Source organism: Acomys minous (genome assembly GCF_964271855.1).
Source record: "Acomys minous genome assembly, chromosome: 16".
NCBI classification, from domain to species: domain Eukaryota; kingdom Metazoa; phylum Chordata; class Mammalia; order Rodentia; family Muridae; genus Acomys; species Acomys minous.
In genome coordinates, this window is record NC_140498.1 from 37,617,522 (window position 1) to 37,745,035 (window position 127,514).

The window sequence follows — 127,514 nt, forward strand, 5'->3', positions numbered from 1 at the left end:
ATTTTGAGACAGGGTTTCTCTGTGCAGTCTTGGTTGTCCTGGACTCCCTTTGTACACCAGGCTGGCCTCGAACTCACAGCGATCCACCTGCCTCTGCCTCCCGAGTGCTGGGATTAAAGGACACATCACCACGTCCAGCTTGACTTTATTTATTTCTGTCTCCTTAAAACATCCTGCAATACTTTTACAGGAAAGTGGCTTTCAACTGTGTTAAGGGGAGGGAAAAGAAATACAGATAGCTTTTCCCTCTGATTTGTTCAAAGAAAAGGGAAGTAGGAGGAGATGGTAGAGCCTGGGGCTCCCCCCAGCTCTGCCAGGAACACAACAGTTGGAGGCAAAGAGCTATTGGAGGGAATGCAAGTAACCATTAACTTGAGGGGGTGGTGGTTCTTTTAAAAGCTGACTCCCCAGTCCCCCAGGAAACCCCTGCCAGTTTCAGGAGTGGGTAGAGGGTTCTGACACCACCAGCCTTTTGAACCAACAAGATGGAGCCACAGGGCTTGGCCAGCTCCTGTGAGCCGGCAGACCACAGATTTGCCACCAAACCGCCTTCGACAGCTTGCAAGTCAGATGAAGGACATGGAAAGGGGAAAACACTGGGCTGGGAGGTGGTTGGAGAAATGCACCCCAATAGTCTCCATGCATCTGGACACTGCAACTGCCCCAGGTTTCTCTTGCCAGCGTTGCCTTCTTGTGTCCCAGTCTGTCTCCCAGTAACGGGGAGATAATACATCTTTGTTGTTGTTATTGTTGTTTTAGACAGGGTTTCTCTGTGTAGCCCTGGATGCCCTGGAACTCACTTTGTAGACCAGGCTGGCCTCGAACTCACAGAGATCCACCTGCCTTCCAAGTGCTGGGATTACAGCATGTGCCACCATGCCCGGCTAAAACAACACTGCTTGAGGTATCTGTGCATCTCACAACATGTGTACAGCACCTGCAGCCCTGCTTTGGGCTGGAGACACGGGCACTTGAGATGATGACCTCCTTGAAGGAGCTCAAGGCATTGTAGACCATAGAGAGATCCTTCCAGCCAGGCCTTGGGCACCAGGCAGGACAGTCCGAAGGAAGTGTCGCGGTCAAATAAATTGAGATTGGCAGAGCTGTGTGTGTGTGGCATGAGGAGAATTCTAAGCAGTTTTTGTTTTGTTTGTCTAGAATTAAGATGATAAAGCTGAGCCTGGCTATGGCCAGGTGAGACTGTGAATATTAACAGAAACTATATCTCAAAAATTCTTTTCTAGCCTGGCATGGTGGCGCAGGCCTGTAATCTCAGCACTCAGGGAGGCAGAGGCAGGCAGATCTCTGTGGCCTGGTACAAAGAGAGTCCAGGGCAGCCAAAGCTACACAGAGAAATCCTGTCTTGGAAAAAAAAAACAAAACCAAGCCTAAACAAAAAACTTTTATACCAGGTAGAAGGACTCACTATACTATTTGGGCAGTGAGAAACCAGCGAGGCATTTGAAGGAAGGGAGGCGCAAATGAGCTCTTTCTATCAATATCTATTAAGTCTCGACTTTGAGTAATTTGCCATTCGATAATACCATTGGCCAAAGGGAGCCTCAAGGACCAAGCACTGGCAGACTAGGGAAAAGGTATTATATTAGCTTTCTACCACTGTTACAAAATACTAGAGAGGAACAACTTATAGAGTAGAAAGGTTTGTTTTGGATTCTAGATCCAGTCCCCTGTTGCTTAGCCTTGACATTGTCCATCTATGGTGACAGAATACATCAGAGCAGAAGAGGCCTGTTCACTTCATGGTGGCCAGCAAGCAAAGAGAAAGACAGGAAGCAACTGAAATCCCAATCTCTCCCTCAAAGGAACACCCCCCCCCCAATGACCTGACGTCATTCCAGCAGGTCCTACCTCTTAAAAACTTACTACTCTCAACAGCACCAAGGTGAAAAGGTGAAAAGGCCCTTTCACACATGGGCCTTGAGGGACACTCTAGGTCTGAGCCACTGCAGGCACATGAAGCCCAAACTGCACAAGCAAAGCCCTGCCTGCTCATGGGTCAGGCATCACGGCTCACCTGCTGGGGAAGTCCCCTGTGTACTGCGAGCCTCTAGTTGTCCGTCTACAGAGTGAGCTGATGCGGGCTTTTCAGAAGTCCTGTGATGTGAGAGATGATTAGATCTCTCCCTGACCCAAAATAGTCCCCAGTGAGAATCAACCCTAAACAAGTGGCTGAGTTACATGTGTGTATATGAATCTCAATGAACAAATTAAGCAGCACACACACGTATATGGGATTTGAAGAAAAGGAACGTAAGAACTCACATCAAATTTAAGAAAAAAGAATTTTTTTTTTTTTTTGTTTTTCGAGACAGGGTTTCTCTGTATAGCCTTGGCTGTCCTGGACTAACTTTGTAGACCAGGCTGGTCTCAAACTCACAGCCTGCCTCTGCCTCCTGAGTACTGGGATTAAAGGCACGTGCCACCACCGCCCAGCTCTCACATTAAATTAAAAACAAAATTATCACTCCAAAAGAGGAAGCAAAGGTTGGAGTTGGGACCAACAGCTTTACCTGTCAAGTTTCCATTTTAAACAGATTTCTCAGTGACTTATTAATTAAAAATTAATTGAGGGCCAGGTGTGGTGGCATACACCTATAATCCCAGCACTCGGGAGGCGGAGGCAGGAGGATCTCTGTGAGTTCGAGGCCAGCCTGGTCTACAGAGTGAGTCTAGGACAGACAAGGCCACACAGAGAAACCCTGTCTTGAAAAACAAACAAACAAAAAAATGTAAAAGAGTTTGAAGGGGAAGGGGGCGGCGCAGGTGTACATGCCTTTAATCCCAGCACTCAGAAAGCAGAGGCAAGTGAATCTCTGAGTTCAAGGCCAGCTTAGTTTATAGATCAAATTCCAGGACAGCCAGGACTACACAGAGAAACTCTGTCTTGAAAAACAAAACAAAACAAAAGCAAAAAAAAAAAGTTACCTTGAAAATAAGTTGACAGGAGCCCATGACAAGCAGTAGACGTTGGCCAGTGCTAGCTCCCTTCTGCTTGGTCACACAGTAAAATCTGGTGTCCATGCAGTTCCATGGCCCTACTTCACCCCAACTAATTCCAACCTGAGTCCGGGCAAGAGTTATTTCTGGTCCACTGTAGTCTTTTGACAAGTATTTGTGACAGCCCTGCTCTGATAGGCTCAGAAGTGGACTGAAGGGCTCTCCAGTTATAACCTGCTTCCCAAGGCTGTGGCGTCCCTGGAGACCACCAGAGGGTCTAAGCTAGGTCTTCAACCAGGACCTTGACACATCACCTCCCGGGTTCTTCCTCAGTTTGTTGGGTGGGAAAGCAAAGGAACACCCACCTCCAGCCTTCATAGTCTGCCTCCCCACCCAAAAAGCCCAGTGTAATGAGGGAGACATTCCCATTGGGAGCCCTGGCCAGGGCAGGGTGGGTGCAGGACATCTCACTCTTCTTTGTGGGCCCTTTCTCCTGCTTGGATAACTTTCTTCTTTTTGGCTTTTTGAGACAAGGTTTCTCTGTGTCCTGGCTGTCCTGGACTCGCTTTGTAGACTAGGCTGGCCTCAAACTCACAGAGATCCGTCTGCCTCTGGCTCTCTGAGCGCTGGAATTACAGGCCTGTGCCACCGCGCCCAGCTTTTCAAATAGAGCACTTCTGAAATTCAACAGGTAGTGTTCCTTTAATTGAATACTTGGTGAAATCAAACCTGGCCTTTCCCATAGCAAAGTCTCTTTTCTGAACTGTGACACAGGGCACCTGATTACTGTGTGATTCTGAGGGGTGGGGGCTGGAAGAACCCTGAGCCCCTCCAATTCCAGCAGGGAACAATGAGGGGCGTTACTCTTGGGGGGCAGGCAGGATATAGTTGATGTCTACATCCTGTCTACTACCTTGAAACACTTCCCGGGGCTGGGGGCCAGATTTCTTGAATTTAGCTTAAATCGGAAGCTGCAGCAAGGCGCTGATAAAAACGTAACTGTGTGTAAAGGGGGGGGGGGGGGAATGCGGGATGGGAACGGAATGAACACACGGGGCCAGGAGGAACCGCGATCGCGGGTCCTGATCCCACAGTGAGGCTGTGACACCTGGAGGCGGGACGCCGCTCACGATCCAATCAGATGCACATCCAAAGCAGTAATGGCAGCCCCCGCCCCGCCCCTCACAGCCTCACACTTGCTCCATTTAGCAGAGGAAGAGACTGAGGCTGGAATGGGGACTGAGCAACACCAACTAAGGGGTCCTAAGAGTTCACAGACTGGATCCATCCCAGGATTCCATACTCTGACCTGGAAGCTTTCTCTTCGGCCTTTGACCCTATTTTGTGTCTTTCTGTACTTGGGGGGTGCTGTGAACCACTTCTTCATTGGGCCCCTTCACCTGATGCACCCACATAGCTGGAAGCTGGCTTGAGGCACCTGAGCCAGACTAGAGTGTGCCTGTTTATAGGGGTCAGTCACAGCCAAGTCCTGAGGGAGGGGAAGAGCTTCCCAGAAGGAAAGGAAGGAAGGAAGGAGGATGAGAAGGGAGATGAAGGCTTTCCACCCACCCAGAGCCCCAGTTTACAAAGGAAGAGATATACAAGGGTGGACAGTGTGGGGAGTGGCTGCGGAGTCACCCAGCCTTCCTTGGTTTCCTGTTTCCTGGAGCTCAGCCTGACACTGGCCATCACAGCCCACTCCAGGAAGCACAGCAGTGAGGAGGGCAGAGCCACCTGTCTCCAGACATCAGCACTGCCAGCGCAGCACCACCCACACAGTGACACAGTGACACAGTCACACACACACACACACACACACACACACACACACACAGAGAGAGAGAGAGAGAGAGAGAGAGAGAGAGAGAGAGAGTGAGTGGGGGGGGGGGGAGAATGACTCTCCCCCAGAGGAACTCCCCTTGCCTAGCAAAGGGGCAGGAGAAGTAGGGGGCATGGAGTCGGGGGTGGGCAGCCCTGAAGCTGCAGAGGAATTCCAGGAAGAACCTACCCCCACCCCCACCCACTAGCCACACTGCTAGACAATGGAGGAGGAAGGACCAGGTGAGCTCCAGGTCAGATCGGAATGACTTGTAGGTGAGCAGCTGGTGCTGAGTCACACAGCAGCCTACGTGAGCCTTCTGACGCTGCAGGTGAGGTTAGCACTCCCTGGGTGTGACCTTGCAAGAACAGGAGCTTCAAAGCCCTGAGAAATGTAGCGGGAATGCCCACACCTCAGACCAGAGGGTCATCCCGTGCTTGTACAAACGCTCCCTCTATGTAGTCTGGATGATGCCACCAATAGTTCTCTGGGAATGGCAGGCAGAGGACCAGGGCCACTTCCCTGAGCCCATCCTGTGAGCTAGATTCCAGGCATCAGGCTGTTCAATACGGATGTGGAGAGGCCACTGACCCCAGGTTAATAATGAGCAAGCTGAGGCCCAGAGCGGCTTATTGCCTGCTCCGGGTCACACACCTTGAGAACAGGGGTGAGGGGCAGGAATGCCTAGTCCAAAGCACATCATCTGGAGACAAATCCAGCCAGTGTCCAAGGAACCCTTAATGCAGCGGTTCTCAACCTCTGGGCCATGGCCCCTTTGGGGGTTCGAATGAGGCAGGGGGACGTTTGCATCTCCTGTCTACAAATAATGGAGGTGGGCCAGCTGATGTTCTGTGAGTTCCTACTGTGTGGCTGGCGTTCTCCAGATACACAGGACACCTTCCAGGCTCCAGGCGTGACGCATTGAGAGTTTAGATGGCGTGTTGACCTTTGGAGGACTTGGGTTGGGGAAGGTCCCCTAAGCCTTGAAGTCTCTTGGGGAGAGGAAGAGACAAGAAGAGTACCCCTGCTGGGCGGTGGTGGCGCACGCCTTTAATCCCAGCACTCAGGAGGCAGAGGCAGGCGGATCCCTATGTGTTCTAGGCCAGCCTGGTCTACAATGCGAGTCCAGGACAGCCAAGGCTACACAGAGAAACCCTGTCTTGAAAAACCAGAAAGAAGAAGAAGAAGAGGAAGAAGGAGGAGGAGGAGGAAGAGGAGGAGGAGAAGAAGAAGAAGAAGGAGAAGAATAGGAAGAGTATCTTTTTGGAGCAAATGCCCTCAGCACTACCTTTGTCCTGGACTGTCATATGATCACTTATCTGTGACAAGTGGAGTCCACCCCCTGCCCACCCCCTCCCCACCCCCACCCCCACTCAAAAGGATTTCTCTCTCTATTCTTGGCTGTTCTGGACTCGCTTTGTAGACCAGGCTGGTCTCGAACTCACAGCCATTCCCCTTACCTCTGCCTCCCAAGTGCTGGGAATGCAAGCGAGTGCCACTGTACCCGGCTGTGGAGTGGTAATTTTATCCTTTCCTTCCAGTTCCCTTTTGGTACCCCACTGTGAGGAAGAACGCCTCTTTCTTTTTCCATCTGTTCACCTGTGCCTTGACTTGCAGATCTTTATTTTCTCCCGTGTGTTGTCGTCTGTCACAGTCATTATTGGCTGTAATGCTGAGATTGCCTCGGATGTAACTATTGGGAGCACTTCCTTCTGACTCGTGTCCTTTAGACACGCCCTCATCATACCTTGAACATGTCTTTCCTTCTGACATGTAAAGGCTCCAAGCTCATCTGGTACTTTCCCCACACTAGGAGCCCTGTGTGTGCTGCCTGGTCTGCTGCCTGGATTTGGACAGTGTGTTTCTCCAAGCCCTTCCTAGTGAGGTGACAGAGCAAGGGAGCTGTTGTACGTATCTAGTCACACGTATACACACACCTGCCTGTTTTATCATCCCTCATCAACCCGTTAACTCATCTATCTGCACATATATTAATACCCATGACTTCATGTCTAAACCTCTGCCATGGTTTAAGTTTTGAGCACCTCCCGAAGGCCTGTGGGTTGAAGGCTTGTACTCTGTAGGTGGGGCCTAGTGGAAGAAGACCTTTTGGTCATCGTGAGTGTGCTGTTGAAAGGGACAACTGGTCCCTGCCCTCTCCCTGACATGAGATAAGAACTCTTGGTACATCCCAGGCCTCTGCACCATGAGCTGCTGCTATCTTGTTGCAGGCACGAAACAAACAAGACCAGCTACTCACAACATCATGCAATCTCCAAAATTGTGACCCCCACATCAGTGCTTCCCTTTATACGTTTATCATCCTGGGTGTTTGCTATCGCAGTGGGAAGCTGGCTATCAGAACCTCCCATTCCATTTCCAAGCTGTCTGCCTCTTCTGGGTCCCCTGTCCCTGCTTATAACGTCACCTCTCCGTGCCTAGAATTAAGTAGTTATAACATTATAACCTTCTGAAGATGGCAGACCTCGTGAAAGACAGAGATCCCTGAAGATGCTGGTGAAACTGACACACTCTTGTAGGGACAGCAGAGTCAACATGGAAGTGTGACAGTCTTCCTGAGTTTGAGGTGACACTCTTGGAGGCACACCTGCAGAGCTGTCAGCACAGAGCTGTGTAACACACTCACACATAGCCACTTGAGAAGTTACTACTCTGCTGGCTCATGTACTTACACACTATGTTTTGTTTTGTTTTAATTAGGTTTTTTTGTTTTTGTTTTCTTAATTAGTTTTTAAGCCAGGCGCGGTGATGCACACCTTTGGTCCCAGCATTTGGAGGCAGAGGCAGGCTGATCTCTGTGAGTTCAAGGCCAGCTTAGTCTACAAATTGAGTCCAGGACAGCCAGAACTACAAGAGAAACCCTGTCTAAAAAACCAAAAACATGCATATATATTTTTTATGCATATATATTTTTTATGCATATATATTTTAAAGATTATATGTTTGTGTGTGGGTAGGTGTGGGTATGTACACACGTGTACAGGTGCTAATGGAGGCCAGAGACATTGGGTCCCCTGGATCTGAAGTTACAGGGGGTTGGGAGCTATCTGGTATGGTTACTTGGAATTGAACTCTGGTCCTTTGAAAGGATAGTAGGTTCTTTTTAGCCATGGAGCCAGCACTCCAGACCCCATTCTGTCTGTTTTTTTTTTTAAAGCTCTGGACATGAAGGGTTCTAGAGAAGAGCAGCAGTGCAAAAAGGCTCTGAGGCAGGGGCATGTCCCCTGTGTTTGATGCCTGCCAAAAAAATTCACTGCAGCCAGAACAAAGCAAGCAGAGAAGGGATGGGAAGGATCAGATGTGAAAGAAAGCAAACTAGTTGCTCGCTGAGTGAGACAAGGAGCTTTGGAGTTACCCAGGAAGACGAGGAGTGGGTCTGATTCCCGCGGAACTTGGCTCTGGTTTTTACAAGGTCAGGAATAGGATGGCTTCGGCCATAACAAAGGCAGGAATCCTGCTATCGACCTTTGATTCGGGTGAGAGGTGACAATGGCGGCTTATATCGGTTAGCAGCTGTGTATGTGACTAGAAGGACTCCAGTTCTGGACTCATTTTGTTTGTTATTTTTTTGTTTTTCCAGACAGGGTTTCTCTGTGTAGCCCTGGCTGTCTTGGACTTGCTTTGTAGACCAGGTTGGCCTCGAACTGACAGAGATCCACCTGCCTCTGCCTCCTGAGTGCTGGGATTAAAGCCGTGCGCCACTCACACTGGTCTCTAACCTTGAAGACCTAAGCAAACAGAACAGATGTGCTTTGATGGCCCGGCTGAATCTCCTTCTAACCTGGCTCTGGCCCTGAAGGAATCTCAAGTGCTAAATTTGAGTGAGGTGATCCTTTTTTTGCCCCAAGTGTCTGGGAAAGACAAAACAAAACAAAAAAAAACCCAAAAAAAACAAAAACAACAGCAGCAACCAAAAAACCTCACCTCAAGCATGAACCCTTCCCAACATAAAATGCTTCCAGGCCCCTAATTGCCTATGAAAAAAGTTGTGGGGTTTTTTTTGTTTGTTTTGTTTTTTGTTTTAAATTTAACACAGCATGCCACATCGCTACTGTTCAGCTTCCACCCAGTCAGCTCTGTAGTGATGTCAGCCCATCTGCCATTCTCCAACTCCTCACCCAGCGCATAGATTCCTGCTGGTTGTTGCTGTCATCAGACGTCTATGTGAACAAAGCAACTTAAAGGAGGAAATGTGGTTCACCCGGAAAGTAATTCCCTGCCTCCTGGGGGCCACTGGGCGCTGAGCCTGGAACAGGTGGGCTCTGCAAGATTCCAGCCTAGCTGGGGGTCTCCCGAGGATACATCAGCAAGCCTCAGACGACATCCGGTGAAACAGCTCACGCGCCTTTTTATTGGTTAAACAGCCCAAGCTCCTGCGTGAGCCCGCAAGTGTGTGTGTGTGTGTGTGTGTGTGTGTGTGTGTGTGTGTGTGTGTGTGTGTGAGAGAGGGAGAGAGAGAGAGAGAGAGAGAATTTATGTGCGCACACCCCTTTATTCTAGGGCACACAAGCGTTAGATGGACCTTGGGCAGTCAGTGGGGTGGGGTTTGGGGTGAACACCTTCCGTTGATTGGGGCTGGAATGCTGGTGATGCTCTAGGGGAAGAATCCCAGGAGAACTGCAAAGTTGAGAGTCACCATGCAATGTGCTTGGGGGCAGGCACGGAAACTGGGAAGAGGCCGTCCCACTCCTGCTGTCTCAGGGTGAGATTGTTTTTAAATCCCATATGAGATTTTGGGAGTTTGAACATGCTCCACCTCGCCAGTTCCATGCCAGTTTTCCCCTGGTGTCATGGTCCACATGCCCCACAAGGAAGGGTTTGCTTTGGTTCCTGGTTTCAGAGGGTGAAAGGTCATCCATCGTTGGTGAGGAAGGAACAACAGCAGGAAGAGCTCTGCCTGTGCAATCAGAGCAGCAGGCAGAGAGCTTGGAGTCAGCCCCAGTAGTAGGAACTGCCTCCAAAGGCCTCTAACCGCTATTTTTTTACCAGCCAGCCCCATCTGCTAAAGCTTTCAAAACAGCACCAAAAGCCTGGGGGAACAAGGGTTCAATAGGTGAGCCGGTGGGGACAGTTAAGATTCAACTCATAAAACAAAAACTGTTTTATTAGAAAAAAATCAATGTCCCTTAGCCCTCACCATGTCTTGAGCAATGTTCTACAGAGGTCCATACTGGGGTCCCAGACGCCTGCACTGAACCATATGTGGTGTTTTAAAGTCCTAAGTTTAGGATGATTTATTACACATCATTGTGCCTCCCCATGACTAATTTCTTCTTGATCTTCCTGTCTTGGCTCAGATTCCTCCTCTTCCTGGAAGCCTTCCCGTAATTTCCTGTCCAGGACATCAGATGTTTTAACCTTCCAGGATCCTCTGCATCTTCTCTAGCAACTCAGCCTGGACTATGCCTGAGAGAGCAACTCTGCTCCATCCAACTCCACACAGGATGAGGCTGTGCCCCGAGGCCCACAAGCACCTCTTCTCTCCCCTCCTCCTCTCCTTTCCCTTCTCCCCCCCCCAATCCCTTTCTCTTGACATGGACAGTTCACCTTACTTTCAGATGATTTTGATCACATTCAGTTGAAAAGAGTTCAAACAGCCTGACCGCTATGGCTTAGAGCTAAGGACCCTCCTACCCCAAGACTCCCAATCCCCGGAGCGGCCCTCTGTACTTCTTAGCACACAAAAGTGCACCTGACCCTGGTACCCTGCCCATGGTTATTGCCCCACACTTTTGCCAACCTCCTCCCTGATTTCTTGGATGCAGAACATACTCCATAAAGAGGCGCCAGTGAGTAGCCGCATAAGGAATGAGCAAGCGCCTTCTGGCTGGTCCGAGGACCTCAGTGGAGCAAGAAATAGCCACCTTTTCAGAGACCCTATTTTCTGAGATCTAAGTTCCTTTTTAAAATCCTTGCTGAGTTTGACAAAGGGTCATTGTATTTTAAATCTCTCTTCATCCAGGCTGAGGCAGCCACACCTGTGGAACTCGAACCAGCCTCACCTTACAGAAAACAAACCCAGCCCAGGTATTCTCTGCCTAAAATAACGAGCAGTGATGTTCCTGGCAGGAATGGGTAGAAGAGAGTGAGCATGTGAGGCCAAGGAAGCTTTTCCCTTAAGGACATTCTTTTGTATGCATCGAGCTGTTCAGCAAGCATTTAATGAGCACCTACTGCATGCCAGGCATCACCCACGCTACTTCATTCTCACAGGTGGCTCGTAGAACCACCTGTTGTTGTATCATGATTCAAGCCAAGTTTGAGGCTTAATTCTTTTTTTCTTTCAGTTGTGTGGTAATCCAGCAGGAATCCACTGGGTTGCCTCTGATCAGGGCATGTCAGAGGTTATCCCCCAGGGCTGCTCAATCCCCGTCCAATCCCATGCACATGGATGTTGTTGATTCAGTTGCAAGCTATCACACAGTATCCCTGGAAGGCAGCTTCAACAGGGCCTCTCCCTTCTCCGAGCACCTAACCCTGGAGACACTGTCTGAGACGGAGGTTGCTATCTTTTGTAACATCATCCCAGATCTGACATCAGTATGTGACATTCTGTTCATTTGGCACAAGTTAGTAAATCCAGCCCATGCTCTGGGGTGGGGGGGGGAGGTGACCCAGGATCCCAACACCTGGAGTCATGTCACTAGGGCAGCCTCAGGCCATCTGCCAGGGGGTTAAGGATTCATCATGCTTAGGTTCAGCAAGGACTCTTAAGCAATGCCTCCAGGTCAACCAGCTAGACTTCTCTGACTCCAAAAGTGGTTTCCTGCACTGGCTGGAGGTGAGATGGAGGAAAGAAAATGCCTGCATGTGTTCCTTGATTGCAAGGTAACCGATTACCCACAGTTCAGTGGCTTACATACTTGTTATTAGGAGTCAAGATTTAGGAGCAGTTTACCTGGGGAAGTCTGGCCCAGGGTACCCCTAGAGCAGGAGCTAAAACGCAGGCCAGGCTACAGCTTTGAGGCCTGAGTAGCTCTGGTCTGGGTAGGCTTCCTGGAGGCTTCCTCACCTGGCTGTGGCAGGAGGCCTCAGATCTGCTGTGTGGATCCCTCTAAAAGAATGATGCCTGAGCATCCTTAGGGCCTGGTACTGGGAGTTCCTCCCAAAAAAGTGATTCAAAAGAGACTTAACGAAGTCAAGATGCCTCTTGGAACCTAGCCTTAAGAGTCACACCTTCTGCAATATCCTGTTGAGTTGCATGGGTCAGACCTATTACTGTGGGAGGCTGACCACCACAGGGGTCAATAGATCAGTATTTCCCAAACGCAACTGTTACTAGTTGCTGCCATGTTCAAAGCTGTCCAGAGCATCCCCCCCGTACGGTGGCACATGATCTGATTTGCTTTGCTCCATCTCCCACTCCACCCAGCCCCTGCCAGGGGGACTGACACATGGGGTTGGCAGCCTACTTTGCTTCCAGACCTCAACAGTCCCCACAGAGTTTCTTGGTGACATGGTCATGCTCTCTGTCCTATGGGAAGATCTGCAACTATTCTGCCTTAGAAATGTGCCATACACATGGAGACTTTAGGTGGGTGGTGGGACAGGATGGTAGCCATCCAAGCTCCTCCAAGGAAGCGTCCACTCGAGTTGGGGGTGCAGGTACTAGCCAGTTAATCCAGTCATGAATTGTGTCAAGATCTCCCAAGGAAAACCACAGGACATTGGGTAATAGTGGACTGGCCTATTCTCTGTGCAGTGTTTGCACCGTTAAGTGATTAAGCCAGACACAAGTGTTACCGTTGAGTTCCAGTGTAAGTGTACAAGATCCAAACCGATAGTAGTTCTAATAAGATGGACACTTATTTCTGTCTTGTATAAGATCATGGAATCATTGAGTGACGAGACCCAGGCTCTTTCTATTTTACTGTTTTGTTTTGTATGGTTTCTATTTCCTGATCCAAGATAGTGGCATCCACATTCTATGCAGCCAGCTGGATAAAGGGACACAGAGGGCAAAAAGCGTACATCAACTATTCTTTTCTGTTTGTTTGGTTTTTCAAGACAGGGTTTCTCTGTGTAGCCTTGGCTGTCCTGGACTCGCTTTGTAGACCAGGCTGGCCTTGAACTCACAGCAATCCACCTACCTCTGCCTCCCGAGTGCTGGGATTAAAGGCCTGCGCCACCACGCCCGGCTTTACATCAACTATTCTTAAAGCCACCTTCTCCCTACATTTCAATAACAGTCACATAGACACACTTAGCTGCAAGGGAAGCTGTGAAGTACAAGTTTCTATGTGGCCATCTATAGGTTGGGAGCTTTCTCTCTGTGTGTGAAAAATCACGCCAGCCAATCCTATCTTCATTTATACTGCTGGGCATTTGTTGCCCTTGGTCATGCTAAAGAGCACACCTGAGATGTTTTAGGAGGTCTGGGCTAAGGATAAGGATGGTCCCTGAGATGCAGCTAGTCTCTGGACCACCTTCTGGAAAGGGAAGATGTGAGATCAAAGGCCCAAACCACACAACCTCTGTCTTGGGGTCACCTGAAGGCCCCCCTTGATTCTTCTTGTGGCTCCCAGGCTTCAGGGCAGCCTAAACATTTCTCGTTTCCCATAAGGGCATGGGGTGCTCTGTTGAGTGAATGAGTGACTGCAAGGGAAATGTGGCTTGTCAGAGGGAGAAGAAACTGGTGGGACGATGGTTCATGCGCTCCAGACCTTGGATTTGGTGGCCTTTTTCAATCCTTCAGGAGACCAAGTCGCTATTTCCAGCTGTTTTTACATCAGGAAACTGCCCGCCACAGGTCCAGCTTTTTGAACTTGGGCCCCACTTTCATCCTCGAGTTGTTGTTGTTTTAAGTCACCACAACTTTGAAGAAGGCATCAGCAGCAGAGCTCAGGGCAGGTCAGAGGTCAGATTTCCTCTAACTAGGTGTTCTAGCTTGCTTGTTCTTCGCTGTGATAAACCCTGACCAAAGCAACTTGGGGAGCAAAGGGTGTATTTGGCTCACAGGTTCATATCACAGTCCTTCACTGAGGGAGGTCTGGACAGGTATACAAGGCAGGAATCATGCAGCAGACACCGAGGCAGCGACCTGTGGAGGGCAGAAGGCTGCTGACAGCCTCCCCTGCTCAGTTCAGCTAGCTTTCCAATCCCAGGCTTACCCTCCTCGGAATGGTACTACCCATAGAGGTCTGGGCCTCCCTATATCAATTAGGAACTAAGAAAACACACAGACATCCTCACAGCCAATGTGATGAAAGCAACTCTTCAACTGAGGTTCCCTCTTCCCAGGCATGTCAAGTTGACAACTAAGATCAGCCAATCAGAACAGGTTTTGGAGTTCAGCCTCCCCCTCCTCCTCCTGCCCAGCAAACTGAGGGAGCTACGCTCTATACTTCTCTGTTTCTTAGCACTGAGGCTCAAGGGCAAACAGCGTTGCCATTTCTAACGGTGCAAACCCAGAGCCTGGGAATAACCCTGCACTGGCTTCGGGTGGGAAGATGCTCAACGAATATTGGTTGGCACCAACCCCTAAGGAAGGATGTTAAAAGCAGATCGCTAAGCCCATCCCCAACAAGTGAGAAGCTCTCCCAACGGTGGCTTTGACCCAGAAAAAGCAGGGATTAGCAGATATGCAGATGAGGAAAGGGGTGTTGGCGGATCCCAGGAGCCAGATGGCGGGTCCTAGGAGGCAAAGGATGGATAGGTGGGGGGGTGGGGGGGTTGGACTTTCTCAATCCCGGGCTGCCTTGCCCACACCTGCCACACCACCTCCAGTAGATTCTGTGTGACAAGTTCCACAGACTGAGGCATTAACTTCAAAGGAAGGAGGTCTCCTGGAACCGGCTGTGGAACTCTTGGCCGGGGAAATAATATTGAGCTGTAATTCTCATGCAATTCATTAATTCTGTTCCTCTTCCTATTCACAAGGTAAGGTGTTCCTGATAGCCCAGGTTGAGAAACTGATGAAGAGACCATTCTTCGAGAGGGAGTCATTAGGCATGATCATATATCCCTGAGAACCAATGCTTTACTTTATGAATTATTTACAAAATAGAGTTATGATTGAAAGTTTTCTCAACAATAAAGTTTCATATGGTACACGTATGTGTGTGTAATCGAAAGTGGGCTTTGGTATATGACTAAGGGAACATTAAAATGACTTTAAATAGTTTAAAATCACACTTTAAAGACTCACAGTAATATAGGGTAGATATTACTGACCATAAGAATTTTTAGCCTACTCTTCGATAATTTTGTAACTTCCTTTACGTCAAATACTAATGATGTCCCTGTTCTACCTATGATTGCTTCTCCGCACACATCCTCTATGTTCCATTCAGGATCGCTTCACTAAACACATCCTTTAAGAGTTGTAATACTTGTTTCATTCTTTATTTAAAAAAAAATCCTTGTTTGAGAGCTGCAAAAAATACACTCAGAATTCAAACTGCCTCTGTGTTTGCTTTCTGTTTGTCACCGCCGAATCTCTGCCCACCTACTGCAGGACCCTCGTCCCAGGGACTCCCACACCCCAGTTTTAACTTTTACCCAGGGCACAACTTGCAGCATTCTTGCTGACCTTCACAATGCATGGTCTTTGCTACCCCACTGCTAGGGGCAGAAGGAGTTGCCCCGAGGCCCAACAGAAGCTGGGAAAGAAGATCAGAGGCCAAAAGGAACCAAAGGATGAGTCCTGGGGACCTAGGTTTGGGTAGCATCCTCCTCCCTGGCCACCCCATCCCGCTAGCCTTCGGGGCCCTTTAACCGGGCGGCGGAAGAGGCGGCCGGGGGAGGCGGCGGCGCCCAATGGGCTGCGCGGAGCGTCACTTCCCGGCGGCGGGAGGCGAGTGGCGAGTGGCGAGTGTCGGGCCGGCTGGCGGGGGCGGGGCGGCCGAGGAGGCGTTGGCAGCGGGCTCGGACCCACGCGGCGCTGCGGCCCGCCTGGCCTGCAACGCTCCCACCGGCTCGGCGGCACGATGCCCTTTGACTTCAGGAGGTGAGTGAGGCCCCGGGCCCGAGGCCCTCTCTGCAGCCGGCGACGACCCCTCCGTTGCGTGCAAATGCGACCCCGGTGTACGGTGCACGCCTCGGCAGACCCGGGGGCGGGGAGGGAACTGCGGCCTTTACTGGGGTTCGGAGCCCTACCCCCAACCCCTCGTGCAACCCGGGCAAGCCCACGCACTCCCTTTCCGCAGCGCGGGGGTCCCCAGCTTGTCCCTAACACCTTGCATCCATCCCCCCTCCCCCGCCCCGCCCCCAATCTGGGAACCAAATTTCCTCCCAACTCCCAAATAAAAGGAGCCATCATCCTCGAACTCAATCCCCAACCCTCCCTAGTGGACCCTACCCGGGCTGACAGGTGGGGCTGGGCGCCTGGCTTTGCCTGGTGGCATCTCAGGGCTGCAGCCCCATCCAGTCTGGCAGCAGCTTGAGAATCCTTTGCCTATCAGATACGGGGTGCCTGTCCCGCCCCCCCGCCCCCCCCCCCGCAGCCCTGGCTCTGTGCTGTGGCTATGGGGACGGTACAGGAAGAGGGGGAAGCTGGGATCCCGGGGGCTCTGCAGAGGGGCCAGGCTTTCTGCAGGCCCTACAGTGGGGTCTTTGTAGGATCCTCTGCCTCCTTCTGGAACCCTGCCTGGGAAGGGCCTCCTCACCAGGCATTCCCTTGAGATAAGAAGTTCCAAGATATCCTGGGCTGGCGGGATGCTTTGGAGCAAAAGGATTAGAATCCTGGCTGTGCCCCCTCCACCCAGCTGCTTGCATGTTTTAGTTCTTAGAAACAAAGGCTTGAGGTGCAGCCCCCTCACTGCTCAGCTGGCTGACCCCAGCAGGTGTCTGGGCGCGCTCAAAATATCGGTTTCAACTCTTTGCAAATTGGTACTAAAAATAAGGTCCCCACCTGGAAGGACAGGAAGTGTGAGGCACCCCTGGCCCAGTCTCCACAGCCTGGAACTCAGATGTAGGGCATCCATGAATGAGGGGGCTCTCTGAGTGTTCTTCACAGCCAGAAAATGGGTGTTCCCCTCCCCCCTCCCCTCCTCCCATCGTACTTGTATGCATAAAGGTAGATCAGAGTGACAGTCAACCTGAAAAATGCCCAAGCTTGCCGTCATGCTATGGCACGTGGGCAACCTGGGGTCTAGGCCTAGAGACGACCTTGGCCTCAGACCTCTTGACCAGCTAAAGTGGTTGTTAGCTCATCCTGGACGCTGGTACCATCTGGCAGAACAGCTTCCTGCTCCCTTGAGGCAGCCCTGGGGTGCATACCTGGCCTTAGACAGAAGCATACAGACACAGGGTGGCTTTGAATCCACAGAGCTCCGTGGCAGAGTTCAGGAGCACTCCCAACACCACAATGTGTCCATGCAGAAAGAAGAGCAGTGGGCACATCGAGGTCCCCCAGACCTCCCAGGGCTGACTATAAAGGTCCCCATTCCTCCTCTGTCCCCACATGGTTCTGCACATTCAAGGGACTTTGAGTTTGTTGAAGGACTCATTGTGATCACTTAATTTCCGTCAACTCTCTCTCCCCACCTGCAAGCTGGAAGGGCAGGCCAGATCTGGGTTCCAGTTGGAAGTTTTGGGGCTGGTGGCTGGGGCAGTAGGCAAGGTGAAAAAAAAAATAAGGAAAACAACTGGAGCCAGCAAGCTCTTGCTTTAAGCCTTGGAAGGGTCTGCTTGTCACCAGGCAGTTTAAAACATTGATATTTAAAGAGCTGGGCCCAGCTCTGAGCTGCTACTGCCCTGGGGCTTTCTGGATGTGCCTCAGGTCCTGAGTGCCCAGGTGCCAGGAGTCCCTGACAGTGTGGGTTTAGTCCTTCCTTGTTTGCTTGGGCTCCCTGGAGAGCAGCGAGAATGGCTTCCCTGCTGTAGGATCTCCTCCTGCCAAGTGAGCTGTGTGCCCAGCAAATGGGCCCTTTCTCAGATCTTGACACAACAGTGCTCCAAAACTGACTGTGAAGGAAGGTTCCACCAGTCTCCAGACCTGTCCCACTTGAGGGGCTACTCATCAGTTTGCTCAGTGTTGTACCCAGTATTTAGCCATCTGCCATTTATTCTGTCATCAGGAGATGAGTGGCACAAGGCACATCCCTTGTAGCATTCCCACAGAAGTGTGTGTGTGTGTGTGTGTGTGTGTGTGTGTGTGTGTGTGTGTGTGTGTCTTGCATGACTGGGTCCCAGGAGAATCTACTATACAAGCAAACTGGACATCCATCCCTTTGTCACTTAAGAAAGTGGGTGAATCTTCCTTTTGAGCCGAGGGAAGGGAGACCCGTCTGGTAAAAGCACTTTGCATGTGTACAGCGAAAGCTGGAATTGGAGTTTGTTCTGTTAGCATTGAAGCCGTAGCTCTGGGGCCCAAGTGCAACCTGGGAGGCCCGCCACCCTGTCAAATCTCTTAATAGTGGGGAGCACGGAGAGGCATGCAGTGATTAGAACACCCTGCCCCCCACCAGTTCAAGACCAAGGGAGACCCTGACTTCTTAACGTGAGTGTGTTTTCCTGACTGTGAAGTGGGTATGATCAGCATCCTCATGTGACACCGGGTGGTGTGGGGGACACCTGCCTCTGCCTGCTGCCATCATCATGTCATTGAAGTCCCTGCTCTCTCTCTCCTACCACTCAGCAATTAGCAATTACTATGCACGTTCTCTTCCCTTTCATCAGTGTCTCGTCTCCTAAGGGCAAGGATTTATATCCAGTTCACGAGTGGCTGTGTCTGCAGCACCTAGAAGGATGCTCGGCCAGAGGCGCCCTGGGGCACAACACACCTCTCCAGTTTGTCTAGTGTGATTGCATATGCCAGCTGCTGGTGGATAATTCTGCACCCTTATTTCCTGTCTCTGGTGCTGGGAGGGGAATCCAGGGCCTCGTGCATGCTAAGCAAGCTCTCTACCACTGAGCTGCACCCCAAGGCCCTCTTCATCCTTTGGGCCCTTTGTGAGTTTTAAGGGTTAAGGGAGGAGGCGGAATGCTGTGGGGGGAGGGAGCCTGGGCCCTTAACCGATTACTGTGTTTGCTTTGCTCCCGGTAAGCGGTTTTACTGATACTGATCATTGAACTTACAGAACTGGCTTTGTGACCTAGGTCCGTGGGTGTTGTCCCCAGTTCCGGCTGCCTGGTGGCATTTGGCTGCTTGCCACTCCAGAGGCTTTGATAGCCCTCCTCCCCTGGAGCCTGAGTCCCTCGTTCAGGAAAAAGAGGCATGGCCCCCTCTCCCACAGTGGCAGTCCCCAGGTTGAAAGCCCATGATCTAAGTAAGAATGCTGCTCCCCTTCCCCCTGGCTGGCTGTGCTCACCAACCAACCAGGAGAGATGGGAATGCAAGGGTGCTTCACTTAGGGGGACGCGTGTAAGGCAAGGGAGATGTCCTGAGATGCACGGTCCAGGTATCAGACTCTGATTCGTGGGGCCCAGTCAAAATGCAAGGGCAGGTCTGTTGAGGAAGAATAGAGAGAGTTTCAGTATGGGGACCGCTCTGACCAGGTGACCCTGTGTGACAGCACAGACCATTTGCCTGTGGTGCCAGCTCCGTGTGGTGACCTGGTTTGCCTTCCATCGCTGCTTACTCTAACGTCCAAGGGTCTCCCCTCGGGGGCTTGAGTGGACCTTGCAAAGGTTTCTGAGGTTTTTTTGTTTATTTTCTTGTCTTGTTTGCAGTGCTGGGAATAGACCCACCTCCCCTGGGGCCCTTGCATGTGCTCAGCAAGTGTTCTGCCACTGAGCCACACCCCCCCAGCGTGGCCCTCTTGAAGCTGGCTTTTCCACACCCCACTTTCAGTCTCCAAATGAGTGACGCTGATCTGAGAATCAAGTCTGGTTTCCTCAGTGTCTGACGTGGCTTCCCCAGTGGGCCCTGCAGAAAATGAAGTCCCTTACTCCCTGTGGTAGGCTGAGCCGATCCACCACTGAGGACAGGCTTAGGGTTAACTGTCAACTGAGGATGAAACAAGAATGCACACACCCAGCACTCGGGGAGGCAGAGGCAGGCAGATCTCTGTGAGTTCGAGGCCAGCCTGGTCTACAAAGTGAGCCCAGGGCAGCCAAGACTACACAGAGAAACCCTGTCTTGGGGGGAAGGGGGAGGAAGAAAGATAAAGAAAAATTAAAAAAATGTCTTCATTTCTAGCTCCACATTCCAGAAAGAACTGGAGACCAATGAGAACGCATACTTCACAACACTTTTATAAAAATAACAGAAATTCAGACTAGAGGTAGAATGGCATGTAAAAGCCAGGGGCTCAGGTTTATTGGGCTTGTAGTAGTGTGAAGCATTGTTGCACAGCGCTGTTGCAGTCCACCAGGTATGACTGATTGTACAACCCGCCCCTACACACACACACAGAGGAAAGGCAGGCCCTGGAGACATGGCCAGTCACCCCACCATAGTGAGCCAGCCGAGGTCCCTACTAGGGCTCCTCTGCCCTGTGGGCTGGAAGTGTTTTCTTTCCTGGTCCCTAACTTCAGAGAGAAGCAAACCTTCCTCTAAGCATGCATCTCCTTCCTCCCTGCTAATCCAGCGGTGCTCAAACCATCTGTATGCACTCACATCCCTCCCTTTCTGCCCCCCTTTCCTCTCTTCCTCCCTCTAACGCTCAATTCTAGAATCTTCCATAATTAATTTCTGCTGAAGTCCTTGCACTGTTGACACCTGGAAGTTTTGGTGCCAATAGCTGTGCTCAGGTGCTCGCCTGGAAAAGTCTCTCCTGTCAGGCCATTTGGATCCCCGACTCTGCTGAGGAAGCTGCTTTGCCTGAGGCTTGCCCCGCACCTCTAGATCAGTGTGAGCCAGGACCCGGTTACCCATAGGCATTGCTTGAGATCAGAACAGAGCCAGCTATGGATCTGTGCCTATGGGTCTGCGCTACAGCCTTGTAGTGGCTGATGCCAACCCCAAGCTGAGAGGGCTTGCTCTAAGTTAGAAGAGCTGGGGGCAAGAGGGTTAGAGCCCTCAGGGGAGCAGGGGATTGGTGGAGCCCTGGCGGGCAGCCCTGGGGAGTAGAGTTCTGGCCCTCCTGTGTGACCTTAAGTCATCTGTTTTTCTGCTTCTAAAGTGGCCAATAAAGAAAGTGACTCTCTGAGCACGCCCGGCACTGCAGAGCCTCTTCTGGACATTAAATGCAGGGCTAGGCTGGTGCTCTTCCACTGAGCTATACTGCCACCCAAGTTGCCCGTACTAGCCTGGAATTTGAGATCCCCCTGCCTCAGCTCCCCACGAAGTGGGTTTGCAGGTGTGTGCCACTTGTCCTTTCTGTCATCTTTACTCTTCAAAGTGAAAGGATCACTGCAGTGCCCATCTGGACTCTGACTCTGTGCTTTGACAACCCTTGGTGATTAGAGCCATGCTGGGTTCTACGGAGCCCTCCCTCCTCCCTCTGTGCCGCTGACTGGACCCCACAGCTCTTGCAGTCTGTGCTCTCCCTAACGCTTGACTGCCGTTCTAAAGCCTCTGCGAAGGCCTGCCTAGGAGGAACCAGGGTGCTGGCTCAACCAGGTTTGTGCCGTGTGTGGTCTAAGGAGCCTTGTTGAGTGCCTGGCACTATTTCTCAGAATACAGTTTGGGCAGCACAGCCCTAATTGATCCTTTAAGGAAGGGGTAATTAGCATAATCGTCTGTTGTCAACTCTGACTCGTAGGTCTATTAACCTAATTACATTGGTTATGCTTGTGAGAAAAGTACAGGAGAGGCAGCCCTCTGGCACCCTGTGTGTCTGTTCTGGAAATCCATGGCCCATGGGGAAAGCAGGAGGAAGCAGAGTCACCGAGGAGGCTCTCTACAACAGTCACCTCACCCACAGAGCCTGCGGCAGGCATCCTGTTTCACAGCCGTGGAGATCGACCACCAGAAATTCAGGGTCTCAAAGTTGGTGTTTCAGGGATCCTGTGAGACCAGGCCCATCCGGGTGTCAGTGTCTCCCTGTCCAGGAACCTTCCTGAAGCATAGCTGGACAGAAAGCAAGGACTGTCTGAAATGGACCCAGTGTTCCTTTCATCCAGACAGTGCCTAAATTTAATAATTAAATGAACTCACTTATCTTATGTGTAGGTGTGTGCGTTTCTGTACGTTTATTTGGAACGCCACGTAATCCAATTTTAAAAATGCGCAAAGAACCTTAATGTACAGATGCGTGGTCAGCGGGGTCCAGGAAGTTCAACATTAGCCCTGGAGAATGAAAATCGAACCCAGGTCTTGCTGCTGCTCGCACCTGGTAGTCCTGTCTACTGGAATCCCAGCAGCCCCTGCGGCCTCCCATCTCCCCCCTGTTTGAGGCTGGGTCTCAGGTGGTTTTGGGGGAGAGGAAGTGGTGCCGATGCTCCTTGAGCATGAGCCAGTTTAAGCACATCGCCGACAACTACGGCAGTCCAGAGAGAGATGGTTATCTTTGCTTTATCTATGTATTTTAATTACCATACAATAAAACAGTTTGACTTTTTTCTGGTGTACTTATAATGAAGTTTTAGACATGCTTACGAAGTCATGGCTGCCATCTGGGTACAGAACAGGTCCCAGGACCCCAGCCAACTCTCATGCTGTCACTTTATAGGCAGGTGGTATTGAGTGTTGAAATGCAGGGAGAAGACTCGAGGTCTTTTGCCCTCCTGAGAGACTTGACTGCACACAGTACAGCATTGTTAGCTGTGGCCACCAGGTCGGCTGCAGGTCTACAAAAGACATTCATCTCAGCGGAACCGAGACTCTGTCCGTTGAACAGCTCTCTCGTCACTTCCCTAGTCCGTGGCAACCGCCACTCCACTTTTCTGAGTGTGCCTGGTTTCGAGAGTTTATAGGGGAGGAGTCATATAATATTTGTCCTTAGCTGAATTATGAAGTCCTCCACGTGGTCTCCTTTTTGAATGCTGTATAGTATTCCGCTGTGTACTCATACATATTTTTTGATGGACATTGAGGTGGTTCCCACAGCTTGGCTGTTGTGTTTAATCCTCAGGGAACAGGGGTGTGCAGACACCTCTTCATGACAACAGGGTGTGCACACACCTCTTCGTGACCATAGGGGTGTGAAGACACCTCTTCATGACAACAGGGATGTGCACAACCTCTTCATATCATTCCGACTTAAATTTGTGGGGAGTGATAAATGCCAAGTAATAGGGTTTCTGGTTTGGCTGGTCAGTTTTTTAATTCCGATAGTGATTATACCATTTTTTTTAATCCTAGCAACCTGTCTCTGTGCCCTCACCAGCCCTCAGGGCCTTTAGTCTGTGGATAGAACCATGCCAGGAGATGTGAGGTGAAGCTCCTGGTGGCGTTGCCGTGGCGATTAATCACGTGGCAAACCTTTTCACAATCGGGGCCTCTGGCTTGCCCTGTAACATCTACTCAGAGCTCTTGCTGCTGAGTTGAAGGGTTTCCTGTAGGTTTTGGCTATTACCTCTTTGTCAGATCCGTGGCTGGAGAATATTTTCTCCGAAGGCCTGGGTTCCCTTTTCTTTCTGGTAACTGGTTCGTCTGCTGAAAGTCAGAGCCCAGAGCAGGGAAGGAGCTGGCCAGGAACGCAGCCGCCGAGTTGAGTGGTGGGCAAGAGTGCAGTCCCAGAGCCCAGCGCCTTGCTGCAAGGGCGCCATGCCTTTCCAGGCACCTTGAGCTTGCCGATTTTCATGAACCCCGGTGAGGCCTTGTCTCCCCTCACATTCAGGCCAGATGCCGCTAGCGCGCAGGAGTTAGCCAAAACATCCCCAGAGAGCATTTGGAGGCCTGGTGTTGCTTGGCCTGCCTCTGCTGTTTTGCTGGCTCTCAGAGTCCACTTGTCGTATATGGTGTCTCCAGACCTTCCAGGAATGTGACACACAGTTTGGGCCGGGATGCTCTTCTCCATTGTAGATGCCCCGGAGGATGTCCGAGTAGCGGCTGCCCCGGGATGGCCCCAGGATCAGCCTTTCCTGCATGGTGAGCCTCTCATGCTCATGACTGCTTCTCTCTTCTCACTGTTCACTAGCAGGGGGGTGGGAGGTCCCCGGGCATGCTGTTCCTTTTTAGGTTGGGGTGATCCTTCATTGCGGGGATTTCAAGAGGCCCTGCCCCAGCAGCTATTTAACCCCTGCATTCTTGCTGGGACTGGTAGATCACCATGGTGGGGCGCCTGGTGTGTGACCCTGGGAAACAAGGGTCGTGGCTCTGCAGGGCCAGTGGTACTCACTGAGGAGCTACTGGGACAGATTGCAGCAGCCATAGGTGATATCGGATGTGCCCCCCCCCCTTAGTGTCACAAGGAGATAACCCAAGAGCTGGGTGTGGCTAGCTGGAGAGTGGTACCCATGTGCAAAGCTGGCTTCAACGTGTCTCTGTGTTCTACAGATTCCCTCATCTTTTAAGAGATGACAAAAATCTTAAAATCGTGTACACATGATCAGCAGTGGACTCCAGTTTTGTTTCTGTTAACCGTCATGGTAGGCCAAACAAATCTCTGGCTGGCAGTACTCATTCCTGTGTTGAGTGGGAACATGCTCCTGTGTGTGTGTGTGTGTGTGTGTGTGTGTGTGTGTGTGTGTGTGTGTCTGTGTGTGTCTGTGTGTGTCTCTGTGTGGAGGTCATAGCCAAGGTTAGCCAGCTTCTCCTGAAGGATGTGCTCCTCCACCGTGAATACCATCCGCACCCAGCCGTCACCCTGAGGCTTCCCTGGAGCTGTGTTGCGCTGGCACCAAGTGCACCTAGTGGGCAGCTTGCATCTAGGACTAGACCGAGAGGCTCACCATGGATCTCAGCTCCCAGTCAGGGAGGAACTTTGTCCTGGCTGGCTTGAGAAAGGTTGGCATTTGGCTAAGACACCACAACGGCAGGTGACGCAGCTGAGATTTATGCGCGTGTTGGTGACGTAAGAGCTGGCTTTCTCAACTGCATCCGATTCCGGAGGGTGTATTATCACTTTATTTTCTTGGGGTCATCCCACAAAAACCCCTAGTTTGGTTGTTATCTACTTAGTTCTGTTTATGGTTTGTTGCCATGGATACGGGGGCCAGGGCAGTGGTAGGCCAATGGTGAAGCCCGAGTGACTATTTCCTGTCACCTTGGGCATCTTTGGCCAGGAAGTTGCCATTGAGCCTCCGCTAAGGAGCTGCAGAGAAGGGTGCAGGACTTCCTGTGTGGACTTACAGACAGCGCCTGCCAGAGGCTGGAGCAGCCAGGTGTGGGGCGAGGAGGCGTCCACTGGTCACTGGGGCCTGCCGTGTGCCAGGTGTTCTAGGAGCTGGGGTGCAGACAAGCCCCTGTCCCTGACCCCTTGCACTTGATTTCGGTTCTGACATTTCTCATTTTTAAAAACCAAGTGAACTTTCAATTCTGAAGTGACTTTAGATTTTTGAGAAATGCCAGGCGTGGTGCACGCCTTTAATCCCAGCACTTGGGAGGCAGAGGCAGGCGGATCGTTCTGAATTCGAAGCCAGCCTGGTCTACAAAGTGAGTCCAGGACAGCCAAGGCTGCACAGAGAAACCCTGTCTCGAAAAACAAAAACAAAAACAAAAACAAAAAAAACAAACAAACAAAAGGATTGTTAAGTTATAGATAAGGAAGAGCTGCCCACTGTCCCGGCTGTGCCGCCCATGGCCACATGGCATCATCCCAGTTCAGGAAGTGGCACTGGCATGGGGCCAGTGTCCCTTCAGTGTTCAGTCTCCCATGCGGGCTACCCACGTGTATTTATGCTGCAACTCCAGTCCCCGCTGGCTTGGGGTATTGCACAGGCCTTGGCGTTATGACCTTGGCTGTCTTAAGAGCTCTCAGGGACTATGCAGCCTGTCCCCCTCCTGAGCCCATCGGACCTTTCTCACCGGTAGACTGGATTGTGGGGCTGGGGAGGGAACCAGAGTGGGCAGGCGCTTCTGGGTCATCCTCTCAGGACACCAGAACCTCATGATATCCACTCTGATCTTTCACCCCTGCTCTGTCTCCCTCCCCGTGCTGCTGACAGACACTCATTTGGGAAGTGGAACACCAGTGTCTCATGAGTCACATGGCAGCGGCCCCACAACAGTGGACAGCTGGGTCCCTTCCTAGCCATGCAGATATGATGGCACGAGTGAGGGGGCTTGTGACGCACAGGCTCAGTCAGGACCTCGCTTCCTCTCATGACAAGCCTGCAAGGGGTGGGGGTGGGGGGATGCTACCAGGGCTCAGAGTTGGGGTGGAGCCAGTAATAAAGGGGTCTAGGAACCAAGTTGGGAGAAACCTGGGGCCTGTGATCATAACACTTGGAAGGCTGAGTCAGGAGGATTGCCCCAAGTATGAGGTCAGCATGGGCTATAGAGCAAAAGCCTGTCTCAAACCAGTCTGAAATTGGGTGTTTCACTTAGCACTGGCAAATATTTTAAGAGGCATAAAACCTCAGCTCTTACAAGTTCCACCAGCTTGCAGCATCACTGTGTGGGGTCCCAGCTTCCTTCACGTGACTCTTGGAAGCAAGTTGCCTTCATCATATCTAATCCATAGCCGTGACAAGGAGTGTCTATGGCCTGGTGTAGCAAAGCCCTGTACACGGCGTGCTGTTATTAAACTCGGGCCTGGTGTATTTATTTGATCTTTCCCAGGTGCTCGCTGCATTTTCTGCTTTGTTTTCTTTGACCTACACCTCCCCATTTCCCACCCTGACCGAGGCTGTATAACCACGGCCGGTCCTCTGTCTGTCTTAGGTTCTCCTCCCCTTCTCCAGGCTACGTTTTGCTTTGTTTCATTTAGCACATCTTCCTTTCAGGTCCGTTCTGGCACAAGGCTAAATAATATTCCGTTATGTCTAGGAGCTACATTTTCTGTATCCCTCCATCACTTGGTGGCTGGAGCGACTAGTGCCACCGTGGTGGTGGTGGTGGTGGTGGTGGTGGTGCAGGTAGCTCTTTGGGGTCTCATTTCTTTTGGATACGCACCTAGAAGAGATTTCTAAGTCTATGGTTGTTGGATTTTTGGCCCCCTGTTTTTCCATCATGGCTGCACCAGTCTACGTTTCCCTCACCCAGCTGTGTGCAAGCATTGTCCACTCTCTCCCCGACACCTTTTGGATTCAGCGGCAGCCACCCTAGAGACCTCTGTGAGGTGGTAGCACAGAGTAGTTTGGTTTGCATCTCCTTGACAGTTAACTGGTGCCAAACATCTTTTTGTTGTATGTTTGGCCACGTTGCTTATTCCTGGAAAAGTGTCTCAAGTGGCCATCCACCTGCCTGCTTGCCTGCTTTTTAAATCTTGGGTATTAACTGTTTAGTCAGATAGATAGCTTGCAAATGTTCCTCCCTGTTTATCAGTTACCTTTGCACTTTCATTCTTTCCTTCGCTGTGTAAATGCTCTTAGTTCGCTATCGTCTTATTCATGCATTTATTATTTATGATTATTTATTATTACCTTATTATATGATTATTTATTACTATTTATTTGTTATTCTTGTAGCCTGATCTTCGAGTGTGTTATTTTATAAGTCATATTCAACCAGGCAGCAGTAGCACACGCCTTTAATCCCAGGACTTGGGAGGCAGAAGCAGGTGGATTTCTATGAGCTCAAGGCCAGCCTGGTCTGCAGATTGAGTTCCAGGAAAGCCAAGGCTGCAAGCCAGTGATTTCTTCCAGGAGTCTTGTGCTTTCTGGCTTTACATTTAGGTCTTATGATTTGTTTTTCTTTAATCCACATAGAGATGTTTTTACATGCGGAATATGACAGGCATACAACCTTATTCTTTTACATGTAAAAGTACAGGTTTCCTGGCGCCGTTTACTGAGGGCCGTCTGTCTTCGTCTGTTGTGTGCTCTTGATGCCCTTGTCAAGGTGGCTTGACCATGTGTGATTGGTCTTCTGCCCCCCAGGCCTGGGTGTTGGTTTTTATGTTGGTTTCATATGCTCTCAGTACTATGGCTTTGTGGTATAATTTTCTATTACAGAGTCTGATGTCTCTCTCCATCCTTGTTCTAGCTGGGGTGTTTTGGCTTCACACAAGTCTTAGACTTTGTTCTGACTTCTGTGCAGTCTCAGGAGCTGTGTTATGACATCATGCCATCTGTGGTTAGAGGCAGTTTTACTGTTAGATGTGAATGCCTTTTATTTCTTTTTCTTGCCTGATGTGTCTGCTGGTTCTAAGCACCCGCCCGGCGTTCTGCTGGGTCATTTGGGAAAGCTACTCGTACACTTGGGTTCTATCAGCTGTGGAGTTTTCATAGATGACTCTCGAGTCAAAGACTTTCCCTCTCCACACCTGAGCTCTCCGGATAGCACGTTCAAGGGCAACTGCTGTCAGGAGCTTGTTCTGCGTGAGGACTGTGTGGCCCCTGCTGGTGTGACGCCTCCTCTCAGCTGCCTGGGCAGAGCAGCCTCCCAGGCCAAGGGGGACGCCCCTGCCTCATGGCTCATCTTTCTCACAGGCGGTCAGGTTCAGCTAGCTGACACTGTCTTGAGGATGTTTATGTCATCTGCATTCATCACATACACTGGCCACTTTCCTGTGGTCCCTGTGGCTAAGGTATTTGGGTGACATCTGCTCATAGAAGGTGTTTGTTGGGAAGGGCCCCTCCTAGCCTTCCCTTTTGGAAGAGCTGAAGTAATGGCATCGGTTCTTTTTGCAGAGGCCATAGATTCAGCTGTGAAGCTGTCTGTCTGCCTGCCTGCCTGTGGACTTGGTATTCATTGGGAGGCTTATTTATTTATTTATTTATTTTGGTTTTTTTGAGACAGGGTTTCTCTATGTAGCCTTGGCTGTCCTGGACTCACTTTGTAGACCAGGCTGGCCTCGAACTCACAGCGATGCGCCTGCCTCTGCCTCCCAAGAGCTGGGATTAAAGGCATGAGCCACCGCCGCCTGGCCCTATTTATTTATTTTTCATTCGGATTTCAGTATCTTTTTTTCGTGGATTCGTACTGGTCCTTTACTGTGGACAAGGCAGCGGGCTTGTCTGAGCTGGTTTCTGAGGACTGGGAGGTAGTGCTGGGCCACGAAGGCCAGCATCTCCCCACCTCTGCTGCCATCCTCCAGTACCTCCTCCTCCAGGAAGCGCCTCCTCCATCCCTCCCCAACACTGTGCAGCCCTGACCACAGTGGCCCTCCCATCTCTTCAGCTCTGTGCCATGTGCCTCGTAGGTCTTATCACTTCCTCACTAGTGGGATTCCAAGGCTGGGGCAAGGCAGGCTTGGGCTGTCCTTAGCAGGACTTGACCTAGAAGCCTTTCACGTAATCAGGCGGTGGCCCCCAGGTGATGTGCTCAGCAGAAGCACAGGGACATTACAGGGCTAGCCACCAGCTTCCGGTCACAGGGTCTCTGCACCTTTATCAGTGACCTCACTGAAAGATAGGCCTATGATATACCTCATGGCAGCTCCCAGGACTGTCATGAGGATTGTAATGCTCTTAGCATGGAGCCTGGCTCCCTTGGGTGCTTGTAACCTGTTCATCGTAGAGAAAACGCCGACACGCAAGGCTGTTGGAGAGGATGGGTAAAGGACAGACCCTCAGAGTTGCTGCCTTTGTATACATCTGTCTGCTTCTAGAAGGGACCCAAGAAGCTTGGTGTCTTCATGTCACACAAGCTTGCTCCCCCCCGCCCCCCCCCCCCCCCGCAACACCTCATGTGAAGTCCCAGCAGAGTAGGTACTCTGCTTCCCTGGATGTGCAGAGAGCAGGTACCCCTCATTCAGGGTATGTGGAAAGCAGCCTGCAGGGTAGGTTAGGGTGTGCCACTGTCCCTTGTGCAGAACAGGTAGGGAAGTGAGGTCTGGCCATGTGACCTACCACCATCCCTACCACCGCGACTCCAGGAAGTGTTGCCCGCCTCGCCCTTCTCTTGCCACCTCCGTCCTTTTGAGCATATTCCTGGACAGATGATGGGTGACTTGTAATGTTCCTCTGTGTAGCCTTGGCTGCTCTGGAACTCACTCTGTAGACCAGGCTAGCCTCAAACTCAGAGCTCCACCCGGCTCTGCCTTTTGAGTGCTGGGATTCAAGGCGTGCGCCACCAACGCCTGGCTGCTATAATGTTTCTTTCAGGTGATCGGTGTTTGAAATTAACGCTTTCACTGAGGGAAGGTGACTTTATACATCAGAAAGGCAGAGAAGCAGAATCTCTACGTGGGTACAAACCTGGCTGCTGCAGTGTGCAGGTGCCTGGCGGGTCTGGTCTGCTTAAGAGGATGCAGTGGTCCTCGGTAGCCGCTGGGTCCCTTCCAGTGCACACCCGGGCTGCCATAGTACCAAACCCCACACGCCCCGCTTTCCTATATATAACGCGGCTCTGATAGCTTAATTCACAAATGAGAGCTGAGAACTGTCACTAAGAACAGAATAATGATAATTGGGCACTTTACTGGAAGGTTGAGCTTTACTGGAAGGGTCTGAGGACTTTACTCAGTAAAACTAGGTTCCTTGAGCACGGGCCCTGTGAGTCTTCCGTGTGTCTGATAACTCATACAACTGCTGTGCTTGGCTCACAGGGCAGGGGTCTAGGCTCCTCCCCTGCTCCCAACGCCCCTCCCCTGGGGTCTGTCTGTTCACCTCCAGTTAGAACATCACCAGCCTGTCAATGAAAGCCCATTGCTGGCTCTACCAGCAATATTGCTGGCCTACTGGAACCATTGGGGTTCCCACTTAGGGCAAGAGGTGAGTGGGGTTCAGGGTATGCCTGCTGCTCACCCTCACCTCTCTCCCTCCCTCCCTTCCTCCCTCAGTGCTTTACTGGGCCTTCTGAGGGGCTAGGATTGCCACTGCCCCCCCCCCCCCCAGCTATCAGCTGTTCTAGCTGCCAGGAGCATGGGTGGAGCCACGACATGAGTGGGTGTTTTCCACGCAAGTCCTGAAAAAGGAAGGAGCAGATGGTGATAAGAGAGAGCTAACAGTGACGTGGCCAACTGGGCCTCTTTCTCAGAAGAGCTCTGGCATGCCGCCTCTGTGGGCTCCTTTGGTTTGCCTGCCTTCCCCGCCTTGCTCTCCCTCACCTTGCTAGGCTCTGCGGGGCCCCACATGGTTACTTGGTGCAGAAGAGTGATCCGCTTTCCTGTCCAGTGAGCACCTGCCTGCCCTGATGAGAGCGCGGCCTGAGAACACAGCCGTGTCCACCCACTCACGGAAGGGCTGACACCGGGCCTGGCCTCTATACCTCTAGCTCTGTCTGTGTAGAAGGGAAGGAGAGAGAGAGAAGACAAGCTGGCAACCTCTCACCATACAGCACTGGACCCCGAGGTCCCCCCCAACTGTGAGAGGGCACCTACATTCCCTAGGATGGACTGGATACTCTGTGGCTTCATCTCTCTTTAGAAAATGTTCCTGGCTTTCTCCTAGTAATGTAAGCACACAGGAAAGGACTCATGTCGTGGGGCCCTGAGGAACAGGGAAGTCAGAGTTATTCAGGCCCACCACTCGGCCTTCAGTTCACAGGCTCCCCTTGAAATGTCTAGAAGTCCCCAGAATAGGGATAAGGGAAGTCAGGAAAGGGGGCACCCTTTGCTTTCTACCCTTAGCCCAGCCTGAGATGTGGGCTTCCTTGTAACAGGAGGAAACAGGCTCAGAGAGGGCGAGAGCCTGGCCCAGAGCCACCCAGCTGGTAAAGTCACAGGGCCAAGCTGTAAAACAACGCTTGCTGAGCAGCCTTTTGCTCCATCACCCCACCTAGAAATCCATGCTGCTGGGTTGGGGACTGAGTAGTTGTGTTCCCTAGTAATCCTGATCTTCTCCCCAGTTGCCTGGGGACTGTGCTGCCCCTGGAGGGTCCGCTGTGGTTGTCCTGGGAATCTACGCCTTTCCCAAATGACTGTAGAGGTTCTTGGTGTCAGGCAGGCTGGAGCTATGAGTAATCTGTGTAGCTCTGGAACCGGGTACCACCAACCTTTCTGGAGACTTGAGGGTTCCCAAAAGGCCTTCGAAGACAATACAGAGCCTCCACAGATAAGGACAGTAAGGTCCCAAGGGAAGTTCAGAGGCAGTGTGGAGTCACACAGCTAGAAAGGGTCTGGCCACAGAAACACAGCTTTTCCTCCTGTGGATGATGTAGGTAGGAATCCTAGCCGTGTTGCTGTATGCTCAGTTCCACTGTTTCATGAGCCGTGTGTGATAGCTCGGGCTTTATGGCGGCTGCCTTTTGCCAGCTGTGATGCGGTGAAGTGTCTGAACAGATGAAGGCGAGCTGTCGTGTCCCGCAGGTGACAGGTGTTAAGAGTTAGGCTGGGTGTGCCATGGGCTGTGTGCTAGGGAATCTGTTATTTCATGCTAACAGCAGCCTGGGCGCATAGGTAAGGATGTTGAGGCTCAGGTAACTTGTCCCAGAGGACAAAGCCAGCAAGTGGTGGAGCTGAGCTTCTCCCCTAGGCTGCCTGCGGGAGGCCGTGCTAAGCAGAAGCACCTGTGGGAGGCACTTGCAGATGCTTGCTTGAATGCTAGGTCCCCAGACCCCTTAGTGACAGGCTGTAAGTTGGGAGGAGAGCAGCAAGGTGATAATAGCAGTGTCGTTGCTGCCTCTGTCAGCATACTCAGGCATCACTATGAGCCGGTGTAGGCTGAAGGTGCTTCTTTGCTGCTTTCTTGGGTGAAAACACCGGATGGAAAGTTGCTGCGCACGCAGCTCCTGTGCGCATGAGAATCAACAACTACCGGAGCCTGAGACGGGGTGCACCAGCCAACCCTTTGTTTTGGAGTGGAGAAGCCAAGTTCCAGATTCACCAGCAAGCCGGTGGCAGCAGCTGGCTCTGGCCTTCCACACCTGCAGAACTGGGTCGCACTGGAGGCCAGGTGGTTTGTCACAGTTGTGTTAACCCTGAGTCAGGGAGGGTGTGAGAAGGCTTGCCACCATCCTGCCCTGGGTCAGTTCCCTCCCTCACCATGGGATCACAGAACACGTCCATCACCTCGGCCTGCTCCCTCACTCCCCTGAGCATGACTAACCAGCCGCCCATGTCTCTGTGCGGGGACAGTGACCCACTTGGAGAGAGTAGGGTAGCACAAAGCGAAGGGTGTAAAGAACCTAGGACTTCTCCCGGGCCTGAGTCCTACCTCTGCTCCTCACTGGACTCTCGGAGCTGTTTACCGAACTGCAGGAAGTGTTGCTTGCAGAGCGCAGAAGCTGCCAGAGCCCAGGGCTTCCGGAGCTCCTGATCCAAAGTCAGGACTGTTATCTTCTTATGAGACTTCCAGATAGACTATCTTCTTCTCTGTGAGGCTGCAAAGCAGGTCCTCGAGCTTATCAATAAAGGAAATAGGCATAAATGCAAGCGTATGTGAATATTTCACATACAAGTTTTGATTTCTTTTTTTTCATACTTGTGGGAAAGTGAGCCTTGCTGGCCACTGCCTCCATGTGGCAGTCTCTGGCTGAGGCTGAGGTGGGGCCTGATCTTCCAGCACCCACATCCTCTAAATACCCCATCCACCACCACCGCATTGCTTCCTAATGGACTGGTTTATAGGGATGACAGAGTGACAGACTCTAGGGGGAACACAGACACAGGCAGATGTGAGGCTGGGCAAAGCTCTAGCGACTCTGAAAGTGGGGAGACCCAGGACTGAGACAGCAGAGGCTGTCGTCAGTTCAGGGGCCTCAGTTGCTGCACGGGTCTCCCCGGAATGTCAGAACTGTCACTGAATGAAACTGAGCCCATGATGGCTGTCAGGAGCCTGGATGTCTTAGGCAGGCTCTGGGGAAAATGTTTGGCCTGATCACTCAAGGCAAGGTACTACACGGATCCCTCATTTGCCAAGCGAGCATCATAGGTCATTAATGTGTGATGTCAGAGTAAATGCTCTGGCTTTCAACAGCTACTATTGATTCCACCCCAAACTAGAAGGTTCGCCCAATAACTGCTCTGCTTCAGGGCTAAGAACTGAATGCAGGTCCCAAGGCATGCTGGAAAAGCGCTCTTCCACTAAGCTGTAACCACAGCTGGAGACCAAAGGGCTGCTCCCAAAGTTTCCTGGTGAGAGTATCTGACCGCCAAGCAGAGCCTAGTATGACCAGGCTTGTCTCCTGGTACCTAACCTGCTGAAGAGGCGTGGCCAGAACATCTGATCATTATCACCTTTTGATGGCTAGAGATGTGGGCATGGGGTGTGGGGCTTGTGTATTTGTGCCTCTACCTCAAGGGCTGTGCTTAGAAACGCAGCAGGTGGGAAAGAGGCAGACCAAGGGAGTGGTACAAGACAGCTTAGGCAGCGTTTAGCCTGCAGGATCTGGTTTTTGTCAACTGCTATTATCAAAGAGGTGACATAGCATCTAGCATGGACCACCTCCTTAGAAGGGACAGCAGGGATTGGGCTTGGTTAGAGGTGTGTGTCTCTATGGGAGGAGCCAGTGGCTTTGGGGAAGATAGTACAGACAAGTCATTAAGTCCTCAGAGTGTCCCAGGATCAGGGACCACTCTGTCCTGATCATCAGGTCCTTGGGGGTCTTGGGAAGTGCTGGGGTCACTGAAGAATGTGGCCGAGCTATGGAGTGAGCATGCAAGCCCCATCTGGGCCGTGCTGAGGATGGACCTTCCTTCTGGAAATGCTGGAGTTTTGCTGAGATAAGACTTGGGAGTCACTGAGCCTTGCATCCACCCATGACCAACAGTCAGCATAGGGGTCTCGGCCATTATGGGTTTTCCCTGTTATTTCTATCACTGGACCATCATACAGGCTTCTGTATGATGCTCAGGTCTTGTAGGTAACAGGGTTCAGCTGTCCTTCTGGAATTTACCCTGTGATAATGGCCTAGAGAAGAGAGGTACGTGGTTGTCTGGGAGATGGGACCTAAGGGGGAGCTACCAAATGTCCTAGAAGTACCTATGTGTATACGTGTGTATACATACACATAGGAGTATGTACATGTGTGAGGTTGTGTACTTGTGCCCACCTGTGCCACAGTGGTCTCACTGTTGAGGCTTCCCAGTGTAGGACATGGGACCTAGACTCTGTGTCCCCTTTCACCAGGTGTGCCTAGTTGCTGTTATTCAGATAAGTGCACAGAAACCATGTGATGCGCGAGGTACCAGTTGTTAAGGTAACTTGATCGGCCTCAGGGTCTCTCCTCTTGCTTCAGGGAGAAGCTTGCATTGGAGTCCTGGCCTCGGCTGCCCCTCTGCTGAGTGGGCTGGCTTTTGATGTCCCCCTCTACAGCAGGGTCTCAGGGATCAGATAAGAGCCAGAGGCATCTGCCTAGAGGCGTCTCCACATAGTGAGTCAGGCCAGCCTGGACAAAAAGTAAGACTATCTCAAAAGAGCCCAAACCAGCTAGACATGGTGGGGAAGGCCAGGAGTTCAAGGTCATCCTAGGTTAGACAGCAGGTCCCAGAGCAGCCTGGACTACTTGAGGCGCTGTTGAGATAACAACAACCCCATCCCCGCTTCCCCCCCCCCCATGTGATAGCACCCCCCTGGCTCCAGGCCCCACGTGGGGTGTGGTGTAGCACTCTATGAGGCATCTGGATTTTAAGCACGCAGTGAGAGCAGCAAGCCCTGGATCCCCCAGGGCCTGGACACCCCAGCCCTGCTGTCTGCTCCGCTGGGGCTGATCCCTTCCCTGCTCTGCCTTCCTTTACCTTCCTGACTTGGAAACGGAGGGAGGCCTGGCACCTGCCTCTTGGGGGCGCGGGGGCACTGAAAGTTCCATGCCAGGCTCATGTGTGCCTGGTACGTTGGAAGTATTTAGCCATTGATTGTTGCTATGGGACACACGGGACTTGCCTGAACAGCAGTTTAAGATGCAGTGACCAAAACCCATGAGTGTCACTTAATAATGGTTTCCCGCCTCCCTAAACCGTTACTGCAGGTGGGATCTACATACATGCTGCTGGAATCAGACTTGCTCAGCCCTCCCTCCAAAGAAAAGAAAGCTTCTGAGGGGGTCACCAGGGCTCCTGAAATGAACCCTTTTGCGAACTGCCTGGGCATTCCCATAATGGGCGGGGCCACTATAGTGCTGGCTGCCCTGAGTGGGGGGCAGGCATAGTGTGAGTGACACAAGTCACTGCATCACCTACCCCTCCCTAAAAGCATGATTTCCCGGATCCCTGAGTGGGAACAGAGGGCATTAGGGGTAGGAGACTGCCCTGGTGACGGCCCTGGTGACGGCCCTGGTGAAGGTGGCTGCATCCTCCACCCTTCTCCATCCCATGTCCCACACTTCTGCGCAGGTGACTTGGCTGGGCCAGAAATTCAATGCAAATCAAATCTACTAAGTCATCCTCCATCCCAGCCTGCCCTTACGGGCCTGTTTGCTCACTTGTACAATGACAGTGCCTACTGAGCACTCCTCGCCACTGAGGGGGCAGAGGATGGGTGTCAGGCCGACCTCCATGGCCACAGTGAGGCTTGCTTTCCAATTGGGAATTCAGGACCCAAAGTTTTCTCGCAAGGATGCCCAGAGAACTCTAGGGATGTTTAGCTTCAACTTTGTTCAGGATTCTAGAAGGTTCTCCCCGTGATGTTTATTCTGAGACAGAAATGGCAAATTGAGCTGTTTTGGAGCTGGAGCAGGGAGTCCCAGGCTGCTCTGGAGGAAAAGGCAGTTAGGAATGGGTCCGCACAGTGGGTAAGCAGATCCCTGAGGCCTGGGAAGGAGGGTGCCCTCCGTGCTTCACGTAGTCAGGACCAGCATTCTGCAAGCAGTGGCTTCTCAGGGCAGACGCCTGTGCAGGCTCAACTACGACATCAACCTATCAGGCTGGCAGCAGTTGGCTCTGGCAGCGGCCAGTCCGTCTGCCAAGATCTGTCTTTGATTCACATTTTCCATTTGCGAGATGTTTTGAAAACGTTGACCTTCAATTCATCAAATGTCCCTTATTAAATTGTAAGTCACATCCAGCCAATTAATGAAAAGACAATGGGCGAGTGACTCAGTACGTGACATCTTGGCAGGAGTGCACCTAAGCGCTCTAGCCACAAAAGACCTGACCTAGTGATACCCGAGTCCCAGGGCAGACAGCATGTCACTGCCATGAGGGCCCAGGATTGAGAGTGTAACAAGGGCTGGAGACGCTGGGACATGCTGAGCGGTCAGCTGGGCCCAGCTGGGGGAGTGAGGGGTCACACTCGCACACTTGGGTTTGATCGGAAGAAAAGCAACTGGTAGACAGGGAAGGGGTCAGTGAGCCAGGGGCTTCTTAGAAGAGGGCCACATAGATGCATGGGAGTGGGGATCAGAGGGGAAGAGCTGACATGGTTGTGTCTGTACCCGGTGAGTATTGGGAGGTGGGAGGGCAGTGAAGGATGGAAAAGGCAGGTGAGGTGAATCTTCACATGCTGGCCACTCAGTGGGAGCCGTAGAAGGTTCTAGAACAGCTGTCATTCTGAAGAGGGCAGGAAGGAGCAAGTGTGTGGGAAAACGCGTAGGTGTGGAGGAAAGTAGCTAAAAGCCTGGTGGCATGGGTGAGCACAGCTCCCAAAGATGGCATAGGGTGTGTCCTCTCTTCCAGGGTGACTGTCCCTCGCAGCCTTGTTCATGGCACAGGGCAGAAAACTAAGACTGAATTCTAGTCTGCCTCTTTGACCTCACACCTCACCGCCTCCACAACCAACGGGAAGAGCACATTCTCCCTCGGAGGCTCGGGGAGAGTGAGAATGTTAGGCGAGTTAAGTGTCGCCAAAGACCAGAAAGCTGGGATGCCTCGGCTGGGAAATGTAAAACTATTTGAAAAGTAGTGTTTGGGCTCCAGGGCAGTAGATTTTTTTTTTTTTTTTTTTTTTTTTGGTTTTTTGAGACAGGGTTTCTCTGTGTAGCCTTGGCTGTCCTGGACTCGCAGGACAGTAGATTTTAGGGACATGTTAGCATATGTTCATGGACACACTGTACATGTTGACTCTTGCGTTGGCGAGCAGGGGAACCTGTGGGGGCTTCGGTTTGCTCATTGTGAAAGGGGCCGAGGCCAGCGCCTGCTTCGCAGTGCCGTTACAGAGGTTAAGCGGCTTGATGCTGGAGAAGGGCTTGGCAGTGGACCTGGCTAGGGTTGGTTCTCAAAGATGCCTCTCTGTTCCTGTCACTTCCTTGTAGAGACCCTGGGCCGGAGACTCCTCCCTCCCCCAGTCCCTGTGGGTCTTAAACTCTTGGCCAGACTTGTGTGCATCAGAGAATGGTCACAGCCTGGGCTCCACCCCCTTTCCGGCTGTAGGAAGATGGATAGGCCCTTCGCCATGATACATCTTAGCAATGGGCTAGTAACGGTAGCCCTTGAGTTAAGCATCTTGTGGGGGCAAAACACTGTATAGCGGGACCAAAGGAGGGGAGGAGACCAGGAGCCTCTTGTAGCATCCCCTGAGGCAGAACAGGAACCTGCAAGAAGGGGTTCTCAGAAGAGTCACAGGTGCAGGGCTGGGTACCCCAGAATCTCAGGACAGAGTGGGGCTGGAGGCATCTCAGCTGAGGATTTTGGGGTCACGGTGTGTGACAGTGCCAACCCAGCCCAGAAGTGGGAACGGCTGTCCACGCTGGCTCGGCCATGTGTACACTGGCTGAAGTTTGTTATCTTAGCTTTGTTAGCACCCTGTGAACACAGGAGCAGCAGCAGACCGTGCAGTCCAAGGGTAGAAGCCTCTGCAGGCGAGGCGTTTAGTGTCAGAGCTTTGACAGGGAACACCTTGGTGAGCCTGAGGCCCTCCAGGTGGCATTTGCCGGCAGCCTGGAGGCATGTCGAGGGAGCCTCTTGTCCACACTCTCCCTTACAGCCTCCTGGGATGTAAGGGCTGAGAGGCAGTGCCTGGCCTCCACGGAAGGCTCTGCACCATCAGGTCTAGTCACACACCACACCAGAGAATCAGATCATGATTGGGCACATAGGCAGACCCTCAGTTTCCCTCTGTGCGCTGCATCCCCTTCATTTCCCACACTAGGGTCACAGCGGGGCCGATCCTTGTAAATACCAGTCCACTTACATGTGTGCATTTTTCCTCTATGATCTTCCTGTTTTGGTGAGACACTGCCTTTGGCTGCACAGGTTCCCTAGGGGACTGTGGTCCTGAGGCCCAGCCCTAGCCAGTCATTCAAGAATTCTGTTTCCTGGCGCCCCACACCCTGCGCATTCCACCGGAGCTAGCGCCTCCTGCTCTTCGTGAATGAGGTCTGCCTCCCCCATTCCCACGGTTCCCATGGCCACTTCCTTATCACCCTCTCCAGCTGACTGAAAAAGGCCACATTCCAGGGCAGAGTCAGGCTCACCCTTCCCTTTCTGCTTTCCTCCAGCGGGCAGGAGAGTTTGCTAGAGGTCATGGGCCTGGCGCTGGAGCCAGCTTGCTGCCTGTGCTCGGCCACATCCCTTGAATCTATCTCTTGGTTTCTTGGATCATCTGAGGAATGCGTGGGGAGCAGGCCCAGCTTACAAACAGTGGAAGCTATAAGGTGTGCCATGGGTAGGCAGACAGCTGGCGGGGGAGGGGGTGGCTGTTATTTGTTCCGTGTGGTGGATTCAGCTGGCCTCTGAGGGGTCACTTTAGGAACCCAGAGCCTCTACATGTGTGGTCTACAACTGAGCTACACCTCCAGAGAGCAGAGTGCAGTTTACTTTAAGAGCGCCCCCCGAACCCCATCCTTCTGCCTTTAAGCTGAGGCAGCACAGGGCCATACCTGGGCACCAATGCCACACTCTTCAAATACCCAAGCCTTCAGAACCATGGGCCAGGTAAACCTCTTCCCAGAAGTTACCTAATCCGCAGAAAGTGGGCTAAGAGGAATGTGTACCTGACAGCATCCAACAAACTCAGGCCAGGGGCATCGCAGAACTAACCAGCAAGTGCCCTTAAACAACATGGGGGAAGAGACAGAGACACAGCTGCACTTGGCTCTCTTCAGAGACCTCCTCCAGTCAGAAAACGCCACGATTCCTGGCTTCAGCGCAGAGAAGACTTCGTGATGAGCCAACATGAAGCAGAACTGGAGTTTCCTAAGTGCGACTTTACTATAATTTTTTGTTACAAGTGCTAAGGGGAAGAGAGGCATTCAGGACGAAAGTAAGACACTGGGTCTCTGAGAGCCACACATCTGTCTTCATCCTTACAATGGGCAGGGATATGATTTTGGTGGGTTGAAAAGATGTTGTCGTAGAAGGGTTGCCAAGGACCTAGTGAGACCTCTGGGTAGTTCCGGGGTCCCACTTGATAGCGTAGGTCACAGGCAGGTAGGAGATCTTCACTGTAAGCCGTGCTAATAGTGTTGTTTGTGAGAGTCACAGAGGACGTCTGGGAGGAACACGGCCCTTGGCATACACATTCAGCCCCTATGCCTGGTTCATTGCCATTTTAACAAAATATCTGAATATAGGTAAATTAAAATATCTATCATCCATCATCTATCATCCATCTATCTGTCTTTCTATCTATCTGTCTATCTACCACCTGTCTATTCTCACTTTTCAGTTGCTTAGAGACTTCAGCAGGACTCCAGAGTGAAAAGTTCCTTTTTCTTCTCTATTCTCTATAATTTTCCCCCATCTTTCTTTCCTGGCTCAGAATGTTGAGGACTGGTCACAGATTAGAGGGACCCCAGCCCCTGAGACCAGTGTGGTGGTACCTGAGTCCAGCCAAAGGACAAGAATGAGCTGGGCGTGGTGGTCCACACCTTTAATCCCAGCACTCAGGAGGCAGAGGCAGGAGGGGGTCTCTGTGAGTTCGAGGCCAGCCTGGTCTACAAAGAGAGTTACAGGACAGCCAAGGCTACACAGAGAAACCCTGTCTCAAAAAGACCAAACCAAACCTAACAAACAAAAAAAGATAAGAGTGGGAAAGTTAGCAAACCCCTGAGTGGGTTGGCAGCCTAGTAGATCATGCCAAGGTTAGTGTATTAGCTTTGAGAATTTCAGTCACGTGAGATGTCAGCCTCTTATCCAGGAGGCTGGGTAGAAGGTGGTGGGAATCTATAGTCATGTTTATCCTCTGGAGATAGAAGTAGTCTAAAATGTAAAGCTTTTGCTAAGGTTTTTTGTTTTGTTTTGTTTTGTTTGTTTGTTTGTTTGTTTTCCTTCCCACAAAGGGAAGAGTAGGAGAAAAAAACCTGAAGGGGCTGGCTACTGGGGTAAGCTGGTCATCCCAGCTATTTTGGAGGCTGAGTTAAGAAGCCCACAAGTTCAAGATCTGTCTGGGCTATTGGAGACCCTGTCTCAAGAAGAAAAGGCTGGCGATCTGTCTCCGTGGTAGTGTGCTTGCTTTCATTGGGCCTCTGAACCTGCCCACTATGCACTCACAGATTCAGACAACCATGGCAAATACTCTGTGTCTGTCTTTGCTGTGGACAGACTTCCTTCTCTTCTTCCTGTTCCTTGGGCAATGCCGTTTGTCATCCTCACTGACAACAATGTGTTGTCTTGGGTAAGTCAGTGAGACGGGATTTCAGGTATATGGGAAGATGCATGCGTTCTCTGCAGATCCTGCACATGCCATACAACACGCTTGCGCGTCCCTGGAGTGTCTGAGGAAGTCCTAAAGCCCCATGGTGCCAGGGACACCCCATGGCGCACAGGTCTGGAGAAAGGCTCGGTGGAGGAATGGCATTGGGAAAGTAGACGCTTTTCAACTGGAGAATTGTTTCCATGGAGAATTCTCCCCCAGCGGGTTAGCTGGTCTTGTCATCTGAGCTAGAGTCAGAGCCTGTGTCCTGGCAGCAACTGACACCAGGCTTGGCCAGCACTTTCAGGAGTTCAGTGTGGCCACATTGTGAAAAGGAACCAATAAGGAGATCCAGTGGCCCCTCTTGTGGTCTCCTGGTCGGAGCAGAAGGCCACAGTCCCCATCAGGGGACTCAGTTTTCCCCCCACTCTTTTTTCTCTGGGCTGCAGTTTCTCCTGTCTTTCTGGCTGGCACTAGGCTGCAATCAGCCTTTTCCTTCTCCAGCTTGGACTCTTAGGGAAATCCAATTCCTTGGGCTACATCGACTCAATATTCTGATAGCCAAAGAGGGGGACATAGGCGTCTTTAGACTATCTCTATTCTCGCCAGAAATACCTTTTCCCGCCTGGGGGTCTGGGTCACCCTTCCTCATAGGGGGACGTGCCCATTGCTGCCATCACTGACTCTCAACCAGGACAAGGGGTATGTCCTGTGCTCCCTTCCACATAGCAGCCACTCTTGGCACCAGCACAGTGTTTGCTGTGTCTGTCACACATCCACCACCCTATGCACACAGCATATTTTACTTAAGTGGACTCTTTTTTAAAAGCTCGAATGGATGCATTCTCAATGGCAAACACTGATCTCATGCCACAAGTGCAAACAGTCATCACCAGTGAATCCCAGGCATCCAGAAGTCAGCCATGAGAAAGTCTGAGTAGAAGGTAGTTTGCAGAGCCTGCTGGTCTTCTTATAAAAGGCGTTGATTATTGGGGCTGGAGGTGGCTCCGTGGTGGAGAGCTTGCCTGGTGTGTGTGTGTGTGTGTGTGTGTGTGTGTGTGTGTGTGTGTGTGTGTGTGTGTCTGTGTGTGTGTCTGTGTGTGTGTGTGTGTGAAGTCCTGGATTCTACCCCAAGCACTGTAATAACAGAGTGTTTTCTTTATCTTACAAGGATACAGGAATATGTTTTAAAGATGCACATTCAGGGTTTGGGGAGATAGCCTAGTAGATAAGAGCACTTGTCACATGGGTGTGAAGGTCAGAGTTCAGGTGCTTGGTACCCACATGTAAAGCTGGGTGTGGGGGAGCCTGTAGGGTAGGGCTCAGAGAGGATCTCTGGGGCTCACTGGCCACCAGCCTGTCTCCAGATTGAGTGAGAGACCCTGTCTCAGGGCAATAAGATGAAGACTGATAGAGCAAGACACCTGAGGTCTTCCTCTGACCTTTGCACTCATATGCATGCACACGTACATGTACACAATTCAAAATACAAGAGTGGGGCTGGCGATGTAGCGTTCGGCTAGCATGCATGAGACCCTGGTCCCTTGCCAGCACCTCTCCACCAAAGCGAGATTATCAGATGACACCAGATGAGATTTCCTTTATGTCAAGTATTTGCAGTCCTTTCTAGGAGTCTGTTTAACACTACCTTAGGCACAAGCGCTCCGCAGATACACCCGATTCTTCCCAGGGGACGGGAAAGCAAGAGCTCTTGGCCATGGGCACAGCAGTCTTCGCTGTCAGGCTATGGACTGTGGTCCCCGTGTGGCCTGTCTCTTCCAGGGCTTTACTGCTCTGGGAGGTCCAGTCTGAAGCCACCTCCTCTAGGCAGCTGCCCTTCTCTTCCACAATTTCATAACCTTTCTTTCTTTCTTTCTTTCTTTTTTGTTTGTTTTTGTTTTTTGGGTTTTTGTTTTGTTTTGTTTTGAGACAGGGTTTCTCTGTGTTTCCTTGCCTGTCCTGAACTCACTTTGTAGACCAGGCTGGCCTCGAACTCACAATGATCTCCTGCCTCTGCCTCCCGAGTGCTGGGATTACAGGTGTGTGCCACCACGCCCAGCCATGGCATTTTTTACAAAGCCAAAAGTTAGATATGTGTTCTTCTAGCAAGTGTATGCATTATTTCCCAGTGTGGTGGTGTGTGTTCCTGCTTAATTCTGAGAACTGGATTATGGCGTATTGACCTGATGGCATCTGTGTGACTGGTGTGTGTCACCACGCCTGGCACCTGGGAGGCTGAGATGAGACGATCACACATTTGAGGATAACCTGGGCCACGTAGACTATCGCAAAAAGCCAACATGAACAAAACAACACCAAACCCTTAAACATTAACGTGGCAGAGCTTCCCATGGGAAGAAGCTTTCTTTCCCTTTTCCCGTTTTTTTTTTTCCTTTTCCTTGCCAACTTGATCCCTGACATCACTAATCATCAGAACATGTGTTTGAGAAAGCCTCCTTTGAGAGGGTTAAAGTTAGCACCACATTAACAAGACCCATTAAAAACTGCCTACTGTGTGTCACAGTTGTATATCAGGTCACGGGGTCTCAGAGAGGGACATCACTTTAGTCGGCTCAAGTAGCAACTGGTCGGATTCCAGAACCTGGCTCATGCTGACTTCTGCCCATGTATTTGGGTCTCTGGGGATATCCATGCAGCTGCTGCGGCTGCTTGTTCCAGCTGCCGCTACAGGTGCTATGGTCAACATGTGTGTGAGGGGAGGGACCTAGCAGTAAGGTAGTAGAGAAGGAAACCTCCTGGCCTCTTACAGGACCCAACGTCATGCAAAGGAGCCCCAGGGCTGGCTGGTGGTTATCTATCTTTTTAAATGATTAAAAAAAAATAAAAGACAAATCAAAAAGTGCACATGCATACAGGTCAGTGGCAGGCACCCTAATCCCGGGTAAGACCCCCCCTCCCCCAGGCTCCCTCAGACCCTGCAACAGAAAAGCATCCCCTGACTTCCTCCCTGTGTTAGGATCTTTTGTCCTGCACATCACATGTGTGAAATCACATTTGCCAAATGTCTGAGCTTTGGATTTCTTTCACCTTCCAGATCCTGTGTATGTCAGCCAAGTAGCTGTCTCAGGAGTTCAGTTGTTACTGTTACGGTATCTGATATTCTTTGTGGTGTTCCAACTTAAAAAAAAATTATAGAATATAATAGACACATAAAGTCACTCAGAGACCTGAGCCATGGTGGCACATGCCTTGGGAAGCAGAGGCAGGTGGATTTCTGATTTCAAGGCCAACCTGGTCCACAGAGTGAGTTCCAGAATAGCCAAGGGACACATAAAGGAACCCTGTCTCAAAAAACTAAGAAGAAAAAATAGGAATAAAAACACAGAGAATGCTTGTAATCCTAGCACCAGGCAGAGGCAGGTGGATCTCTGTGAGTTGGAGGCCAGCCTGGTCTACAAAGTGAGTCCAGGACAGCCAAGGCTACACAGAGAAACCCTGTCTCGAAAAAACAAAAACAAAACAAAACAAACGAAAAAGCCCAGTAAGATAAAACAACAACAACAACAACAACAAAAACCAGCCAGAGAATAACATATACCCACCTTTTCTCTTAAAAAGTGGCTTGTCCCTGAAGTTCCTCTGCCCGTTTCCACCTGAGCCAAGTAGAGCCACTGTGGAGATGTTTGGGATCCTACCTATGATTAACGGGTTTGGACAAGACAGGCATACGGGAGTTACCTGTAGCCTTATGAGGAGTCTTGGGGTACCTGGGCTCCCTGGCTTCTGTCTGGGTTGGACCCACTGGGAACACAACCTGCCCTTTTAGGGCCTCATTTCCTGGTTCCTTGGTTGCTGGTCCTTGGTTGAGGTAGCCCTCCAAGGGACTGCGGAGACGGGGTACCCTCCTTTGTAAGTGTCCCATGTCCCCAGCCTTATATTCTGGGGAAGTGGGAGCACTCAGCCATGGGCAGGCACTGTATTGAGCACTCTTCGGTACTAACAGACACACACACACACACACAGCCATCTGGAGAAACTGAGGCACAGGACAGTAAATTCTTCAAGGTCGCAGCTAGCATGTGCTGGAGCTAGGACTGGAACCCAGTAAGGCTGGCTGCAGGAACACGTGGCCCATGCTCTCAGCCTGTCTTCTCACAGCATGTCCCCGTGGGAGCTCTTCCTGATTCCCTCTCCAGGCCTTGGGGACTGCCTTTGATGGCTCCTGTGGGATCACCCACAGAGGAGGAGCTTGTGGAAGTGAACATTGAATGGGACGAGCTCGTGGACAAAGGGTGGAAGCTGGCAATGCCCCGCAGTGTGTCATCCGGGGGGCGGGGGGGCTGTGGGGCTCTGACACAGAGGAGTAGATCTCAGCTGTGCTCAAATGTTTCCTGGCAGTGCCACTTTGGGTGGCAGTTAACCTCCATATTGTAGAAACTGGGTCCTGATAGTCCATCCTTCCCCAGGTCATTGGTGCTGCATAGTTACCACAGAGATGCCACCCAACACCAAGTACAAAGGGTGACAGTCCTCCTCGGTGGCACATCCAGGATGAGTAAGGCCAAGGATGCCTCATGAGAGCACCTAGGCGTGGTCAGCCAGTCAGCCCCATGGCCTCTGTGAGACACCATCAGTGTACTCGGAATGGCTTTGCAACTTTCCCCAAGGAGGTGCCAGAACCTCTGGCTGGCCTTGGCCATCTGCGGTGTTGGTGTTGGTGTCCTCAATTCAGGCCTCTCACCTCTCACCCCTCCATCTGCTTCCAATACACACTTTTAGTCCTGGTTTTTAATCCGAACCCAAAAATGAGCTCCTCAGCTGGCGGCCTGACCACAGGGCTGGCTCTTCCTTCTCTATCCTTGCATGTACTTTGGTCAGTGTGCACTCAGCCCTGCAGCTTGTAGGGAATGCCAGAGGTCCCTTCCCATTGAGAGAATCCACCCTCTGTAGTGTCTACTGGGTGCCGCAGGTTCGCTGCGCCAGTTAATAATTTAGCTCGACAAGAGAGACGTGTCATCATCTGGGGGAGGGGATAAACTGAGGCCCAGAGAGATAGATGTAGCCAGTTAGTTGCCTGAGCAGAGTCAGGATTTGAACTCAAAGCCTGGATTGCCTCATTTCCCCCAGTGCTGCTCTGTGTAAGAGGAGAAGGTGCGCGCGAGCCTCCTGACGTAGCCACAGTCACAGCACCAGCGATGATGTTCATGCTAGCCAACGGCTGCACGATGCTCACCCTGGCCCGTGAACTTGTGTAGGCGTTTCTGCATTTCATCCTCTTTCCCATGAGTCTGGGTCTTTTATCCTCGTCTTACAAAGAATCCCAGAGGTTCTGAGTCGCTCAGCCAGGGCCCAGGGTGGTCTGGGACACTGGACCTGAAGGTCCATCGGGATTAGAAAACCAGGTGTGCAGCTGCACCCAGACGGTGGAATATTACTTGGCACTGAAAAGCAGTGAGTGGTAAAGTTGGGAGAAGACCTGGATGATCCTTCAGTGCGTGTCACCGAGTGTAAGAAGCTACAAAGGCCACAGAGCAACGGGCTCCACATGAATGGCATTCTTGAGGAGCTGGGGCAATGTCACCCATCTGTCCCTAGTTCTCCAGACTCAGAGAGAAGCTGTCTCTAAGTAACACAAGTAAGATTTGATTTGTTAGAGATTCATTTTAACCATGACTTCTTAGAGACAACATGCCTTCTAAACAGAGAGGTGTGTCAGCCTTGATGAAGCAAGCCATCGACTCCTGCCACACACACACACACACACACACACACACACACACACACACACACACACACACACGCTGCCCCCAATTGCGGGCCTGAATCTGGCCAAGCGGCCTGGCACAGAGAGTGCCTGGGCCCATTGAGTGCTCATGGCCTACCTCTGCTTCAGCCTGCCCCTCCCATGGATGAGTCATGCCTGAGACTTCAGTGTGCTGGCTGCCCAAGCTCCAGTTTAACTTGGCTCTTGAGCAAAATGTACTTTTCCAAAAGACATTGATTCAACTCAGCTTGTGTTTTGCAATGCCCCAGCAGGAGGGGGGGCGGGGAGAAGCAGCCTCTCCCCTGTCCCCAGAGCTAGCACATGCTGTCCTGGGGAGTGGGGCGCATGGAGCACAGTATCCTCTCCCTCCTCCAACCCTTCCCCTGGCTCAGGCCTGGCGCTTGTGCCAGCCATCACCTGAGGTACCCAACCTCCGTCTCCCTCCATCCCCAACAGGGCACACACTGCTGGACTGTGTTTCAAATGACACCACATAGCAGGCCTGGAAGAGGAGCTGGCCAAGACAAGCCTGGGCCTGTCCCCCTCAGCCTATCCCACTGGGGAAACCCCATCCTCTGCAGAGCCGTGGGGGCCTGTGCTATGGGTGCAGGAAGAGCAGGCTGCCGGCAGCCCAAGAACCAACATGTGCATGGTAGACTTGTTTTCTTAAAAAACAGATTCTTTGGCATGGGGTCTGTGGTGCGGATTAAAACCAGGGCCTCACACACTAGATCGAAGTTCTGGGACCGTTCTACATCACCAGGCTCTAGAACAGGCCATGGTGTAGAGAAGTTTATGTTTATAGCAAAATTGAGCAGCAGCTAGTGAGTCCTCACACATGAGCCTGCTGCCATACACGCACAGAATCCCCTTGTCAGCGTCACCAGCCAGAGGTCACCTGCTACAGCCAGCGGGCCAGCCCAGCACAGTCACCTAAAGGCCATGGGTCACATCAGGGGGTCTCTCTGACATTTGATATCCCTAGATGAGCTGCAGATGACACTCTAGTTTTTGTGACTTTGGGATTTGGGGCAGCTTTGTGGACATCTGTGCCCTCCCTTGAAAACGGATCTGAGGAAGGGCATGATCACACACAGCTATAATCCCAGCACTAGGGAAGCTCAGGCAGGAGGGTTGCCTGAAAAAACAAAATGAAATAGCCAACAAATGTATGTAGTAGTGCTTGGTATCGAATCTGCCTCAATGAGTATCTGGATGGTGTGGGTCGTATCCCCATGCTTGTGTCCTTGGCAGACATTACTAATCCATCTCAGCATGCACATGCTGGGTCAGAGTTCAGCCTCAGCCTCAGCCTCAGCAGCAGGGCCTCTAAACTTGTAGCCCTGATCCCTTTTGTGGAAACTTCTCTGAGCCATAGGGCAACTCTGGGTCTCTAAGTCCCCATTGAGCTGTGCAGCTTCCGCTCAAAGCCCCTGCCCTCTTGCTGTCTGTAGTGCTGTCTGTTCTGGTACAAGTGTATTTCATTGTCCACATTAGAGACTGAGCTCACAAGCTGATTGGTTGTCCTAAGGCCAAATCTGATGCACAGATATTTGCTCGGCACAGATAGTTGGCAGCCTTTTTCAGATTGGTATTGGTGGCACCACGGGACGTAGAGAAGGGCTGATGATAAGACTGGCCAACCAGGCCTCCTGAGACAGAGCCTGGCTATCTTCATTTTCTCACTAATAACCAGCCTGTTACACGAGACTGACAGTGCTAGGCATCCTCACTGGAACCGCCCTGGGCCTGTGGCTCCTCCCACTCTTTTCTCCAGACTTAACTTCTACTCGCCTTTCTAGAATCAGGGTCTCCATCCGAGCCACTGCATCTCTGCGTTTTCGGAGCCCTTTATTATAAAGATGGGGATAAATCTAATTTTTTGTGCCTTGAATTCCCGCCCAGTTTTGAAGATCAGATGAGGTCGTAGCCAGAGCTTAGCCTACAGCTACTTCCCAAGGTCACAGAATGCTGCCCAGAGGCGTTCTCAGCTCTCTACACCCCTGAGCCCAACGGCAGGCCCAGAGGACGTCAGACTCCACTCAAGGGCACCTTCTGCAGCTATCTCTGCATCCTTCCCTTCCCTGAGCCCTCCTGGGCTAGAAACTGCTCCCCCACCCTCATACACCGCCCCCCCACACCCGTTTATTGCTTTTAAACCTGTTGGAAGTCTGCCCCTGGCGGGAAGCCACAAACATGAGAATCCAGTCCAGGAATAGCTCTTGCCACTCAGCGTTTAAATGCTGCCTGTATTTTTACCTCATGACGGGTCACTTGAAAGCCCCCGCTCATGTTCGGCCCCTCTAAGAATACAATTCCATTTATAGCGTCTGTGGGGGGGGGGGCGACTGTGGGGCCAGGCAGAGCATCCTGTTTCAGTGAGTTGGAAACACTTTAGAGGTTCCTGTCCACTAGCAGGAAACCTGAATCCAGCCCAAGCCCCAGGTGCCTTTCTGCTTCCAAGGTCTGAGCTAATCTGGCTGTTGCAGGGCTGGGAGACAGGTGGGGGTTCAGGCCCCTTGCCAGCTATGTGTTGCCAGGGTCCCCAGCATTGGAGCTCCGTGGCTCTAGGAGACCCACCAAATGCCCACTGCCTTCCACAGCACAGGGTCCTATAAGGGTACAGGAGGGCAGTGCTGAACATGTGCAGCAGAGGTCCTTAGGGGTGAAAATGGCGTTTGGGTGTGGTCAAGGAAAATCATCAAGTGACCCCTTTGGTTCCTCACCAGGCTCCAATCCCAATTCTGCCTCTTTCTGATTCTCTGAGCCTAGGCAGGTGACTTGACCTCTCTGAACCTTGGTTTCTTCATTTCTTTTTTTTAATTTAATTATTCAGATTATATCTTAATTGTTATCCCCTCACTTGTATCCTCCCATTCCTCCCTCCCTCCCACTTTCACCCTATTTCCTTTCCTTAGGTCTGTGACAGAAGGGGACCTGCTCCCCCACCATATGGTCACAGCCTATCAAGTCTCATCTTGGTAGCCTGCTTATTCTTTCTCCTGTGTGCCGCCAGGCCTCCCTACCACGGGGACATGGTCAAATATGGAGCACCAGAGTTTCTGTCAGAGTCAGTCCCCACTCTCCACACGACTGTGGATAATGTCTTGTCCATTGGCTAGATCTGACTAGGGGTTCGATGTTTACTGCATGTATTGTCCTTGGTTGGTGTAGTAGTTTGAGCAGACCCCTCTGGGTCTAGATCTGCCCGTCTTGATGTTCTTCTTGTGAGTTTCTAGGACCCTCTGGATCTTTCTATTTCCCCATTCTCCCATACTTCTCTCATCTAGAGTCCCAATAGGAGGTCCCCACATCTATACCAATCTCCTGGTAAGTGAAGATTTGTTAATGGTGGTCCCTGAGCAGTAGGCAGGATTCAGCAGTATAGCAGTAGTCAGGTCTCTGAACTGGGTACCTGACCCAGGAGGTGGGACTCATATGTCCCAGGCCCCTTTCATGTCCCTCTGCTGACTCAGGTGAGTACAGGCTGAAGGTCTCATGAAAGAGACTGGCATTAGAAACAGGTGCATTCTGTAAATTGTAAGGTGCCCAGGCCTCTCCTGAATGGCACTTAGAGACACAGACCCTGCCCCAGCCCACCTTGTGTGGTTCATTCTACAGTCAAACCAGGCATCTGGGAATCTGATGCTTTCCTGGTGGATTCCGAGGGAGTGTGTATGGACCCCACTTGGAGGGCTGCCATTCCTCCACCCACCTTGCAGTTGTCTCTTGGGGACTCGGGGCTCTGGCTCTCACAGTGTAGCCCAGTGGTAGTCAGGCAGTACCCAAGAACTGCGTGTATAAGCAAGCAGAGAGAGGAAAAGAGCAGAGAGGAGTGACGCAGACCAGTGGACTTCCCAGAAGGTGACATTTAAACACAAGCGTAAGTGAAGGGGTAAGCCACGCTGTTGAGTGAATGCTCCAGATACAGGAAATTTTGTTTAGGAAAGGTCATTATTAGTTCAGAAATATTTGAATGGAAAATTCTAGTCGGAGTTCGTATGTTTTAAACATGTCACGAATAACGTAATGAGATCTCTCACCCTAAAATGTAAATATCCCTTTGCCCAGAGCCTTCACCTTGTGTACCTGACCTGCCTAGTCACTTAGTGGTCATCCTGGTCGTCAGCCCCATTGTCACAGTATCACGAGGCTTGTTTCCGTTAACCTTTATTTTTCTTAATAACCGTCCTGAAACACATGAGTGGTGAGATTGGCAATTTTATCAGAGTATAACATTATATTTATCCTTGCTCATTGTTGCTGACGTCTTCCTGTGTGTGCTTTATAAATTAAATTCCTCATAGATATGCTTAGGAAAAAGGTGTCTGGTTTCAGGGATCTGCAGCGTGTTCCCCCACAGATGGGGAGACTGCAGAGGAGGGGGCACTCGCCCAAGTTCTTCCAACGAGGCATAGTAAGGAATTAAGCTTTCCTACTTCCGCATCTTCTGCGTCTTATCTGTAAGGAACGATCTTGGCTGAAGTCATGGAAAACCCAGATGAAAGTGAATGCGTTCTGCTTTTCCAACGTAACATGTACCATGAAGGCTGGAGGTGCAGGCAGCTGCAGGGTTTGGCCCAGTAGCTCAAGGATGCCTCCGTCCTTGTCTCTGCCATTAGCTAAATGTTTCCCTTGTGGTCCCCAACAAGCTGATCAGCCCTGGATGCCGCATCTACATCTAAAGTGGGATTGTGGGACTGAGGGTAGAGTAGTCAGTTCCAGGAATGCCTGACCCACTGATGCTAAAACCTAAAGTTCATTGTCCGGACAATACTTCATATCAAATGTCATTGGCTGGGTGGCTAGAGAGATGACCTAATGGATAAGATGCCTGTCATGCAAGCCTGCAACCCTGAATGGATCTCCAGCATCCTATAAAAGTTGGGTATAGCAGCACAGTATCTGTGACATCAGCGCGGGGCAAAGCTAAGAGGATCACTGGGGCTCACTGGCCAGCACTGGTAGGCAAGTGTGTAAGCTCCCAGTTCAGTGATAGGCCGTGTCTCAAAAAATTAAGGTGGCAAGGGATCAGGAAGGACACCGGCCACCTCCTTTTCCTTGTGCCCTCTCTTGATTTCTGAAGGAGATTGAGTCACTTGTTCTGTAGAATTGCCCACAATACAGATGTGGTTTTCTGAGTCTTCTGTAACTGGTGAGCTCAGGAGCCTTGGGGGTCCGTGGTCAGTTCTCTCGGCAAGAAATATTTCTGGCAATGCTGTGCACTTGTGTTGGTGTGCCTGAGGCATGCAGTGATGGCACAGCGGCCTGGCCCATCTAAGATGCCCACTCTCCACGGGCATCCTCTGGATGGGAGAGCTGGCACAGGGTGAGTCTTCTGGTCCTCATCAGTCTGCATTTACTACTGTTGGAAATCCTTCTCTAAGACAGAACTTTGCCCTTGTCAGTTGTCTGGTGACCTGGAAGTAGATATTATAAAAAAAAAAATGAGATCCAAAATAAGTGTCTTCCCTATAGCTTGGTGGCCTAGCATGTTGGTTCAGCAAGGCTTTGGTTTGAGGGTGTTGCTTAGAAGACCTAGATTATATTATGTTATTTGATGTGTCATAATCATGACTGTTATTAAATGTATTGGCCTGTATGTGACACACAGATGTCACCCATTTATTGATATGTGCACACCATGATGTCATCACAGCTCAGGCAATGAACCTGTCCATCACTCCCCAGGGCTTCCTTGCATCCCCACCCGCCATGATCCTTCTGGGACTCTAGCTTGATCTGCATTTTCTAGAACCTAATGTGATGAAATCACTCCCATCTGAATCGAAGTACCTTTACTCAGCATCCTTAGAATTGGCACACGTACCTGTCCATACAGCATCCCATGTCATGGATGCCCTGTACTTCATGCCCATGGACACCTAGGTTGTTTTCCCTCCTTGGTCCAGTGTAAGTTAAGCTCCCTGAGTGTTCATGTACACATCCCCGTGTGTGCGTGTAGTTTCCCACTTCTCCTCGACACGTGCCTAGCGTGGTGTGGCTGGGTTATACAGTGAATGCATGCTTGACTGTACCATGGCTCACTAGGCTCAGGCCCTCAGTGCACAGGTGTCAGGAAGACTGGCAGGTGACTAGGGCTCTCCACTTAGCAGCCAATGAGTACTTCCTGCAGACTGCGTCGGTTCTTCTGAGACTCCATGAGGTCTTGAGGCTCCGGCTGGTTTCATGGGAATTCGTTACGGTCTTAAGGGACTGTATTAGTGACCAAGAGAGCACGTGATCACAAAGGCATTTGGCACCCTGTCCAGCTGTCTCTCTCACGCACATGCTGCTTCTGCCTGTACCTGGTAACCTCTCCTTGCCACGTCTCTACAGTGACACGATCTAGCTCAAGGCGCACCAGAAGTCGACCAAATGTGGCCACTGGATGGAATTCTGTACCTCAATAAATCTCTTTATAAATTACCCAGTACTTTGTAAAGTACACTAAAACAATGGATGTTTAACCTCTTAAGACCTTGCTGAATTCTTCCCTAATGGCCACACAGTTTTATGCGCTGGATGGCAGTGCAGGTGTGTGCGGCTGCTCTATTGGTCCACAGTTCCAGCTATCACGACAGACCTAGTGACATCTCACTATGGTTCCGATTTGGCTTCTCCCAAGTGATTTTAATGCTAGCATCCCTTTGGGTGGTTTTTGACATCGGTAAGTCTTTGAGGACGTATCAGATCAAATCCTTTGCGCACCGCTTTCACTTACCCTATTTGAAGAGTTCTTTAGCCTGGGCCTGTGTCTTTTATCAGTTTATCAGACATGTGATTGACATGTGGTGCCCCGCCCCACCCCACCCTGTGGCTCGTCTGTGTCCTCTTTAAGCACAGCTCTCCTTCAAAGAGAAGGTTTCAGTTTTGATGAGGCCTGACTCATCAACTCTTTCTTTCATGGGGTGTACTTTATGGTGTCTCATCTGAAAGTTCTACCCAATCTCAAATCACGGCGATTTGCTCGCAACTACACAGGGCTGTGTACACGAACACTCAGGGAGATTTATGTGTAATGATCAAAAGAGGAAAACAGCCCAGATGTCCAATGACACAGTAGTATTGTGTAGTACCATGAAGTGGGTACTGTTCACATCCAAAGGGACGCGGGCCTGAAGGTACAGCATGGCCACCTGCAGTAAGTTTGCCAAGGCAGCGCGGTTCAGATGCTGTGAGTGAGTCTGTCCGCGGCAGGGCTTGCCATAAACCTTCTAGAAGAAAATAAGCACGCCTCTGTGATTGGCGGGAAATGTTAGTAGACAAGACACCGAAAAGGTTTTTTTCGTTTTCAGAGTTGGAGCTTCGCCTGCTCTAGGAGCGTTACGTGTCTGTGAGTCTCAGAACCGCCCTGTCTGTCTGCAAACATGTCTGTGGCGGTTTGGGTTGGAAGTGAGTTGGACCCAGAGGTCAGTTGGGGAGGAAGTGACCTTTGCTGACACTGACCCATTGCCTCAGTGTACACCCCCCACTTTCTTAGTTTTAATTCCCCCCAGCAACGGCTTCTGGTTACACACACATACACATACAGGCATGCATGCACACACGCACACTCATCTTACACTTCTATCAGATGCGTCCTGAATAGTTGACATTTCATGCGTCTCTTAGGAATTGTGACTGTAATAATTTGTGTACATTTCAGCTCCCCCTTGAGTATAAAGTCATTGTCATCACCTCACCACACTGCTCACCCCAACTCCCACAGTGTCACATAGCAAGCGCAGTCCTTGCCCTTGGCCTTCTCCTTTCATACACTAGGAGGATCCTGAAGTTTCCTGAGAGTCCCCGTTCCCCTTGGCAGCTGGGCCAGCCTCCACTTTCTGGGTGCTGTCTAGCCTGTGCCCTGTCCATCTCTGCCTGGGGCTTTGGCCTGGCCCCGGACGTTTGCAGCTGACCCTATGGTGAGCAGCCTTGTGTGATGCCACTTCACGGTTTCACCTGGAAAATACTGGGTGGCCAGGGAAGATGAGGGACCAAGCTAATCTGGCCCAGTGTAGCTGGGTGGGAAGGCCTGTAGGGAGGCCCGTGGCTGCCACAGCGACACCATTTCCTTTCCAGCCACACTTGGTGTGTGTGGGAAGGGAGGAGGAGAAAGGCCGGGACTCTGTGGTCGCAAAGGGTGTTCTGGGACTCGAGAGGTCACGTGAGGGATGCTAGGGCACAAGTGGAGGCTGCTGAAGCCGGAAGCCGTGCAAGAGGCTCGAGGGCTTTGTGTGGCTCCCAGGTGTCATGACAGCAGCTCCAACGCTGGGCTGGAGGGAGAAAACAATCTGTATTAGGGACCTCCCACAGTGTCACGGTGCTGGCCCTCGCACCAAACCGTCCTCCACCCTTAGCTCGTCCCCTCCTCCAGGCAGTGTGTAGCAGCCTGGGTAGAAAGCAGATGTCCTGTGGCAAACCGAGTTCAAAGTCTAGCCCTGAATCAGGGGCAGCATGGGAGGGGTCACGTGACCTGCCACACAGGGCTGGGAAAGTGATGAGTCAGAGCTAAGGCCCGGAGCACAGGTGAGCCCTCATCACAGGGGTGGCCTTTTCGCTATTTCTCCCTGAGGTTGGCCAGGGCTGGAGACAGCCACGCTCCTGCTCCACCCACAGGAGTTGGTGGTAGGAGTGTGCAATACCATGTAGAATGTCCATTCCGGGTTCCCGTAGGGTGGAAGCCACAGTGGTTCTCCCCTTGCCCCGTCTAGGCCTACGTATGCCCATTTACCTGTGCGTGCGCCATGTCCACACATCCCTGCCCCTACTGATGCTCCGTGACTAACAGCGAATGAGTGTGCATATTCTCCCTCACTCCCTGGAGTCACACCAAGGACTTTGCCAGGCCACTGGGCAGGGCTGTCCAGGCCAAAGGTCCGGCTAAGTGTCTTAACAGCTATTTTTGAGACCAGTGACCCACCACCCAGTGACTTGCTCCTAAATGGCATGTAATTTCATCAAGCCATGGAAACAGTGACATCCTAGGCTCCCTCCTGCCTTGGACCCACCCACATCCCCAACGAAGAAGCGACAGAGCTCTGGAGATTCTGCAGCAGGGACAGGGAGAAGCGGGGCCCAGGCGTGCCGCTAAAATAGCCCAGCTGAAGCATTCTCTGTGGAAGGAAGTCACAGATGAAGTCAGAGTGTGCTTCCTGCAGCACTTCCCTTGCTTGGGAGCAAGGAAGGCATGTGTGTTTATTTTGGGTCGGGCTGTGGCCCCTCCCCCTATAGGCTGGAGGCTGATCACAGACTGAATCTCTGTGAGTAAATCCTGCTTCTCACTGACTCCCAGCACCGACGTTGACGTACATTCCCACGGCACTGTTTCCTTCTCAGCACCGAGGGAGGGGGTTTGCACAGTGCATTGTGAAATGGTGGCACGCATACTTACTCTGCCTTCACAACAGGGCGTAAGGTAGACCTAGGTGGCTTGACTTTCTTTCTGTGGGTTTCTTTGCCCGGTGTTTTCCACATAAACTTTGCTTTTTCAGACACAGAGTGAAAAAGACCAGAAGGACTGCTTAGTCCCAGGATCATGGTGTCTGTGGCGCTACCAGAGCCATGGCTATGACTTTACTAGCGGAAGCAGAGCTCCCGAGGCCTCTTGAGGGGGACACAGGACAGGCGGGGGAAATTAGCCTCCTCCCGTGATGCTCTATTCCACAAAGAACAGACCTTCTCCATCCTGGAGCTGTCTGTGCAGCTGAGAGGCCCATAGCATCCTCAGCATCTGCCCGCTAGGTGCCAATAACACCCCAGCCCTGACAGTGGTGACCAAACCGTCTCTGCGTCCCACACCTCCTGGGAGACACAGAGACGCTGTTGTTCCTGACTGAGAATCCCTGGCCTACAGCTTTTCCAAGGACACAGAAGCTGCCAAGGTGTGATGACCAATCTTTATTGGCGGGACTTAGAATCACCATGGAAACACGCATCTGGGCGTGTGTCTGTGAAGATGTTTCCAGTAAAGGTTCAACTGAGCGGTGACGACTCAACCCTGAACATGGCGGGGTAGCACCATCCCAAAGGCCCTGCGACCCTCAGCTGAGTAAAAGGGAGGAAGCGAGCTGAGTGCCAGCGTTCATCTTTCTTTACTTCATGCTTTACGCTTCACTTTCCTGACACGACAGACTGTGCCCAGAACCGAAAGCTAGAATAAAACCTTCTGTTGCTTTTCTCACAGCAGCAGGAAAAGTAACTAATCCCCTTGGATCCGCAGCTGCGCGGTTTTCATTGGCTCCTTGCTGAGCCCAGAGACCTTCCTGCCTCCGCTTCCTGAGTAGCTGGGATTACAGGGGTGCGCCGCCATGTCAGGCTGTTGTAAATACTCCCACTGGGTGAGCGCCTCTTCTCGGGGCCTCTAGTTTCCCCCTGATTTGAGCGGATGACATAGGGTAACTGCAGGGACACTTACAGAGCTGACAGTGGAGAGGGTCACGGAGGCCCTGCTGGTCTGCTTGGAGCCTTCCCAGCAGGTGGTCAGCGTCGTGTCTGCCCACTCCAGTTCTTGCTCCTGTCCTGTTAGCATCCGCTCCTGGGCTGGCTTCCCTTCAGGCCAGGTGGTTCATCTTGCTTCCATCTCAGCTTATTTTTCCGTGTGTGTGTGTGTGTGTGTGTGTGTGTGTGTGTGTGTGTGTCCTCAAACACCATCAAGATGGAACATATATGTGACATCCTATGTCACCACTGTCTATTCCACCTGCCTATCATGTTTTAGAAGCTTAGATGATTTATTTTTGGTTTTGGTTTATTTTGCTGTTGTTTGGGTTTTTTGTTTGGTGTGTGTGTGTGTGTGTGTGTGTGTGTGTGTGTGTGTGTGTCTGTGTCTGTCTGTCTGTCTGTCTGTTTTCACTCTATGGGTGTCTTTGAAGGCCAGAGGTTGGCATTGGGTACTTCCTCAAACACCTTGACCTCAGCCCTTTTTATGTGTTTATGTGGTGGTGTGCATGTATATGTAGGCATGTTCGTGTGTGGAGGAGGGTGCACACGTGTGTGCATGTAGAAGCCCAAGGTTGATATCGAGCATCTTCCTCCATCGTTTTTCTGTCTTTTTCTTTTGAAACAGAGGCTGGAGTAAGAGGCGGGCTACCGTGCCCACCGGAATTGTTGTGGGTTCTGGGGATCTGAACTCTGGTCCTTTAGGTTGTGTGGTGAGCACGTTAACTGCTGAGCCATCTCCACAGCCCCAGCTTATTTTGTGAGACAAGATCTCCCATTAAACCTAAGAACTCTTTGTTTTGGCTAGACTGGCCAGCCAGCACCAGGAGCCACCTGCCTCTGTCCCCCAAGTGTTAGGGTTACAAGTGTACCCCGCCATGCCCAGCTTTTATGTGCTGCATTTGAACTCAGGCTCTCCTGCAGCAGGCACTTTAGCCTCCAAGCTGTCTCCCCAGGCCCCACTCTTCTCTTTGTTGGGATGAGGTTTCACTCTGTAGCCCAACTTGCCCTGGAATTTATGATCTTCCCACTGAAGCCTCCCAAGTGTTGAGTGTGTAAGTGTGTAACTTCCTCTGGGCTCTTAGGGCAGCCTTGGGCCTCTTTTTTTTTTTTTTTTTTTTTTTTTAAAGAAAAAAGGCTCATGTAACCTGTGTTGGCCTCAAACTTGCTTTGTAGATGAGGGTGACCTTGAACTTTGAATCCTTCACCTGAGCGGCATGCACCACACACTCAGTTTATATGGTGTTGGGAAGTGGGGGTGGCAAACCAAGGGCTTCTTCGCTCCTGGTAGGCAAGCACTCTGCCAACAGAATGACATCCTTGGGCCATTTTGTTTTGTTTTGTTTTGTTTTGTTTTGTTTTGTTTTGCTTTTTAGACAGGGCCTCACTCCGTAGCCCTAGCTGTCCTGAAACTCACTATGTAGATCAAGCTGGCCTCAAATTCTCAGTGATCCACCTGACTCTGCCTCCCAAGTATTGGGATCAAAGGGTACACCACCCTACCCAGTCTTGGCCCTCACACTTGTGATGATCTGTTCACTGGGTGAAAGGCAAAGACTGAGAAACTCCCAGGCTGAGGGAAGGGCGGAAAATGAACCCGCTCTTCCTCATTCTCTGTGTGAGGTTGAGCAATGCCAGATCCTGAACCTTTCCTCCTAAATCTTCCCCCCAAAATGGCGCGAGTTGTCCTGCATTTGGAAGCATCAGTGAGAACATGAAAGGCTTACGCAGATCCCTGCCCAGGTACTTTGTCTGTGAATTTAGCCAAACCACGATCGTTTCTGATCTCCATATGTGAGGTGAGACACGCTAACTCAGGCAGGTCTGGAGAGTCGAACGAGAACGCAGGTAAACGTCAGGACATAGGCGGTGGCCGGCATCCTGCTTCTCGCCCGTACTTTTCACCCTTTCTCCACATTCTCTGAGGCAGAATAGCCGAGACTGATCGCATCACCACTGTGAGGGCCTGACTAATTCGAGTCAGAGAGGATGCACAGCTCACTTCCTCGTCTGTCACATGCCTGGGCTTCTCACTAGCCTCCTGGTGGCCCAATTTCCCAGTGACAGTCATTACTGACTCACCGCTTTTGTGGTTACCTCTAAACCACGTTCCTTTTCTGTTCTCCCTTTACCCCATCACCACCCTCCAACTTGGGTCTGTTGTGTGGGGGACCAGACCCTTGTCACATGTCACAGGTGGCCTCTGCTGAGGAGCCCAAAGCTTTGGTAGACTGGCCGCTTTTGGAGGGCAGGGACCGTATCTGCCTTGATCAGTTTCTTTTCCCGACCTTCTAGAACACTGCTGGATACAGTATATGTTTAATACATATTTGCTGAGTGAATGGTGGATTTCTGTGACTTCCTCTCGCCTACGGGGCAACAGTCTCGGAAAAATAAATGATGGAAGGCTTGGGACCGCTCGCTGTCTGGTATGTCAGCGAGGGAGCAGAAGCCTGGTCCCCACTAGTGCGAGGTGGTGGGAAGATGTTGGCCTGGGGACTTGGTGCCAGGTTTGGTAACCATTCTGCTTCCTCAGTGACATTGGAGTTCCCTCCACCTGAGCCTCAGATCTCCCCAGGAGAGTGGGACCCCAGAACCTGCTGGGGTTCCCGTGACAGAGCTAAATATGTATGTCGAAGGCTCCAGCCGGGAAGTGGCCATTTGCCACCAGTCGTTCTTTTTAGGGCTTTGCCTGCTGTGCTCTGGTCCAGCTTAATTCGACATCTCCCTGTCCCTGGTGCTGCCCCAGCAAGCCGTTAAGTGTAGCTTGCCGCACAAGTGTAGCTAAACCACACCTCTAGTTCAGGTGCCTGCGCAGACTAGGCTTCTTCCCAAAACAGAGTAAGTGGGATTTTGAGTGGCAGCTTCCTTTGACTTTTAAAAATATCTTTATTCCTTTTGAAATAACCTTATACTTATCCCCAAATTGCAACCAAAATAAAAAATAAAAATAAAAAAAAAGCACAGAGTTCCTGTGTGCCCTTTACCCAAGTGTCTCCAAAGGTCAACATCTTACGTCGTGCCCTGCATTGGGTCTATAATGTCCCCAGAGGCTCTGTGCTTAAAGGCTTGGTTGGTCCCCAGGATAGTGTTAGAGCAGATTGGATATGAGGGCTCCCGACTCACGCATTGGTGAGTCTAAGGACTGTTGGGATGAAGTGAAAGCTTTAAGAGCTGGGGCTGATAACCCCTGACGCTATTAATGGCGCTCTGCTATGACTGCAGACAGGAGCCTAGCATAGCTGCCTCCTAAGAGGCTTCATCCAACAGCTGATGGAGACAGATGGAGAATGCCAGCGCCAAACAATAGGCCGAGCTCGGGGAGTTTTGTGAAAGGGGGGGGGGAGGAAGGATTGGGGGAGTCAGAGGGGTCAAAGACACCACAAGAACACCTACAGAGTAAACTAACCTGGACACACACACGGGGCGGGGGGCGGTCACAGAGACTGAACCACCAGCCGAAGAGCATGCCTGGGCTGGACCTAGGCCCCCTACACACAGGTAGCAGATGTGCAGCTTGGTTATTACGTGGCTTCCCTAACAGAGAGTAAGGGTTGCCTGTGACTCAGTTGCCTGCCTTTGGATCTCTTTGCCTAGCTGGGCTGTCTTGTGTGGCTTCAGTGGGAGAGGATGCTCTTAGCCAGGCTGTGGCTTGTAGTGCCAGGATGGGTTGGCACCCCTTAGGGAACCTCCTCTCTTCTGAGAAGGAGAGGGGGAAAGGGGGACATGAGGGCAGGGCTGGGAGGAAAGGAGGAGGGTGGGGGCTGGGTTCAGGCTGTAAAGTGATTGCAGGGATGGGGGGTCGGGGGAGGGAGAGCGAGAGCGGGAGCTCAGCTGGAGGAGTGAGTATCCTGGAAGGGAATCTTGTCCCTGGTCCCTTGCTTGCTACTTGCTTGCGACTTGCTCGCTCTCTCTCTCTCTCTCTCTCTCCCACCCTCCACCCCCACCCCACCATGACCATGAGGCAGGCAGCTTCCCCTGCTGCCTCTTCCACGGCTGAGATGTTTTGCTGCACCCTAGGGCCTATCCAGCAGAACCAACCAGACAGACTGAGACCGCTGGAGCCCTGAGCCAAAACAAACCTTTCTTCCTTGAAGTCGATTTTCTCTGGTATTTTGTCACAGCCATGGAAAGCTGTCATGCTTAACCATATTGCCACCATCAAAATAGTAATATTATATAAGGGCAGGACTTACTCAAATGCCCTTTTCTCCAAGAAAGAAAATCTATTGTGGTCCCACACTAAGTTTAGTCACTATGCCCCATAAGTCTCTTCTGTTTGGGACAGCCCCCTTGTTTCTTGTTGGGACCCTGATGGCGAAATGGCCAGAGACAGGCTGCGTAGCCCCCACGGGGCACTGCTACATTCCTACTTCCAGCTGGAAGGGACCTGTCGGAGCTTCTGTGCACCTCCTCGCTTTTTATCCAGGGAAATGAGGCTCAGCAATGGATGGGGGTTTCCAGGACCATCTCTCTGCCTGCAGCTTATTTGTCTGGGTGTCTCCGGAGTCCCACATGGCTTCCACCCTGCCCAGGTGGCCTGTTTTAAGATAGGCTGCCCATGCCCTTCACCTCTGCAGCTACAGAGTCTCACGCTGGGCTCCCGGGCCTGGCCTGCTTATAAATGCCTCTTGGTCTTGCATTTGTGTCCTACAACGTTTGAGAATGGGGCGTTCCGTGTACAGTTCCAAATCCAGGGTCTTCTCTTGAACACTCAGAACCTCTGGCCACCCTAAGCCCCCCATGAGTGCTCTGTGGGCTGCTTGTGCACTGCTCAACACCGAGCAGGAGGCGCAGTCTGGGCAACAATCCGGAGTTGAAAGCGTCCTTATAGGTGCGAGTTGCTCTCAGACCGTGGGCAGACTGAAATATTGTTTGGGACCCATCGTGAGTTGAAAACCATCTCCAGTCAGCCAGGCCATTCCCTCCCCATTCTGCGCCCTCCCCCCACCCCAGTGTGCAGTCCTCTGGCAGCCCCCGCAGCACCCCACCTGGGAATCCCTGGCCTGACACTCAGGATCTTCTCCTAAGACCTCTCTCTCTCTGCCTCTCCTCATTCCCACTCCACGGCTCCCCAGAATTAAACACAGCATCTCAGTAACCCCGCTTGTGTCCTGCCCTTGGCCTCATGCCCCGCGCAGCACTTTCCACCCCGACAGTCCTCTCCTCAGGGCAGACTTCACCCCCCTGGGACCTGAGGGCCCTTCTACATGCCTGCGTCTGTAGCTCGCCCCCCTAAACTCTCTGTGAGTGTTCCTGCCTACTTTTCTCTGTCTCTCTTATGGTAAGCTGTATGTTCCCAGGCCAGACTAATTAAGAGGGCTCAGTATGTAATAGGGACCTGATTGGTCAGGTGAGGGTTAATAAGGGGACCGGTGAACACAGGACCCCCCCATGCCAGGCATGGTTCTAAGGGCTCTAACATCCAGCCACTGACCCTCCTGCAGCTGCAGTCAGTGAGGTCCAGAGAAGTTACTTGCCATGCCCAAGGTCATACATGGTGCTGGGGTCATGTCTGAGCCTCTCATACACCTCTCCAGGTTAAAGGCGTGTCTCCGAAAAGTAAGGTGTGTAGCCCTCCCGGGCGCTTGGTAACACCGCAGCCCTAATAGCTAAGCACAGAGCAGACGGCAGGGAAAGTGGCAGCCTTTCTCCTGGCGTCCCACAGGAGCTTTTTATCCCTCGAGGCCTTAGCAGACAGGTGGCTCGTGTGTAATTAGCAGAGTCGGGCACCAGCCTTGATCCAGACAAAGGTGTAGCGGGTGTGCTTGTTTCCCAGTCACCGAACAGGGCTGCTCTGCACCAGCCTTTCCCTACAGTCACGGTCCACCTTCTACTTGAGGCTGTGTGGACCGAGGGCCCTGTCGACAGAGCTCTGCTACGAGAAGACTGACTGGCTGCTGCTCATGGTCAAGGGAAAAGCAGAAAGCCAAGTACGTGGAAGCCTCCCGTGGGGGGCCTCTGCACCAGATCCCCTCACAGATGGGGTTTCTTACTCCGCGGTAGTGTGGCAGGGTTTAGCAGGAGTAGCCCTGCGTTCATAGACGAGGAAACTGAGGTCCTAAGAGGTAAAGTCATGTGGCAAGGAAGAGCATTGACCCAGGTTTAAGCCAGAGAAAGTCGATTCCTGAGTCTTAGCCCTTACTGGACGAAGGGCAAGGCAGGATGAGGATTAAACCCATGTCCGTTTCCTCATCCTATCCCGAGGCTTCCCTGGCCCTGGTGTGTTTAGGGAAGAGAAGCTAGGGAGAGCAGAGGCAGGAGCCAGTCTTACCTCCAGCTGACCCTGCCTTGTCCTGTGGGCAGGAACTGGGAGGGAAGGCGGGGACACTGGGCCCGGCCGGGGAAGTAGAGGAAGCAATGAAGAGGTGGCACCGAGCAAGAAAGCCGTGCCGTAGTATAACTAGACACAGCCTCCCACTGGCCCCCTTAGACCGAGATGTTCTTTCTGTTCGGTGTGCAAGTTACTGGGTCTACGACCTGCCAGGCCATGCTAGGGGACAAGACCTCACAAGACCCTTGGTCCTCAAGAATAAGTTACGTTCTGACAGAGGCAAGACTCACCAAGACGTATGCACAAGTATAAACATATGAGTGGGTAAAATAGCGGGTAATGAGCTTGGGTCGTGTCATGGGGGACATGACGAGATACAGCAGAGAGATGCGGAGGTGTGCTGACGTGCTGGCTAGGTTTATGTCAACTTGACACGAACTGTGGTCATCTGGGAGGAAGGAGACTCAACTGAGAAAATGCCTCCGTAACACTGGGCTGTGGGCCAGCCTGTAGAGCATTTTCTTAGTTAGTGATTGATGGAAGAGGGCCCAGGCCATTGTGAGTGGTGCTGTCCCTGGCCTTGGGGGGTGGGGGGGGTGAGGGTCCTGGGTTCCTTAAGAAAGCAGGCTGAGCAAGCCAGTAAGCAGCACCCCTCCATGGCCTCTGCATCAGCTCCTGCCTCCTGGTTCCTGCCGTGTTTGAGTTCCTGTCCTGACTTCCTTCCATGGTGAACAGCTCTGTGGACATGGAAGCCATGTAAACCCTCTCCTCCCCAGCTCACTCTGTGGTCATGGTGTTTCATCACAGCAATAGAAACCCCAACTAAGACAGTATGGCTCTCATAAAGCCTCTCAGAGGAGGCGGGAAGAGACTCCCTGGTGAGAGGCGTGGTTGCTGACCCAGGTGGCATGCGGCCAGCACCCCCAGCCTCTGCCTCTAGGCCTGTGCTCTACACATGTCCAATTCCTCTGTTTCTTCTCCACAGGTTTGACATCTACAGGAAGGTGCCCAAGGACCTCACGCAGCCGACATACACCGGTGCCATCAGTGAGTTACTGCCCTTTCCCACCATTACCCCAGCCCCCTCCCTGCTACCCAGAGAGCCAGGCCTCCACTCAGTGCAACTCTGGACCAAGGCGGAAAGAAGGAAAGACAGGAGGGAGAGAGCATCCCTGTCTTTGCTATCTAACCCCACAAGGTAGAGCTGCTATCTGTGTCTAGAAGGATGCAAAAAAAAAAAAAATCAGTACAGGTTCAGGATCCCTGCTCTTAAAATCCAAAGCTATGTCTCTTAGAGCCCTGACATGCACTGTGAGTGAAAAGGCCTCCTCGGCCCTGTGTGATGGATGGTGCTAAAGATGTGATATTACCCCCCGACAGGCTGGATGGGTAAGTGCACTTGAAATATGCATCGCCTATTTAGACTTGGGCCCCATTCTCAAAATGCCAGCTGTCCTAAAATCTCAATCCAGGCTCCGTGAGATGGCTCAGCAGGTGAAAGTGTTTGCTGTGCAAACCTCATGGGCTGAGTTAGAGCCCCAGAACCCACGGTGGAAGGAGACAGACACACAATCATCAGCTCTGCTTCCATATCGTTATAGTGGTAAATTACATTTTTAAAAAAAATTTTTTTTTAAAAGTCCAAGCAAGCAAATCAGGGCTTGGAGGGAGGCTTGCTTTTACCTTCGTGCCTTTGAAATGATTTGAATTGTTAATAATTTGAGCCACTCAAAGAATCCACAAACTCACTGTGACTTGGTTCAGTGAGAGGAACCAGAGCATCTCAGAAAAGTGTCCATTTGCAACCCCAGGCAGGGAATGTGTAATCCGAGCCCAGCAGCTGTGTCAGCAGGGACAAGAGGACCCAAGGACCAGAACTGGAGCAATAAGAAGATGAAGAATGACTCTGTTGGTTTGGGACCCAAAGAATGAGAGGAAAGGCCTTTGAGCCTGTTGTAAAATGAATTGGGACGAGGAGACAGAGTCCCTGATCCTGGGGACCCTGAAGACTCCTCCCCTCTCCTCCTCAAGTGTGGGGTGGGGTGTAGCAGCTCACTGCCAAAGACAAGAGAAGGGCAATGTTAACTAGTGGCTTTCCTGCAGGGAGGCCGGGAGATGGCAACTGAGCCCTGGAGGGAGGTTGGCGTCACATGATTGGTGCTGTGGATCTGTGAGGGCCTGATGTGTCATGCCGGGACGCCTTGCCACTGAGGGGGCTTCCCCATTAAGCTGTAATCCCTGGCAGATGGGACAGAACAGTACAGTCCCAGACTGGGGGGGGGGGGGTTCTGCTGGACACCTGCGCCCCACACTGCCAGACGGGCAAGACCTTGAAAAGGCGAGGGAAGAGGGAAGGATGGGTTACAGAGGTACTCAGGAGGGGGAAATGCAGGGTAGGATCCGGGATCTGTTCCTGCAACAGAGACAGCCTTCCCGGGAAAGCTGGTGGAACCCGCTTAAAGGCTGTGGCAGAGTTAGGAGCGTTAGGAGCGTGGCAACAGCGCGAATTCCTCTTGGACAAAGCGTGACAAAGTGCCATGGTTATGTCAGACGTGAGCAGGGGCATCCCGGAGAAGCTGTGTGGGAGCTGTCCTGACTTTGCATCCATTGCTGGTCCGCTACAGAGAACGTTCCCAAGAAGTAGTTCTCAGAACAAACCAAAGTCACCAGCAAGCGGGTGGGAACGCTTGGGCCTCACACCTCAGAGGCTCAGCAAGGGGGAGTGACTCATCCAAAATGTCACTGTTTACAGAAGGGGAGAGTCAAGGTTAGGTCTCAGATGCCCCTGGATGCTTGGTATGGGACGGAGACCCTCGCAACGGCCCCAGCCTTGCTGCATGTACAGAGTCCACTCTCAGATAGATTGGTGGCCTTTGAGGATTTCCACAACTCTTCTAGCTCTCCCTCTGCGTTTCTTTTTTTGTTTGTTTGTTTTTTTGTTTTTGTTTTTTTGCGTCTGAGACAGGGTTTCTCTACGTAGCCTTGGCTGTCCTGGACTTGCTTTGCAGACCAGGCTGGCCTCGAACTCACAGAGATGTGCCTACCTCTGCCTCCCCCCCCCCCCCCCCCCCCGAGTGCTGGGATTACAGGTGCACACACCTGCCTCCAGCTGGGTTTCTTAACACAGCAGGTACCTTTTCCAATTGTGAGGAAAAGCTGGCTTCATCCTCATGCTTGGCACCTGTGTGTCCTTGGGCAAGTCCTCTTAGAGCCTCAGTTTCCCCATGTGGGGATTAAGAAAGACCGAGCTGTTTTGGAGCAGGGCATGTGAGCCCTCCCTCAGAGTTTGAGTGGTTGGTTCCTGCTAATCCACAACTAAGACATGAGTATGTGACCCAAGAAGCTCAGCCCCCCCGACACTCCCACCCCAGGAAAAAGACTTCCTTAGACTACAAGAAAGGAGGTTCCTGTCTCTTCCGTGCTGCCACACGGCAGCTTGGCCTCCCTGCAGATTTCTCCAGTCTACCCTTAGCCAACCTGTTGAACAATCAGGTATGCGTCCTCTTAACAGCCCGGGATGGACCTGCACTGATGCCCTGCATGCAGGGGCCTGCGATGCTGCGTTCCCCCTGCCCCGTTTCCCACCTCCACCAACAGCTCTGCTTTCTATCCAGCCATCTCCTGTGGCACTGAGGGTGGCCGGCGTGATTCTAGCCTCTTGTCCCACAGATGTCATTGCCGTGTCTTGCCATCTTTTGTGGCTATTACCATGAGGTGGTTCTCCAGGGCGAAGGAGCAGTGAGTCAAAGGGAACCCTGTTTTGGGGTTTGTTTTTGTTTTTTGTTTTTTGTTTTTTCATTTTTCGAGACAGGGTTTCTCCTGTCTCCTGTCCTGGACTCATTTTGTAGACCAGGCTGGCCTCGAACTCCCAGTAATCCGCCTGCCTCTGCCTCCCGAGTACTAGGATTAAAGGTGTGCACCACCACCCCCCAGCTAAGGGGGCCCCCATTTTTAACTGTTTAGAAAGTTCTGCCTGGAAGCCCTCAGGAGCATGGTGCTTACATCTCCTTACATGAGCATCTCCTTACATGAGAAGAAGGTCTGAGACATGGGAAGCTAGCCCTTAGCTACCATTTAGTGCACAAATATTTATTAAGCTGGACCTAGGGCCAGGCCCTGTGCCAAGTGCTGGGACAGAGCTGATGAATGGGCTTTGGTCTTCGTCCTTGAGACTCATACAGCCGAGCCCAGCAGGCCAACTCAGGCATGCGCCATTGCGTTATGCTGTGGGATGGCTGCTATTAATAGCTGAAGGAGACAGCGGAATTCTGGGCCTTGAACGTCAGCCTTTGGGTTTCGCCTCCTCCCTTACACGGCTCTGCGACCTTGGATGGACTCCTTGACTTTCCCTCAGGGTGTTAGGTCTCAGGCTGTGGCCCCCTTCAACTTGGCAGCACCCAGCTTCCTACTAGCAAGCATCTCCTGGGGTTACATTACGACTGCCCAGGGCCTGAGTCAGTTTCTGAAAGTCTGGAGTCGGAGAGCCTCCAAAACTTGCCCAAACATGGATTGAAAGCCTTCACCCAGCCTTTGAGGTCTGAAGGCCTCGGTTGGAATGCTTGCTGCCCTGCCTTCATGGTTTCTCCCTATCTGGATAAACATTAATCCTGTGCCTTTCCTGAGCTGGTACTGTCTCAGGCCCTGAGGCCACAGCGGTGCTAAGGCCTCACCTCTGGCTCCCCAGTCTGAGACAGGGGTCAGGTGCACTTACACAGTACAGTAAGTGTGGAGCAAGGCTCTTGGACTCAGCCGAGTCACCCTGTCTACCTGCTGGGTTAAGCGGGCTTTGGGCCAAGGCTTGCATAGGCACACAGGTCTCAGGGAAAGGCCTCCCCAATCCCTCCTCCCTCCCACCACAGTGTGGGTTGTTAGGACTCTGGGGTGTGCCTGCAGGCAGGGAGCAGGGAGGGCAGCTAGGAGACAGACATTCACCCCACAGTTAGCAGTGGCCTTCAGAAAACTTCCTGCATCACACGCTCACCACAGCCGGTGTGGACCAAATGATGCTGAAGTGTGGGTCCTGGATGGCCCTGGGCAGAAAGGCACAAGGGCCCAGTTGCAGGATGCTTCGCCTGCTGGCGGATTCTTCCCCAAGAGGTAGCAACCACCACTGCAGGCAGAGGGAGACCAGGAAGGAACCAGCACCGGGGTGGGGAGCCGACCACTCAAGGGCTGGAAAGGATACTGAGCTTCATCTCCATGCCACGAACAGGACAAAGCAGGCCACTGTCTGAGCCTGGATCTGTTTACACAGGTCACTGAGTGTGTGAAGTGTGCTTGAAGGGGGTGTCTGTCTTACTGCTATTGATTTAGAGCAAAAGGGGCCTTAAAGTATGTAGATCTGCACGTGTGTATGCGGATATATACTTTTTGCTTGGTTCTGTTTTTGGAAGAGAGTCCTGGCTAACCTGGAACTTGCTGTTTAGGCTAGACTAGCCTTGAAATTTGGGAGCTTACTGTGTAGTCTAGGCTAGCCTTGAAATTTGGGCAGTCCTTCCCACTTCTGCTCCTGAATGCTGGGCTTAAAGATGTGGGCCACTAGGCCTGGCCAATATATACATGTGTGTGTGTGTACACGTACATACATACATACACACATACGTGTATATATGTATATATACATATATGTGTATATATACATATATACGCATATATACTTGTTTGTGTATATGTTTATATGTATATATACTATGTTGTATAATTATTCATTCATGATGTTGTTTAATATTTGCATGTGTTTATATGCCCAGTTGGAACTTTTTCTTGTTTATAATACGCATATATTCTCTATTTCCCTTAAAGTAGCACCTTTAAATATCATGTCTATACGGCTTTGTCAAAGTGGGGCAGAGGTTATAAGTATTCTAGCCCCCATCTCTGTGTGCTAGACTCATCAGGCCGTGTGAGGATGTCCCATCTTTCCCTTGCAGCCCAGGTTCTCAGGAGTCTTTCTAGGTCCCTTGACCATAGAGAATAGGAGGTCCCAGTCCCTTGTCACTCAGCATGAGAGCCCCCTTTAGGATTGCACCATGGTGTCCTGGTTGGGTAATTTGCTAATGTGCCACCACGGGCATGTAGTAGGTGCTCAATAAATGCTGCCCCTCCTTCTGTGAAGACAGACAATTAAGTAGATGGCAGACCGACAAATAAACATGAATGCATATGCTCTCTACTGTCACCCACAAGCTTGTGTCCCAGCAAACCTATTGTTAGTTCAAAAATAGTGTAAGTAGCAATGGAATTCAGTTCCAGACTGAGACACACCTCAGCTCAGCCAGGTGGCTTCTCTGGTGACTGCAGGTTGACGGGAGCCATGGCCCACTGCCGCTGGCCAGCAGCAGGACGGGGCTATGCATACCACTAACATGGGGAGAGAGCCCAAACGTTTATACGGCTTCTGCTGAGTGACTCTGCTCTTACCCTGCTGTCAAGTTAAAAACTCCCAAGATGGGCTCTGGCTACAGACGGAAGGACAGACCCGTGCCAGGCTCTGCCTCAGTCTGCTTCACTGATTCAGGAGAGAACTCTGGTCTCAGACCCTGTGTGAGAAAGCCCATGTGTTTCACGGAAACTGGGTATCTGAATGGTCACATGGTATCTCCCAGATGTTCAGTGTGGACACAGGATTGTAGCATGCACAGCACTAAAGGAAGACAGAGCACATTGTCAGCCAGCACACAGTCCTCTTCCCGGGGTGACTTCTCAACCAAAGACATGGTGAGCTGAGCAGGGACCGTTGCCGGTGTGAGGAGTCCAGCCTGACCACAGAGTCAGGCCAGTGGCGACGTTCTAGGGAAATCACACTGAGTTAAGTAAGAAATGGGGATCATACCGAGGCCATGAGTAAGAAACGGGATCATGCTGAGACCGTGAGTAAGACGTGGGGATCACACTGAGGCCGTGAGTAAGACGTGAGGATCACACTGAGGCCGTGAGTAAGAAAGGGCTCTGATGATTTCTAGGAAGATGCCCTCACCTTGCGTGTATGCTGGGGCCTCTAAGCGGCTTTCCTCCTCCTGGGTAGCAGGAGGGGCAGGAAGAGCTGGCCTCCCGTGTGGAGCATCCTGCACCCTTAACTCTGACTCTGTTTTTCCCACAGTCTCCATCTGCTGCTGCCTCTTCATCCTCTTCCTCTTCCTGTCAGAGCTCACTGGGTTCATCACGACAGAAGTGTAAGTTGTTCCTTCCCTGGGGCAGCTGGCTTTCTGGGGTCCAGATGAGGAGAGGGAGGCTTTATTTATTTAATTTTATTTTTTAGTTTTATTTTTTTGGAAAGGGATGGAAGTTCGCAACTGGCTTGCATCTACTTCCAAGTATGTGACATCAGAAAAGGGCTGTGAATTTGGAGTAAAATTGAGCCTCACTTTGTCAGAGCCTTTTGTGTTCCCTTGGTAGCCTCACGGAGGGCGAGGTGACCCTCCCGGGAGCCCCTCTCGTTTCTCAGGCCCACGCTCAGGAGGTGTCAGCATGGATTTTCCCGGCAGCTGACACCGCAGTCACCCATCCCTTGATTCCAGAATTAGTTGTCATCCACAGGCTAGTAACCCTTCTGCCTTGGGCCCTGGCCTCAGGCTCCAAAGCCTCTTTGTTGCTGTGTTTACAATTTGCTGAATTGTCATGGGGCTGGGCCCTGGCACCCCTTCTCCTGCCCAGCCTTGGAATTTTCTTTTTCTCCTCCTCATGGAATGTCTTGGTTTCCTTTGCATTCTTCTCAGCCACAAAACAATGGGAAGCTAAAAGCAGGCATCATATCTGCAGATAGATGCTACTATCCTTGTCCCCAAACAGCCCCCATTTAATAGGAGGAAACTGAGGCTGAGGCTATGAGAGGTACTTTCCCACAATGGTAAAGTGAGGTGGCTCCTGAGCCCTGAGACTCTTAGCTCACATCTGGATTAGCTTCCCAGATGCTACTGGTGTTGGGAGCATCTGCCTCCCTGTCACTCTGACTTTGTTTTTAACTTGTGGAGCTTCATGGGACTGTGGATTGAGCACCGGATAAAATATTAGGAGACCTGGAATCAGGATACTGCTGTACTGTGTGACCCTGGGCAAGCTGCTGAACCTCTCTGAATCAAATGAGTGAGAGTAGATCAGACCCAAACTTCACTTCCATCTCAGGAAAAGCTTCGTCTCCTTCCCATGACAGCTGACCATGTGGGGGTCATCAGAAGGGTTTGCTCCCACAGTCCGAAAAGCTTTGTCTGGTTTCCGTGACAACGAACCAGGTAGGGTGACCACGGGAAGCATCTTCTTCTCGTGTTATTTGAGTGACTGTGTATGCCAGGGATTATTACTCTCTGATGAGCAGGGGGAACGTGAGACCCTGAGACACACGGACAGTGTGCCAGGCAGGTGCCTGCTAGCCTCTGCGGGCTGTGCTGTCCTCTAGGATGGAGCCCACTCTACAGACCAGTGTGTTCTGAGTAGGGGACAGCAGTGCACCTGTGACAGCAGCAAGGTGCAGGTGCAAGGGCAAGTGGCTTCAGGGTTGTGGACAGGAGCAGAGAGCCTGTGGCAAGAATGGCTTGGTGTCAGCGAAGAACAGAAAGGCTGGCATGGCTGTAGCAAAGTGAGCAAGCAAACAGGGGCACAGAGGCCAGGGTCGGCCGAGCCATAGCCCTGTAATTGTTCAGCCAGCAGAGTTTGGGCTTTGACTCTGTGCCCCCTAAAGCTGCTCTCTCACAACTGTGCATCCATGCCTGCTGGCTGTGGGCACAAACAGACCAACTAGACGGCAGTTGTTTCACCCAGTGTCCTCAGGAGTTTGTTTTTGGGACCCTCACCACAGAGGTCCTAACATTTTGGTCCCTTCTGTATAATTGCAGATTTGCATGCAATCTGCATATCATTTGCATAAAAGCTACCTATAACCCTCTTGTGTTCATTTTCTTCTTTAAAGATGTATTTGTTTCTCTCTTATGTATGTGAATGTTTGGCTGCATGTATGTCTGTGCACTGTGTGCATACATAGCGCCGTCAGAGGCTTGGAACTAGAGTTAGAGACGGTTGTGAGCCACCATGTGATGCTGAGAACTGAGCCTGGATCCTCTGCTAGAGCCAGTGCTCTTAACTGCTGAACCATCTCTCTAGCCCCTTGCTTTTGTTTTTTTATTCTTTTGACTTTGTTGTTTTCTGAGACAGGGTCTTACTGTGTAGCCCAGGCTGTCCTCCCGAATGCTGGGATCACAGTTGAATGTCACCAAGTACAGTCCTCCTGTCTACTTTAAACTGTCTCCATGTCTTGAACATATACTACAATAGAAATGCTATGCAAATCATTGCTAAACCACAAGGGGGCGGCGCGAGGTGCTCTGAGGAACAGTGGTGCAGCGTAGAGCGGTGAGGGGTGGGATGGAGGGAGGACAGACGGTGGACCTGGTGTTTTCTGAAGACTGAACAAGATGACCTGACGAAAGGATACTTAACCCAAGGCCTGTAGACTCCGTCATCCGTCAGACCCATTCTCTTGGTGCCTCTGTGTTCCCTGTAACATTTGAGGAAGGCAGTCCGGCTCAGCCCAGTGAGGGCGGTACTTGTGGCACCGAGACGTGGCCACACACAAGTGACTTTTGACGTCAGAGCTTGGGCCTTCGGAGGTTGTGTAGCAGGCTAGGTTGCTCAAACAAGCCGTGTCAGTGGACTTTGCCCGCTGTTTACCTAGGGCAGGGCTGTGGGTGTCAGAGCACACTGTGTTCTCCATACCTTCCCCTCCCCTGCTCAGGGATTTCCTCTTCCTGCCTCAAGTATGCTGCCGTCCCAGAAGGAAGGAAGAGGGCTGAGGAGACTTGAGCCTGGCCTGCTGGTTGCCCCTTGCTGTCGGTGGGAGCCTAACAGCCCTCCCTCCTGCGCTTCCTTACCACAGTACTGACTTGGCAGGGGTCCAGGCAGGCCCAAGACTTACTACTAGCATTACCGCATTCTGGAAATGCTCTGTTGCCCCCACTGGGCTCCTCTCTTTATAGAAGCTGCCTGGTCCAGGGAGCTTATAGATTAGGGAAACCGAAGGTTTCTGGTTCTGGTTCTGTCTGATGGCTTGACCACTAGTGGGTCAGCAGATCCCTCTTGCCACGAGAATGTACGTAACTCAAGGAATTGAGGTCACTGCCGGCTGGGTCAGCACTGCAACCCTGGCCTCTGGTTGCCAGCAATGTGTGGGGCTCATTCTGGCCCCTCTGAGCGAGAGGGAGGCTGGTTTGTGTGGGTGCTTGACTTCCAACCTGAGCTTTGGCCAGGCTGGTGACAATGAGGCAAAATGATGTCCCATGGGGTATGCAGAGGTACCCACCTCTCGGAAAATGCTGGGCAATTCCAGCCCCTGACTGCCAGGCTCCTACAGGCTTTACTAGTTATTTACTATAACTATTTACTATAGCAAAAGGCATCTGCTCAGACCCTGCACTAGTTTTTAACATAATATCCCTTATGAAAAGTCTCCCTTGCTAGTTGCATATGCCCAGGTTAGCATCTTACAATGAGTGCCTCAAAAATTGTCACAAAACCCCTTGAAGTTTCTGGGGGAAAACCAAGGCATCAAGAAGCTAAAACCCCATAAGGTTAGTAAAAGGCAGGTAGGGGAAGCAGAGTCTAAGCTCAGGACCTGTGGACACCCAAGGCTTTGGCCTCCTACCCTGTCACCCCACCCACCTCTGTAGGGCATGTATTATAGCCCCAAGGACATGAAAGCCACAACTCGTTGGTCAAAATTAACTTGCAACTTAGGGCCAGAAGCTTCAGTGGGCAGAAGTATGTGCTTATACAAGCCAGGTGACCTGAGTTGTGTCCCTAGAACCTGTCCCTGACCTCCATATCTGCACGCTCTGTCTCTCTCTCTCTCTCTCTCTCTCTCTCTCTCTCTCTCTCTCTCTCTCTGTCTCTCTGTCTCTCTATCTCTCTCTATCTCTCTCTTTCTCTTATACACACACACACACACACACACACACACACACACACCCCATACGTATACACAATAATGGTAATAAATAGAATTTGGAATATGCTCGCCATATAAGACTACCCTTCTTCCAACACACACCCTGTGCAGCAGACTCAGGTTGCAAACTCTGTATTTTAACTGGAAAAGTTAAAGTTGGGAGTCATCTTATACGCTGGAAAACATGACAAATTTGAAATTAAAACCTACTGCCTGGAAGACGCAAGGCTCCCCTATAGAGTTAGGCAGCAAGAGGAAGAAGCCACTCCCAAGAAGTAGGAGTGTGGAAGTTACCTTGATCTGGGCCCAAACATGTCCCTACACTGGGGAAAATTGGGGAGACTAAGAGCTTAGCCAAGGGCAGAGTGGGGGCTCCCTTTTGACCAGCACCCCTAAACTGAGTCTCAGTTGTGGCCAGGGCTGGTAGAACTAAAATGTCACATAGAGCATCCGGGCCTCACCCTTAGCAATGGGAGGCTCGAAGGCTCTCTGAGCAGAGAGTGACAAATTCATTGTTCCAGAAAGATCACCCTGAAAGGTGGGTCTAGGGAAGGGCGACCATGAGCCACAGGCCTTGGTAAGAAGTGGGATGGTTGCCAGGGAGAGAAGAGGGGGCCGCTGGGCAGCTGGCTGTAGCGGGCATCCATCCAGTGGGCAGTAGTTGTGTTTTCACTACAGAAGGCAGCATTTAAAAGCCAAGGTTCCTGAGGCTTACTGGTCAACCTTCTTCCCCCCCCCCCTCTTCCCCCCTCCCGCCCTCCCCCGCCCTGTCCCCTCCTGCTCCCACACCACCCGTTACTGCGGCCTCCCTGCTGCATGGAAGTTTCCATTTGATCAGATAGTTAAGCATGGAGGCCAGCAACCTTGGGCAGGAATCTGAACTATTCAAGTGCTCTTCTAAAAGCAAATAAAATTGTTTTGCGTAGATGTCATCAGACTCACTCCTCAGCCTAGAATCTCAAGGCCTCGGGCTCCATTCCACCTACATCCCCCCCACCCCACCCCCACCCCCACCCATACCTCCCACCCCTTTAATCCTCTCTCCCTACAAGGCCAGTTCTTACCCACCTCCTCCTCCCCGTGCACTCAGGCCACGCAGTGCCGCGCCGGCTGGTGTCCCCCACCTGGAATGTACCCCACACTCCTCCATCAGCACACACCCTTCCTCTTGCTGGGACTTCTGAGAACCTGTACCCACACTCTCCTGTGCGCCCTCCCCAAGTTTATGTTCATTCCACAGAGGACTCTCAGGAGTCCTCATTCTTTGGTGGGGGTTGTGGGGGGGGTGGGGGGGGTGAGTGGTCAAACACTATTTGCTTACTTGGGTGTGGCAGAGGGAGGTGATAAAGAGAGGTTTGTAGAGCAGAAAGCCATTGGACCTGGGGGCCTCCATAGCCCTTAGGCGCTGAGGCCCTGGGGTGGCACGTCTGAAGAGTGTCAGAAAAGACAGTGACCCTTGCATCACCAGGAATGCCCTGCTCCCCAGGGATCTCTGTCCTCTCCAGACAGTGTTCAAGGAGACACTGAGTCCCCTCGTAGCACCCTCCGCTTACTCCTCTGGGTTGTGTGATCTCAGCCAGCCGTTTGTGTACCTCACTGAAGACACAGTGATCCTGCCAGCACTGGCTTGCTATGTTACAGGAGATGCTACATGCAAAAGCCCACCCCCGGCGTGGCCTGCCGCTCAGAGCAGGGGCACCCTCCAGCTTTTAGAGGGGCAGACTATACTGGGCAGGGCTCTGCTATGCCTCGTACATGCATAATGAACTTGGCCTTCACTATAGCGCTTTGCCATGGATTAGTGTCCCTGTTATTTTAACTCATTAGATGTTGGTATTAATGATAAAGTAGCGGCTTGAGACTAGCAGACACACACACACATGCACACACACACATGCACACACGCACACACGCACACCCCTGGCCGGCCCACGGCTTTAGCTGATTCTCCAGTCGGCCTGAGAGGTGTTGAGAATTCCTGTTCATTTCCTTTCTTTTTCCCTTCTTCCTCCTTTTCCCCTCATTGGTTTCTTTATATTGAGGAGGCATGTATGACTTATGGCAGATGCACAAGTCCAAAAGGCAGAGTCCGTGAACCTCACCCCCATAGCCATCATCTCACTTGAGCCATGATAATGTTTCTGACACCTAGAAGGTTCCATTGTACCCTCTCCTAGCACCAGTCTTCAGATTAATATTGTCATCGCTTAGTTTGCCGTCTTTTAAACTTCACCCAGGATGCCTCCAGTTACTCTGATGGGGAAACAGGCTCAGAGAGGCGAAGCACCCTGTCCCGGCTTCCAAGTGACAAAGGCAGAAGGAGAGCCCACAGGCCTGCTCAGCTCATGACCTGGTTTTGGGGTGTCAGGCCAGTAAGAGTCCCTAAGCCGTAGCGTACCCACAAAATGTGTTTTTCCCCTTTGAGATGAGCTGATTTGTGGCAGCCCATCGGCCGCAGCCAGTGGAGTCAGTCAGCCCTGGCAGCCCTGAATGGGCAGCTGTTGGTGAGGCCACACCTGGGATGGCAGGAAACTAGCTGGTCTGGAACGTTTGCCTTGGACACAGAAGGCAGCCTTGCTGACCTCATAGGTAGGCGGAGCAGACGATTGAACCATATACATTTTACAGGCAGGGGGAGCAGCCAGTTCTGGTCTTACATAACCACCAGCCCAGATTGCCACAGGCCACGCATTTATCCTCCCTTGGGGCACCTCAGCCCCTTTGTGACGTGTGGCCCTTCAGCCCTGGCAGCTGAGCACTCCAGTTCTTCTGGCTAGGAGCCAGGGATCCCTCCATGCCTGGGAGAAGCCTCCCCAGGGGCAATGAGCTCACCTGAGCCACACCTGAGATTTACCTCACGCTGCTGAGGTCATCGCCCAGGATTGCCAGGGAATGACCTCATCCCATAATCCTTCAGCCGTGCGCAGAGGTCTAGGTTTACCAGTTGGGAAAGGTGAGCGCTCATGGATGAGTCCTTCTGGGAAGGGAAGCCCTGTCCCTTGAGCGCCATTCAGTTAATCACACAGTGGTTTCCTCACTAGCTTGACGGTCCTTTTAGGAATTTAGGCTATGGTAGACAGGTGTTGAAGAGCTCAGAGGGCAAGACCTGGCTGGGCAGAAGTGGCGGTTCCCTCTGACCGAATCCTCCATGGCCTGTTGGCCCCTTGCCCACTGGTTCTGGATAATACCTGCCAGTACTCTGAGCACGGCCTGACCTTCCCCACACCCCATGCCTTGTTCTTAACCGGAGATAATAAGGGGAAGAGGAAGCCGTGGAGCCCTGGAAAACTTGGGGTTTGAGATTCTAGCTCGGTCGTTTTGTGCTGCGTGCTCTTGGCATGGCACACCTACCCCTCCACCACCACCACCACCCTGAACTTGGGTTTCCTGGTTTAAAAATGGGAATGAGGGCTTCACACAGGAGCAGATGGAATGGCATGGATGTGTATATTTTTGACTTCTATGTTTAAGGGGCACACCTGTCTCTTTTTGCCCAGCATAATGTGCTGGTCATTCAGCAGCCCAAAGAGCAAGGCATATCTGTGGCTTTCATGTCCCCAGGAACGTATTTGCGGTTCCCACCAAGAAACAAAGTGTGTCGGGCTGGAGAGATGACTCAGAGGTTAAGAGCACTGTCTACTCTTCCAGAGGTCCTGAGCTCAATTCCCAGCAACCACATGGTGGCTCACAACCATCTACACTGGGATATGATGCCCTCTTCTGGTGTGCAGACACACATGCAGGCAGAATAATGTATATGTAATAAATAAATAAGTAATTTTTTAAGAAGAAAGAAACAAAGTGTGGCTGTGTTCCTGAGTTCTTGTTAATTAAACACTGGCTGTATCACATTAGATGGTGTCTTAGAAAAAACAAAATTCACTTGCTGCGCCTGGTCTGTTCCTTCCCAACAAAAGCCATTCACAGGGCCCTCTTGGTGTCGTCTGCTGGTATAACCTGTGTGCAGGACCAAGAGATCTAAGTTACATGGATTAAGTGTTTGTTTTTATAGCTTGCTTTCTTTTATTTTATTTTAGATTTAATTATTAGTATGTATACAGTGCTCTGGCTGCATGTACGCCTTCAGGCCAGAAGGGGGCATTAGATCACATTTCATATGGTTGTGAGCCACCATGTGGTTGCTGGGAATTGAACTTAGGACCTCTGGAAAAGCAGACAGTGCTCTTAACCTCTGAGCCATCTCTCCAGCCCGTTATAACTTTTTTTTTTTCGTGACAGGGTTTCTCTGTGTAGCCTTGGCTGTCCTGGACTCTCTTTGTAGACCAGGCTGACCTCGAACTCACGGCGATCTGCCTGTGAGTCTCTGCCTCCTGAGTGCTGGAGTTAAAGGCTTGCGCCACCACGCTCAGCTGTTTAAGGCTTCTTTAAAAGAAAAATTTTAAAGTGTGAGTGTGTGTGTGTGTGTGTGTGTGTGTGTGTGTGTGTGTCTGCATCTGAGTACATGCATGTGAATGCAGGTATTGTAGAGGTTAGAAGAGGGCATTGGTTCGCCTAGAACTAGAGGTGCAGACACTGAGCTACCTAACGTGGTCCCTGAAAGCGCGTTAAGTGCCCTTGAACACTAGGTTATCTCTTTAGCCCCATTGTACTCTATTTTAATTGACAAAATGGGGCACAAGGTGATATCTTGATAAGTTGTCAAATTACCAGTTCATCTAAGTATATCCATCACTTTAAACACTTATGCTTTCTATGAGAGATGTTTAAAATCTCTTTTAGCTAATTTAAAGCACGCAATGTGCCATTACTGTAGTCAGCATGCCTGTGCGGTCAGACCGCAGAGCTGTCGTCTGTAACTTCCGACCTGCTGGCCAGCATCCCTGGTACCCATCCATGAGTGTTTAGCATAGCCCATTCCATCTTCTCCAACACTGCTCAGCTGAGCAGCCTTTGAGGCCAGGCTTAGAGATGGGGTTCCCCCTCCCCATGGAGGACTTTCTGGGCTGCTGGCCTCTAAACTCAGCCCCTCTCCCTCCTTCCGGCTTCCGGCTTCCGCTACACTCTCAAGGGCCCCTGGCTTAGTGAAGAAGGAAAGAACTGGAACTATCCACTTAACAAGCCTCCCTTGGCCCATCAGCATGTCATCAGCATGCCCTGCCTGCACCCAGCAGCCGTAGGTTCCCGACCACTGTGGTCACCTACTGTCTGGTCTCCTTGGGACATGGTGGCTCCTCCAGGCCTCAAGCCTGCGGAGGCACAAGTTTCAAGTCAGCTGCCTGAGCTGTGTCACAGCACCACACTTCTTCGGCTCTCACACTGTATCTGCTGTGACCCTCTGTCAGCCCAGGCCCTCTCTACTTCAGGCCTTGTCACATGCTGTGGGTGTCTCCCTCCCCCTGCTGTCACCATGCCTTTTCATCATCTAGGAGACCTCTAGGACTCCTTGTGGCCCTTACCTAGGAGGTGAGCAAAGCCTGGGTCTGCCTGTGACGTTGACGAAAGTAGAGACTGTATCCAGCTTGACACCATCTCTCACACCTGACAGGCAGTAGATGTCCCCAAACTGTTAAATCAGTGTGTGTTGCTACTGTCCCTGGCATCGAGGTGGTGTGTCTGTCTGGGGCCACCTGCCTTGTAACTCTAGTGAAAGAATAATGACCTCATTGCCTGCCCCTGCAGCCTACGGTTGGCCTATCCTACATGTCACATGGAACATGACAGATGTAGTCACGTGAAGGATGGAAATGGCTAGGTCAGCCAGACGGGTCACATAAAACCATAGGGGTCCTGTATGAGGGTGCAGGAGGGAGAGTGCTCAGCAAGTATGTGGTAAGCTAGCCTTTGGCTTCGTGACACTTGATTTTAGCAGCCCTAGGAATCCAGTATAGCTGTCTGGTCCTATGGAAGACCTGGACTTCATCCTTGTGACTTTATAAGGAGGAGCTCCAAAAGAGCAGGCAGTGGGTCCTGTGTGCCTGTTGGTGCCAGGCCCTGAGCCATACAAGACCCTATTTCTCATCTCAACACTCAGTAGTGTTACTTCTATTCAGCTGATGGGTTTATAGAGGTGGCCATAGGAAGTGCTGGAGCCAGGATTTGAACTTGAATCTGGGTAGATGTTCTTACCTGACCCTTCCTTCCTGAATAACTGCTCTCCCTCCTGGTAAAGCCATGCTGGAGAGTGGATTTGAACCTGGAGCCCTACCTCCTGGAGCCTGGACATATGCATGCTGTGGTTACCCACATGGGTCTCTGGGTTTTTTGAGCACTGGCCATCAAGTGAGGTGGCCCCTGGTGCAGGGCCGTGTCTCTGTCTCAGTCTGGGTTTCTGTACTTGTGTCCCTCAGGGTAAATGAACTATACGTCGATGACCCAGACAAGGACAGCGGAGGCAAAATTGACGTCAGCCTCAACATCAGTCTCCCCAATTTGCACTGTGAATGTGAGTATTTCAAACAGCCCTCTGTCTCTGCTAGACAGCATGCGGGTGATCTGTGTGCGGACAAGGTGAGCCACCTGGAGAGAGAGCTGAGTATATGCTACCAGCTGCAAGTCCAAGTCTCATATATAACAGCCCCACCTCTCCCCTCCCCCCCCCTCTCTCTCTCCCTGAATATAATTAAGCATGCACTGGGAGGCTTTCAGGTTTTCAAAGACATTTCATATATCTCTGCAGAGCAGCCACACTGATGCAGGTGGCACCGGGTGGTGGAGTCTCTCTGGTTTGCTAAGCCTAAGATCCTTGATCAAGCGGCTTCTGGAGAGGAGATGGGACTAGACCAGGCAAGAGGATGAGCCCAGTTGTGTGTGCAGCTAAGGTCTGGTCTGAGGCTGACCTCCCAGCATGCTCTGGAGTGTGGCAATACCATAAAGCTGCCTCATCTGGCAGTAGTGGGGCCAGGGCTGTCATTATCCTTCTCGGTGGCTGAGGGCCACAGGATGGTTCCTATGGGAGTTACGTGACCTCCCGAGCAGTTACGGTGAGATGCCAGTTGTGCAAGCACTGGCCTGCACAGCCCACAGCCGCAAAGGCCCATGGGACACTGTCATTGAGAGGACTCCCTGGCATCTTCCTTTTTAACTTAAGATCCCTTTTTGTTTACTGTTTTAATCAAGATGGAGTTCTTTTTTGTTTTATAACAAAATAGAAAGAAAGTCTGTAGCCAGACTTTTGGCTACTTTATTGGGTTCTTTTTCTTACCACCCTACACCACCCTTAACCCTCCAACCCCCCAACACCGCGTAGGAAAGAAGAATAGAGTGGAAGTGGGGTGTTGTCATCGTTAGACTACTTCCTGCTGATTAGGGCCGTTGAATTCCTTGGGGCAAGTTTGATCTTTGGATCAGGATATCTCCAACCAACAACCAGACACAGCAGCAGCAGCAGCAGGAGCAAACAACATCTGCATCTCTCTTGGGGCTCTGGCATTTATATACCCTCTGAAGAGTCCCGCCCCAGAATTCCAAATGTAAGCTATCTGTAGCTGGCAAAACCATGCCCCTGCTAGAGCAGGAGGCAAACCATAGTTGGCTGCTGTCAACAATCTGAAGCAGCCCCATATCCCACACCTAGGATTAAAACAAAAATATATTCCCATTATTTCTGGGCTTAAAAAATATATATCAAAATTCTCACTACAAAAATCTGATTTGGAGACAGACCGTGCCTCCTTTGCTCAGGCAAGCCTTGGTGTGGTCATCTCAGTATCCCCTTTAGCACAGTGGGCTTAGTAACCATCACGAGCAGGTCCGATGAGATGGTACCCAGCCATGCTGGTGGTGAGTTATCGCCTCTATAATAAAGGTTCGAGGCATCCCTCAGCCACATCAGGTCTGCAGCTTGATGTAGCATATTCAGCCTCCTCCCACCCCTCCCTTCCGATCACAGGACATGGCTTAGGAGCGCAGCCTGCAAGGACAGAACATTGGGTGGGCCCAGACAGACAGGGAGACATTCAACTCTGTTCCTGCTTCTGGTGAGAATGACATCACAGCTTTGAGCCCACATTGGGCCCAGGGCCAGGGAACCTGTTGAAATAGGTCACTTTTATTTATTATTATGTTTTCTTCTTCTCCTTCTCTCTCTCTCTCTCTCTCTCTCTCTCTCTCTCTCTCTCTCTCTCTATCTATCTATCTATCTTCTTAGGAATGTAGCTCATCTGGCAGCCTCTCCTTCAGGAGCTGGTTGTCTCTCTGAAGCACGGAAAGTCTTAGTCAGGACAGAGGACTAGACCATCAAGGGCTGGAGGGATGTGGCTCTGGGCTCAGTCCCAAATCCAGACAGGGTGACTTCAGACAGGACAGGTGCCAGTCCTTGTGCTGTGCTCCCCATGGGTCCCGCCAGCTCTGCAGGGCTATGTATTGATCCCGCCAGAGCACAGCACAATAGCTTTCCTTTCAAAGCCCTTCAGGGTGGGGTGTAGCCCTGGAGTTTGCCCAGCATGCACCACTGACACACACACACACACAAAGACTTTCAAAAATGTTAAACACAAAAATGCCCATTCATCTTTGTATCTCTGGAAAACCCAGAGAAACAGAGAAAGGGGAAATCACCCATAATTCCACTGCCCAATGACAGGGTCTGTGGACACTCTGACATCATTCTGTTCCATTGCTTTCCCTCCTGTGCAGTTTCTGAACATGGCTGAGGCTACAGGTGCCATCTCATACCCTGCTTTATATATATTCTTAGGCTGGGGTGGACGGTTAGAGCACTTGCCTGGTACGTTGAGGCCCTGGGTTCCATTCCCAGCACTGTAAATGTGCTACGACAATGACACCATTCATTATATACTTAATACAGGAGTTATCTTTCAAGGTAGACGTTCAAATACAGAACTGCAGCTCAGTGGTAGCATGTTTATTATCATGAGTTAGATCCTCAGTACTCAGGGAAATACAGATGACACTTTTTTAAAGATTTACTTATCTTATTTGTTGCATATGAGTGCTTTATCTGCAGAAGAGGGTATCAGATTACATTATAGATGGTTGTGAGCCACCATGTGGTTGCTGGGAATTGAACTCAGGACCTCTGGAAGAGCAGGCAGCGCTCTTAACTACTGAGCCATCTCTCCAGCCCCCAGATGACATGTTTTTAAAAGCATGAAAGTACCCCTTTGGTGTTCCTTTTTGCTGCCTCCTGTATGGCATTGCCTCCTACACAGCCTGTGCTGACAGTGGTGCCTTCCTTTCCCTCCTTGTATGTGAATCTGTAAACACAGTCACTCTATATGGGCAGCTTTGCAGCACAGAATCAACAGCCACAAGACAAAAATATTCCAAGAAAAAAAAAAAATACTACATCTGACCGGAAAACGTACAGACTTTTTTCCCTTGTATGTATTTCCTAAGCAATATGGCGCTGGAAATCACTGTGTTAACGTTTTGTTAGTGTAAGATGCCAGAGACCACCCGCATATGAAGAGGAAAGTGTGTGTGGGCCCAGAGTTCCAAGTTTCAGTCTGTGATCAGCCGGCTCCTTGTTGTATATTGTGATGGGGATGTGGAGTGGACAGATGTGTTCCCCTGGCATCAGAGAGGCAGAGGAAAGGAGGCAGAGGACAGTGATTTCACTGTCCCCTTCAGGGGGCACGGCCTAATAACAGTAAGGACTTCCCACTAGACCCCACCCTTAAAGGTTCACCACCGTCCTGAGGCACACAGGCTGAGGTCCAGTTCTCTATCACATGGGCCTCTGAGGCAACTGTAATCCGAAGGATGGCAGCTTTTACATGGCATTTGCTTTATTCTGGGCTGCACAAATAACCCACAGGATGCCATGTCTGAAATGCAAATACCTGTCCGTTCTACAGGGGAACCGTAAGCATCCCAAGACTGGTACCCAAGGAGATGCATGCATAGTGGGATATGTATCCTGTGGGCTTTCTATTTTCTTCTCAGATAACTACATGTTAGATGACTTTTGTGAGGTTTCTCCCCCAACACCCAGCTTTTCTTAAATTGCTTACACTATTAGTGGAATAATAACCAGCTAGTTCCCCAGCCAGGCCTGTTTGGAATCATTTGCCTGTGTTAGGACATTGAGACTAGCTGTGTTTTAGCAGACCGCCTATGGATAGGCTCAGAGTAAGGCACTCTGACTCCTGTGCAAGCTCTGTTACTTTTCAGTTGCGAGCTCCTTGTGCCTCAGTATCCCCTGATGTTGGCCAGGTAGTTAGAGCATCATCTTCCCCACGGGAGTGTCCAGGCACTGTGTTCTTACACAAAGCTCTTTAGCCAGGTGTGCAGCACATGGTAAGCACTGTTCAAGTGTCCCACAAGTCTTCACAGCAAGCTTATGACAGAGATGGAAACTGAGTCCCAGGAAGGTTAGGCAGCTCCCCCTGGGACCCAGGGCCAGCCTCTCCATGCACATCAGTTAGCGCTCTGTACATGCATCACGTCACAGGGGAGACCTGATCCACCAACCATCATCATTTGTGGGGGGGACAGGCACTTGAGTGGCTTGTCATTGTCACAATTTCCAGCAAGGCTGACTGGAGTGGCCCTTTGCACATATGTGAGCCTGAGTGACTGCAAGCTGGCCTCAAGTGGAACTGTTGAGTCAGGCAGGGATTGCTTGCATTTCTTGAGCTTTCTCTCAGTGGCATCATCCGTGATGGCCATGTCATGTGTCTTTCCACCCTGGCTGGCATGTACTTCCCTAAAGCCGCTGAGGAACATGGCTCTTCCTATTTTCCCCTTATGCCTGCTTGTCTTCAAAGAGCCATTCTTTCTCCACATGAAGCTTCGTCTGGTGTGCCTGCCGGGAAGCTTGCTGTATCCTCATGGTGGACATGAGCCTCTCTCCCTGTGCACACTGGGACCACCTCACAGAACACAGTAGAGCGGCCTGCTCATTCTTACAGTGCAGAAGCTGAGCCACAGTAAGGCTCCAGAGCCGTGTTGGAGTCAGGACTGGCACTGGGCACTACAGCCCTCCCGTGTGTGAGCTACAGAACCGCATAAAAGGGCCTGTGCGCCTGAAGAGTGCCGCCTCAATTTCCCATGATGCCTTCCTGGTGCTTAGGCAGGTGCATGAGGCTCAGTAGCCATAGACACTGAGTAAAGGAAGGTGTGAAAGAAAGAGAGATAAAGAAAGAATGAATGAATGCCTGAACCTGTTCACCCAGTGACCCCAGATTGTGAGGTGCGGTGAGTGCCAGCGCCGGTGAAGCCCTTGGCACGCTCCGCCAGTCAGACCCTGTGTCGAGCATTTGTCATACCGACTAACTCTTTGATCCACTTTTTCTTCCACTGAAAGTTCAATGTTCATCACCTCATACTTGAGAAAAGTGAACTGAGAGGCGTTGAGGCTTGTGATACCTGAGCCGTGGTCACCCTGGTGGGAGGCATAGTCAGGATCCAGGTGGCAGACCCCATGGTCCCTCTTACCCCACTGCCTTCCTTTGGCCTTGCCTGTAGCTGAGTCACCTTGGACCCTGCATCTTTGGCTGGTCTCGTCTCTGTTTCTTCCTAGCTCTTCCTCTTAGGCAATGGTAGGGGGTGCTGTGACTCTGGGGGCTCGGGGGGACAGTGGGCCTGTTTTGGATGCTGTGACTGGAGGGGTGTATGGGCTGTGTTGGGTGCTGTGACTTTGGGGGTGGGACTGTTTTGGGTGCTGTGATTTTGGGGGTGGGACTGTGTTGGATGCTATGAATTTTGGGGTGGGACTGTCTTGGGTTCTGTGACTTTGGGGAGATAACTGTTCAGGGTGCTGTGACTCGTAGCAAAGCAGCCCCTTTCTCCTCTGCTGGCTGACTTTCTTCGTAGCTTCAGTTTCCTAGGCACTGTGTTCATGGAGGGCTAACTGGGGCTCCTGCAGAAGCAGGCTGGTCCCCACTCTGCGTGGGTGTGGGTGACTGCTCTCTTTGGCCCCCACAGTGGTTGGACTTGACATTCAAGATGAGATGGGCAGGCATGAAGTGGGCCACATCGACAACTCCATGAAGATCCCACTGAACAACGGAGCAGGCTGCCGCTTTGAGGGCCAGTTCAGCATCAACAAGGTAAGGAGACGGAGACACTGCCTGGGCCTCTTCCTGCCCCCTTCCCGCTTGACCCCAACAGAACCCCTAGCAGGCTGAGAATCAGGTAGGCTCTGGATGACCTGAAATTTCAAGCTCCCTATGGTGGGTTTAGAACGGGCTGTTCCTGTGGGAGCAGAAGATAACGGGGCCGGGGGGGGGGTGTGGGGGGGGGATGAGAAAACAGGGCTTCAAGTCTCAGTGCCTCCTCATCTCCAACAAGCAGTAGTCCATAGGACACCTGAGGGGTAACAGTGCCACAGTGGCATCACCCACGTCACAAAGCTCCCGTGCAGTAAATGAATGAACGCACACCATTTGTTCCGGGTCTGTAATGTATGTGCCTCTTGTATCAGGATTGGATACAGGCTCTGGCAACACTGAGAACAGATGGGTGGGGTTCCAAGGCAGGCGGAGATAGACAGCCAAAACATGCCCATCACTGCCTTATGTCTGCTGCTCAGCTCAGCGGAGATGGTCCCCTTGATGGGCTGCAAGGGGGGTGGACTGGAGGAGGCAGAGAGCTGAAGCGGGAGAGGGCATAGAGTCGACAGGACTTAGCTGTGAATTATGAGTGGCAAGTCAAGCACCCACGGACTCAAAGACCTTATGCCTGCCTCTGCTGCTGGTTTGCAAGCGCAGAAGCTTGGGAGGGTGAGCCTCTGTGGGAGGGGGCCGGGACTCGGGTCTTTAATTCTGGTACCTTCCCAGCAAGTATCTCCAGAGAAACGTTAAGCTTGGATTTGGAGATGTGTTCCTGGGGCTGAAAGAGAGAGAGAGAGAGAGAGAGAGAGAGAGAGAGAGAGAGAGAGAGAGAGAGAGAGAGAGAGAGAATTGGGCAACAGGCCTTCCTGTAGGAGTCAACAATGAATGACATGGGAAGCTATAGGTTAAGGTTGGAGCCTCTCCGAGTGGGGATCCCTCCCCCCAGCAGCATTGCCTTGGGAGTGTCAGTCAGGTAGAGCCTCAGACTCTACCTCCGACCATCTGAAGCCCCCTCAAGAAAGTGTACAGATTTATCTGTGACCACCCCAAAGAATGTGGATTAAGTTCCATCTTTCTTTTTACTAGACTCTAATTTGTCGTCTCCTACAGCAGTTAATACAATCCAAACACCAGAGCAGTGTTAGCTAGACCTGTGACTTTGTTACTGGGAGCTGCTGGTGTTCACACTGCACTACAGTTGTAAAGAATCTCAAAGTACTGTATGCACATCGCCACCTTGAGAATGACAGGTGCCAGCACACAGACCGTGAAGCAGGTGCTGTGGTGGGGACTGTGTGGTCGCCCTGTCGGGGGGCTGTGGAGGAAGGTGTCTGGTGGTAGTTGAAGATACTGGGCCCTGTGTGTACATGTGCACACTTCGCAGTCGTGAGATGTGGCCACCTGCATTTAAACACGCGCACTCCTGACAGCTCAGGCGTCACACCACCTCCCTCTTGGCCAACGTGTCCTCCGCTCCCTTGGGTGGGCTGTGTTGTAGATTTCATCTGGTGTCCTGGCTAAGGATTCTGAGGGGTTTGGTGATCCAAATTCTGGGTTCCTCATCTGTAAAGGGATGTTGTTGTTGTTGTTGTTGTTGTTGTTGTTGTTGTTGTTGTTGTTGTTGTTGTTAATATCTACTTCTTTTGACCAAATCGAACACATAAATTGATTCTTAAGTGGTGGCTGGACAGGCATGGACGCTCTCTCCTGCCCTGCCTGTAACCCATGAGGAGGCTCTTGCCCCGCCCTTGCCAGCCTGTGCTCACCATCACTTTGGTATAAATGTGTTTCTAACACTGCCTGTGGATGGCAGACATACAAGAAGCCAAGAGAGTGGCCAGGGCATCCGTGGAAGGGTTATCCACACCTTGTGCTGTGGCCACTGTTCATGAAGTCTTACCTGGCCCTTACCTAGAGCGGAGGAGTCAAGTAGCGTTCGAGAGACCACAGCTAGGTCTGAACCCCGGCACTCTGGCCACTGGGCTCTGAGCCCTGACTCTGGCTACTGCTTTTAACATCTGTATTACAAATGCTATGACCAGAGTGGCCAGGTTTCCAGGTACAGCCTGGACCACTGTCTGCCCAACCCTTTGGGGAATGTGGAGACCCCTGCCCTCGATAGTTCCCACTGTCCATTGTTTGGAGTGTTATACCTCTGAGGAACTGTCATTAAGACAGCCAGTGCGACAGCCTGACATGACAGCAAGGAGAGCAGGGTCCCTGATCTCCTGACATTAGACATAGATTTGTCCCATGGCCCCTTGATTTACCCATCAGGAAGTTGACCAACAGCCAGATGCCAGAGTTCATCTGCAGGGGCCCGTGGCACCTCCAGTAGCCCAGACTGAGCATGCTCAATAGCCTCACTAACCATGGCTGCCCTTCTAAGGAGGTGGGGGTGGGGGGGAGGCTGACTCCAACTATATATTTTTAAAATCCCTCGGAGACAGTGACGTAGGTGCCTAAGTCACAGGTTCTAAAAGCGTCGCTTTCTGCCTCTTCGGCTCAGCGTGCGCTGGTGTGACTCAGACCCCTGTGATGGATTTGGTGTAGAGTGGAGTGGGTTACTGACTCACAGCCTCGAAGGCCTGGCAGCGGGTGGCGGGTACCCAGGAGCCAGGCTTCTCCGCTCTCTTAACCCTGGGGACAGAGACCCCCCAGACCTAAGGCTGTCTAGGCCTGTGGCCTGGCTCACTGCACAGAAAACCTGACAGGACACTGCCGGTCTCAGGAGTTCCAATTATGTCACGTAAAGGCATTTTTTTTCCTCCAGCCCCCTCTGGTGCTGGAATGGATCCCAAGGCCTTGTGTATGTGAGGTGAGGTGCTCTTCCTGACGTAGGCACCTAGCTACATCCCGACTGAGCTCCGCCCTAGCCCTGTGCAGGTTTTGTCATGGAAACAATCCAGGGTCTACTTAACGCTGTGAAGGGAAGCATGAACTTGTTTTCAGAAGCAGTGGCTTTTCCTCACACCCTGTTGTTTCCTCACCCAAGGGCCCTTCTCTGTGAGTACTGAAGCATGCTCATCCCACGTGCCTACCATTGCAAAAACCTCGACGGCCATCCTCCCCATTTTCTGACGGGAAAACCGAGGCGCAGAGTGACAGCTGGGCTCAAGCCCAAGTGCCAAGTGTGGAGCATCACTCTCACTGGGTCCCTGAGGCAAGCCATGCTGGTGGCTCTGTCCGTTTTAAAGAGCCTTCCCGAGCTGTCAGTCCTGTGCCACCCCTGACCCTGAAACAGGGCGCCGACAAAAGTTCCCCGAGAGACAGTCACATGCCAGGCTGTAGCCATGTCCTTCCTTCCCCAGCAGCTGGAATAAGAAAGACCCTGGGTTTTCAGTGTGGCCGTTGGGATTTTAGCTAAATGGCCTGGCCCGCCACAGCTCCTTTCTACCTTGATCCCTTTCTCTTCAGGGCGTTCCTGTCCCTCAGGCTTGCTTGTACTGTCTTTGTTCTTGAGGCCTTCCCCTGCCTTCCTGAAAATGCAGACCTCAGGGCCTCTGTACAAGGGAAATCCGCCCCCTCCTAATCCCCTCCCCCCCCCCCCCCCCCGCCCCTGGGAAGCCCTCCTCTAACATATCGTGTACCTGAAATAGAGCTGAGGGCCCTCCCCAGCCTGAGCATAGGCCTTAGGGAGGTGGGGAAAGCTTAATGGACGAGGGTTCCAGGGGGCCCAGAGTGGGGCTGTGCAGGACACTGTTCCCTGCGCCACAGGGCGTTAGTCCCTTGCGGCTGAGGGCTGAACAGAGTTGAGTGGCGTTGATGAGCAGGACCGAGTGTGTGGCCAGTGGCCAGAGTACATCGCAGGAGCTCGTGGGCTCGGCTGGGTCACTCAGCTTTTCCATTGCCGTAGTGAGATAGCAAAGCAATAACAAACAAAGAAAAAATGTATTTAGCCCTGAGGCTGGAAGTCCAGGGTCAGGTAGCCATCAGTTGGCCTCTGGTGAGGACCTCTCACTGGATGGTCACAGTAGTGGACATGTGAGAGAAAGAATCCTTAAGGGAAGGATGGCGTGGTGGGACAGGAACCAGATAGAGGAGCAGGCCAGCTTTGCCCTTTCAAAACCCAACCTAGGTCCCACGAGAACCACCCCAATCCCTTCTGAGATCAGTGTCCCTCGGTGACCTAAGGGTCACCACCCCCAATTAGACCCCACATCGTCAAGGTCCTGCCACCTTGCTCATGACCACAGCGAGGGCCACAACCCCAGCAACACGAACCCTTGTGGGATAAACCACCTTCAAAGAGCAGACTGACGAAAGCCTTGGAGGGGTTAGCGCTGAGGTAGGGCAGGATCGAAGGTAGAATTTAACACACGTTTTCTCTCACAGCCCTGGGGAAAGGTCTGTGTAGGGAGAGGCAAGGGTGATCGGAACACGGGAAGAGGATAGCCTGCAAGGCCACTGTAGTCAGTGTCTGTGGTGAGTGAGGCCAGTTTGAGTAGACGTGAGCTTGGTTTAAGAGTTCCAGGAAGTCATCTTAGTCTACTGGCTCAGTGTGTACCCCCCACCCCACCCCACCCCCCACTATTGAGCCAGCAGCCTTGAATCCACAGAGATGGGTGGAGACTGCTGTCATTCTGAGTCCGGGCTCTGTGTCAGGTGCACACATGGGCACCTCACATGCACTCTTGGCCTGGGTTGTCCCAGATCCAGTCACTTCGGTGAGTCTGCCGTGCTTCTTCAAAGTCATACAGTTGGAAATGCTACAAGCCAGAATCCCAGTCCCAGTGTATGTCTGACTCCGGTGCCCTAGGCCATGCGTACATCACACAGCCACCCAGACACATGATTCCTGCCTTTTTCCCTCCAGGTCCCTGGCAACTTCCACGTGTCCACGCACAGTGCCACAGCCCAGCCACAGAACCCGGACATGACACATACCATCCACAAGCTCTCCTTTGGGGACACACTACAGGTGAGTGGGGGTAGCAGCGAGGGACGACACAGGGTGACAGGGCTGGGAGCTAGTATATCGGAGCTCCTCCGCCCTAAGGGTCACACACAGGAAGTTCTGTTTCACTCAACTCCTCTTTGTCATGTCTTCTGAGGATGTGGCTGGCTATAGTGTCTGTGGTGTCACCAACCGCACGGCCGACTCAGATGCTCAGGCTGGGACCTGGGCCTTGGATGGAGGTGCACTCCAGAGTTTGGCTCAGTCCCTTCGTAGCTGCCTCAGTCTGTTTTCTATTGCTCTCACTGAGCAGCACAGGCTGGGTGGTGGTTAGTGAACAGAAGGTTATTTAGATCACAGCCCTGGAGCCTCAGAAGTAAAAGCATAGCACCCACATGGTACTATAGAGAGGGTGTCCCCCTCGTTGCATCCAAACACAGCCAGGCCCACGATGGACGGTGACACAAGGCCCAGGGAAGGGAGCACCGGACACATTATCCTCTCTCGGGAGGCCCCTTATGGTCATACCCAACCCTTTGTTTTTGTATTAACAGACTCTCAAGCTGATCTTTAGAAAAACTAGTCAGCATTTATCTGTGACCCCAAAATGGCACGTGTAGACATGAAATACCAAAGACCTGAGTCACCCACAAGGGCTCCTCTCAGTTGGCTGAAAGCCCCAAGTAATCTGACTGAAGGAAGGAGCAGGGAACTGGGTCCGTATGGGGGGGAACCTGTGCTAGGTTGACAAAGGGGACGCTGATGGAGCAAGGCCACTGCCACACCAACCATACATCTGTTATGAGGAAGACGGATCCAGAAAGCCAGGCTGTAGGCCAGGAGGTGAGGGAGGGGCTACAGCCTGGGCAAAGAGAGCACGGACCCAGGTTTAGGCAGGGGAGAAAGATGAAGGCAATAGGCCAGATTGGGGCTGCGTGCAAGCTCAGAACCAAAGGACCACAGCTACCCTCTGCGTCGCATGAGTATACCGCTTTCTTAGTTTAGAACCACTCCGTGTCCATCTGCTCACTCAAAAAAATTTTTTTATTAAACACCTACAGTGTGCCAAGTCTCGCACGTGTTGGTCAGGCTGAGGGTGATCCTTGCTGGTGTGACTCTTGAAGCCTGGAGGTCACCCCACCACATCTCCATCGATCAGACACTAAGTCTTAATGCTTCCTTCCCAAGGCAGAGGATGGGCACATCCCCCTTGAGTGGGGTCAGCCTGAGGGTCAGGTCAGCCACCTGCTGCTCTGAAAGGGTTCCTCCCACCTACTGCTCTGTGTTCTTCTTCTTCCCTCTTCCCTGAGGTCCCATGGGCCTCGGGTTCAGTCCTCAGGCTCAGTCCTTCGCAGGGTCTGCTTGCTTGGTACCACTTTGGGCCTTCCTCCAAATCACTGTCAATGGTCCCTTCTCCCAGAAGCCGTTGTTACCTGGGCTCAATGTCTGGCTTGCCCTCTGTGAGCAGATGGTCCCCAGTCAGTCCCCACAGCCAAGACCAGGCTTGGAGGTGGCAGCCTCCTAGGGACCGTCTCTCACTGTGTTTCTCTGCAGGTCCAGAATGTTCATGGAGCTTTCAATGCTCTCGGGGGAGCAGACAGACTGAGTTCCAACCGTGAGTATCCTAGCATGGAGCAACCATCTCCTCCAGGGGGGGTCCCCACACAGCAAGTGGCCTGGGACCAGGGTAGTCAAAGGGGCAGAGTCAGGTACTTGCTGCAAGCCAAGGTCACATCCTCACACCATTTGATTCCCGCAACTGCCCTCTGAGGTATACAGACTCAAGCCTGTCTTATGGAAAAGGGAAGAGAGTAGCCTGTCCCTGGGGACTGTAGATCGAAGCCCTGGATTGTTGACAAGCTCTGACACCAGCTGCAGCCACTGTTGTCAATCACTGCTTTGCCATCGTCCTTTGAGGAGGTAATCACCTGGATCCCATAGCAGAACCAGAATCCATTCTATGAGAACAAGCTCCATAGGTGGGGGGGGGGGGCAGGGAGCAGGACGGACCAGTGGTCCCCTCCCCTCCAGCCCGAACCCTTCCTGTCAACCATTGGTTCCTTCCAAAGTATTAGAGAGCACTGAATCTCTACTCAGGGCCAAAGAATACACACGCACGTACCTCCGTTTTTATACATGCTAATATGTGCATGTGTGTATGTACATGCACACAGAGTATACCAAGAAAAATAATGAGCTGGGCATGGTGGCACACACCTTTAATCCTAGCATTCAGGAAGGCAGAGGCAGGTCAAACGCTATGAGTTCGAGGCCAACCTGGTATACACAAAGTGAGTCCAGGACAGCTGAGGCTACACAGAGAAACCTTGTGTGTGTGTGGGGGGGGGGGGCGGAGAAGTAATGTTCACTGAATCACTTTGAAGAACCATATTAGTGTTAGCCCTAGTGTGTGACTGGGACCTGCAACTTGGAATATGGGCAGCTGCTGACTATGATGCGTCAGGAGTTTGCCGTCAGACACCAAATGCATGTTGATCGGGCACAGTACCAAGTTCTAGAGACAGGAAGGTGGCTGAACTAAGCAAACAGCCTCTCCAGGCTTCCAGTCTGTGCTGTTGACGTGAAAGGAGGTTCATGAAGCCCCCTGTGATCCCGTAAGGACGTCTGGCACCTTACCCCAGTGTGGGAAAGTGAACCGGTTTTCTGCACACTAGACCCAAGAGTGGCTTGCTTGCTTTTTCTTTTGTGACCACCTGTGTTTACAAATAACAAAAACTTTTACGGTTGTGGTATTTGCTGAGGCAGTCATTCCTTCAACTTTATCCCTGGATATGTACTCAGGGTTGGTTTTGGCCTCCTGGTTTAGGTATAGATGCTAAGGTCTCCAGGATGAGATCCCAGGTGACCTTAGGGCTTAGAACTCTGAGAGCCATTGCGGGCATGAACACGAGGTGTTGGGTCCTTTAGGCATAGCTTAAAGGCTACAGGGCTTTCCCTAAGCTTCCTGGGGGGGGGGGGGGAGCAGGGGTAGGGGACAAAGACGGTCAACTCGATTCCAGGAGTGCTGTCCATCCCTGAGGAGATGGCAGGGACAGAATCGGTCCAGGGCTGGAATGTTCTCTCTGTGCCTACCACTCTTAAACAGGAATCTGAATCTGACCTGCAGAGACCAGGCTTAGAACCCAGAAGACTGAACTTCCATGTTATTTTAGCCCTAGGATTCCCAGGTCAAGGTTCTAGAAGGAATAAGAGGGATGGATATTGGGCCTCTGTCAGTATTCCAAAGCCCCTCGGGGTTCAGTCCTTGCCCTAAGAGGCTGTGGCAGCCCTGGGTCTGGTTACCCCGTGCCCCGAGAGGCTGTAGCAGCCCTGGGTATGGTTACCCCGTGCCCCGAGAGGCTGTAGCAGCCCTGGGTATGGTTACCCCGTGCCCTGAGAGGCTGTAGCAGCCCTGGTTCTGGTTACCCCGTGCCCCGAGAGGCTGTAGCAGACCTGGTTCTGGTTACCCCATGCCCCGAGAGGCTGTAGCAGACCTGGTTCTGGGTCTGGTTACCCCGTGCCCCGAGAGGCTGTAGCAGCCCTGGGTCTGGTTACCCCGTGCCCCCAGAGGCTGTGGCAGCCCTGGTTCTGGTTACCCCGTGCCCCGAGAGGCTGTAGCAGCTCTGGGTCTGGTTACCCCGTGCCCCGAGAGGCTGTAGCAGACCTGGTTCTGGTTACCCCGTGCCCCGAGAGGCTGTGGCAGCCCTGGTTCTGGTTACCCCGTGCCCCGAGAGGCTGTAGCAGCCCTGGTTCTGGTTACCCCGTGCCCCGAGAGGCTGTGGCAGCCCTGGTTCTGGTTACCCCGTGCCCCGAGAGGCTGTAGCAGCCCTGGTTCTGGTTACCCCGTGCCCCGAGAGGCTGTGGCAGCCCTGGTTCTGGTTACCCCGTGCCCCGAGAGGCTGTAGTAGCCCTGGGTCTGGTTACCCCGTGCCCCGAGAGGCTGTAGCAGCCCTGGGTCTGGTTACCCCGTGCCCCGAGAGGCTGTAGCAGCCCTGGGTCTGGTTACCCCGTGCCCCGAGAGGCTGTAGCAGCCCTGGGTATGGTTACCCGGTGCCCCGAGAGGCTATAGCAGCCCTGGGTCTGGTTACCCCGTGCCCCGAGAGGCTGTGGCAGCCCTGGGTCTGGTTAGCTCATGCTTATCAGTAGCTGATTGGTCCATTCTCCATTCACGTCTTTGCCCAGTCACCCTCTGTCCATTCATTCATCCTGCAAGATTTGCCACTGCCCGCCCTGTACCAGGCTCGGTGCAGGAATGTTAAGACTTAGCTCTTGCCTTCAGCATCTTCCCCCATCCAGGCTGGGAGGAGAGGAGAGAGCAGGGTAGAAGGGTCATGAAATACTGCAGAGCTGAGGGAGCGAGGAACAAAACTGACCAGATTTCGGTTGGTTGTTTCTACAGTGCTGGATGGAAGCCAAGGCCGTGCTTATGCTAGGCAGGTGCTCGACCCCGAGCTACATGCCCAGTCCTCGGGGATTTCTCACGTAATTCTTCTTGGAGGGTTCTTCTCATTTTTTTTCTTCTTGGCACCCAGGACCCAGATTATTTTAAAAAGTAAAAGCAATGCAGACAATACCCTCAATGAAGTGGGATCTTTCTCGAATCCAGCCTTTCTCCCTGGGGAATTTCACAGGGGCTGAGGGATGTCGGGGTTAATGTAATTTTACCAGTCTCACTCTAATCCAAGTGAAGATGAAATGGAAGCCGCTTTGTTTCCTGGCGATCTTTCTAGATAATCCTATGTGTTCACATGTTAAAGAGACTGTGCTCCTGACCCCGGCCTCGTATGTTGACCCGTGGCTTGGATCTTGGGGGAAAATGCCTTCTCGGTGGCTGTCTTTAATGGCTGCCCCATCTGTGGCTCAGGATATTATATGTTACAGAACGCAGATGTAAAGTGGAGTGGCTTAGGCCTTGGCATTCCAGAGAAGAGGAAGAGGCGTGGGGTTACATGCAGCGCTGCCTCCCAAGCAGTGCCCACCCCATTTCATCCTGTTCTGTCCTCCCTGCAGCCCTGGCCTCCCATGACTACATCTTGAAGATTGTCCCCACGGTGTATGAGGACAAGAGTGGCAAGCAGCGCTATTCCTACCAGTACACAGTGGCCAACAAGGTGAGCCAGGCCGCGAATGGGCTAAGCATTGCACTTGCGCCCTCTGCTGGCCAAGAGCATAGGCGATGCCCTGACACGCTGCTGAAAGGAATTTCATGGATGGGGATGGGGGGTGGGCGGGGTAGGTAGTCCTACCAGACTCATTCTCTAGTCTAGGAAAAGATGGAATATTTGATTCTTGCCATGGTGGTGGCCAAAGTCCAGGGGAGAAACTCTAACAAGGAGATGCTATCTGTTCGAAATAAGCAGAGGACCATCCCTAAAGATCTTAGCTCTGGTATCTTCTGGTCCTGGTTTCTTCAAGCTCCTCATCAGTATATGGTAGATGCTTTGGATCAACCAGGGAATCATATCAAGATGCTGTGGGTGTCCCAGAACCCCAACACTCCAAGAGACAGGTCTTATGGGAAGCAGAGGGACACCAGAGCCAAGGAAATGAGACAACCCAGCAGTTAGTGGCCTGGGCCTCTCCAGAAACAGCACTGCCAATGGAACACAAGTGCTTGGAGTAGGTTTACCGCCAGATTCTCCTGTTTCTGCTCTTGCACGGCTACCCGAACCCTTAGCAAACGATGGACAGCTTAGCCCAGTTAACCGTCATCGTGGCTGAGGTGGGGCATTGTCATCCACTGGGTACTGAGGAGCCGGGCACACCCAGCCCCCTGCCTCCATCATCATTTTCAGTGACCACGACTGCCCTGATATGGGAGTGGTTGTCCCCATTTGACATATTGGTCACCGAGCCAACTGAGAGGTAGTCACAGGGCTATAGTTGCAGCAAGGGGGTTAGAGCTGGGTTCCTCTAGGGCTCCAGAGCCCCCAGATTGCTCGTCCACTCAGTCAGAGTTGCCTGCTTGGAAAGCCTCTCAGGGAAGGGTCCCTCTGCTCTGAAGCCCTCTGGTCCGTAGCACTTTCTGGGGAGTCTTATTGCTTATAGTCACCATTTCACAGGGGGTGTGGGTCCTGCTCCCTCCTCTTCCTAGGCAAGAACAAAGTCCTGAGGCTAGCTCATATATAGAGAGCACAGGTTGGTTTATCTCACTGGGCTGGGGAAGAGGAAGTCAAAGAGATCGGTCGGCCACAGCCTGCGGTGAGCCCTGTTGCTGTGTCATCACACAGTGGCGGGCAGGGCGTGGGAGAGATACAAGTGTACTAGCTTAGCAACAGCGTCCTCTTCTTACAGGAGAGCTAGTGCCGCCCTTGGCACCCACCCTCATGGCCTCAGCTAACTTAATCACCTCCGAAAGGTCTCACCTCCAGTTAGCACCAGTGTGTGCTTATGGGTTCAGACCCTCCAACTACAGAAGAACTGTGTAAATTTTGATATGGAATAGTGCTACACTTGCCTAGTGTGCTCAGGGCTCTGAACGCAATCCCCAGTGCTGTGACAAACGACTTTTGGGGAGGGCATGTTTAAACCATTGTACTCATTATAAGACACCCCACCCCCCAGGGCTGCCACATCTAAGCAGGAAGCAGGGGAGCTCTGGACCACACTGCCCTGGTCGGCACTGCTGTTTACTTGTTTATAATATGTCCGTGGTTATTTCATAAGATTGCTGTCAGATGAAGCAATGTTTTCAGAAACCGCTCAGTCTGCAAAGAAGGCTGGGGTAATCAGTGCCTACAGCGGCTATTTTTTCGCTCTGTTTCTCACCCCTCAGCTCTGGGCTGCGACCCAGACAATCACCCTGCTCTCTCAGATCTCCCAAGGGAAGCTGAGTTCTCTGCTCCAGGCGTCTTCCCTCAAGGCTTTGGCAAGAGCCCGGTGGCCGGAATAGCTCACTCAGCATTCACTGTGGCTTTGGCCCCAGCCTGTCCTGGGAATGGAAGTGGTCGTCCAGTAGGAAGTTAGGACCCAGTGGTGTCCATGGGATCAGCCCAGCTTCTCAAAGCCAGTGCTGCTGGGCATGGTGGCACATGCCTGTAATCCCAGCTCTCGGGAGGCAGAGGCAGAGGCAGAGGCAGGTGGATCACTGTGAGTTTGAGGCCAGCCTGATCTACGAAGTAAGTCCAGATCAGCCTGGGCTACACAGAGAAACCCTGTCTCAAAAACAAAACAAAGGGCTGAAGAGATGGCTCAGAGGTTAAGAACACTGGCTGCTCTCTTCCAAAGGTCCTGAGTTCAATTCCCAGCAACCACGTGGTGGCTCACAACCATCTGCAATAAGATCCGGTGTCCTCTTCTGGTGTACATGCAGGCTTTGATATATGTGTATATATGATAAATAAATAAATCTTTAAAAAAACAAAATCAAAACCAGTGCTGGGAGCCTTGGGGGTTGGGCTTGGGGTACCCCAGCATTCATCTGGTGCCCAGATAAGATCCTGTGGCTCATCAGCTCAGATCCGTAGGGGTGAGGTGGGAAAAACCAAGTCCTCCAGGAGATGGTGAAGTTGGCCCAAGGGTAACCTGCCACGTTAGCTCCTTGGTGGCCGTTCAGTCATTACTGTGTACATGCTTAGGAGCCATGGCAGGCTGGGCACTGTACCTTCCCATCTCGCTGAGCTGGCCCTGCCTTGTGGGCAAGCTCACACCTACTTGGCCTCTGTACACACCATACATCAGGTGTGGCTTAGAATGTCCCCTCCTCAGTGAGCCTTCCAGATTCCCTGAGGACGTGAGTCCCTCCACCATACATAAACACTGTTAGAAGTTAGTGTTGCAGTGATGTCAGCGCCTGCCAGCCTCTGACACCTCTGGGGAAGGGGCTTCATCGCCTCCAGGAACCCCAGAACAGCAGAAGTGCTCAACAGAATAATTGAGTAGATTCTATGCGGCCGGAGAACTCGAGAAGGAGCTACTCAGACTGAGCCCAAAGCCCGCTTTCCTCTCACATCTCACCCTTCAGACTGGCGCTCCATTCTCGTGCCACTTCTAAGTCACATGGCCCATTTCCCATAGCTGAAGGGATCCAAAATGTCCCCCACCAAGTTGCCTGTCCCAAGACCTTGGGAGAAGGTGAGAGGAAGCTGCCTGGCCTCCCTCTGCGGTCCACACCCTCACCCACCTGAGGCTGGTTCTGCCTGTCACCTTCCTTCTTTCTCTCTCCTACAGGAGTATGTCGCCTACAGCCACACGGGCCGCATTATTCCCGCCATCTGGTTTCGCTATGACCTCAGCCCCATCACAGTCAAGTACACAGAGAGAAGGCAACCGCTCTACAGGTTCATCACCACGGTAAGTAGCCCAGGGCCCAGGAGCAGCCACGCACCTGCTGTGGGCTGCCTTGCCTACCCTTGCTGGAACCTGATGGAGCTTGCTAGGCCCCAGTTGACTCCCAGACCAGTGAGAAGTGTTGCAGGAAGCACACGAGAGCCTCCGGCATTTCCCTAGCTGACTTGTTCTGGGTAGTCCCATTTAGCATATTCAGGGCCTAAGGGAAGTCTCCACTAGCCCCAGGATGTTGGTGACCTTTTTTCTGTTTCTGTTGTTGTTTTGTGGAGATTATTGTCAACATTTGGGTTTTTGTTTGTTTGTTTGTTTGTTTGTTTTTAAGACCGTGTTTCTCTATGTAAATTTGGCTGTCCTAGAACTCACTCTATAGACCAGGCTGGCCTCAGACTCACAGCGATCCACCTGCCTCTGCCTCCCTAGTGCTGGGATTAAAGGTGTGCGCCACCATGCCTGCCAAGACATTTCCTTTCCTTCTCTTTTTTTCATGTCTTCTCTCATGGTACAGCTGCACTGGTTCCAGCGTCTTCTTTCCTCCTGCTTTGTTTTCTTCCTTCGTTTTTCCTTCTCGCCACCTTGTCTTCTACTGTAGGCAACAGTGGGACGTCAGTTTTCTTTTACACTGATTATTTCTATCACGTGAACAGTTTCCTCCAACTCACTCCTTTGGGTACAGAGCAGGCGGGTCACCGTGCCTCCTCCACCCAGAAGGGTCCGGAGATCTGGGGTAAGTCAGAGTCAGCAGAGGTGAAAGACCAGATGGCTCTCTACCTGTCAGATTCAGGCACTGGGGCCTAAAGATCTATGTGATATTGGAATGCCTTGTGCGGGGTGAGGCAAGGTCTTACTGTGTAGCCCAGGCCGGCCTGGAACTTGCAAGAATCCTGCTATGCTCAGGAAACCGCCACATCAGCCTCCTAAGTAGCCAGGAGTGCCACTTCGCCCAACTTCTAGTAATGGTTCGAGACCGGGGGCCTAGATCCTGGCTGTTGGCTTCCTGTTGTGATGGAATCGGCTGCGTTACAGAGCAGACAGGATCTATGAAGCTGGCTTGAGACAGCCTCAGGCATGGTTGTACCTAGTCACATACTTTGTAAGCAGTGTCTCTCTCCTCTGGTCAGTCTTTCTGTCTTTCTCTGTCTTCTCTTCGTTCTTGGACAGACTCAGCAGTAGAAGCTTTCAATTTCTCAGTAGTCTCATGCCCAACCCCAGAGAGGATGGTTGCTGAGCTTGTCTCAGCTGAGGTCCCATGATGCCCTTCTGTCCTTCTGGCTTAGAGAATGAAATTCTCTGCTTGGCCTGGGCTTAAGTCTCTTGCCCTCTCTGGAACCAAAGACTGTGAGGGATGAGGGATGGCGCGTTCCTCAAGAGGAAGATCAAGTCTAGTTCCTGGGAGGGGACGAGCAGGCTTCGTGAGGTACCTGGCCAGGGAGGTGCCAGCAGCCAGGCTGGTTGCTCTAAGCACCATAAGAATAATGGTCTTTGTTCTTGCTGCCTCCCGGGCCCATGGGGCTCAGAGAGCATCGTGGAAGGAGAGACCGGGTGGATGCAACCGTGTGTCGTAAGCCAGGGGCTTAGATAAGCCTATAAACAACTTTTTTTTTTTTTGCCATTTTGGAATGGCAAATCCAAAGCTTGTGTTGAACCAACAGCACCTACATAGAGCGGAAACACCACGCGCAGGCTGGGCAGGGCTTGCCACACACGTGATGAGGAACAGTCATCAGCATCTGCATAGAAAGAGGCCACAGTGGCTGGTAGCGGCTAAGTGGCCAAAAGGAGCGAAGCCAGTGCTAAAGACCCCTGTTCCCCGGGCAGACCCAGTGAAACCTGTACCTCTCACTTGATCATGGCGGTGGGTGGGGGGCAAAGGGGGGCAGGGGGACTCAAAAGTTAAGACCCCTTCAAGACAACCTTCCTGGCGATATTCAAATTCTCCACAAAAGATGCAGAGGTAATAAAACTAGGGACCCACATACGGGAGATTTATAAAAGTTTTCAGCTCCAGTTCAAGGAATTTGTGAACAAATGCTTTTACCCAAGATCCCCCGAGGCGAGCACATGCTAAGTGCATGTGAGTGCTGACTTGTCCTATTCTAGTCCCACTGCATACCCAGAATAAGCCAGATGAGGAGATATAAGCAGATGTCCCCCATGCGTCCAGGCAGGTGTGGCCTGTCCTCAGAGGCCCTGGGGGGTCTGTGCTGTCAACAGTGGAATCAACACCACACTGCTAGGCTCCCTCCCTGTGCCCCCCCCCCCGCGCCAACCCCCAGTTCCCATTTGCTCCTGGGAAGCAGCTGATCCCCTGAGAGTCTCAGCCCCTTGGCAAGTGGCTGAGAATGAGGCAGCTTCGGTTACTCATCTACTGTTGTTGGCTAGAATCTGCCATGCCAGGTCTGAGTGAGCCTGGCCCTCCAGAAGCTTCCCAGTGGTGGAGAATATTCGTGTAAGAACACAGGGCTTTGCCACGAGAGCCCTTCTCCCCGGCTTCCACTGGGGCAGAGAAGGTCCTCGCACCTCTTGAGCAAGGCCTTGACATGACGAGGAAAAGGCTGCCTTGGAAAGGGTCTTGTGTATACAGAGACACCAATCCAGCATGCCTTTTGAAGGCCAACTAGCTCTCCCCTTGGGATGGACTTCCTGTTAGGTCAAGGTGAGCCATTGATCTAACAAGACGTTCCACAACGTCACAGGAAAGCTCTTCCTCCTCCAACACCACCATAACTCCTCCTCCCCTTGTTTTTCTCTCTTCAACCCCCAGTTCATTAACTATCTCCATCAGGTCCACCTCTGCTGCAGTATGGCCCCATAAATCTCCAGGCTTGCTACCCACACTGCTCCATGGAACCTCCTCCTGACATTAGCTTGGTTTGTTTTCTGAAGCCCCCTCTCCACCCCACCCCACCCCAACCCCCAACCCCGGCTGCCATCTTGGTTGCCATGGCAACTGTGGGGTCAGCTCATGAGCCAGCTGGCTCCCGGCAGATGGCGTCATTGTGGAGCTTCAAAGCCTCTTGTCCCTGGGCAGCAGATGTGAGGGTGATGCTGGCTCTCAGACACACTGCACAAAGACCCCTGGAGCCTTCAGAGGGTGGGTGGGGCTGTCACAGAGTGGAGCCACCTGCCATGGACTTCTCTCCCTCTTCTTTTAATATCAAACACTTGCGTGCGAAGCTCTACGCCCCAAGTGGGTGCCATCTACAAATAGCCCTTCAGAAGGGGTTGCTGACACATGAGGGCTTCAGAGGAAGGGCAGCAGCTGTCTGTGGCTGCAGTGAGGGCATAGCCCCCAGGAGAAGCTTTTTCACATACCTGGTACCTGGCTGGTTCTAGACTCTCTTCAGGGTCCGGTCTGCAGGGGGCATGCTCTGCTCTGCTGTACCAGGCTGCCCAAGACTCCTTTCTTTGGACCCTCACAATACCTCAATCAAACCTATGCATCTCGCTTGACTAGAGCGTTTCTCCCCCCCAAAAGAGTAAGCACTTGGCAGTATGCACGTGACCCGCACCCCTCCGTATCTGTCCCCTGCTGCGAGCTGAAGCCCTTCTTTTGAGATTGCCTTGAAGTGGGCTGTGGTGACAGATTGGATGACTTGAGGTGTCAGATCTCTCTTTGCGTGGTTTATTTTCTTTTTGAGAGCGGGAATACCCAGAAGCCATAGAGTGCCAAATTGGGCCCCGTATGCCTGCAACAATTCTCGCCCACCAGAAAGTGCCAGAGGCTGGTGGTGGCGCACCCCTTAAACGCTATCACGCAGCCCCTTCGGCTGAAGAGACACTTAGGGGCCTCCAGATGAGGGAATTTTGCTGGAGTAAGCCCCACCCACCCACCCACTCACGTTCTTTCCACTGCCCTCCCCCACACTCTCCTCACCAGGAAAGTAATGCTCCACGCGTTAGATTGCGCTGTGCAGTTGTCGGGTCCCCTTAGAGCCTCCAGGTGTCATGACTTATCTATCACAGTGTCCCCCAGCTTCCAGCATCAAGCCTGGCCTACTGCCGGGTGTCCACAGATGCATAAGGGACAGCTGCGTAAAAAGAAGAGACGGTAGCTCCCTTTACCAAGCACCCACTGTGAATCAGACAATTTTGTAATTATCCCCAGAATGCTTCCAGAAACCTCTGAGTGGATTCTAGCTTTGTGTTTTAGGTATGAATTCAACCAGGGCTTGGAGAGGTGAAGAAAGTCCTCCAGGGTCGCACAGTGAATAAGTGATGAACCTTGGGACTGGACCTCCATGCCTGCCCTCGCAGCATCTTTTCCCTCCCACTTGCATCTTGCCAAACGAGGGCTATCAGGAGCGTTAACAGCAACAGAGGTCCCAGGGGTCATGAAGTCCCTTGGTAAAGGACATTAGCATTGCAGGACACAGAAGACATCGGTGACTTCTACCTGGCACCAAAATGCCATAGCAGAAAACAGACTGACAATAACACCGCGTAGGTGCACGGCCAGCCATAAAGAGAAGCTAGGTGTCCACCTGAGGCTGTGTGGCTTGCTGTGTAAGGTCCCCCGCCTGTCTGCTCATCTGCTTGGTGTCTGCCTGCTTCTCCTAGCAGGAGATGAGGAAGCTGTAAGCGTTGATTGATTGGAAACAAGCGGGCCTAGGGCGTAGCTCAGTGGGAGGGCACAGGCCTCGCACGCAGGAGGCTGGGCGCTTGGTCCCTAGCACTGTTGGTTTGGTCGGTCTGAGGTGTGAGCTTGGTTGGAACAGTGTTTTGTCATGTGAAGACCTGAGGTCCATCTTAGAGTCCATGAGACGAGCTGGGCTGTGGCAGTGTGCACCCATAATCCCACATCTGGGGAGTAGAAGCACACGGTTCCTTGGGGCTCATTGTCCATTCGGTTTAGCGTACTTGGCAACCTCCTGGCCAGGGAGAGACCCATCTCAGAAACCAAGGTGAATGGCACCTAGGGTTGATCTCTGCCTGGCATATACAGGCACACACAGTTTTATACTCCTGTAAAGTTATGTGGATTAAGGAAAAGAAAGGGAAGCCAGGAGTGCTGGCACACGCCCTTAATCCCAGCATTCAAGTGGATCTCTGTGAGTTCAAGGCCAGCCTTGTCTACAAAGTGAGTCCAGGACAGCCAAGGCTACACAGAGAAAGCCTGTCTGGAAAAAAAAGAGAGGTCCACTTTGCCACTTGGACAGAGGGCAGCTTTCACAGCCTCCTGGGGACAGTCTGGATTCTCTCCTCTGCCTGTTTCTCTTCCCTGAGCCAAGAGGTACAGGGGTGCGCACCTTGGTCCCTTCCGCTGCCACCACTGCCCTGTGCAGGACGGAACAAAGCCCCAAAGCAAGAACTCCTTGATTCAGGGCCGGACTGCAAGAAAGTCCTGGGATCAGGCCCATCGGGGGCAACTGTGTGAGGTGAGGTCATGCAGAAAACTGCGCAGGGCGAGTGGAGGGAACGGGACTGAAGGAGAGGAACTTCTCACACTCGGGTCTCTAAAGTGCGCTCTCAGGACAGCCACTGTGCGGGTGAGCGGGATAGAAAAGGAAAGGCGACAGCCACCACGGCTCCAGGAAGCTTGTCTCAAGGGTGCATAGCTTTTCACTTCCCAACCTCTGCAGGCAGGGGTTTTGGACCTCCTGCTTCCAGGCTGTTTGCTGTGCAGACCTCTGTAGGAGAACTGGGAAGACAAGTACCACAGTTTTGAAGTTTGCCATTCATGAGGAGATGGCACTGAGAGGTGGGACAGGGTGGTCTAATTGAAGGGAAAAAAAAACCCAGACCTGCAGCCTCCCAAGCCTCAGGTTGGTGGAGCTTGCCTTCTTGGTGGCTTTATGACCTTGGGCGAGTGGCCTTCTCTTCTGTGGTGCAGTCATAAGAACTGAGTGAGAAAGCAGAAGAAAACCCTGTCCCAGGGCAGGACGTAGGTGCTCAACCAAGGTGGAGCTTGGTGATAGGGTGGAAATGGGTATTTTTCAGTTAAGCACCCTTTCCCTCAGACCTTTCCTTGAGTTAGGGCCTGGAAGTCACGGCCTGCTGAGTGGAGATCACCGTCCCTCCCTTCCTCCCATCCCCAAACTCTCAGCTTCCCTTCCTGATGCTCCCCCACCCCACCCCCTGCCTCTGCGACTTGGGTGTTCTCATCCGCGGCTCCAGCCTGTCTGCCTCCGGCAGTGTGTGATGAGACTTAGTTCATTATTTATTTCCTCTGACTGTGCCTTTTCCACAAGCCTTGAAACCGCACGCCTGGATGAGGAAAGATGAGCAGTTCCTGGCATCTGTGGTCACAGGAGCCTCATAGCCTCCCCAGTCATAGGTGAGGGAAACTGAGGCCCGGAGAATTAAACTGACCTTCCCGACCAACATCACAGAGCTGGTTTCCACCCAGGACTGTTTGCCTTCCCTCCCCAGGGTAGCGGTGGCTCAGGCTTTTTTCACACTGCAAGCCACTGGGCAGTAAACATGGGCTCAGAAGGGGCAGGGAGATGTTAGTCCTGGTAGAACAAGAATTCAGCTCTCTAGCCCTGGCCTTCCCTAGCATAAGGAATTGAGAGCCACAGTTCAAACGTAAAGAAATGCGTCTTTTAAAGTTATGCTAAGGTGTGAACTCCAGGACAGAACGCTTGCCTGGCCCAAGCTCTAGAAAAAAGAAAAACAATAAGCTAAGCTTGGTGAAATGATAACGTGCATGTAAAGGCACCTGCTGTGAGGCTGATGTGAGTTTGATCCCACATGGCAGATGCAGAGAACTGACTCGTGCAGGTTGCCTTCCACCGCCATGTAGGTACCATGGCCCGTGAGTTTGCACATAAGTAAATGTAATTTTAAAATTAATTACCAGAAAGAAAAGAAAGCAAGCCCCAAGCCAGGTGGTGGTGGCACACACCTTTAATCCCAGCACTCGGGAGGCAGAGGCAGATAGATCTCTGAGTTCAGAGGCCAGCCTGGTCTACAGAGTGAGTTCCAGGATAGGCAGGGCTACATGGAAAAACCCTGTGTTTCCTGGGATTGGGGTGGAGGTGAGAGAGGAAAGAAGGAAGTGAAATAGTTTCCCAGTTTGTTTGTTTGTTTTTAGTTTTTCGAGACAGGGTTTCTCTGTTGTAGCCTTGGCTGTCCTGGACTCACTTTGTAGACCAGGCTGGCCTCGAACTCACAGCGATTCGCCTGCCTCTGCCTCCCAGGTTCTGGGATTAGTGGCATGCGCCACCACTCCGGCTTAGTTTTCCAGTTTTTAAAAACAAAGAAACTAAGGCACAAACACTAGGAGGCAGACAGCCTCACTGAGGAGAAAGGCCTAAGCCTGCTTCTATGGACTCCAAGACCAGTCTGTTCTCAGCAGCAAAGCACCGCGAAGCCCCAGGCCACACTGCCCAGGTTCAGGGGTTTTTTAAGGAGCCAGAATGGGCTGGGTGAGGTTGTCGCCTCCTTGCCTTTCACAAGCTTCCACCTCCACACCAACCTTTGCCCCAACTCCCAGGTGCCTGCTAAGAACAGAACCAGGAGTCCGCAGTGATTCCTTTGCTCGACCTTAACCCAAACAGCCTCTCCTTGTTCTTTCTTGCACGCGCTCACTGTCTACTTCCAGATGCATCCTGAAAGCCTGCTCTGTACCGACGACTTCTTTTGTCTTCTCTCCCTTGGCCATGAAGATAAGAGAGCAGGAAATAGGGTTGACATGGGCCAGACCCCAGGAGCTCCCTGACTAGAGAACTGAAGGGTCTCTGACCTAAGGAGCCTGGCCCAGAGCTCCCCGACACACCCTAAGCCATGCCCTCCTGGACAGCAGTTACCTATTCAAGTCCAGGCGGACTGCAGAGCCACATGGCCAACCAACATGGCTCTTGTGGGTAGCTGCACAGTCTTCAGAGGATCTTGCCATCCTGTCTCCCACGAATGGCTCGTCTTCCTCTTAAAGCGGCAGGAAGAGAATGGGAACGGAGCCACAAAGCCTCTGAGGATGGTAGGATTCCACTCCACTTCTTGACTAAAGTAGGTCTCGAGCATAGTGTTGAATTTAGCAATAAGGTTGGAGGCTGAGAGATAAGATCAGGTGCTGGACAGTGGTGGCACACGCCTTTAATCCCAGCACTCGGGAGGCAGAGGCAGCTGGTTCTCCGTGAGTTCAAGGCCAGCCTGGTCTACAAAGAGAGTCCAGGACAGCCAGGCCTGTTACACAGCGAAATCTGTCTCCAGGGAAAAAAAGATCAGGTGCTGGGCAGTGGTTATTTTTAGTCCCAGCACTTGGGAGGCAGAGGCAGGTGGTTCTCTGTGAGTTCAAGGCCAGCCTGGTCTACAAAGTGAGTCCAGGACAGCCAAGGCTCCACGGAGAAACCCTGTCTTGAGAAACAAAAACAAAGCAAAACAAAACAAGATCAGGTGCCACTTACTGAACACCTACTGGGTTCCAGGTACTCTAGAGGTCCCTGCAGAGTGACTGTCATGAGATGCTTTCCCTGTTTACAGATGGAAAAACTGAGGCCCGGAAAAAACACTTCCATGGCAGCCACTGCTCAAGCCCCCAAAGGATGAGTTCTCTCCTCTGTGCAAGCAGGAAAGGCCCCAGTAGTCTCCCCAGTCCTCACTTTTTGCCTGCCCTGGTCACTTGTATGGAGGAGGTGCATGCCTCCCCCATCATCTCGGCTGCCAGCAACAGGCTGGGATTTAGTGCCTTTGGCACCTTCTGCTTTATCTCTGTTTGTATTCATTTGTGCTGCTCTTGGGCCCCTCTCTGCAGGTCAGGGGGATGCTGAGTGTCCACTGCCCTGCCCTCCGTTCAAGTCATTCTTAACGTCCCTCCTGTATCACCTCTAGCTCCATCTCACAACTGCTCCATTCATTTTTCTTTTTCCCACGTTGTCCATCAGTAGTCAGGAAGGGACCCCACGCTCACAACCTCATGCAGTCTTCGTTTCCCATGTAAGAGCCCTGACTGACCTTTTCAAGCAAGAAATGGCCATCACTGACAGTGAGTCCCAGTGCGCTATCACCCTAGTGCAGATGGCTGCCGTGTCCCCTCTGTGTGTCAACTCCAGGACACTCCACGCTTCAAGCCTCCTGGTTGTGCCTATAATCCTAATCCGTGTCATTCTGGTTGGTTCTACAGATGGGGGTGAGATTCTACAGTATCCTTATGGCTTGTTTTCATAGTCAGACACAGTGTGAACATACTGAAAGGAAAATTTCAGAAACAAATGGTTCATAGATTTTAAGTATTATCGTTAAACATAGTATTCCTATTTTATTATCATTAGTCTTTTATTGTACCTAATTTGTAAGTTAAAAAATTAGTAGGTTCTAATTTTTAAAAAGTGAGCCAGGTGGGCCGGATGTGGTGGCGCACGCCTTTAATCCCACTTGGGAGGCAGAGGCAGGTGGATCTCTGTGAGTTCGAGGACAGCCTGGTCTACAAAGTGAGTCCAGGACAGCCAGAGCTACACAGAGAAACCCTGTCTCGAAAAAAACAGGAAAAAATATATATTAAGTATAGAGTTTGAAGCTGTCTAGTTCCTTGCACCTCTGGGAGTCTTATAAACACCCCCTAAGGATGAGGGACCTCTGGAATGAAAGCAAGGGTGGACCACTAGAATCTTCTCACCTCTAAGGAAGCCCCCAAAATGTATCAGAATTCCTTTCTTTCTTGGGATCCACCAGACTCCTTCAGCCGACTTTATGTATTAGTGGGTTCAGGGGCATCAGCAGATGAACACGGAAGCTCGCTGCAGCACCCCCTTAGCCTTCAGGCTGACAGTAACTTATGCTGGCATTGGGCTTTTGCTTAATTCGCATGCTCCCTCAGTTTCCCCAGAGGCTGTATCTTCTTGTGGGCCTCAGTTGCACATGTCATCTCCCTCGACCCTGGGCCAGCCCAATGAAAGAAGACCTCAGACGAGTGCCAGGTGTGCGTGAGTCATAGGAATCCAGGCGTCAAGTTATGTGGGGATGAAGGCAGATGGAGGGGTTATTTTTTATTTTTTGCTCCATTGCACTGAAGTCACATTTTCCTACCCTCCGATCCAAGCTCTAAAAGTATTTTGTGGTATAAAATCTGCCACCATCTGACCCACTCTACGGAAATAAAGCAGCTTCTCTGCCGTCACCCTCCCTGAAAAGTGCCCCTGCGTCATGCGCTGGGGCCGGCGGGGAGCGGCCTGGCCTGTTTAAAAACACTTCATCATAGTCTTCACAGCGTCCCCAATCCTCTTAGCTCTCCGGGGGGCTGCTCGGGTTTCTCGGGCTGTTATTACTGGAATGCCAGCTGCTCTACTTACAGGCCATGCACACAGACCTGCCTCTGTCTTAGACCTTGCACGCCTTTGCTTAGCTCATCTCACGAAAACACCATTTAGAAGATAAATGCCAACGCGGCATGCCCTTCTTCTCTCGTCTCCGCTGTGTCCTCTGGCTTCCCACCCCTTGGCATCAATCGATCCATTAAGGCACCACTGCCACCCAGAGTCCTGTGGTGGCTATGTGTCAGTGGTGTCTGTCCGCAGATGCACGACAGAGCTGGGTGTTAGTGTGTGAGCAGTAACCAGCATAGAAATGTTCCATCATAAATTGAAAAGAACAAACCGGGCCCAGCGGTGCCACGCCTGTAATCCCAGCACTGGGGAAACAGAGGTGGATGGATCTCTGGGAGTCCAGGACAGCCAAGGCTACACAGAGAAACCCTGTTTTGAAAAACCAAACGACAAAACAAACAAATAGATAAAACAAAACGAAAAGAGAAAATAGCAAGATCAAAAGTATGCTTTAGGAGGCTGGGCATGGTGACTCATGCCTTTAATCCCAGCACTTCGGAAGCAGAAGGAGGGGATCTATGTGAGTTCGAGGCCAGCCTGGTCCACATAGTGAGTTCCAGGACAGCTAGAGCTATGCAGAGAGACCCTGTCTCAAAAAATATATATAATTTATATATTATTTTCTATTTTAATATATTAAGCATATGTTTATATAAATATGAAATATAAACAGTTTAATATAATAAATATAAGTACACATAAATATAGTATTTAATATAATATATAATTATAAGATCAACATATATATATAATTTATAATTTAAAACTATATAAAATATATCTATTTGGGCTGCAGAGACGGCTGGGTAGGTAAAGTGATTGCCTCGTAAGTGAGAGGCTTTGACTTTGAACCCTTAGGTCCCGTGTAAAGCGGGCCTCAGTAACACACATCTGTAATCTCAGGCCTCGTGTGGTGAAATGGGAAGCAAAGACAGGAGAACCCTGGAAGCTCTTGGGCCCAGGAACCGTCTCAGGCAAGAGGACTGACACCTGAGGTTGTCCTCTGACCTCCAGATGAGTGGCGCCTGAGCACCCACACTCATACATACGAATGCATATATATATGTGATACATAGATTTAAGGCAGCTGACCTACCCAACACCATGGCTTTACCCACTTATATTAGCCTTTAGGGTTCTCTAGAGGAACAGAACTAATAAAATAAATATACAAATATAATAAATCTCATACACACACACACATAGACACACATTACTATCATCATCATCATCATCAGAACGGCCACAGGCAGTGGCAGTGGTAGTAGTAGAATGGCGACAGACTGTGGCTCAGCTAGGCCAACAATCGCTGTCTACCTACGGAAAGTCCAAGAGTCCAGTAGTTGCTAACTGCACAGAGCTAGACGTCTCCGCTGGTCTTTAGTATATGCCAGAATCCTGAAACGTGCGCTCTGATGCCAGTGAAGGAATGGACTTGCCAGTGAGAAGGAGAGCAGGGAAAGAGCAAGCTTCCTTCTTCCACGTCCTTCATGTGGGCGGCCAGCAGAAGGTGTGGCCCAGATGAGAGGTGGGCCCTTCCCACCTCAGATCTCTGGATTAGGGCTGGAGAGATGGCTCAGCGGTTAAGAGCACTGGCTGCTCTTCTAGAGGTCCTGAGTTCAATTCCTAGTAACCCAATGGTGACTCACAACCATGTATAACGAGATCTGGTGCCCTCTTCTGGTGTGCAGGTGTATACACAAATAGAGCACTCATATACATAAAATGGATAAGTAAATCTTTTAAAAGGTCAGGATTAAATGGACTGACATGGTATCACACACCTGTAATCTCAGCACTCCGGGAGGCTGATCTCTGTGAGTTCCAGGTCAGCCTAGTCTACAGGACCAGGACAGCCAAGGTTATACTGAAGTCTCTGTCTCAAAAGTGGGTCTTCCCGCGGGGCGTGGTGGCACACACCTTTAATCCCAGCACTTGGGAGGCAGAGGCAGGCAGATCTCTCTGAGTTCGAGGCCAGCGTGGTCCACAAAGTGAGTCCAGGACAGCCAGGGATGTTACACAGAGGAAACCCTATGTAAAGCCAAAAAAAAAAAAAAAAAGAAAGAAAGAAAGAAAGAAAGAAAAGAATTCCTCACTGATGTAGGCAAGTTGACAACCAACAGTAACCACCACACCTATAGTTAGTTGGTCAAAGTCACCTAACAGGAGCTCTGTTACAGTGAAAGGTGGGAGCGTGTCGTTGGGTTCACTGAGTGTTGTGCTGCAGGTGCGCAGCAGAGGCCATGAACACACTTGGTCCTAAGTCAAACCATCCACATCTGCAGGTGTCCGGACAGGGAAGTGAACCTCTGAAGAGATGACAATGAGCCTGGATCAGACTCCCGGGAGTGCAGGGCCAGGCGGGTCACTGTTGGCATGTTTAAAACACAGTACAATTTTGGGGGAAAGTGTTCAGGCAACAGGCGTTCCGATTCCAGGTGCACAATAAAACTTCAGGTGTGACTACATAGAAGATCCTTTGTAAAGTCCATGTGACCATGGGCGTGGTTTCTATAGCTAAGACCTAGAATCCAGTGTGGTCACTGACAGACAGCATAGAGACAGGTGGCCTCTCCCCTAGGAATAGGTTTAACTGGTGCTAAAAACTCAGGTCCAGGAGAGGACACCAGATCTCAATATAGATAGTGAGCTACCATGTGGTTGTGCAAATACAATGCTTATATACGTACATAAATAAATCTTTTCTTAAAAGAAAAAAACTGGGCTGGACAGATGGCTCAGTGGTTAGGAGCACTCTCTGCTCTTCCAAAGGACTCAGGTTCAATTCCCAGCACCCACATGGCAGTTCCAGGGATTCTGACAATGCATATAGAATAAAATTAAATAAATTATTTCTTTAAAACTTAGTTCTAGGGAGGGAGACTTTGGGGGATTTGGGTGAGGTCTGCCATCACAAATAGCAAAAAGCTCACCAGGTCATTAAGGACATCCATTTCTTTCTGGGCAGGAAAACAGGTATTTTATCTCATCCATTGAGGATGGATGTTTAACACTCCTGGTTCCCTAGTGCTCTGTGGGCACAAGGACCTTTGTGCCCACAACACAAAGCTAAGGCTTTATGCCATTCACTTACCTGAGGGCATTTCTCACTGAAGAAGCAGGAAGCTGTCACGTTAAGGGCAAAGACTCAGCTGGGTGTGGTGTCGCATGCATGTACTCCCAGCACTTGGGAGACAGACTGGAGTATCAGAAGTTCAAGGTCATCCTTGGCTATATGAGTTTGAAGTTAGCCTGGGCTACATGAGTCCCTGTCTCATTGAGTAAATAAGTCAATTTACAAAATGAGCAAATAAGTGAATAGCATGGGCTCTAACATTTTTGAACCCCAGTTCCGCCATTTGCACTAGCCAAATGATTCCAGACCTCTGAGAGTCAACCCTTAGCTTTGTGATAAACAAACAAACAAACAGCACTAACACCCTGTGGTTCACCTGGATAACCTCTGAGGTCATAGGTCTTGCCAGAGCCCTGTTAGTACTGTCCACGCTGTGGCTGCAGAGTGTTCTGACAGTTGCACAGCCATATTCGTCCTCCTCCTCTCACAGTCATCCTCAGGAATAGTAAGTTTCACCTCTAGGCTAGTGGTGAACAAGCCTAAAACAAGCAGTGTTTTAGTGTTGGCAACAAGAGGAAGAGGGCATACAGTTCTGGCATCTGCCGATGCACAGGACAACCTGCTATGGTGAACTGTCTGAGCCCGATGTCAGGGATGCCACTGGAAGCCTCTCTGAGAGCACTGTCTGCGGTAGTGACCTTGCTGTCTGGAGTTTGCTAACTACCCATCTGCAGAAGGAATGTCAGCTCCAAAGACTGCGAGTGTTTCCAGTCCCAAGCATCCAGGCCATTTTGTTTGTTCAGTCACAGCAGACACTGTGGATCTATCAGACCCAGACTCCAGTCCCAGGTGACCTGCATACATATGACCTTGGGGGTCAGAGACATCACATTTCAGACCCTCCACCATTTATCTGAAAATAAGATTATAAGTAGCTGGGAAACCTGGAAGCTAATTCTTTAGGCACCAAGGTCAAGACAGACCTGAGTTCTAATCACAGCTACTTACTTGGTGAACTTTGGGAAGTAACCTCACTTTCCTCATCTGTGAAATGGGTCTAATTATCCCCTTCCTCATTCAGAAAGTTCATCTGGGAGCTAAAGGAGCCAATACAGGTGATGACTGATCACTTCTGCTGTTATTCATCATATAACTAGTTTTCTTTGATTCCCCCTAGTACTGTCGGCGGCACAGTGGCAAACGAAATGGGTATCATGGGCAGCATGTGTCTACATGCGTGAGCTCATCCTCTTGTGATGCAGGAGGGGGGGCAGCCTGGCGCCTCCTCAGCACCAGCCTCTGACATGCTCCATTCTCTCCCCCGCTTGCAGATCTGTGCCATCATCGGCGGGACCTTCACTGTGGCCGGCATTCTGGACTCCTGCATCTTTACCGCCTCAGAGGCGTGGAAGAAGATCCAGCTGGGCAAGATTCACTGACATCCTGCCCAGCCCTGTGACTGAGGACCAGGGATCCCGCTAGCCCTGCCTCCAGCATCCCTTCTGCCTTCTGCCTTCTCTGGCCCAGTGTGTGTGGGAGGTGGGGTGGGTGGTGGTGGTTAAGGTGTGGCATGGGTGGCACACGGTTCTGCAGCTACCTCTTTCCCCATGTTTTAGATAAATTAACACTGCCTGGAGCAGGGGTGGTCCTTTCCCTGCAGAGCCCCAAAACCAGAGTCAGGTGGGGGGGGGAGTACTCCAGGGATGCTGGTGACCCCTTGTGGGAAGGGAATAACCTAGAGTCCACACAGACCAGCTCTCAGACAGGCTTTGACAATCTCAAGCCCCCACCCGTTTAGACACATTAACATCTTGATTTCTCCCAACCTCCGGCAGCCATCCTGAGTTCTCAGCCTTGGGACCAGGCTGCCCAAAGGTACTGCTGCCTAGCGCTTTCGACACGGAATGGTACTTGGCAGGCAAGCCCCTAGATACAGCTCTGTCACTGGAACTTGCTTCTGCCCCATTGCTTCATGCCCAACCTGTTGCCCAGGTCTTTTCTCTTGCTCCGCCTCTGCCTCTGTGTTCTGTGAAGCAGATGCCCTGTTGCTTGGCAGAATGGTGGAGACTCAGACTTGCCCACCAGTCTTGAGGCGGCTCGCAGGTGCCCCTTCCCCTCTTGTCTTTGCTCTTCTGAACCCCCCACCAATGTGCCTCAGCCGCTGTGCTATGTGGCAACAGCATTTCTTGGTGAAGGGGCTGGTTCCCATTGTGAAGTGCACACGTGCGCACACACGTGTATGCACACACACCCCACCCCACCCTGTTACATTCTGCAGTGCCAAGGGATGGAGCCATGTGTGGGAGGTCATCCTTAGAGGACCACATAAGGCACAGTGTGTGCACTTCTGTCCAATCCAGAAGCATCCTTCCCTTCAAACCACAACTGATGTATGTCTTGATATCCACCTTTGGTCCCAAGGCCTTAGCTGGGGAATTGAAGCAGGCCAGCTTCTTCTCTTTGCATCTCTACCTTGCGGGGTCCTAAGGGATGCCCAGCATCTGGGACCCACTTGCTGTTGAGATCCCCTATTAGCCGAGCACACACCAACTCAATTCCAGCCCCTGGGGGGCTCCAGTGTCTCCTCAACTTTCTCCTGAGGTGGATCCCTTCCCTGTTTACCCCCTCATCCATCCCTTTTTTTTCCTAAAGGGAGGGGCAGTGGTCCAGGCATGAATTCCATCCAGAGAATTTTAGCTATGCTCTCATGTCCAGAGAGAGAGCTGCATGCCTGGGCCTCACTTCTGTCGAGATTGCTTGCATACTTTTGTAATGAAGTGGAGTCTCCATTGGAAGGTTTGGGGGTTGTGTTTGTTTGTTTTGTTTTTGTTTTTCTTAAATAATCTCTTATGGGTAGCTGGATTCCCTGCCACTTGTAATTTTTGCTCTAAATTCCAATTAGCAAGACTTCCTTTTTTTATCTGAGTTGACCTTTGTGAACGTCAACAGCCCCTGAGTTATTTCTGGTATCTGGCCACTTGGATACATGTCTTCTCTTTTTTTAAACATTTTGTTCCACAGTTTCAGAAATCAGTCCCCTTGGTGTGTGAATCTGTCACGGTGGAGGGTGGGGCAGGGCGGGATGGGGCGGGAAATACATGGCATGCATATGAATTGAAACCCCCACTTTCGTGAGGACACAGGGGATGTCAGTTTCCCGTGGAAGAGATGCCTCTGCTCTGTTATTCTTGTAAAGGTGTTCTCAAGGGGACATATGTTTCAATTCTTTCCCACTCAACGGGGTTCAAATAGATTATTAAAAGTCGGCTTTTCAGAAAGATTGATGTGACTCTTGTCTCGGCTGTGGCTGGGTAACCTAAAGTGGGCCTGAGAGTGAAATTTAATTGTAGAGGACAGAGGTTGAAAATGTGGAAGAGAGCAGGGTGGTGGCGGCACATGCCTTTGATCCCAGCACTTGGGAGGCATAGCCAGGCTGATGATCTCTCTGAGTTCGAGGCCAGCCTGGAATGATTTCCAGGACAGCCAGAGCTACACAGAGAAACCATGCCATGAAAAACAAAAACAAACAAACAAACGAAAACAAAAAAACAAAAAAGAGTAAGAAAGCCAGGTGTGGTGGCATATGCTGTTAGTCCCAGTTCTTGGGAGGCAGAGGCAAATGGATCTATGTCAGTTCAAGGCCAGCCTGGTATACATAAAGAAACCCTGTCTCAAAAAATAAAAACAAACAAAAAGAAGATGAAGAAGACGCTGAAGAGAGGTCTGTTGAGGACCAAGAGCACGCTGGCAGGATACAGAATGGTTACAAATCTTGAAGAGTCTAGTTGGCTTTATCGCAGCCAGACTGTGTCTGTAGAGGGTTATAGAAGCCTCTTCTCCCCTTAGGAGGGAATCACCCTGGGAGGAGGGACTCCTCATGCTGAAGGCCTGTAGGTGAGCCGCACCATGCAGGCTGGCCGTCCACTCACCCATAGGACCCTAGTTTTGCTCAAATATCTGCTAAAAATAAAAAAATGTTTCCTGTTCGTCCTCAAGCCGTAGCATTACCAGAAATTTTGGGAGACCCACTTGGGGATGTCATGTGTCTGGAAAACACTACCAAGTCTTTGTCCACGGACACCCCTTTAGTACAGGATTAACACATTGACCGGTGTGTTTGAAGTTGACGTGTGGCATTGAAGAGATAACTTTTTTTTTTTACATTTTATGATTTCTCCTTTTTGATGATCTCTTCCAAAATGTAGGGAGGGATTCCAGAGCAGATCCAAGCGGACTGGATCATGGGCTGAGGGCCCTGGGCAGATGCTGCTGCTAGGCTAGCAGGCCTGTGTGGAGGAGCGCCAAAGGGAAGAAAGTCAAGTGCTTGGAGGGGTGGCTGTCACATAATGGAGGGAGCCTGGGAAGAAGTGAGATGTAGCAGTGGGGCTCAAAGGAGTGAGGAGGTGCACTTAGGTTTTATTCCTTCATGTCACAGTAAGTTGTTTTTTATTTGCTAGAAGCAATGACAGGCCATTAGAAGTCCAAATGCTTTTTTAAAGAAAAAAATCTATCAGGGGGTGGGGGTGGGGATCTACCTGATGGTAAAGGAACTTGCTCCACTCATGATGGCCCACATGGTGGAAGAGCTAGGTCCCTCATATGCCATGGAACATCATTTATGAGTGTGTACACATACAAGTAAATAAATGTAATTTAAAAAAAAAAAACATTGGCAGGGCTGGATGGCGCACGCCTTTAATCCCAGCACTCGGGAGGCAGAGGCAGGTGGATTGCTGTGAGTTTGAGGCCAGCCTGGTCAACAGAGTGAGTCCAGGACAGCCAAGGTTACACAGAGAAACCCTGTCTCGAAGAAAAAAACAAAGACCATTTAAGGGCCAGTGAGATAGCTCAGCTGGTACCTGATGACCCGAGTTCGATCCCAGAACCTGTGTAAATGTAGAAGGAGAGAGAAGTCTTCACACACGTGTGCCATGGTACATGACTGCTCCCCCATATGATAATAAACGAAATTTACATTTTTCAGAGTTTTTTATTAATTATGTATACAATGCTCTGCCTGTATGGACACCTGCAGGCCCAGCAGAGGGCACCAGATCTCATTATAGATGGTTGTGAGCCACCATGTGGCTGCTGGGAATTGAACTCAGGACCTTAGGAAGAGCAGCCCGTGCTTTTAACCTCTGAGGCATCCCTCCAGCTGCCCTGTCCCCCCCCCACCACTCCTTTTTTTTTTTTTTTTTTTTTGAAATAGGGTTTTTCTATGTAACAGAGCCCTGGCTAGACGATCTGCCTGTCTCTACCTCCCAAGAAAGCTGAAATCAATGTCCTTTGCCACCACACCAGCAAAATTTACATCATTTAAAAACTGGTTTTAGGGTTGGAGGTGTACCTCAATGTTAGAGGCACTAGGCTTACTCCTCCAGCAGCAAAACAAAGAAACCTGGTGTGTGCTTCTAGAAGGTTCATTATCTGAAGATAGATACAGGCTATAGTGGCGTGCGTGTGGACACATGTAAAAGAACATTCTCTGAAGATCTTTTTCCTCCCCACAGCTGTTTCCGGCCAGCTCTTTGCTGATGAGGTCATGCATTTAATTCTGAGCCATCATTGGGCATTCATTCTCAGCATGCCGGGAACAAAGAAAGGCATAATTGCACCCTGGCCACACAGCTAGCAGGTGGTAAAGTTGGAATTCCAACTCAGATCTCCCTGGCTACAGAGTTATGAAGAAACTGCCTCATCCCCAAGATCATCAGAGCTGGCTCAGATGGCTGGAAATGGAGGGGGAGGAGCAGCCCAAGAGGGCCTTTTGTCTTATTTTGTCTTTTTTCCCTTTAAAACAATGGTTCTCAACCTTCTGAGTGCTGCAACCCTTTACTACAGTTCCTTGTGCTGTGGTGAGCCCCAACTATAGTTACTTTTGTTGCTACCTCGTAACTGTAGTTTTGTTAAGTGTTATAAATTGTAATGTAAATACTTTTGGAAATAGATTTGCGGAAGGGGTCATGACCCAGAGGTTGAGAAACCATTGCTTCTAAGCATCCTGTGAGGAGCTGGGACTGGAACAGGGTTAGTGTGTTCCCACTTCTCCTATCAAGCTCCATGTGGCTTCATGTGGATACCAAATAAATCAATAAGTGAATAAGCACTTGAGGAAATGGCATGCCTTGACTGTGCAGTGGAAAAGGAGCCAGTGACCGAATGAATGAACTAACCTCCATGACCGGCCGCTGTGAAGACAGCCTGTGACCCTTTTGGGCACAGTCACCCTGCCAGCTGCCCGTTTCTCCATTGAAAGTGACTGATGGATGCTGGACAAGGCAGAACACACCTTTAATCACAGTACTCGGTTGAGGTCACTGATGGCTGCTTTTCCCAAACCCTTGCAACCTGGACACACTGACTCCAGATGGCACCGCAGCCACCATGGTCTCTACAGCCTTAACTGCAGCAGCCTACTTTGCCCAGATGGAGCCTTCCTCCCAAAAATCTCCAACTCTGATTGCAGAGGCCTCTAGACCAAAGTATGAAACAGGACCCTGCACTGTCAGAGATCCAGGGTTGAGTGCTGGAGCTACGCAGTGTTAATACTGGTGTTAAACAGTTCACTTCCAGATTACCAACTCTAATAAGCTAGGAATACGCACAGGACCAGTGTGAAGGGGCCAGACATCCTTTTGGCATCTTAGGGTCCCCATTAGTTAAGTGAACATTACAACTTCGTATCCGGAGTCTGGCACAAAGTTGGTGTTCAGCAGATGTACAGTGAATGGATGAAGGGGGACCGCGCGCGCGCGCATAGTGGAGGAAGGCGGAGCGGGACTAGAGATGATGAACGAATACAATTCTGCACAGAATAAGCAGTTTGGGCTTCTAAGATGAAAACAGCGGAAACTGGAAACCCTTCCCTCCCCCCTCGCTTCCCCGGGGCTACAATGCTCTGGGAGGGGCCTTCACAGCCAGGACCAGGAATTCACTAACAGAGGTTGCGCGGCGTGTCTCAATCTGACGAGCCTGCAGGTGGCGCTCGTGCTACCAGCAATCTTCCAAGAGAGGGGGAAGCAGAGCTGGGGTGCATGGCTGAGAAGGGGCTAGTCTAGGACCCGGAGGTGGGCAGGGACAGCCTCGAACTCTCAGGATGGCGAGCTGGTTCTTTTCCCCAAATCTCAAGAAGCGTAGGGGTAAAGATGGCGCAGAGATTGAGAGAATGGCAAATCAATGACTGACCCAATTTGAGACCTACTCCATGGGAGAGAGCCAACCCCTGTCACAGCCAATGATAGACTGCCATGACGGCAGGCAGGAGCCTCGCATACCTGTCTTCTGAGAGGCTTCATGCAGCAGCTCATGGAAACAGATGCAGAGACCCAAGGTCGAGCGATAGGCTGAGCTAAGAGAGTTTTGTGGAAGAGTGGAAGGATTGAGGGAGCCTGAGGGGTCAATCAAGAACACCACAAGAAGACCTCCAGAGTCAACTAATCTGGGCCCATTGGTGCTCACAGAGACAGAACCACCAACTAAAAAGCATGCATGGGGAAACCCTGTCTCGAAAAAGCAAAATAAAAAATAAAAATAAAATAAAAAGCATGCGTGGACTGGACCTAGACCCCCTACACGTACGTAGCAGAAATGCATCGTGGCCAACATGTGAGGTCTCTTAATAACGGGAGTAGGGGCTGTCTCTGACTCTGTTGTCTGCCACTGGATCCCTTCCCCTTAGCTCCGCTGCCTTGTCAAGCGCCAGTGGGAAAGGATGCACTTAGTCCTGCTGTGACTTGAGGTGCCTGGGTGGGTTGATACCCCTTGGGGGGTCCCCTTCTCTCAGAAAAAGGAGAGAGAGAGAGTAATGGGATGAGGAGGCATGAGGCTGGGACCAGGAAGAGAGAAGGAAGGGGGCTGGGATCAGGCTGTAAAGAAATTAAATAAATAAATAAATAAATAAATAAATGGGGGGGCGGTGGGTGGGTAGAAAGCACTCTTCACACTGTTGCCGGCATGGCTCATCGCACAGTTTTCATCAAACAGAAAGCTAACAGTTTGCATCACTGTGAGTAATTTCAGGAGTCTGAGTGCCAGCCCCAGCATAAGAAGTCTAAATGAGAGGGTTACAGTAGATGCAAAGGCTGTCTTTTTGGACTATGCTGGAGTGAGCCACACACATCTGCTTTTCTTAGGAAGACTGATTATAACTGCTATGTGCCAGACACGGTTCTGAATGCTCTAAGGAACTCGTTTAATTCTCAAGACAACCTACTAAGATCATATTCATTCTACAAATCAGAGAATTAGGACCGTAAAGCAGGCAGGTCCCAGGTCAGGCAAGGAAGACACACGGGACCAGGTATGACTTTATTATCCAATGGCTAACAAAACAATGGAGAGGTGTGTGTAAAAAAAAAATAATTCTCAACCATTGGTACTATCAAAATCTTTGGAAGGTGAGAGAATACTTTTTTTAAAGTTCAGATTTAGCCTGGCATGGTGGCACATGCCTTTAATCCCAGCACTCAGGAGGCAGAGGCAGGCAGATCTCTGTGAGATCTAAGCCAGCAGGGCCTACAAAGCAAGTCCAGAAAGAAATCCTGTCTCAAAAAACAAGACAAAACAAAACAGAAAGTTCATATTGGAGGGACTGAGAAGTGTAAGTCAGTGGTAGAGTGTGGATTTAATATGTTGAGTTACTGGATTCGATCACCAGCACCAATAAACTAAATTCTATTTTAATTTAAATTAATTCAGATATAATCCTGGCCTTCTACTGTGCGTTTTTATAGAATTGTAGTAGAGCCCTAAACGTTGTATTCTGAACTTCTTAGTAATTCTGGAGAGGCCACTCAGATGGCTTTTGAAAGGTGTGTCCTGGTATTTAGTGAGTCTGGACAGTGTATTATCAGCCTGCCATATGAGCAGCTTTCACACAAATTGAACCAGACACAGGTGGAAAATATTTAGATTTTTAAAAAGTGGATCTATACTAAACATGTACTGATTTCTTTTCATTTCCTGAGCAATATAGTATAAGAACTCATACAGCCTTTACATGGTACTAGGCGTTATCTCTAGACATGATGAAGCATGCAGGAGGACATGCATGGGTTATATGTATGCAAGCATTATGATGGGATGGATTTGAACATCTGTGGATGGGGGTTCTGTAACCAGGATGCTGAGAACCACTGTGTGGTCCAGTCCCACGTGACTTCTACAGACTCTTTTGTGGAGGGCAATGGGGGTGAGGGTGGGGGGGGGTTGGGAATTTAGGAATGGTGAGAGACTAAGAGACATCAACCAGGAATTGTGGCTGGGTGTGGCTCAGCAATCGAAGTGTCACTGGGAAAATAGCGGGGAGGTTTAGTCTTGCTGATAAAATTAAATTTTAAAACATGGACCAGAAGGAAGTTGAGGACCAACTCATGGGAATTTTAGAAACACACACACACACACACACACACACACACACACACACACACCATAGCACACAAGCTGTAAATCTCTGCTGCTACCAAGGAGAAAGAGTCCAAGAAAGAGTCCAAGAATGCCACAGGCGTGGCAATGGAGGTCTGAAAGCAGCTTGTGGCAGGGGGGGGGGGGCAAGTAAGGGGGGGGCGAGAGGGGAGCACTGGGGGGAGGGTTGGAGCTGTCTTCAGGGAATGATAATGGCCCAAGGTGTCATGGCAAGCAAGGTCAGGATTTTTAACCTGTTACTAGGCATACTCCCTTCCTTCGGTATTTTAATTTTACCCTTTTTTTGGGTTGTTTTTGAGGCAAGGTTTCTCTGTGTAGCTTTGGCTGTCCTGCACTCGCTTTGTAGACCAGGCTGGCGTCGAACTCACAGTGATCGGCCTGCCTCTGCCTCCCGAGTGCTGGGATTAAAGGCATGTGCCACCACCGCCCGGCTAATTTTAAATTTTTAATTCTTTGGTTTTTCAAGACAAGGTTTCTCTGTGCCCTGGCTTCTGGTTATCCAGGAACTCTGTCGACAAGACCAGACCGGCCTCAAACTCAAGAGATCCACTTGCCTCTGCCTCACGCCAAGCCTGGTATTTTGAATCTTTTTATTTTATTTTATTTATTTTAACTTGTTTTGTTTTTCAAGACAGGGTCTCTCTGTGTAGCCCTAGCTGTCCTGGATTCATTTTGTAGACCAGGCTGGCCCTGAACTCACATAGATCCACCTGCCTCTGCCTCTCGAGTGCTGGGATTAAAGGTGTGTGCCACCACCGCCTGGCCTGGTATTTTAAATCTTAAGGAGTGGTAATTTGTGGTGCTTCCCTTTCCTAAAAGTGGGGTGTTATCAAGAAAACAGGGGGGTGGGAGGCCAAGCTGATCTAGAGGGAGAGAGTCCATCTTCAGTTAGCTAACTACGGAAAATAATGGGTCCTAGTCTTTTGTTTTGTTTTTTCAGAGAGTCTCATATAGTCCAGGCTAGCTTTGAACTTTTGATCCCTTAGGATCCCCCACCTCAGTGCTGGAATGACAGGACTAAGAAAGGCCCCAAAGCCCTGGTTTCGGTCCCCTAGAAGCACCAAACCGGAAACTGAAGCCAGACAAGCATCTGTGAGCTTCTGTTTAGGCCCCACAAAGTGGTCCAGCCAGAGGCCTTGCCTGCCGGTTCCCGGGAAAGACCGGCGCCGAGACTCGACTCCGGCCGCAGAGGGCGCTGTTCTGCTTTCCTGTGGCAGGAAGCGGACACTCGCATCCCTCCTTGCGCTTGCGCTACGGGGAAATGTCATTTCCGGCCCTGCGTGCACTTTACGGAAGCCGGAACCGGTGGGTGAGTGGTGGTGGATTCCCTAGGACCCCCATCCTGCGTGGGCACCCCGTCCTCACCGGAAGGTCTCAGCCCTTGGTGACCTCGGACCGCAGCAGAAGCCTTAAACGCCATTTCAATGCCCCCTGTTCCCGGCTGTCCAAGGAACTGCGGCAGAAGTACCGCGTCCGCTCCATGGCCATCTGCAAGGTCGGGGTACATCCTGGAGTCCCCGAGTTGTACCTGCTCAGGGGCATATGGCTCAGTCACCTCCTTAACGTGAAATACTGCAGAAATCACATACTCCAAGACCTCAGCAAGGCGATGGGGTGACTGCAGATATGCTAGACCAAAGCCCCTGTAGAGTCTGTCCTGCGTCAAGAGTATTGGGACCAAGCAAACGAAACTTGTTCTGGAGCACTGCCATTTTGTTTTCAGACTTAGGGAGAAACTAAGTTCAAGGTCCCAGGCCCTAAGGGAGCCGGGACTTCCCAATAGCTGACCAGCTGCTGTTGTAAGGAGTCCAGCCATCTCGGGGACAACTTCTCCATCTTGCTGGCAGGGTCCAACTAAGTTCATGTTCCCAGCCAGACCCAGGAACCAACTCCTCTCCTGATTGGTGGGAAAATGAAACAATAACTTGGCACAGATGTGTGTGGTTTGCAAGTTTAAATATTCCAGCTTTTACCCCCCAGGTCTCCTCTGCAGCCCTGGCCGATCAGTAACTGCTTGATTACAATAAAAGTTTGCCCTCTGCGTTGACCTGGTGTTTGAGTTTTATGTTGGACCTAAGCACACCCCATTGCACAGAGCATTCAGTCACTCGATAATGGTTATAAAAATAACACGCCAAGACGGTGAACATCTGCTTTCTCAATTTAGTCTGCTGGCCTCAAGTGTGCCAAGTATAACCATGATGTGGCTCCTTGAGCCAGTCTTTAGTATCTCTTGAGTTTAGTGGAATTGTTGGATAGGGGTCTGTAGGAGTTGACCAGGGGCAAGCCAGAGGTGCAAAACTATCAAAGAGTATGTGTTCCCTGTGACTTGGAGGCTAGGGTGTGACAGGGCTGGGGTGGCGGGCAGGGACTAGATGGGTTGGTGAAGGCGTACTGCTGTGCACTTGGCAGTCACTGGTCATCCTGGACATTAGCAGTGTGCAGGAAGCCCCTGCTCTGGGAAGCTCACAGTTGCACAGGCTTCTTCTTGGGCAGGGTAGCCATGGGGAGCTCCCTTTTCCCTTTTGCATTGCAGAATGCTAACAGCATCCCTGGCCTCTCAGCGTACTGGTACTCACGCGGTGCCGGCAGCATTGAGTCCCCTTTGCCACTGTCACAAGCAAACCACTCTGCAGGTACCGTTAGACGTTAGATGCCCTTCCCCAGTTGAGAACCGTCCCTTTAGAGAATGAAGTGAGGTAAAGTGAGGGGGGTCTGTGCATCGGGCATCTGACTGTTGAGGGGTACATCCGTATGAAATACAGCTGGAGTGAAGTGGAAAGAGTAAGGGCGCGGTCTGCAGTAGGTGGGCTGGGCTCAGCAGGTAGGAGTAAGTACTGCTCTTGCAAAGGATCGGAGTTTCGCTCCCAGCACCTGTGTCCAGCAGCTCACAACTGCCTGTGTCTCCAGCTGCAAGGGGAGACCATATCCTAGCTACTACAGGCACTGCAGTCATGTGACATAGAGACATAAGCACGTCATTTAGTGACACATACCTTAAATCCCAGCACTGAGAAGGCAGAAGCAGGCAAGTTTCTTAGATTCGAGGCCAGCCTGGTCTATGGAGCTAGTTCTAGGACAGTCAGGGCTATGTAGAGAGGCTCTGTCTTGAAAAACCAATATGAACCTGAAAATGTTTACCTTTTTTGTTTTGTTTTGTTTTTTCTTTTCTTTTTTGTTGTTGGTTTTTTGTTTTTGTTTTTTTCCTGAGACAGGGTTTCTCTGTGTAATCCTGGCTGTCCTGAAGTTCACTCTGTAGTCCAGGCTGGCCTGGAACTCAGAGATCTGCCTGCTTTTGCCTCCCAAGTGCTGGGATAACAGGCGTGCATCACCACACCCAGCATGCTTACCTTATTTAAAGGAGAAAGCCAAGCACCTTCAGACAACAGCTACCTTGGAAATTGTTCTAATTTGCAAACAATCTGGAAAATTAATATTCTCCTCCCTTTCTGTTTATCTTTCCTGATACTGCGCTGTTTCCCATTTGACAGCCCAGCTTCTCAAAAGAGTTGTCTACACTAGCCAGTCTGGAGGGAGGGAGAGAGGGAGGGAGGGAGGGAGGGAGGGAGGGAGGGAGGGAGAGGGCGCAACGGAGAGAATGTTGCCTATTCTGTGTTCCCATCCACTGGTGGATTCCCTCCAGTCTCAGCCCTGTCTGTGCCACCTTGTAAAACCTGCCTGGGCTGAGGTTACCAGTAGCTTCTGTGGCTAAATCCAGCGGCCACATTTATTGGAGGTGGCACCACCATAGTTGAGTTCATGTTTACAGTTGCTTGCTGCTCCTTAGACTCCTTTTCTGGTTATTCCTCCACTCTAATCCCTAACCTCTGGGGTTCACCCAGGCCCGGGTCTGGTATTCTCTACCAAGCCGGATACATTCATAGGTAACATTGTCTTCTCCAAGCTTTAAATGAGTGCTCTGTGCTAGCTAGCATCTCCTCCCCATTCTTTGAAAAAGAGTGTGAAGTCCTGTGAAGCCAGGCCATGGTAGCGCACGCCTTTAATCCCAGCACTTGGGAGGCAGAGGCGGGAGAATCTCTGAGTTTGAGGCCAGCCTGGTCTACAAAGCAAGTTCTGGGACAGCCAGAGCTAGACAGAGAAACCCTGTCTCGAAAAACCAGAAAGCAAAAGTCCTGAGAGAAAAGGGCAGAGCTCTCTTCCCGGGCAGTCTCCCTGAAATTCTCACTTCACACTGCTGGAGGAGCCTCCTTCTGAGTGTCAGATCTGCAGACTGGGCCTCTAGGGTCTTGTCTTCTTAGTTCCTGCATCATTTCCCAGTAGCTGGTGAAAATCCAGATTTTTTTTTCCCCTTGAAGTAGTGCAACTTGCCAGCCAGGGATGTAAGCAAAATTCCATCCCTTATTGACACATCACTGGACTATCTACATGATCTCGTGAGATCCTCAGAGAATCTGGGGTCTTCAGGCTGGCTGGTAGGAGGCACCTAAGGGAGACGCCACTGCTCGCAAATGTGGAGATTATAAATCCCTTCCACTAACAGGTGGTTATCACTGGCATGGAACTACGTAAAGACAGGAAAATAATTCGTTTCCTTTACTTTTTTGTTTTTCAAGACAGAGTTTCTCTGTGTAGCCTTGGCTGTCCTGGACTCACTTTGTAGGCTAGGCTGGCCTCCTACTCACAGTGATCCACCTGCCTCTGCCTCCCCCAGTGCTGGATTACAGGCGTGTGCCACCACGCCCAACTCAGGAAAATAATTCTTGAATGCAAAGCCAAGTTTTGGCGAGTCAGGAAGAAAGGCCAATGTAAGGAGCTCACTGAGAACGCAAGAGTAAACATAAACTGTCATACGACCAGGGCTAATGGCAGAGGCCTTCTCCTGCCAGCTTCTTTGGAACTTTTTCAAGAGCCTGATGTGTTTCATCGTCCACACCCAGGTGTTTTTCTACTGACCTATCACTCTGTAAATCTCTTTTTGCAGTTTTGATTTTTTTTAAAAAGATGTATTTATTTATTATGTATACAATATGTGGCCTGCATGTGTACCTGCAGGCCAGAAGAGGGCACCAGATCTCATTATAGATGGTTATGAGTCACCATGTGGTTGCTGGGAATTGAACTCAAGACCTTTGGAAGAAGAGGCAGTGTTCTTAACCTCTGAGCCATCTCTCCAGCTCATGCAGTCTTGATAATTTATGTATAAAAATTGAAAACATTTCCTAATTGTAAGTGGCATTTGCATTATTTTATAAATGAAAGCTGCCTTGCTGGG

The 127,514-nt window shown here is 51.3% G+C and overlaps 1 protein-coding gene across 1 annotated transcript; it reads left to right on the forward strand.

Moving 5' to 3' along the window:
- The first annotated feature begins 15,489 nt into the window (after positions 1 to 15,489).
- ERGIC1 (endoplasmic reticulum-golgi intermediate compartment 1) lies at positions 15,490 to 116,382 on the forward strand. The gene is made up of 10 exons (XM_084760950.1): positions 15,490 to 15,746; positions 64,409 to 64,470; positions 70,523 to 70,595; positions 80,665 to 80,759; positions 86,207 to 86,331; positions 91,151 to 91,255; positions 92,786 to 92,846; positions 96,242 to 96,342; positions 99,401 to 99,523; positions 114,187 to 116,382. The coding sequence occupies exons 1-10, from the start codon at positions 15,727 to 15,729 to the stop codon at positions 114,292 to 114,294; spliced, it is 873 nt and encodes a 290-aa protein (XP_084617076.1). The 5' UTR covers positions 15,490 to 15,726; the 3' UTR covers positions 114,295 to 116,382.
- The last annotated feature ends 11,132 nt before the right edge of the window (positions 116,383 to 127,514 follow it).

Excerpts from the sequence above, each read along its gene's own strand:
- ERGIC1 (XM_084760950.1), top strand. The coding sequence starts at position 15,727 with ATGCCCTTTGACTTCAGGAG. Across the intron at positions 15,747-64,408 it reads ATGCCCTTTGACTTCAGGAG|GTTTGACATCTACAGGAAGG; the intron begins GTGAGTGAGGCC and ends TCTTCTCCACAG. Across the intron at positions 70,596-80,664 it reads GGGTTCATCACGACAGAAGT|GGTAAATGAACTATACGTCG; the intron begins GTAAGTTGTTCC and ends TGTGTCCCTCAG.